This window comes from Rhinoderma darwinii, chromosome 1 (assembly GCF_050947455.1).
Source record: "Rhinoderma darwinii isolate aRhiDar2 chromosome 1, aRhiDar2.hap1, whole genome shotgun sequence".
Taxonomy (NCBI): Eukaryota; Metazoa; Chordata; class Amphibia; order Anura; family Rhinodermatidae; genus Rhinoderma; species Rhinoderma darwinii.
Window position 1 is genome coordinate 422,231,370 of NC_134687.1, and position 144,179 is coordinate 422,375,548.

General features: G+C 42.5%; 1 protein-coding gene and 1 long non-coding RNA gene across 2 annotated transcripts; both read left to right on the forward strand.

The window, feature by feature from the left end:
* The first annotated feature begins 8,806 nt into the window (after positions 1 to 8,806).
* On the forward strand, positions 8,807 to 92,668 carry CASTOR1 (cytosolic arginine sensor for mTORC1 subunit 1). Its single transcript, XM_075853364.1, has 10 exons — positions 8,807 to 9,194; positions 10,242 to 10,312; positions 22,193 to 22,371; positions 27,664 to 27,793; positions 38,802 to 38,925; positions 39,616 to 39,723; positions 46,899 to 46,981; positions 56,648 to 56,742; positions 57,771 to 57,837; positions 92,564 to 92,668. The coding sequence occupies exons 1-10, from the start codon at positions 8,938 to 8,940 to the stop codon at positions 92,584 to 92,586; spliced, it is 1,137 nt and encodes a 378-aa protein (XP_075709479.1). The 5' UTR covers positions 8,807 to 8,937; the 3' UTR covers positions 92,587 to 92,668.
* A 367-nt stretch (positions 92,669 to 93,035) lies between these two features.
* On the forward strand, positions 93,036 to 94,250 carry LOC142743024 (uncharacterized). The gene is made up of 2 exons (XR_012881482.1): positions 93,036 to 93,339; positions 94,167 to 94,250. It is a non-coding gene; the product is annotated as an uncharacterized LOC142743024 (long non-coding RNA).
* Positions 94,251 to 144,179: the final 49,929 nt, after the last annotated feature.

The window sequence follows — 144,179 nt, forward strand, 5'->3', positions numbered from 1 at the left end:
TGCGTGAGTTTTCATGCAGCGAGAGTCCACTGCATAAAACTCACCGCATGTTCTATATTGGTGCGTTTTCACGGACCTATGTGCCCATTTAAGTCATTGGGTGTGTGAAAACCACACACGGATGCACACCCATGTGTGGTGTGATTTTTGCATCAATTCAATTGAAAAGAAAAAAATCTTGTGCTTGCTTTGCCACTCACAAAGCACACTGATTAATAATGCAACACACACTGACCAGATTCACGCTCGTGTAAAAATGTAGCCTAAAGCTGGTCATAAGATAAAAGTTGACAAACAACCATCGATTGTCAGTACAACAATTATTTCATCATAGAGAAATAAGTAAGTGGTAAGGTCAATATGATGACCACATAACCTGTGTTCCTCGATTTGGCCACACCATTTTCTTGCTCTTTTTGCAGAATTTTGGTAAAGTATATCAGCCGTTTTGTCTGGACTGGGAATCCCAATGATCGCCAGATTAGGGGGACCCATAAACAGGCCTGCCATACTTATTGGGTGTGGGTTTTTTTTTGTTTTCACGGACTGCTCGTAAAAAATGTCCCATCGGAACAGAACGCCGGTTTTTCCCATTGAAATCAATGGGCAGATGTTTGGAGGCGTTCTGCTTCCGATCTTTCAGCCGTTCTTCGTGACCTTTACGGCCTGAAAAACGGTTGAAAACACTGTGTGAACATACCCTAACGTGGCCAAAATTGCCTACCGTTGATTCCAATGGGAGGTGGAGGTGTTTTGTTTTTTTTTTGCCCGCGAGCGGGAAAAAAGTTTGCGGGAAAAAGAAGCGACATGCCCTATCTTGAGGCGTTTTCCGCCTCAAAAAGCCCATTGAAATCAATGGGAGATTGAAAAAAAACAAAAAACGTTGAGAACTTTCTGCCTGCAAAACACTGTGAACAGAGCCTAATCTTTACTTTGATCATTGTTAATGTTGAACATTTTCTTTAAAGTTTTTTGAAGAAGGTAAAAAAAAATAGCTGGCAGCCATCTGAGTAATGAGAAAAACAGGAAATGTTCTATTGCACCTCTGGGCTCCTGTAAATAAAGGGACAGAAAGTGATATAAAGGCTGATTTAGAACAGCCCGTCTGCTGATAAATTCTCTGGGAAACTTGTGGTAGATACGGCCCCATTCGCTTAAACTGGGCTGTGATCCAATGCCAAACAGTGGTACTGTATAAAAGGACCATGCTCCGGATCGGTGAGGGGTCCAGCAGCTATTAATGTCTAGTCAAGTACGGTATTAATTCTGTCAAAATGACAGAATCCTTGTACAACAGAATCAAACAAACCATTTGCACCGGATTAGTCACCATTACAATCAATGGTGATGCAAACGGAAACCGATGGAACCCCTGAACGGAGTCCCTAACGCAGATGTGAACGAAGCCTTAGGTGGGCAAAGACCTTTAATTCTCTTGGTAATAAACAAGTCTTTCTGATAATTCAATTTTCTATATTATGGAATTGCTCACTAAGATACCTATTACCGGTATGTGGTTTTATACCTTCGTCCCAGGACAGCAACCTGTGGATCATGAGCTACCGATGCAGATGGGTGTTGAGCAAATCATGGGATAGTCTTTAGTTCAATCTTGCGGTCAGCTCAGTCTGCAGCAGTAAGGCCCCATGCGACCGTAGCATTTGTCTGTAATTGTGGACGTATATTTATGGGAAGGGGTCCGGGCCGTAGAAAGCTTCTGCAAAAGATAGGACATGTCCTATCTTTTGCTTTGTATGGACCGTGCTCCCGTACTTTATATGGGACCACGGACTGAAAATGCGGATAGCTGTCCGCAGCTGCCAGCAGTGCCCGTAATCGCGGACTATGATTATGGGCACGGCTGTGTGCATGAGGATTCAGGCTCTGGTCAGAGAAAAGTCGGCAGTCCTGTCAGAGTTCAAGAGAAGAATAGCGTTGCATGCAATGTTATTTATTCAGTCTAAACAACTGATACCACGCCAGAATCTGAAAAGCCTATTGGCAGCTGTTGCACGGCAGATGCGGCAGAGCGTTGTGGCTTCCGTTTTGAATGGGGCATGCTCGCACACAGGGGCGTAGCTAAAGGCTCATGGGCCCCCCCACAAACTTCTCATGGCCGACGGTCCGCAGCTTTCAGCTGCATCGCTGGGTCTCCTAAGTGACCCAACAATGCAGCACTAGCAGCCGGGGGCGTCACTAAGGACTTAAAATGTCAGGGGAAATAGCCCCAATACATATGTGTCCGCCCAAACAAAAATGTGTGTGTGTAGGAGACAGCATAGCATATCTATAGCACTATGACCCTATAAACTGGATAGGATTAGATACAGTGGCTCAGCAGACAGTATCACACATGATAGGATTAGATACAGTGACCCAGCAGACAGAATCACACATGATAGGATTAGATACAGTGGCTCAGAACACAGTATCACACATGATGGGATTAGATACACAGCTCAGCAGACAGTATCACACATTATAGGATTAGATACAGTGGCCCAGCAGACAATATCACACATGATAGGATTAGAGATATGGCCCAGTAGACAGTATCACACATGATGGGATTAGATACACAGCTCAGCAGTCAGTATTACACAAGATAGGATTAGATACAGTGGCTCAGCAGTCAGTAGTACACATGATAGGATTAGATACACCGCTCAGCAGACAGTATCACACATGATGGGATTAGATACAGTAGATCAGCAGACCGTATCATACAAGAGAGGATTAGATACAGTGGCTCAGCAGACAGTATCACACATGATAGGATTAGATATAGGGCCCAGCTCGCTGACATTGAAGCTCCAGCGCTGGATCCAAGAAAGGTAAGGGTATGCTCACACGCACTAATTACGGACGTAATACGGGCGTTTTTGCCCAGAATTACGTCCGAAAATAGCGCCTCAATAGCGTTGACAAACATCTGCCCATTGAAAGCAATGGGCTGACGTTTGTCTGTTCACACGAGGCGTATATTTACGCGCCGCTGTCAAATGACGGCACGTAAATAGACGCCCGCGTCAAAGAAGTGACCTGTCACTTCTTTGGCCGTAATTGGAGCCGTTATTCATTGACGCCAATTACGTCCGTAATGGACGCGGCGTTCAAGCGCCTGCACATGCCGGTACGGCTGAAATTACGGGGATGTTTCCTCCTGAAAACATCCCCGTAATTTCAGCCGTTACGGACGCTGCCGTGTGAACATACCCTAAGAATAATAATTGTTTTGCTTTTTATGTGTTACTAATTATTTTTGTGTTTGTGTTTTTTTTACAAGTTCAGTTGTTGGACTACTTCAATAACAGCGTTTCTTTATTCTCAAAATGGTTAATGAGGGTTGTGTTTTTTTATTTCAATAAAATATTTTTTCTATGTGCTTGTATTTTTTTTCAACTTTATTAGTAATGGCCGCTGGCTGATTGACAACCTCCATTACTAAGGCGGGGCTTAATGTTAGCAGATGCAGAGGCTAACACTAACCCCCATTATTACCCCGGTACCCACTGCCACCAGGGGTACTGGGAAGAGCCGTGTACGAACCAGTACCCGACCATCTGTAGTGACGGTAAGGCAACGGCGCGGCCGCAGGCTGATAGTATTAGGCTGGGGAAGGCCAAAAACAGTGGCCCTTCCCACCCTGGTAATGCTGCCTGCTGCGTCGTATCTGACTGGTTATGAAAATTAGGGGGGTCCCCACATCGTTCTTTCCAATTATTATAAAAAAAAATTTTTTAAATGACGTGGGGTCCCCCCGATTTTCCTTAACCAGCAAGATACAATAAAGCAGTAGCAGGCAGCATTACCAGGAAGGAAAGGGCCGCTATTTCTGGCCTTTCCCAGCCTGATAATACCAGCCTGCGGTCGCCCCAGTGTCCGACCATCACTACAGATGGTCAAGTACTGGATCGTACCCGGTTCTTCCCAGCATCCCTGGTGGCGGTGGGTACCTTGGTAATAATTGGGGTTCGTGTTCGCCTCTGCACCGGCTAACACTAAGGCCCGCCTTAGCAATGGACGCTGTCAATCAGCCGGCGGCCATTACTAAGGCGGTAGTAATATAGTTTAAAAAAAAACACAAAGACATAGAAAAAATATTTTATTGAAATTAAAAAAAAACAAAAAACAACCCTCATTAACCATTTTATTGATAGTAAAAAAAGCCGTCATCGATGTAGTCCCGGAATCCGACGTAGTCCAACGACCGAACCTGTAAGAAAACACACAAAGAACGATTAGTAACACATGTGTTAGGCTTAGATACAGGGCCCATGTGTGATACTGTCTGTGGGACCCTGTATCTAAGCCTACAAGGTAGGCTTAGATACAGGGTCCAGCAGACTATCTTATACAGTATAAGATTACTGTGTGCTGGGGCCCTGTATCTAAACCTACCGTGTGGTAGGCTTAAATACAGGGCCCATCAGACAGGATCACACATGGGCCATGTATCTAAGCCTACCATGTGATTGTCTTAGATACAGGGCCCAGCAGACAGCATAAGGGTATGTTTACACAACAGCGTCCGTAACGGCTGAAATTACGGGGATGTTTCCGCCTGAAAACATCCCCGTATTTTCAGCCGTAACGGCACGTGCAGGCGCTTCAACGCCTCGTCCATTACGGACGTAATTGGCGCTGCTTTTCATTGGAGTCAATGAATAACGGCTCGAATTACGGCCAAAGAAGTGACAGGTCACTTCTTTGACGCGGGTGTCTATTTACGCGCCGTCATTTGACAGCGGCGCGTAAATATACGCGTCGTGTGAACAGACAAACGTCTGCCCATTGCTTTCAATGGGCAGATGTTTGTCAACGCTATTGAGGCGCTATTTTCGGACGTAATTCGGGGCAAAAACGCCCGAATTACGTCCGTAATTAGTGCGTGTGAACATACCCTAACACAATCTGTTATCCTGTCTCATGAGCCCCCTAAGCCTGCTACATCGTGGGCTTAAAGGGGTTGTTCAGTCCCTAAACATTGATGGCCTATCCTCAGGATAGGCCATCATTAGCTGATGTGTCGGGGTCCGTCTCCCGGGACCCGCCAATCAGCTGTTTTGAAGGGGCCACAACACTCGTACGAGAGCTGCTCCCCCTTCATTTCCCTTACTCGCTCACACTGTGAATCGCCGACACGGATTCACAGTGTGAGCAAGTGACCGGAATGACGGGGAAGCAGCTCTCGTACGAGTGCTGCGGCCCCTTTAAAACAGCTGATTAGCCGGCTCCCGGGAGTCGGACCCCGCCAATCAGCTTCAGCAGACAGGGATATTAATCTTACCCTCCTCTTCAGCCGCGGCGGAAGCTCTGTCCTGACTCTATCCAGGATCACGATGTTGTGCGGTAAGGTAAGTACTGCCAGTTACTATAGTAACAGGGGCCTGCGGCCCGAGTTACTATAGTAACTTTTTATTGATGTGGTGCGGGGGGTGACTTTTGTCCTGACAGCAGATGTTGTGGGAAAATAGGATTTCAACATGTCCTATCCTTTGTTTCCGCAGGACAAAAGATGCTACTGTCAGACAGTGGCTTGTTCCCCTCTCCCCACTAAATAGACATGCAAGCTCAGCTGACAGCTAAGTGTATGGGAAGCTTCACTCCCTCAATCTAGCACGCTGCTTGACACTGACCCAAGAGTGTAGCTTATGTGTGCTGGCTTTCATGGGTGGGGTAGGGGATCCAACAAGCCATTTAGATACAGGGCTAGGGCAGTGAACTGAACTTTTCTGAGGGTATGTTCACACGGCGGGGGTCCGTAACGGCTGAAATTACGGGGATGTTTCAGCCTGAAAACATCCCCGTAATTTCAGCCGTACCGGCATGTGCAGGCGCTTGAACGCCGCGTCAATTACGGCCGTAATTAGCGCTGCTATTCATTGGAGTCAATGAATAGCGGCTCCAATTACGGCCAAAGAAGTGACAGGTCACTTCTTTGACGCGGGCGTCTAGTTACGCGCCGTCATTTGACAGCGGCGCGTAAATATACGCCTCGTGTGAACAGACAAACGTCTGCCCATTGCTTTCAATGGGCAGATGTTTGTCAGCGCTATTGAGGCGCTATTTTCAGACGTAATTCGGGGCCAAAACGCCCGAATTACGTCCGTAAATAGGCCGTGTGAACATACCCTAAAAGTGAAGAAAATCCGAGCTACAACTCTGGCTGTGCTGACTAGCTCAGGACTTTATTCCTTCTTTCAAAGGCTTAGACCACTCTGTGTATTAGGGCTTATTCACACGAACGTGATATACGTCCGTGCTACGCGCGTGATTTTCACGCGTGTCGCACGGACCTATGTTAATGAATGGGGCCGTTCAGACTGTCAGTGAATTTCACGCAGCGGACATATATGCGCTGCGTGAAACTCATGACATGTCCTATATTTGGCCGTGTTTCGCTCTGCACGCGCCCATTGAGGTCAAAGGGTGCGTGCAAATCGCGCTTGGCACATGGAAGCACTTCCGGGTGCCGCGCGTGATTCGCGCAACAGCAGTAAAATGAATGAATGAAAACAAAAGCACCACGTGCTTTTCTGTTTACAAACATATAAACAGAAAGTGTCATAATGATGCCGGCTGCGCAAAAATCACGCAGCCGCGCACCATATGCTGATGACACACGGACCTTTTGCGCGCGCAAAACGCACACGCTCGTGTGAATCCAGCCTTAGACAGAGACTGCATTACCAGGTGGACAGACTACTATAGGAGAGGATAGGTCGTAACAGTCCAACACTCGACCAGACACTCGAGACCCCCTTGAATAATACAGACATGCTATCAGGCCGCATTCTCATCTGTGTTGGAGGCTCCGTTAGGGGTCTCCAACATGGTGTCCGTTACTTTGCTGGACAAAATAACGCAGCATGACGGAAACCACGTCGGAGACCAGACGGAACTCATTAAAGTCAATGGGTTCCGTTGGGCACTGATGGTTTTTGCTATGCAGCGGATACCGCGCTTCTGTTATTATCGTTGTTCAACTCCTATGACGGAGCAGAACAGTGGAAGCCTGAACACAGATGTGAACACTGCCTAACTCCTACACCACGCTATGAAAAATGTGTGATGTAGTACATTTCGAAAGCTGGCATAGCGAGTATAATCGGGGATAGAGCGGAATGTTGCCAACTCTATTGCGGGCACTAATGCCTTTTCAAACTCTACTGCAAAATTAGTGCAGATAAATAAAAAATATTATGCTATGTTGATTTTAATAATATTGGTTTTCAGCGTAGAAACCACATATTCTTATATTACTAGTCCACTTCGAATTTTTAGAAAATATAAATAGCTGTTGCTTTTGTGATTTTTTTTTTTACTTACACAATTAGGCTATTACTAAGGACAACGTCCGAAACGCGTAAACCTTGCTGACCGTGTTACTTTCTATGGTTACAATATATCGTGGATTTTATAGGGGAGCTTTTTCAGTGCCTGGGGAGCCTTTTTTGTTACATACTGCTGGGATCTTGCCTCCTATCCATCCGTACACATGCCCATCCCCCACTCCAACATGAACAGGTGAGGCTGACTTCATTTGTTATATATGCCTCTGTTGCAGATTCCGCAAAAAATCCTGGTATAAGGCATCATTTACACCAGCGTAATATACGCGCGTGCGTGCTTTTCACGCGTGTCGTACGCACCTATATTAGTCTATGGGGCAGTGCAGCCAGTGCGTGAATTTTGCGCAGCGCGAGTGCGTTGCGTAAAACTCACGACATGTCCTTTCTTTGTGCGCTGTTCGCGCATCACGCACCCATTGAAGTCAATGGGTGCGTGAAAACCACGCATGCCGCACGGAAGCACTTCCGTGCGAACTGCTTGATTCGCGCAAGAGCTGTCAAACTCTGAATGTAAACAGAAAAGCACCACGTGCTTTTCTGTTTACAAACATCCAAACGGAGTGTCATAATGATGCCGGCTGCGCAAAAGTCACGCAGCCGCGCATCATACACTGATGACACACGCAGTTGTTAAGTGCCTTTTGCGCACGCAAAACGCCGCGTTTTTTGCGTGCGGAAAATGCACACGCTTGTGTAAATCAGGCCTAATAGAACAGAATGCAGCGCTATTTTGTCCGGGCAAAATGATGGAACCCGATGAAACATATTAAAGGGTAACTAAGTTCTGATCAGTGAGGGTCCAAGCACTGTGAACCCCACCGATCTCTAAAACAAAGCGGCAGAAGCGCTCGGGTGAGCGTTCAGCCGCTTGGTTTCTGATCGGCTTTTTTTGGAAAGCTGAGCAATTGGTGTACAGGCTCCTATACTTTCTATGAGCCCGTACCCCAATTGCTCGGTTTTCAGAGAAAAGTCAATCAGAAACAAAGCAGCTCAGCGCTTCGTTTTAGCGATCGGTGGGGGTTTCAGTGCTCGGACCCTAGCGATGATCAAACGTCTGACATGTTACTATGACGTCAGAAGTTTTTTCAATCTTTAGTTGCCCTTTAAAGTTAATAATTTCTGTTTTTCCGTTTCTATGACGGAGATAGACACAGAAATAAACATAAACTTAGTGGTTGATTTATTAACATATTATAAAATAGATAAGTCTATGATTTTTGGGATGCTGGGGGTGATTGTGATTCTCATCATCTCACAATTCACAGAAGATACCGCTGCTGTGTTCATATTAGTGTCTGACCGACAAACGTATCTTTGCCATTCGTTTTTGGTTTCCCAGTTCATCCTGCTCAGTCTAGGACTCCCCTAGCACATCAGGCGCAGGACCCGTTAGGATCAGGATTCTAATCCGTTCAGGCCCCGCCCCTTCCGTATAGCCGGATCACGTGAGCGTTCTCCTGTCTCTCTACCTCGTTAAAGGCGCCTTTACCCGCAGAGTGTGCTCAGTTCTATGTGGTGCAAGTGCAGCTAGTCTATCCATTACGTTGCGAACGACCAACCTCGTCGGCGCCTTCTGGGTCTTATGTCTTTCCCACTTGCTCTGACAGGAGCGTGTCTGTGTTGTCACCCAGCTTGTGTATTAGCCCCGCCCCTTTCACACAGCCGCCGTCCATGTATAGATGTCCCGCCCCTCAGAGCTCACGCTGGATCTCGGGGTCTACCCACCATGGACCTGCAGCTGCTGGAGCATCGGGTGCGGGTAACCAGCATTGACAAGTCCGGGCTTTGGTTCTACACTCACCCGATCGTCAAGTTATTGTTCCTGCGGCATCGTACCAGGTGTGTGCACGGGACTGTATTTATAATAGAGCATCACCTCTATAGAGACTACATCCCTCATCATCCCCTGTACTAATCATCAGTGACCGCTCAGTCTCCATTAAACTATAGAGCTTGTCTTGCAGATATATAAACCGCAGATACAATCTCCAGCTGTTGGGAGACTACTACTTCTAGCAGGCTGCCAGTCCATGATGAGGGTAGTAGTTGGACAATAACCAACGAGCCACAGGTTACTGAACACCCTGGTATACGCTGTATTGTGTGCAGGGGAAGCTGAGCATTTGTTGCCTCTAGGAAACTAATAGGCAGTGGATAAATACTTTATACATAGTATTTTTATTTTTTTTTATCCCTAAAAACATCACACCTGTCCTTGTCGCCAGTGTTACAGTGGCTATAAATACAAAATCCATATGTCTGGTGACCAAAAAAATCCCCACACGAGCTAGCATAGTGCAAGCTGCCACCGCGAGTCCTCTTGTCCGAGCTATACGTGGACTAGAATCAAGGGTCAGCAACTTTCTGCACTCCAGTGGTTGTAAAACTACAATTCACAGCATGCCCTGACGTCATTTGGCCATACTAATAAAGCTTTTTGATGTCGATGCATGCTGGGAGTTGTAGTTGCTCATGCGGCAACAGATTTTCTTTTTGCGGGCACTGTTAACCCCGCTGTGACTTTCTGTTCATAGTGCGCTGATGCCCTTACTTTGTGGAGATTCTAACAATGGAGGAATGCTCCACGCTGGAAAGTTTCCACTGCACTGAGCGTCCGCTATGCGTTTCATCATATAATGATCATCACGGTGCGCGGCTGGAAAATGTGCCATGTGTAGATTACTAATACGATTCCTAATCTCCGCTACTGCATGAGCGTCAATGTCACACAGAATTTTTTTTTTCTTCACCCAAATAACACTTTAGAAGATCACTAAAATAGACTTCCCCTTGAATGAAATGTACTGACGTGATGGTTATTTTGTTTTATTTAATACTGGGATGGCTGCTATTTAGCTACGCAATGATTATGTTTATTTCTGCCAGATGCAAGTTTTTCAGCTTGACAGAAACTCCCGAGGATTACACGCTGATGCTGGATGAGGAAGGATTTTCAGGTATACAGTTATTAGTTTATAAATCCCACGTGACCACACAGAAACGATTGCAGCCATGCCCTATCCGTTCCCCCTTTTCATTGGACATAACATAAATGTACTCACCGCTTCTCTCTGGTTTCCCTCAGCATGCCGCTGCTCCTACAAGGTCCTGACGCCGAGCAGTGTCCGGGCCTTAAACGTGACGCAGCACTCCATGTCCTGCGTCACATACCACGTCCTGACTCTATACTGTGTCCGTACATTCTATGAGCCACGGCGTGCTGAGAGAGCTTGAGGAGCCCCGGAGGGGAAAGGGAGGGCAAGGCATGGGGCCTGGCATTGGCCTGTCCCTTGTCATGCCCCACAGAGTGAAATCTACGCCAGTTAGGAGCTGGTGTAGATTTCTGCTATAATTCGCACCAGTTTGGCATAAATTTAAAAAAAAATTGCCTGGCTGCTTTTCCCCTTACAAAAGTGGTGAGGGCGGCGTAAAATGCCCAAAGTTTCAATTTTCAACACAAATTGTGACTTTTCTACACCACTGTGGACGTCTTCTCATGCCTTCATTGTAAAGTATTTCATTTTGTTTACATCCAGAGTAACCTGTATTCTTGAGCAGCCCTTCATTTCCTACACAATAATTTATTAGGGATATCCACCGGCTGATCTATTGTGTCTATACATGATCCAGCATCACCATATTGCCCTGTAGATGTGACACTTGGGGCCTGTTCACATCAGCGTTCGGGCTCCATTCATCCGTTCTGTCAGAGGAACCGATGAACGAAAAAGCAAACCGAAACTATAGCTTTCGTTTGAATTAACATTGATTTCAATGGTAGTGCTTCCGTTCCGCAAAGTTTCTGTGGTTTTTTCTTTGTTTTTTTTTCACGGAAACAATAGTACTGTCAACTGCACTATTGTTTCTGTGAAAAAACAAACTTTACGGAATGGAAACCTACTGAAACGGAAGCGTTACCGTTGAAATCAATGTTAATTCAAACGGAAGTGATGGTTTCCGTTCCTCTGACGAGAAGGGTGAACAGAACTCGAACGCTGATGTGAACAGGCCCTCAGGCCTGTTTCGGGATCTTTCCCAAATTCTTGTTTTCCTATGGGAAGTTTCAAAGGTGTGAGACTAAAGCATCTGGTCTGTGATATAATGTTTGGCACGTGAATAGGCCGGTGTGCGCGCTCTCCTGCTCGTGGTGCACTGCATGTCCTCTATGTATAATTAGCTATTGGGAGGGGGAGGGGGAGGGGGAGGGGGGGGGCGTTATAGTCCAGGTAATTTTGTCTTCACTCCTGTGAAGAATGTATATGAAGTGTTTCCATAGTGGTATACCCTTCATCTGCAGTATGGGATTAATGATTCGATACAATGCAGGGTCCCTTCACAACACATTAGGAATGCTGATACTGGAAAGCATCTGAGCTGGGCAGGGAAGGGGAAAGGAAATGTACCAGGAAGGAAACCAGGACGCCCAGCTCTATTATCATGGATTCGGCGAGCTGGCTCAGCAAGCATGTTCCTGCAGCTATGGCACATGAGAATTTCAGACCGCAAAGCGTTTGCATTGACTTGTTTGGGTTTCAGAAGCAAACTACTACATTCCAGTTGTGTGACTATTAGGCTGGGTTCACACACCCTATTTACGGACGTAATTCGGGCGTTTTAACCTTGAATTCCGTCCGAAAATACGGCTCCAATGCGCCGGCAAACATCTGCCCATTCATTTGAATGCGCTGTTAAAAGTCGGCGCGTAAAAAAGACGCCCGCGTCAAAGAAGTGCCTGTCACTTCTTGGGACGTAATTGGAGCCGTTTTCCATTGGCACCATAGAAAAACAGCTCCAATTACGTCCGTAAAGGACGCAGCGAAAAACGGCGGCAACATGCCATTACGTCTGACATTCAGGAGCTGTTTTCTCCTGAAAACAGCTCCGTGACTTCAGCCGTAATGGACATTGCCGTCTGAACATACCCTTAGGCTGGATTCACTCGAGCACATTACGTCCGTAATGGACAGACGTATTTCGGCCGGAAGTCCCGGACCGGACACATTGCAAGGAGCCGGGCTCCTAGCATCATAGTTATGTACGATGCTAGGAGTCCCTACCTTGCTGCCGGACAACTGTCCCGTACTGTAATCATGTTTTCAGCACGGGACAGTAGTTCCACGGAGAGGCAGGGACTCCTAACACCGTACATAACTATGATGCTAGGAGCCCGGCTCCCTGCAGTGTGTTCGGTCCGGGACTTCCGGCCGAAATACGTTCCGTCCATTACGGACGTAATGTGCTCGTGTGAATCCAGTCTTACTGACTCATATTGATGTGCACAAGCTCATGGTAATGGGTCCTCGTCATTAGCTCAGTGTCCTTCAGGACGTGAAGCGTGTAGTTCGATTGGTAACCGTCAGCATTTCGATTATGATCTGAATAGACTGACATATTTTAAGGGAGGTAACATCATATAATTGAAATAGAAAGTAGATTTAGATACCTCTTAGACCCTGTTCACACAGCATTTTTTTTACACGGTTTTTGCCACAGAAACCGCGACAAAATACTGCCGTAATTGCCTCCCATTGTTTTCAATAGGAGGTGGAGGTGGTTTTTTCCCGCTCGCGGGAAAAAGAAGCGCATCCCCTATCTTGAGGCGTTTTCCGCCACAAAAACCCCATTGAAATGAATGCGAGACGTGTTTTTTGACACTTTTTTTTCCTTTGCCTGTTGAAGAAAGCGGTAAAAAAAATAAAATAAAAAATGCTTCAAAAACCGCCTGTGGTGTTTTTTTTTTTAAAATAAAAAAATAGCTGATTTTTCCAGGCAAAAAACTCAGTGTGAACAGGGCCCTAGGGTATGTATAAAACAAAATGGCTGAAAATTTCGGAGCGGTTTTCAAGAAAACAGCCTCTGATTTCAAGGTGTTTTTGAAGCTTATTTTAATTTGAAGCTTCTTTTGAGGTGTTTTTCATAGTGTCAATGGAAAATCCGCTCCAGAAAAGCCTCAAGATGTGACATGCTACTTCTTTTTACGAGACTTCTTTTTACAAGGCATGTTTTTTAATTCAGCAACATAAAAATACTCCTCATGTGAACAGCACAGTGTATTTCACTTTGAAATCAATAGGAAGCTGTTTGTAGGCGTTTTGCTACTGTTTTTCCAGGCGTGTTTCAAGGCATTTACGCTTTAGAAATACGTCTGAAAAAACGACGTGTGAGCATACTCTTAGGGTATGTTCACATGTATTGAAAAATATGAGGCGGATTTCAAGATAAAACCGCCTCTGAATTCAAACCGTTTTTGGTGTTTGCAAGCATATTTTGAGGTGTATTTTGTGGCAATTTTTGTAGGGTCAATGGAAAATCTGCTCCAAAAAACGACTCAAAAAGTGACGTCATTTCGTTTTATGAGACTTTTTTTTTTTTTTTTTTTTTTTAATTCGGCAGCGGAAAAATACGCCTCCTATGAACTATACAGTGTAACTCCCATTGAAATCAATGGGAAAACTGTTTGCAGACGTATTTTGGAGAGTAATACGAGCATTTTACACTCCAAATAAGCCGTGTGAACATATTCCACTAAATGCATCCAAATGGATTATTGTTACAATCCAACTGAGAATCCTAGTGATAAATCTGTATGTAATGTCATCTGATCGTTTGATCTGCACCAAAATGTTCCTTATCTGTAAATGGCGGTTGGAAACCGAAAGGAGTTATTTTGCTGGGATGGAAGCAATTTTTTTCTGTTCCTGTCCTAGATCAGTATCTCTGCATGTGCGACCAACATGAAGATTATTATTGTGGTGTCCATCTGTTTGGAGCCTTTATTAAAGCTGTATTCACATGGTGTGGTTTTTACTGTGCGGCTGAAAAAGCGCATGTTTGTCACACACGCACAGTGTGAATACACCCTTATTCCATGTAAATCCAGGCTGAGATCTTTTAAGTGTCCCTATAATTTTGTCCTCCTGCCTGATCTGACAACAGACGTGGCGAGACGCAGGGAGCACTTTACCAAGGTGCCTGTACGATGCCCAAAGTGTCCTGTGTATGGCTCCTATTCTAATTAGATTTATTTTGTCGTATCTCTCGATTCATAGACAATAATTTATATGGGTACCGCCCTCTGAGTTGGGGTGAAAGATGTTAATCCTATAGCAGCAATGAATATATATATATATATATATGTATATATGGCCTGCTTTATCTTTACATTTCCACTGTCCCAAGATGTACTCGTACTTTAGTTTTCTCCAGCTGCCATTCGTGTCCTTTCTATTTATATAAAATTAGATCCGTGCTACAAATCAGTTTCTTTAATTTATGACAGCGTTGTCAAAAGGTGACCATACTCATTAAATAAATGTTGGCCAAACACACTCATTTGGCCGACCGTTATTTTTCATGGCTTAGCGTGCATGTTTATTACAATTAGGTGAGGGGAGTAAGTGACTAAAATACCCCCATTGGGAACAAAGGATAAAGCATAGGGGAAATCCAACATGTACAATTCCCCCCCCCCCCCCCATATCTGCTATCAGAGGAGAATCTGGTGGCACCCATGCACATTAGATTGTTGACCGATCCCACCGAAATTGATGGGTTTGGCCAATCGCTAATGTGTACGGGCACCCTAAGATCTCTGATTTGATCAAATATCTTCAATTTAACAGTGGGAAGGAGTTCTAAGCTCCCAGACACCACAGAAGGCATCTTCTGACATTCTACTCGGATGTGTCACATGGATGATTTCCCCTTTTAATGACCGGTGCAGTTTGACCGTGCATGCTTAGATTTTCCCATCTTCTCTACAAAAGATAAACTATAGATGGAGACTGTGGTTTGTACAACCTGTTAAGTTTTACTTCACACACAAAAAAATTGGCGGAATTTATAAACTGTTAAATGCCAATATTATGGCATTTGAACGTCACAAATTGCAGTGCATGCCATATTTGTGCAATAATTTACGACTTTTTGCCGTTTCCCTTCATCGTATTTTTAAAGTTGGCGTGGCTAAGCATAAGTGGTTGGGGCTATCCACAGCTTGACAAATTCAATATAATTTACACCACAAACTGGCGTCTATTATAGCGGAAATCTATGCCAGCTCGTAGCTGGCGTATATTTCCCTTTTTGGGACTCGGATCACTTAATAAATTAGGCGCATCTTACTCCAGCGCTCTTTAGATTAGGAGTGGCGTATGAAACACCAGTCTTAATAAATTCCCTTTATTTTCTCTGTTCTATTTTTATCATATTCTTCTGGATTTGTCCTCCATGTTCTGCTTGTAGGGAAGAATTATTCTGGTTTCTTAGACTGCTCTAATGGGACGTCAATCTTGACATGGTAAGACAGCTGACATCTAAGTAAAGCGACTACCGACTTGCTCAGCTGTCTTATGTTAGAAAGTATCTAGAGCAGGTAATTCTGTTTAGTTCAACATATTTAAAAACTGTCTAAAATAAGCTTGTGTGACCCCAAGGGAAGCAATTATTATTAACACTTTATATGTTTAGCTGTATTGAGGCATATCTGACTGATCAATACAGAGGTTGTCGCCAAGATTTCCCACAATCAATAACTTGGCAAATTTTCCAAGTTATTCTGTGATCGATCGATACCTCAATTGTTGCTATATAGCTAGTCAGATTTGATTTTCAGGACTGTTCGAAATCCAGACGACATCTTCCATAGGAGCTGTAATGGGAGCCACATTGTTTAAAGGCTACGTACGCCTTCAAAAAATAATTTTTTATATATATATATATATATATATATATACACACATACTAGTCCTTCTCAATGAATTAGAGTATCATCCAAAAGTTAATTTATTTCAGCAATTCATTTAAAAAAAGTGAAACTCCTATATTATATAGATTCATTACACACAGAGTGATCTATTTCCAGCATTTTTTTTTCTTTCAATGTTGATGATTATGGCAAACAGTTAATGAAAACCCAAAATGTATTGTCTCCGAGAATTTAGACCACTGAGCAACAGTGTTTGGACTTGACATAACACAGTGGCCCAAGTCAGCGCAGCCGTCTACCAGGAAATTTTCGAGGACTTCATGCTTCCCTCTGCTGACAAGCTTTATGGAGATGCGGATTGCATTTTCCAGCAGGACTTGGCACCTGCCCACACTGCCAAAAGTACCAATACCTGGTTTAATAACCACAGTATCACTGCGCTTGATTGGCCAGCAAACTTGCCTGACCTAAACCCCATAGAGAATCTATTGGGTATTGTCAAGAGGAAGATGAGAGACCAGACCCAACAATGCAGACGAGCTGAAGGCCGCTATCAAAGCAACCTGGGCTTCCATAACACCTCAGCAGTGCCACAGGCTGATCGCCTCCATGCCACGCCGCACTGATAATACCTCAGCAGTGCCACAGGCTGATCGCCTCCATGCCACGCCGCATTGATGCAGTAATTCATGCAGAGTCGAAGCCCTGACCAAGTATTGAGGGCATATACTGTACATACTTTTCAGTAGCCCAACATTTCGGTATTAAAAATAATTGTTGAAATTGGGCTTATATAATATTCTAATTTTCTGAGACTAAATTTTGGGTTTTTATTAACTGTTCGCCATAATCATCAACATTAACCCCTTCCCGACCAGCCCACGTAGATTAACGGGTTACAGCACTAGTTCTTGTGCCTGCAGCCCGTTAATCTACTTGTGCGCCTAACAGCACATAGGCGCTCCCCGCAGTCCGGCATCTCCCACTACTGGCTGCTGCTAGCAGCCTTCGTACTGAGGGAAGATATTTGATGGGGTCACCGCCGCATTTAAAGAGTTACATAGGCACCCCGCGGCACCGGGTCGGCCATCTACGGAAGGCCATTAGGTCCTGCCAGAAGCAGGACCTAATACTCTGCCTGTCAGTGTCAAACTGAACTGACAGGTATAATACCCTGCATAAGTATTGCAGGGTATTGTAACAACGATCCAACAGTTGGATCTTCAAGTCCCTAGTAAAAGGAAAAAAAAAATGTACGAATATAAAAAAAGTTAAAGTTCCAAGTAATAAAATTTAAAATCGCCCTTTTTCCCTTTATAAAGTCCTTTTATTATGAGAAAAAAAAGGATGCATAATTTGTATTGCCACGTCCGTAACGGCCTGAACTATAAAAATATAATGATATTTATCCCGCACGGTGAACTCCGTATAAATAATAATAAACTATACCAGAAACACCATTTATCGTCATTTCAGCTCCCAAAATTTTTTATAAATGGGGATCAAAAAGTCGCATGTACACAAAAAAGGTACCAATAAAAACTGTAGTTTGTTCCGCAAAAAAACAAGCCCTCACACCGCTTTCTTGATGGAAAAATAAAAAAAGTTATAACTCTTAGGCCTTATTCACACGGATGTGCCCGTTTTGCGCGCGCGTGTGGCATCTATATATGGTGCGTGGCTGCATGATTTTCGCGCCGCCGGCATCATTATGACACTGTTATGTTTACAAACATAAAAGCGGAAGGTGGTTTTCTGTTTGCATTCATTCTTTTTACTACTGTTGCGCGAATCGCGCGCAGCACCCGAAAGTACTTCCGTGTGCCGAGCACGATTTGCACGCATCCATTGATTTCAATGGGTGCGTGCTGCGCGAAACACGGGCAAGTATAGGACCTGTCGTGAGTTTTACGCAGCGCACATACGCTGTGTGAAAATCACTGACAGTCTGAACGGCCCCATTCACTTACATAGGTCCGTGCAAATCACGCGCGTCGCACGGATGTATAACACGTTCGTGTAAATAAGGCCTTAGAATATGACAACACAAAAACAAAATATATATTTTTAAAACCGTGATTTTTATCGTGTAAACACCGTAAAACCTAAAAAAAGCTATATACGTATGGTATCGCCGTAATCGCATTGCATCGACCCGCAGAATAAAGTAAATGTAATTTATAGCCCACGGTGAACGCCGTAAAAGAAAAAGGCAGTGAAAACTTCTGTATTTTTATTGTAAGGGTATGTTCACACGCACTGTTTTCAGACGTAATTCGGGCGTTTTACGCCCCGATTTACGCCTGAAAAAACTGCTCCATTACGCCCACATACATCTGACCATTGCTTTCAATGGGTTTTACGGTGTTCTGTTCCCACGAGGTGTAATTTTACACGTTGCTGTCAAAATACGGCGCGTAAAAAGTCTCACGTGAAAAACTGCATGTCACTTCTTGGGACGTTTTTGGAGCCGTTTTTCATTGACTCCATTGAAAAACAGCTCCAATAACATCCGTAAAATACGCACGAAAAATGTGAGTTGCTACAAAAACGTCTAAAAATCAGGAGCTGTTTTTGCCTGAAAACAGCTCTGTATTTTCAGACGTATTTTGCTACTGCGTGTGAACATACACTTACTCAACTAAAATCAGCAAAAAACATGTAGGATGAAAGTGCTCACTATACCCCTAGATAAATTATTTTAGGGCTGTAGTTTCCCAAATGGGGTCACCTTTGGGGGGTTTCCACTGTTTTGGTCCCTCAGGGGCTTTGTAAATGCGACATGACACCCGAAAACCAATCCAGCAAACTTGAGCTCCAAAACCCAAATGTTGCTCTTTCCCTTCTGAGCCCTACCGTGTGTCTGAACAGCCGTTTATTACTACATATGGGGTATTGCCGTAATTGGGAGAAATTGCTTTTCAAATGCTGCGGTGCCTTTTTTTTTTTTTCCTTTATGCCTTGTAAAAATTTATAATTTCTACGTTTTATTGGAAAAAATTTAGATTTTCGTTTTCACGGTCTAATTCCACTAAGTTCAGCAAAAAAACTGTGGGGTCAAAATGCTCACTATACCCCTGTAGTTTGCCACCCTCTTTGGGGGTATTTTGGCCTAACAAGACCTCTTCAACATATATTCTAAAAAAAAGGAGTGTCCAAAATCTTCTAGGTGCTCCTTTGCTTCTGAGGCCGGTGTTTCAGTCCATTACCACACTAGGGCCACATGTGGGATCTTTCTAAAACGGCAGAATCTGGGTAATAAATATTGAGTTGCGTTTCTCTGCTAAAACCTTCAGTGTTACAGAAAAAAATGGATTTTCTATAGAAAAAAATGAAATTTTATAAATTTCACCTCTGCTTTGCTTTATTTCCTGTGAAACGTCTAAAGGGTTAAGAAACTTTCTAAATGCTGTTTTGAATACTTTGAGGGGTGCAGTGTTTAAAATTGGGTGACTTAAGGGGGTTTATAATATATAAGGCCCTTAAAGCCACTTTGAAACTGAACTGGTCCACAAAAAAATGGGCTTAGGAAATTTTCTTAAGTTTTAAGCCTTGTAACATCCTATAAAAATAAAAGCATATTCAAAAAACGATGCCAACATAAAGTAGACATATGGGAAGTGTTAATTAGTAACTAGTTTGTGTGGCATTATTATCTGTCTTACAAGCAGATACATTAAAATTTAGAAAATTGTTAATTTTTGCAAATGTTCTCAATTTTGCGGTTTTTCACAAATAAATTCAGAATTTATCGACCAAATTGTTCCACTCACATACAGTACAATATGTCACAAGAAAACCATTTCAGTCGCTTGGAAAGGTAAAAGCATTCCCAAGTTACCACAAATAATCATCTGCGTCCACAAGGCCAAAACAGGCTGTGTCCTGAAGGGGTTAAAAGAAGAAAAATGCTGGAAATAGATCACTGTGTGTAATAAATCTATATAATATGAGTTTCAATGTTTGAATTGCATTACTGAGAAAAAAAAATGTACTTTTTGATCAAACTCTAATTTGTGTGTGTGGTGTGTGTTTTTTTTTTTTTTTTTTTTGTTTTTTTTTTATAAAACATTGATGTCTTCGATTACAGGTGGATCAGAGACCCCTATCGGATCCAGGTCTCCGTTCATGATACAGCTGCTCTGTATACAGGATGTAAAGCAGCTGTATCTCAAAGTAAAAATTATTTTGAATAAAAACTAGTTAGAAAGTTGCACCCAACACACTGATAGACATTTTTTGTAAAAAAAACAAAACAAAAACTCTTTCGAAGGTGTACATAGCCTTTGTGATGCAATTTATTTAGTAGTCACCCTAAGGCCCTGTTCAGAATTTTTTGCTGGTGGAAAAATCTGCCTCCGAATTCCTTCATGAATTTTGAGGCAGATTTTGACCTGCCTGCACTCTTTGCTGTTTTTTTTTGCCCGCGGCCATTGAGCGCAGTGGAAAAAAAATGCTGCGAAAACCATAACGACATGTATATCTTAATGTTGGTAGGCTGTCTCATGGATATTTTTCTAAATTATATGATATTCAGATCTGACAGCCTTTTCGCAATATGGGGAGGGAAGGGGTATTTGTGTGTGTGTGGATTTTTTTTGTTTGTTTTTTTTGTCTTAATTGATTTTATGAAAATTAGTAAAAATTATTTAATGGGTGCGTGATGTGCAAAAACGCACAAGAATTGGACATGCAGTAAGTTTCACGCAGCTAACACGCTGCGTGAAAAGCACGTCTGAATGGCCCCATTGAATTGCATAGGCCCGTGTGACGGCCGTTGTTTTAACGCGCGTAACACTGATGTGAAATACGCTCGTATGAATAAGGCCTAAGAGCCAGCATGAAAAGCGGCTCAGTAAGAGCTTCATCTAAATGGCCACCATGTAATACTACATTTCTCCCACAGCACCCACTACAGGGAAAATGCCTAGCTGACCGAGGCTTCGCCCCACAGTCAACTGTTTGGGTAATTGAAGCAGGACTCTTGGCGGCGCTAATCGGAAATGGGTTGTTAATGATGAGATCGCACCTTTTTTAAAGGGCACTAAATGTTAACAAAATACACCCCCCCCCCCCCAGATTTTTTTTTTAGAAATAACAAAAAAATCCAGTTCTGCACTAATCGCTTTTCTATTTGAATCTATTAAATTGCTATCAAAACTGAGATGTGTATATATAGCCACAGCCGCTAGCCCCCCCTCCCCACACTTCTAACAAATCTCAGACCAGACCTATCTCTGGCTGTTAGGGCCTGTTCACATTATCGTCTGGTTCCGTTTGGGGTTTCCGTTCATAGACTATGCTATTGTTTCCATAAAAAAACGAAAACCTGAAACTTGACGGAACGGAAATTGACTAAAACACTACCATTGAAATCAATGGTTATGCAAACGAAAGCTATCGTTTTTCGTCTTTCTGTTCATCTGTTCCTCTGACGGAATAGATGAACGGAAACCCCAAACGGAACCAGACGCTGATGTGAACAGGCCCTTAAGCAATTGGCTCTCCCACTGCCCGTCCCTTTCTGCACTGTGCGCAATAGAGAGAGAAGACACATTAGGCCCGTCATGCTTAACAAAGTGTCGCACTCATCGTGGTGGAAATAACAGCTGAGAGCCCTGAAAAAGTTGAGAGCCAGCAATGAAGCGGGCTGCACTGTAGAGCTAGGATCCGTTTTGAGGCAGTTTTCAGATCAGGTTTTTTTGCCAAACATAGGAGTCAATACAAAAGAAAGGAGAAGCATCAGTCTTTTCTTTATACCTTACGTTCCTTTTGAATCCACTTCTGGCATTGGCTCAAAAAACGGAGCCAAAAACTGCATCAAAACTGTGTGTGATCATGGCCTAAGGTCCTGTTGTGGCACGTTTCATATACGCTTCCTCCTGAGCTCGTATTGGAACGGTATAAAGGAAACCTATCTATCCTCCCTGTTGGACCTGGACCCTGCTAAATGCATGTTGAGATTTTTGTTATTGCTTACAGAACCACAGGATTGCAGATAAATTCCTTGTTTCAATTTAGGATTGTTTCCAGGAATATGTGTATTTGCTTCTCCCTCAATAAAGCTGGGCTTATCTTTATAGAGTCATTATATTTTATATGTGTCTAATGTAGATCTGTTATTTGGCAGAGTTACCGCAGTCAGATTTTCTACATGTGGCAGAGAACACTTGGAGAGTCCTGAATGTGTTGTCCAACGGAATCCAGACTGGAGGAGTTACAAAGATTGCCAAGTCTGTCATTGCTCCACTGGCGGAGCACAATGTCTCCGTGTTGATGCTTTCCACGTACCAGACTGATTACATTTTGGTAAGATCGAGTAGATTTAAGGGCAACGATCCTCTTTTCATATCTATGCTTTTACTAAAAGGCATGGAATAATTAAATTATTTTTTTTAACCCCTTAGTGACCAGCCCATTTTAGGCCTTAAAGAGGCTCTGTCACCAGATTTTGCAACCCCTATCTGCTATTGCAGCAGATCGGCGCTGCAATGTAGATAACAGTAACGTTTTTATTTTAAAAAAAACTAGCATTTTTGGCCAAGTTATGACCATTTTTGTATTTATTTCCAATAAGGCTTGCAAAAGTCCAAGTGGACGTGTTTAAAGTAAAAGTCCAAGTGGGCGTGTATTATGTGCGTACATCGGGGCGTTTTTACTTCTTTTACTAGCTGGGCGTTCTGACGAGAAGTATCATCCACTTCTCTTCAGAACGCCCAGCTTCTGGCAGTGCAGACACAGCGTGTTCTCGAGAGATCACGCTGTGACGTCACTCACTTCCTGCCCCAGGTCCTGCATCGTGTCGGACGAGCGAGGACACATCGGCACCAGAGGCTACAGGTGATTCTGCAGCAGCATCAGCGTTTGCAGGTAAGTCGATGTAGCTACTTACCTGCAAACGCTGATGCTGCTGCAGAATCAACTGTAGCCTCTGGTGCCGATGTGGCCGACACGATGCAGGACCTGGGGCAGGAAGTGAGTGACGTCACAGCGTGATCTCTCGAGAACACGCTGTGTCTGTGCACTGCCAGAAGCTGGGCGTTGTGAAGAGAAGTGGATGATACTTCTCATCAGAACGCCCAGCTAGTAAAAGTAGTAAACACGCCCCGATGTACGCACATAATACACGCCCACTTGGACTTTTACTTTAAACACGCCCAGTTGGACTTTAGCAAGCCTCATTTGCATAAATACAAAAATGGTCATAACTTGGCCAAAAATGCTCGTTTTTAAAAAATAAAAACGTTACTGTAATCTACATTGCAGCGCCGATCTGCTGCAATAGCAGATAGGGGCTGCAAAATCTGGTGACAGAGCCTCTTTAATGACCAAGCTATTTTATTCGTTTTTCTATAGTCTCATTCAAAGAGCTATAACGTTTTTATTTTTTTGTCTACATAGCTGTTTGAGGACTTGTTTTTTGCGGGATTAGTTGTGCTTTTTAATAGCACCATTTTTGGGTACATATAATTTTTATATTAACTTTTATTAACCTTTTTGGGGGGGGATTATAACAAAAACCTGAAATTCTGCCATTGTGCTATGCGTTTTTAAATTGACGCCGTTCACCATGCGATGTAAATAACACATTACCTTTATTCTATGGGTCGGTACGATCACGGCGATACCACATATGTAGAGTTTTTTTTATGTTTTACGACTTTTGCACAATAAAAACACTTTTGAACTAAAATTATTTGTTTTCATCGTCACTTTCCAAGAGCCGTAATTTTTTTATTTTTCCATCAATGTAGTGATTTTTTGGGCTTGTTTTCTGCGGGACGAGACGTAGTTTTGATTGGTGCTGTTTTGGGGTACATGGGACTTTATTGATTCATTTTTATTATGACTTTTTTTGGGGGCAATGGGAAAAAATTGCAATTTCGCCATGGTTTTTTTGCGTTTTTTTTTTTTTACGGTGTTCACCTTGCGGTTTAAATGACATATTAACTTTATTAATGGAGTCATTACGGTCGCGGCGATACTATATATGTGTACTTTTTTTTTTTATTTTTTACACTTTTACTAAATAAAACCACTTTTTATGGAAAAAATGGTTTTATTTATTTTTTTACTGTACTTTTTATTAATAATCTTTATTTCACTTTGATGACTTATTTCATTAGTCCCACTAGGGGACTTTACTGTGCGATCTTCCGATCGCTGCTATAATGCTTTGGTATACTTCGTATGCCAGAGCATTATTGCCTGTCAGTGTAAATCTGACAGGCAATCTGTTAGGACGTGCCTCCGGCACGTCCTAACAGGCATATGTCCAGGGCAGACCTGGGGGCTTTTATCAGGCACCCGGCTGCCATGACACCCCATCGGAGACCTGCGATTGCATTCGCGGGCCGCCGATGGGTGACAGAGGGAGCGCACTCCCTCTGTAAACAAAGTTAAATGCCGCGGTCGCTATTGGCGGCATTTAACGGGTTAAACGGCCACGATCGAAGTAAACTTCGATCGCGGGCGTTGGAGCAGGAGCTCAGCTGTCATCAGACAGCAGAGCCCCGGCTCCTGCCTGCACGGGAGACCCGTGCAGGACTTAGACTAGGCTGACGTGAAAAGGCGTCAGCCTAGCCTAAGGCCCCTTAGTGACGAACGTGAAAAGGCGTATTGGTGGTCACTAAGGGGTTAAAGTTGTGTTTTTTTTTTTTTTTTAACTATGGAGCTCCCTTCTCCATGTTGTAAGGGTTGATTCGTTTGAATTAAAAGGTATCTGTCTTTAAAGAATTTTTTTTTAGAGTTTCTGTAAGGATACGTCCACACGGGACGGAAAAAAATTATTGTGGATTTTGCAACACAATCCGCATGTTTTTCATTGTGGATTTCACCTCTCGGTGAAAGCCACAAAATCCTCTGTGAAAATCCTCAAGGAATTGACATGCTGTGGATTTAAAATCTGCATCGTGTGTCCATATCTGTACGGATATCTTTCCGCAACGTGTGGATGAGATTTCTTAAATGTCATCCACTTTGCAGCTACTGTCATATGCTGCAGATTTTCCGGACAGAAAATCCACAGCATATCTGCCATGTATGATCATATACGAAGATTACTGATCCAGGGTCTCCATACCCCTAGTGGTTGTTTTGCCTTCCTCTGGATAAACATAGCAGGATAATAGACTGTACCAGATCTACGCAGTGCTCTAGGCTAAAAAGAAAATGACTTGGGTGTCTTTATCCTGCAAGTCTATTTAGGAGCTAAATGCTATTTTTTGGTCGCCAAAGGAAAAATGAACATTATTACATGTAAAATAAAGGAAGCATTTACACTAGACGCAGCGCATTTGTGATCAATAGAGCCAACATCTGGAGCCCTGTGGACGTATGATTTTATTTTTTTTACTATGTAACTGCATAACTATGTCTACTGTGGGTGTCATGTTTTACAGAAAAGGGCAAAATCCAGAAAGCTGAACTAGTAAATTATTGTCAGCTTGGCGGTTACTGAGATTTATAGAGAACTTACTTTTACACTCATTAAAGGGGATGTCTCATGACAGACATTTATGGCAAATCCACAGAATATGCTATAAACGTCTAATAACTGTGGGTCCCACCTCTGGGGCACACACCTATCTCCCAAACGGACCCCCACCAGGCCTGGTGAACCGGCCGCCACATCCTGGCGGTGAATCATTGCATGACCGCTCAGCTGTTTCCGTAACTCCCATAGAAATAAATGGGGGTTACAAAGACCGCATAGCTCGCTACCAAATTTTTATGACACCTTAAATAATATAACTACTTCCAACTACATTGGGGTTGCAGTGGTTCCGCCAACTGCTAATATGTGAGGAGGTGAACGACTGAATATGGTCCTCTTTGGCCATATTCACTTTGTTATTATGGGCTATTGAGTGCAAAATGATGGAGAAAAACTTGAATTTTTTTTTTATTTAGCACTAGGCCTCAACATAACAATGTGAAAAAAGTGAAAGGTTCTGAATACTTTCCGAATGCGTTGCATGTCCATAGTTGTTCAAACAATAGTTATCAATACTTTTATGCTTGTGACCATCTTATAACTTGTTCATCATGACTAGGAAACATGGGTTATAGCATGAAAAAATGCTTTATCTTCCTGAATTCCCTCACTGCTAATTATTTTCCGAGTGCTCCACCAGAGCTTCCACTCCTGGTCCTGGTGGTCACTATGGATATGTCCTTATAGATCATGGCATTGTATTCTTCATTGTTTTCTGATCGTATACACCGCTGTTAAACCTCAACATCCTGAAATCTCATCTGGTACTTGTTGGTTATATTTAGCTAGGTTTTTCTCTTGATCTTCCTTGTGACCGCATTTGCTTAGCAGTCCAGCTTTTTGTACAGTACTTTAGTCCATGCTTTTTCACCCATGTAATATTCCACCTGAAAGAATTATTATCCTAATCTCGCACATCATCCCTACAGGGGACGCACACTCCTGCCCGGTCTCCTGGATCCATAAGAAGGCTACAGGCACTATTTGCAGTATTAAGTCGTCACATTGGTGGTTGTGATGTATTGACCGGCATTATGATAGCATCTCTGCTCTTTCCATTCACAGAATGCAGGCTGGAATAAAATGTGCCTGTAATCTGCTGATGGTGAAGCAGCAAGTACAATTTGGTTTTGCTGCAACATCTTATCAGAAGCCACTTGTAAAGGAAGAGTTTCTAATACTATTGTTTTATTTGGGAGCTGCTGAGTATAGCTTTTTAAGAAAGTTAGGTCTGTTTTTGACTATGGACTTTCATGACATGGTTGTCAGACCTGTTGGTCACGTCATTAAGTATACAGCAACTGGGATCCCTGGCGTATAGTCAAATGTAGCCATAAGCTCCCATTATACCAATGGAGGCCAAAAGAGTGTTCGGTAATACCGTGTTTTTACTGGATAGACTAGCATAGTCTACTAAGCTATTCTATCCAGAGGCATCCAGTAAAAAAAATATATATATATCGGATGCCATAATAGCCAATGCGAGATGGGTGCTATAGCTATGCCATAAATGTCTATGATGGGAATACCCTTTGAACGTGGCATCTGTATGAGTTCATGCTGCTTTTGGAACTATGGACTGATCACCTCCTTTGTACCCAGATTCTAATTTTATGGCTTCTCAATAAGACCTATACCAGCCAGATAAGTTGGTGTCTGTCACCTCAGATCCTCACTGTTTAGTTTGGTGGGGTCCCAGTCCTAGTTTGTGCAATGCGTGTGCTGTCAACTCTGTGCTGCAATTACAGTAGTTATAACCGGTGATTCATTAAAAGAAAATGACATGTAACTACCATTGGACTGTGGCACATATTTTAGGTGGAGTTAGACTGAACAAAGTCACTCCAGACCTAATAAACATAGTTAAAATTCAAGGGAAGTCCGGCATAAAATGTTATTTTGACTTCTCGCTTTGAAAATGTTATCAATGAGAATCCATGACCTCCGACCACCCAATTTGTTCCCCTTCTGAAGGAGTCACAACCAGGGACATATTTATGTGACTTAAATCTGAAACAATACTTGTGCTACTGTATCAATGGTTCCAATTCTATTCTGAATTTCCTCTAACTTTTAGTGATTCACTTTCTTTCTGCTTTTTACAGGTGCGGGATGATGATTTGCCTGTAGTTTTCCAAACTCTCTTGGGAGAACTTACAATTTACAAAGAAGAAAATGGGGAGTTGGTCCGCATGACTATTGGGGAGGCCAGCAATGGCTTGAAAACCAGGAGCTGTAAGTCATCAAAATGTTGGGGTGCATAAAGAGAAGTGAAAAAACCTGTGATTAAAATACAACGCTGCCCCCTTGTGTTACTTACCTTGAATATGGTGCACAGTTTTAGGCTCCACACGGTAGGGCTGGGCAATTTTGCTAAATTATAAAATATAGATTTTTTTTTTTTCAACACTTTGGGCGATTTTTCGATTTGAATCTAGTTTTTTTTACTTTATTTTTTCTTCTGTTTATTTAACAGTAATACCAAGAGACTTGAATACATTTTCTTTATGTAAACAACTTTAACATTATTATAATTTTATGTAACTTCACAACTCCTAGCAGAGAACGGGGCGGATCAGGAAGTGACGAGGCAGCGAAGTGAAACTGCCCTCTGCAGCACGGCGCGACGGCGCCACTAAATCGATTCTAGGATTCTGTTAAAAAAACAGAATCGTGAGTCCTTGAGGACAAATTAATTTGATCGCCCAGCCCTACTGTAGGGTTTACTAAAGTCGGAGAGGGTTTAATGGCTGGCAACTAGACTAATTAATAGAATAGGAGCTCTTCTAGAAAAAGACTGGAAATATTAGGCCTCATGCACACAAACGTGTATTTGCGTACACAAAAAATGTGCATAAATTGCAGACCCATTAATTTCTATGGGCCCATGCACATGACCGTGGTTTACACGGACTGTGTGGGGGCTGCAATTGCAGACCTCAAAAACTCAGGACAAGTCATTTTACTGTCCAATTGCGGTCCGGCCCCATTGAAATAAATGCATATCTTCTGTGTGCAGGGTTCGTGAATTGCGGATGGCCTGCGGATGACACTCCGTGGCCTTCCGTGCCGTAATCACGGATTGTGCACAGGGCTACGGCCGTGTGCCTAAGGCTTGTTCAACGTGGGGCAAAAACCTTTCTACTACCACAGGAAAATACAGCAGTATATATTTATTCCTCAGTAGGCATGAATTTCCTCCATCGTTGGGATCCATGGGATACAGATCTTTTGGATGAGCTGTAATCTGTATAAATATTTGGAAGGCCAATATATAGAAATGGCACAAGATTTATTCATTTTAAGAACTGTACAACAGACCAGTAGTCGCCATTTATGTGTGGAGGAAAGGCGGCTTCATCATCAATATAGGAAAGAAGTCCAAGGTTTTAGATTATGTAATGAAAAAATATCAGAATTTAAAAAGGCATAAATAACTCCTCGAAGATGTAGAGTCCAAATTTATACAGAGAAGAATTGTCTACAATCCCCTTATTTTTTCATCATCTTGATGAAACCTCTAGGTCTGTAAAACGTTGGACTTGTCTTTTTCTCAAGCTTTCGCAGTAACCTGCCTTATCAGTCCTTTAATTTTATGTTCCTTTTATCCAGTGCAGCTAGCATCAGTCTTCTCGATGACTATATGTGCAGCTCTCTCTCATTTAAGGTGTTGTTTTGCAAAACGTTCCGTCGTTTAAAAATAAAAGCAAATAAAATCTAATTGTAGTCTGTCTAACTGACTTATGTAGTAATTTTTTTTTGTTTGCCTTCCCGCTAATATCCCAGATTCTTCACAATTTACTGTGGAGACAGTTGGCGTAGTCACCTCTCTTAAAGTGAATCTGCTCCGTTCCTCCTGCTTTACAATATAATTCCTGCAGATTGGATAGCATACTTGATGTGACAGGCTTCCTTTATTGGTAGTGCCCAGGCCCTGATCGTTTCACTACCCGATTCTGTGAATTATTTAAATCTCAACTCGCCCCTTCATGTCCTTTTCCTAAGCAAACTTTGAAGACGCATTGGGCAGAACCACCATAACATAACAAGGATTCTACCTCCTTCAGTTATCACCCTATTTTTCTTTAATAAATTGTAATATCAAGATGTACTTTATCCAGAAGATAAGGGACGGAAAATCCAAGGGCGCAGCTATGTTGGAAACAATTTTTATTGAAACAGAGAAAACTTGGCCAATATATAGTCCCTATCTGTTTCAATTTACTTGTACTTGACCTGACGAAGGGGCCGGTACGGCTTCGAAACACATATAGTGCTGTTCTATGTACAATAAAAATTGTTTCCAACATAGCTGCACCCTTGGATTTTCCGTCCCTTTTCACCCCTTATCTTCTTGATATATACAGCGGAGATCGCCTCCACATCTCCGGATCGGAAACTGGGCTGCAACTACCCTACAAGTGATACTTGGACAAGTATTCTTGGATTTTATGCTCCTAGCATAACACAACCAGGTCAGCATAACTGACCACCTTTTTTCCTCCCCGTATTCCTACAGGTTCATGCACGATGTGCGCTTTTTGTTTTTTTTCTGTTTTTTTTTCTCTTTTCTTTTCATAGCGTGAAGATGTACTTTAAACTTTTGACCACTCAAATACGGATGTTAATAGAGATCAAATGGAATCTGGCCGTGAGGCTCAGGACAACTCCCTACGCACCATATTCGAGGTATCCCATTATAAGCACAGCTGTGTACCACTATTTCTCCTATCTTTTGATGCCAAAAAGGCATTTGATAGGGTCACTGGGCTGCTTCACTGCAGCAAATTAGGTTGGGTCCACGCTTTGTAGATATGGAGCTTTATACCTCCCCCACAACATGGGTTAGGGCAAATCTTATTCTCTCACCCATTCTGCATTAATAATGGGACACGTCAGGGCTGTCCTATTGTACATCCTCACCATGGAACACCTGACTATGGCTTTACATAGTAATCCTGATATTCTGGGTGACGAGGTGGGGCAGACTCTGCCACAAGTTGGCTATCTATGCTGAAGACCTTTTGCTTTGTGTCCCTTCCCCCACATATTACTTTGCCTTCTATATTTCTGGAGTTTTATAGGGTTGGCCTTCTCAGTCACTTTAAAGTGAATCTATCGAAAACTGTGGCATTCAATATTACCAGCTTCCACATTTAAAACCATTATGCATTTAAGTGGCAAGCACAAGAGTACCGCTTATCTATGCATCCTGATCTCACAACTCCACCTCTTTTCCCTCAATTATCTCCAATTACAGTGGAGGATGGTTGAAGATATTCAGAGCTATGCGTTTCTTGGTTTGGATGCATAAATGTGGTGAAATTTACATTTTGCCTAAATTTCTGTTTTTCCAGACCATGTCGATGTGTGCATGCTAGCTTTGCTGGTGGTGCTTACGTGTTTCATTTCGAACACTAAGGGTATGTTCACACGTACACGTCCGATACGCCTGAAATTACGGAGCGGTTTTCAGGCGAAAACCGCTCTGGAAATTCAGACGTAATGGCATGTGCAGGCGTTTTTCGCAGCGTCCATTATGGACGTAATTGGAGCTGTTTTTCGATGAAAAACTGCTCCAATTACGTCCCAAGAACTGACATGCACTTCTTTGACGCGGGCGTCTTTTTTTTTTTTTACGCGCCGTCTTTTCACAGCGGCACGGAAAAAAAATCACCGTCTGCACAGAACATCGTAAAACACATTCAAATGAATGGGCAGATGTTTGCCGACGTTTTCAAGCAGTATTTTTGGTTGTCATTCCAGGCGTAAAACGCCTGAATTACGTCCGTAAATAGTGCGTGTGAACATACCCTTACAAGCTACATCTAGGCGAAGTGTGTTTAACTCCAATCACAAGGCAGTGTTTTGTTTTTTTTGTCACTACTCCTGGACTAGTTTCACAAGACCTGTAAACTATGGGAACACTCTGTTGCTAGTGGATCTTCTTATGGTCCCATGATTTAGTCCCCAAGATAAAACTTTTATGCCTGACCTATCTGGTACTACGTTTCCTGGCTGTTTGGGGTTATTGGGTGGTTCCAGCATCATATTGCCGCTAGACCTGACCCTGTGTCCCCACTTTTCCACCTATTCTCTCTGTCCATTCCTTTTTGATCCGGGAGAAGTCTGATACTCCTCTTCTTAAACAGGTGCTGATAGATGGGTGAATGCCCTTTCTTGTGGCCTTAACTCCTTCCTGACCGCCCACTGTCTTTTGACGTTGTGGTAAACCGCGGGCGCCGAGTCACGGAGGGAGGGGCTCTCTAAGCGGACGTTGGTTTTGGCACCCTTTGGTCACGGCGGCGCCCTTTCTCTCTCCCGCTCCTCGGGCCGCGGAACCAGTGAAATAAAAGTGGTACTTACGGGATACACTGTTCTCTGTACCCTGGGATGTTATGTGGTGTACCCCGAAATAAAGATGTTCCAAGAGACAGGGTTCAATAAACTTTCACAGTAGATTTTACTGGGCACAATATGCTTGATGGTTACATTTGTTACAGCATAAGACAGGAGGCTGAGGTGGTAGTTGAACAGGCTAGCTCGCAGCACGATTTACTTCAGTTTCAAACATGGCGGTTACAATATTCGACATAAAATGGAGGCACAATTCCTTATAGTAAAAACGCAATCCTTCCAATACAATGCAGCCCCCGAAGCTTTCTGCTTCTCATCTAATCCGCAGGAGTGGGCGACCCTCCCTCTCTGCTCCTCTTCTGATACTACCCGTGGCAATTCTAGGGCATAGCTGACCCCATAGTATGCGGGACAATCCAGTATCTGTCCAATCTCTGCCAATCTCTGTAATGGCCTGTACTACTTCTTCCTCTATCACGGGTAGTCAGGGCTAGTATAATGACGGATGAGACTCACCAACATATATGGTGGCGGTGTTCAAAATCCCAAAATGGCTTCTGGTTTCTCTGTTCTAAGTACCATTTCTCTTCAGCTTGCTCATTTTCTTTCTGCAAGCTTTTCTATAGCCTGATGTTGTAGGCAGCCTGTCTCTGGATCTCTGATGGATAAAACCCAGGAGCAACTCCACTTTGCTGTTACCTCAACTGCTCACTCTCTTCAACTCTCCTCAGCAACTGCCTTCTCTAACTGCCTCAGGACCCTCCTTTATCTCCTAAGCCCCTCCCACCTTATGGAACTTCCCCCGTATCCGACACTCCTGCATAAGCTGTAAAACAGTGCATTGCAAATTCACATTTACTTTTTTTAAAGTGACAGTACCTAATAGTTGGGAAAAGGTCATCAAATACAAGTACAACACATTATTTTTCTAGTAATGTTTTTGGGGACATTACAACGTCAGGCGGTGCAGGTGCTTAGTGCTTTTGGCGTCGTCGTAGATCAGGCTGATGATCGCTCGTGTGAGTGCTCATCCTTTAAGCAGGAGCTGTAACTAACCGCTCCTGATCTTAGAGCAGCCTCCTGAACACAGCTTGGGTCAGAAAACATTTGGACCCCAGCTGTTTAACCCTTTGATTGCCGCGGTCCGTGACCACGGCGTGATCAAAGGGAATTCCCCTCTTTGATCGCATCACAGGGATTCCGGTGATGCGAACAAACACCAGGGAATCCCTCTGCAGTCAGCCCTGGGGACCTACAAAGGACCCCAGGGCTGTCTGTTCAGTTTGCCTGCTGTTCGGGCACACTATGTGCTGCCCGTTTAGCAGCCTGTGTCATAGTGACATAGTGTAATGTATTAGCGTACAGGAGTATGCTAATACATTACAAGTAAAAAATAAAGTTATAAATAAAGTTATCCTTTGATGGGATTAAAAAAAAAAAAGTAACAAAAAAAGTCATTATTTTGCATAAAATACATTTTATTGCCCCTACACTAAATAAAAACAAAAAAACTACACATATTAGGTATCTACACGACCGTAATAACCTGAAGAATTAATCTAATGGGTTATTTAGCGTGAAACTTGAACGGGATAAAAAATAAACAAGAAAAACCATGTAGAGAATCGCTTTTTCCTATATTCACACCATAAACATTTTTTTTGTAACTTTTTTTCTTCTTCATTAACTTCCCTGTTGCTATAAAAATAAATTTTCTCACCCAACAATTCTGTTACAATTATTTCCAATGATAATACTAGTCTATATTACACTCCTCAACATTGAAATTGTAACACCAAGAAGGAAAAGTTTTGGATTTGTGGAAATCACAGGATCGATAGGCATGTTCATGATATGCAAATGCTAAAAAAAAAAATGGAAACAAAATACTCCAAACATCCTGATTTTATTCAGTATCGAGAGTGAGCGCCATGCACAAATGCACTTACACACCTTGGCATTCTATCAATGAGATCATTAATGGTTGTCTGAGGAATGTTATGCCGCGCTGAATGCACTTGGGCACGCAAATCATCAAGAGTGGCTGCTGGCAGCTCCCTTTGCAATTGCCGACCACTGACATTCCAGATCTGCTCGATTGGAGCCCAGTCCGGAGACGCTGCAGGCCATGGTTGCTTGTTTAGGCCACACAGGCTGCTCACAGTATCACTAGCAACATGCGGCCTGGCATTGTCCTGTTGAAAAAACAGCTTCTGGGACACTTTGGAGAATGGCCGTACCACTGGTTCCACGATCAAATCCATGTAACGCCGAGCTGTCCGTGTACCTGAAATGAAGATTAGAGGCGTCCGGCTACCGTACATTATGCCACCCACACTATAATCCCGGAAGTAGGACCGGTGTGACGTTCCCTTGTGAAGGCCTCTCGTAGCGTTACCCACGTAGTCTCCAGACCAATCTCCTGCTATCATTGCGTCCGAGACAAAATGGAGACTCGTCGCTGAAGAAGACAGACCTCCATTCCAGTCTCCGGTGCCTTCTTGTATGCACCATGATAGCCTTTGAGAGCGGTGGTGTGTGTTCAAAGGAACATATGTAGCTGGACGTCGGGCTCGTAGCCCAATGTTGTTCAAACGCCTTCTGATAGTTTGTATCGACACTGGTTGCCCCCCTAGGCTTGGGCTGTGAAGTTCGCTTGCAGTACAGACTGGATCACTACGTGCCATTCTTCCAATCAGACGATCCGTCCGTGCAGAGGTCCGCCTCCGCACACCTCTTGCTTTCATTCCCGTTTGTTGTTCCCCCAACCTCCGGGACACGCAACTTTAAACCGTGCCGACATGTCGGCCTAGGCGCGTAGTGATCTACCGGAGTCCTCTTGGTTCAAGGATTCTGTCCCTCTCCGTTTGTGTCAAGTGGCGATGACTGGCACATCGACTAACAGGAGGCATCGCACAATAATCTCACACCACTTGATCCGATTTTTGAGGTTTCATGTGGCTAAAAATCTTTGCTTTCGATCTGTCTTTTATGCCCCTCCCACATGCCACAAATTGGAGCTCGGTGATTGAAAATGTGATCATTTGCAGATCTCGGCGACACCTTCTACTTCCTCGACTTGCATAACCTTATGGCTTTCTTGGTGTTGTAATTTTAATGTTGAGGACTGTATTAGGCCTAAAAATACCACAAAATAAGTAGCAGATAAATGTATAAAAATATTCATATGTTCTACAAACCAGGGTAAAATTATAAATTGGTTTATAAAACCACACATTTAAAAAAATTAAATAAAATTTTCAACATACATGAACAATAGAGAATATATAAAATGCTAATAAATCCGTTCATAATGACAGTGAATTATAAAAACGAGAAGTACAATTGTACTCCTCTCTCCCTGCAAATCCATTACAATTATTTCGGCCAAAATGCTTGGTCCCAGGCCTGAAAAGTCCCCGTAGATCATTCATATGGTTTTTGTTCTATAAATTTTTTTAAGAATAAATGAACCATTTTATCTATAAATTTCAAACCATATAAAGTTAAACTATATAAAAATAGACGTAAAATTGCTTATCGGTTTTTTTTTTTGGCATTCTATACATGTACCACTGTCTGGTGTATAAATATTAACATTTTCTACTGATTTTATAGGTCATAAATTATTTTTTTAAATAAGAATGTAAGACACTGCCCAGTAATGTTACAGCATCACTTCCCTAATGTACTGTAGTTGCAGTACATCAACACAGGATGGAGTTCCAGACCTGCCTTTTCAGTAGATGGTGTAAACTTCTTTCAGGATGTATGTACATGTGTTCATGGCAAAACCACAGCATAAAGTACACTTTAACATGTCTCTCTATTTTAACCCTTTTCCTTTTAAAGACCGTATCCTTAACCCCTTCAGGACTGAGCCTGTTTTGGCCTTGTGGACACAGCCAATTTTTTCAAATCGGACGTGTCCCTTTATGTGGTAATAACTTTGGAATGCTTTTACCTATCCAAGCGATTCTGAGATTGTTTTCTCGTGACATACTGTACTTTGTTAGTGGAAAAATTTGATCAATAAATTCAGTACCAAAATTGAGAAAATTTGCCAAAATTATAATTTTTCTAAGTTTAAATGTATCTGCAGATGGTAATACCACACAAAATAGTTACTAATTAACATTTCCCACATGTCTACTTTTATTTTGGCATTGTTTTCTGAACGTCCTTTTATTTTTCTAGGACGATCTTACAAGGCTTAGAACTTTAGCAAAAATTTCTCACCTTTTCAATAAAATTTCCAAAACCTATTTTTATAGGTACCAGTTCAGTTCTGAAGTGGCTTTGAGGGCCTTATATATTAGAAACCCCCATAAGTCACCCAATTTTAAAAACTTCACCCCTCAAAGTATTCAATACAGCATTTAGAAAGTTTCTTAACCCTTTAGGTGTTTCACAGGAATTAAAGCAAAGTAGAGGGGAAATTTACAAATTGTAGTTTTTTTGTTTGTTTTTTTTTGTCGGAAAATCAATTTTTTTTTTCTGTAACACAAAAGGTTCTACCAGAGAAACGCAACTCAATATATATTGCCTAGGTTGTGCAGTTTTTAGAAATATCCCACATGTGGCCCTAGTGTGCTAATGGACTGAAGCACAGGCCTCAGAAGCAAAGGCGCACCTAGAGGATTTTGGGGCCTCCTTTTTATTCGATTATATTTTAGGCACCATGTCCGGTTTGAAGAGGTCTTGTATTGCCAAAACAGTGGAAACACCCCCAAAAAGACACCATTTGGCAAACTACACCCTCAAGGAATTTATCAAGGGGTATAGTGAGCATTTTAACCCCACAGTTTTTTTGCTGAATTTAGTGGAATTATTCCGTAAAAATGAAAAATCGAAAAAAAAAATGTCAATAAAACTTACAAATTATACATTTTTACAAGGCATAAAGAAGAAAAAGTGCCCCAAGATTTGTAAAGAAATTTCTCCTGATTACAGCTATACCACATATGTGGTAATAAACGGCTGTTTGGCCGCACAGCAGGGCTCAGAAGGGAAGAAGCGCTGTTTGGCTTTTGGAGCTCAAGTTGACTCAATTGGTTTTTGGGTGTCATGTCGCATTTGCAAAACCCCTGAGGGACAAACAGTGGACACCCCCCAGAAGTGACCCCCATTTGGGAAACTACAGCCCTAATTAGAATTTGCCTAGGGGTATAGTGAGCATTTTGATCCCATAGGTTTTTTTGCTGACTTGAGTGTAATTAGTGTATTTGTTTTTTTTTATTCTTTTTTTTTTTTTCGGCGTTCACCATGCGCTATAAATGACATATTTAATTTATTCTGTGGGTCGATGCGATTACGGCGATACCATATGTATATAGTTTTTTTTTTTTTTATGTTTTACTGTGTTTTGCAGGATAAAATCACGGTTTAAAAAAATAAATATATATATATCTATATTTTGTTTTTGTGTTGCCATATGCTAAGAGCCACAACTTTTTTTTATTTTTCTATCCGGAAAGCTGTGTGAGGGCTTGTTTTTTGCTGAACAAACTGTAGTTTTTATCGGTACAATTTTTGGGTACATGTGACTTTTTGATCCCTATTTATGCAATTATTTGGGAGCTGAACTGACTAAAAATAGCCATTCCGGTATAGTTTTCTTTAATTTAGTTTTTATGGCGGTCACCGTGCGGGAATAAATTACATTAGATTTTTTTATAGTTCAGGCCGTTACGTACGTGGCGATACCAATTCTGCATAGTTTATTTTTTCTAATAATAAAGGACTTTATAATTGTTGGATCGTTGTTATAATACCCTGCAATACTTCTGTATTGCAGGGTATTATACCTGTCAGTTTCACACTGACAGGAGGCATATTAGGGCCTGCCTCTGTCAGAACCTAATCGCCTTCCATAGATTGCCGTAGCAATCGTTCCCTCCCCCGCAACAATCGGCCCCCGCAATCGCATAACGGGGTGCCGATTTTGCTATAACAACTTAAATGCGGCGGTTGCTATTAACTGCCGCATTTAAGGGGTTACTCTGTTCGGATCACCGCTGTGATCCGACCCGATGTTTTCCCCCAGTACTAAGGCAGCTAGTAGCAGCCCATACTGGCAGATGCCGGGCTGTGGGGAGCACCTGTGCGCTCTGTTAGGAGCACACGTAGATTAACGGGCTGCAGGCACAAGGACCAGCGCTGATGCCCGTTAATCTACGTGGGGTGGTCGGGAAGGGGTTAAAGAAGCACTCCACCCCCCTGTTTGCAAATGCAATATAGTGCAATGTAGTCATGTGTATCTGCTTACCTTGCGCTGTATTTCGAGTAGCCACTGAACAACTAACTGTAAGCACCAAGTAAGCCGATACACATGACCTAAAAACTGGAGCGCTTCTTTAGCATATTTTAAAACACAGTAAAAATATTGTCTCTGTCAAGACCAATATACTGAGGAATAAGCTACAGTCATGTGAAAAAACCCGTTTTATTTTTTAAATAGTTTGTGGGTCTATTTACGTGTCGCGATCATGTCGTGTTTTTTTGTTTGTTTTTTTGCCGCGTATTTGCAAAACTGCGGGGAAAAAAAGATCGGGCTGAGACGTGAATAGATTATTACGTATGTAGGTGATTATAACTTTTGCTAGTGTTTTTTCTTCTGTTACAAACACCTAAAGCTGACCATTCACTATAGATTTTGGAGGGCCGATTTTTAGGCCATTTTCTGCATATATGGACAGTGATGTCGTGACGACGGCAGCGACCGCACCCGGTGGCCAAGTGTGCTCCCCCAAGGGTAGTGGGCCCTGGCACTTGCCCGGGTACGCCGGGTGCTGACGCCGGCCCTAATGGGACGTCCATATTTTTTCACATAACTGTATATAGAGCGCTTTTAACCTTCTTTTTTTTTTTTTTTATATATATGTAGTGTTTAATTTGAAAGTGCATCCTGTTCAAAGTCCTGCAAGCAAGTTTTGTGTTCTGACGTTGGATCGTGACACTCTGCCATCCATTGCTACCATTCTCTTAGATGTCCTCTTTTACTCCCATACGTGAGTATATATGTTTTTGTGTGTGTGTATATGTCAACAGTTATGGAAATATTACTAACGCTCTGTTCAAACCAGGTTTTCTCCACATGTCAGACGTGTACATTCTATACAAAGAAAAAAGTTTTGCTGCTGACGTATTTGCTGATTTCCGCTGTGAATTCTGCAACAAGATACAATGCGTGTGTATGGGGTTGTACAAAATAAATGCCTCTCTAGTTTTTGGAACTCAATTTTTCAGATTAAGGCCTAATCTCCCTTCTCTGCTTCACTTCATACAGCCATAGAGTTGAAGAATAAATTTCTGGCTGCCTGCAGCCACCTGTAGTGGGGGCTTACTGCATACAAATTTAGACAACTCTCATTGTCTATCGGGAACTTGTCAGACAAACCAGATCTCTGTATATAGATCTAGGAACACATTTTCATTAGAATTGAGTGCGTGCATCAGAAGAGTCTAGTTTGGTATCCGATCCTGGTTTCGGGTTTCTAAGTCTATGTGTATCCACTCTGGGAAGAGTTATGCTACTAGACAGTGAAACCTATAAATATAAAAATTTGGACTTGCGTATTGAATCTATAAAAAAACCTAATATTTTGTAATCCATTCTGTAAACTGGAACATGAAACAATGATGTTAGAAACTAAAGTGTGAAATTCTGTCGCTTTTATGGTGTTAAAATTTCATTCTAGGTCACATGAAGATTGTCCTGCACAGAACAGTGAATCATTTCGCTTTTTTGCCTTCTCTTTGATAGACGGATATATATCCATTGTTATGGATACAGAGACACAGAAGAAGTATGTATGGGTCAGCTACATTTGTATTATACACATAACAATATGAAGACCGAAAAAAAACTGCTTGGTCGATGTATATGGTAGGACACATGTTAGATGGGGATGTATTGGAGAATATCAGCTAAAATTTCTCTTTTTTTTTTTTATATATATATATATATATATATATATATATATATATATATACCGTAACCTAGTTATAATAAAACTAACCTAGTTATAATACATTTGGGCTGTTCTAGGAAAGGAAAGGCACTTGATACAATGTGTAACGTGCATATTGACAAGATATTTTCTGATAGAATGGAGGGATCCGCACGGTATTACAATGATTTATACGTGGAAAATTCTTTAATAGCTAGCAGTTAGCAACTTTCTTGCATTTTTGGGGAGGCAGAAACCGTTGGCAACAGTCATTGGGCCTTCAAGTAAAAGGAATAAGTCGAAGTCTTAATGAGTGGACTGGCCGCAGTTAACATAGGGTTTTTAATGGTTAATGTTTATATTTAAAAGGGTATTCCTTTCTAAGAATGTGGGTGCTGGTGTAAAATTAGAATGAATGAAACAATAAAAAAAAATAGCCAGATAAAAGTTTTTTTAAAATTAAAGGCGAATTTAGTTTTTTGAAAGGAGTGGATGTTCCGCTATATGCAACTCAGGCGTGCAGTTATCAGAAGTCCTTGAAGGATTGTTTGATCTCGATCTCCATTAAGCTCTCACGAAGGGCACGAAGGGCACGAAGGGTCTAATATTGTGGATTTATCAAAACCTAGAGTAGGGAAGGAAATAAAAACTACTTCGTTTTTTGTTTAATAATAATATTTATAAAGTTGCACCAATCACATTGACGTTTATATAAAAAAAAAATAATAATGTTTTTACACAGCCTTTAATACTTTTGATAAAAATAGGTTTAAGAAATGTCCAAAATGCAATGTTATGAAAGGTGATTATATGCAGGTGTTATGAAATTGCCCACACCTCCAATATCTCTGGAACTAAATCCTGAACACGATACATAGGTTCTTTAATGGTAACATTTGGGGCTCCCCATTGGTTTGCTCAGGCCCCATCCACACGGCCGTAGAATTCATCCGTAATTACGGACCCATTAATTTCTATGGCCAACGTACGCCTTCCCGTATATTTACGGGAAGGTGTCCGGGCCTTAGGAAGTTTCCGCCAAACTTTATAATGGGAGCACGACCCGCAAATGCTGGTGACTGTCGCCGGCCGCGCCCGTAATCACGGACCGTGATTACGGGCACTGTCGTGTGCATGGGGCCTTACTGGGGGATATTGATTCAGAAAGTATAGTGAATAAGGCCAGGTTCATACGAGTGTGTTCGGTCCGTGATATTTGGTCCGTATGTCGACTGCATTTCCCGGACCGAACACACTGCAGGGATCCGGTCTCCTAGCATCCTAATTATCTTTGACGCTAGGAGCCCCTGCCTCGCTGCGGGAAAACTGCCCCGTATTGTAATCATGTTTTCAGTACGGGACAATAGTTCTGCGGGGAGGCAGCGACTCCTAGCATCATAGATAACTAGAATGCTAGGAGCCCGACTCCCTGCAGTGCGTTCGGTCTGGGATATGCGGCTGACATGCGGACCGTGTATAATGGACCGAACAAGCTCTTGTGAATCCGGCCTATGAAAGAAATTGGTAAATGACTGTTTTATGCCAGAAAAGCCATTGCGATCAAAAGAATGTCTATCAAATCTGGAAAGATTGGAGAGATTGGGTAAAGGGGGAGTGGGGAGAGAGGGAGGATACTGAACTGGTACTTGATTAAATACTAAGTTTGTTCTTATGTATTTCCTTATTTTATTTTATTTTTTTCCTTACTCTGCGCCGCTTGGGATGGATGGGTGTTTGTTGGGTGTACTTGATTATGTGTAACAAATTGACAATCTATTTTTTTAATGTAATTTATTACAATTCTGTGATTTTATAATGTAAATTGCAATAAATAAAAGTCATGGCATATCACTAGGATACTCCATAACCTTCTGATCGGTGGGGCTCTGTGACGGTCAATCCTGCAGGTCAAGTGAAAGGGGCTGTCTTGTAGTTTCCTGCAGAACCAATTTTAATTTGAACGCTCGTTCCCAATTATTTCCCTATTTTAAACAAGGCAAAGATCAGCCGATGAACGAGCAAACGCTCCTTTATCGGCTGGTATCGTTTATGCAGCAGAAAATATTCTCGTTGGCAGCACATCTCCCTGTGTAAACATGGGGACGTGCTTCCAGATGTATGGGGATGAGCGATCGTAGTAACAATACTTATCAAACATAGCTCCTTGTGAAAGAAGCAACTGAACGTTAATCCACGAGCTGTCTCCTTGATCAGCGCTCATTGTTACGACCAAAATTTGCCATCTCTGTAGGAAAAAAATCTGTTAGGAGCCCCTTGGGGGGATGGGTGGGGTTCTGGCGATATGTGCTCACTTTCTATAGGGGGAAAACCCCCTTTTAAAGCGAATGTTATTTAAAAAGGCAGTGACTATTTCCGCCTTACGTCTATATTTTAACCCCTTCGCGCTCAGGTCAGTAATAGTACGTCCTGCTAAGTAGAACGTTCGCGCTCAGGTCAGTACTATTACTGACCTGAGTAAACACGGCGCCATTTAATCCCGGCGCGTGTCTGAGCTGTGATACCTGCTGTTTCCGACAGCAGGCTATCACAGCTTAGTGTGCAGGGACCGATCGCGATGGTCCCCGCCGATTAACCCCTTAGAAGCCGCGTTCAATAGCGATCGCGGCTTCTTAGGGGTTAAGCTGCCATCGCCGGCCTGCTACACGATAGCGGGCCGTGATGGCTACTATGGCAACCAGAATCCTAACAATGGACTCTGGCTATGCCATCGACGGAAGCCTAGTGGGTCCCGACAAAATCAGGACCCACTATGCTTGCTGTCAGCGAACAGCTGACAGCTCTAATACACTGCACTACGCATGTAGTGCAGTGTATTAGAATAGCGATCAGAGCCTCCTGCCCTCATGTCCCCTAGTGGGACAAAGTAAAAAAAGTGTAAAAAAGTAAAAAAAAGTTGTGTAAAAATAAGAAAATAAAAGATTTAAAAGTAAAAGTCCCCCTTTTTCCCTTATCAGTTCTTTATTATTAATAAAAATATATAAATAAACTATACATAATTGGTATCGCCGCGTCCGTAACGGCCTGAACTACAAAACTATGTCGTTATTTATCCTGCGCGGTGAACGCCGTAAGAGAAAATAATAATAAACCGTACCACAATCACAATTGTTTGGTCACTTCACCTCCCAAAAAATGGAATAAAAAGAGATCAAAAAGTCGCATGTACCTAAAAATGGTACTGATCGAAACTACAGTTCGTTACGCAAAAAATAAGTCCTCGCACGACTTTCCTAATGGAAAAATAAAACAGTTATGGCTCTTAGAATAAGGTAACACAAAAAATAAATTATATTTTACAAAATGTATTTTATTGTGCAAACGCCATAAGACATAAAATAAAACTATAAACATCTGGTATCGCCGTAATCGTATCGCCGCGCAGAATAAAGTGAATATGACATTTATAGCGCACGGTGAACGCTGTAAAAAAAATTGAATAAAAAACAATAGTAAAATTGCTGTTTTTTTAGTCACCACGCCACCTAAAATTAGAATAAAAACTGATCAAAAAGTCGCATGCACCCCAAGAAAACTGCAATGGATTCCTCAAGGTCTCTAGTTTCCAAAAAGGGGTCACTTTTGGGGGGTTTCCACTGTTTTAGCACCACAAGACCTCTTCAAACCGGACATGGTGCCTAATAAATTAAATTAATTAAATGTCACCTCTACTTTGCTCTAAATTCCTGTGAAACGCCTAAAGGGTTAATAAACTTTTTAAATGCTGTTGTGAATACTTTGAGGGGTCTAGTTTCTGAAATGGGGTGTTTGATAGGCGTGTCTAATATATGGGCCCCTCAAAGCAACTTCAGATCTGAGCTGGAAACTAAAAAATAAAATAAAAATGAGGCAATACTTCGCTTCTTACATTATACTCATAATGAGCCGTGCCCACCCCGAGATGACCCCAGTTTTGACCGTTTGTATAAACGGAGACCCCTATTAGCCCATTTCAGTGCCCGGTTTTCCCAAGCATTCACCCCCGAGAAGTGTATTTCTATAGATGAATCCCTGGTACATTTGAAAGGGAGGCTTCAATTCCGCGAGTACCTGCCGGGTAAGAGGGCAAGGTATGGCGTGAAGATGTATAAGCTGCGAGAGTGCATCCGGGTATACCTACAAATTTAGGATATATAAAGGGAAGGACACCAGTACTCAGCCCCCAGAATGCACCCCCTTACTGGGAGTTAATACAAAAATTGTGTGGGATTTGGTGCACCCACTGCTGGACCAGGGTTACCACCTCTACCTGGATAATTTTTATACCAGCATCCCACTCTTCAACTGCCTCGCTTCCAGAAGTCCTGTGGCATGCGTCACTGCTAGAAGAAACCTGAGAGGCCTCCCTACGACTCTGCTTGGGCAAACACTCAGAAGGGGTGAGAGCAGGGCACAATCTAGCAGCAACATATTGTGTGTCAAGTACAAGACCAGGGAGATGCCACACCAGTACCCATGTACCAGTACAGGGACCCCCAAACTAGACTGCATCCTGGACTACAATAGGTACATGGGAGGGGTGGACTTGTCAGATCAAGTCCTGAAGCCTTACAGTACTTCTGGAAGCGGGGCCACAGGCATCGTACCAGGGCAACACTTTTTAGGAGAAGTTCCCCAAACTGGCAAGAAGGGAAAAAGTCAAAAGAGGTGCAGAGTCTGCTATAAGAGGGGGATAAGGAAGGACACAATATATCAACGTGACGCGTGTCCCGAAAAACTAGAGCTCTGTATGAAAGAGTGTTTTCAAATTTATCATCCATCCCTTTATTTTTAATTTACCCCAGTTTTACTCGCTCTGATCCACTTCGCACAGCTTACCCCTCCTCATCTTTCCCCTCTGAGCCCTGCTGCGTGCCCAGGCAGCTGATAACAGCCACATGTAGGGTATTGCCGTACCCGGGAGAGCCAACATTACAGTTTATGAGGTGTATATCTCCGGTGGCGCATGCTGGGCACAATATATCGGACACTGAATTGGCATATATGTATAGAAAATTGCAAATTTCACTCTGCACCAACTGCTGCACATTATCTTTTACACAATACCTGTGGGGTCAAAATGCTCACTACACCTCTAGATGAATTCCTTAAGGGGTGTCGTTTTTAAAACGGGGTCACTTCTCGGGGGTTTCAACTGTACTGATACCTCAGGGGCTTCTGCACACACGACTTAGCACCAGAAAATTCCCAGTAGGCCACATGGTGGTCCTTTCCTTCTGAGCCCTCCCATGGGCCCAAACGGCAGTTTATCACCACAAATAGGGTATTGCCACACTCAGGACAAATTGGGCAACAAAATGGGGTATTTTATTCCTTGTGAAAATAAGACATTTTGAGCCAAAACTACATCTTATTGGAAAAAAGTTTTTTTTTTAAAATTCACAGCCCAATTCAAATAAGTTCTGTGAAAAAACTGTGGGGTCTAAATGGTCACAACACCCATAAATAAATTCCTTGAGGGGTTTTGTTTCCAAAATGGGGTCACTTTTGGTGGGTTTCCATTGCTTTGATACCTCTGAGGCTCTGCAAATGCGACATGGCACCCGAAAACCAATCCAGCAAAATCTGGACTCCAACAAACACATAGCGCTCCTTTCCTTCTGAGGCCTCCCATGGGCCCAAACAGCAGTTTATCACCACAAATGGGGTATTGCCGCACTCAGGACAAATTGGGCAACAAAATGGGGCATTTTGTTCCCTGTGAAAATAAGAAATTCTGATCAAAAATGACATCTTATTGGAAAAATTGTCATTCTTTTAATTTCACAGCCAAATTCAAATACGCGCTGTGAAAAAACTACGGGGTCAAAATGGTAACAATAACCATAAATTAATTCCTTGAGGGGTGCAGTTTCCAAAATGGGGTCAGTTTTGGGGGATTCCTACTGTTTTGGCACCTCAACACCTCTCCAAACCTGGCATGCTGCCTAAAATATATGCTAATAAAAAAGCACCACCAAAATGCACTAGGTGCTTCTTTGCTTCTGGGGCTTGTGTTTTAGTCCACGAGCGCACTAGAGCCACATGTGGGACATTTCTAAAAACTGAAGAATCTGGACAATACATATTTAGTAGTGTTTCTCTGGTAAAACCTTCTTTGTTACAGAAAAAAGATAGAATAAAATTGAAATTCAGAAATAAAAACGAAATTTGCAAATTTCACCTCCACTTTGCTTTAATTCCTGTGAAATGCCTGAAGGGTTAAAAAACTTTCTAAATGCTGTTTTGAATACTTTGAGGGGTCTAGTTTTTAAAATGGGGTTCTTTATGGGTGTTTCTAATACATAGGCCCCTCAAAGCCACTTCAGAACTGAACAGGTACCTTAAAAAAAAAGGCTTTTGAAATTTTCTTAAAAATATGAGAAATTGCTGTTTATGTTCTAAGCCTTGTAACGTCCAAGAAAAATAAAATAATGTTCAAAAAACGATGCCAATCTAAAGTAGACATATGGGAAATGTGAACTAGTGACCATTGTGGGTGGTATAACGTCTGTTTTACAAGCAGATGCATTTAAATTCTGAAAAATGCTATTTTTTCTAAATTTTCTCTAAAATTTTGCAATTTTTCTCAAATAAAGACTGAATATATCGACCAAATTTTACCACGAACATGAAGCCCAAAGTGTCACGAGAAAACAATCTCGGAATCGCTTGGATAGGTTTAAGCATGCCGACGTTATTACCACATAAAGTGAAATATGTCAGATTTGAAAAATGGGCTCTGAGCCTTAAGGCCCAAACTAGGCTGCGTCCTTAAGGGGTTAATACAGTTCAACACTAGAATAGAGTTGTACTTTCTATATTAGCAGTCTGGATTGTAATTTCCGTGTACTGCGTAAGATTTGCATCATTAGTTCTATTTGATGTGGTAATTGTACATACATATAATCGGAGAAAGGGAACTTGTATAATGTGTGGTATCTGTTCATGAGTAATGAGGTCAGTAGGTTAGAAGGATGGGGTAAGACAAATGTTACTATTCTGACGTTCGTATCTTTTGCAACTTCCTTCAGATTCCCCACTAACTTGCTTCTAACAAGTTCATCTGGGGAACTATGGCGCATGGTGAGAATTGGTGGTCAGCCCCTGGGCTTTGGTGAGTTCCATGTGTTGTTTGTTTTTTGTTTTTTTATAAATCCTACATAAAGAGAAGCAAACTAATTGCAAATATTGTTAATGTCAAACTGGATTTTAAAGTGACACTACAGGCTGATTGTCACTTTTATACAATGTCGGGGCTGAATAGATCTATTCAAACACACTGAAGGACCCTATTAGGTGGCGGGCAAGCGAACTGTTAAATTTCACAAAAAATTCCAAAGGCAAATAAAGCAAGTTTTTTTCCCAACTAACCTGTATCACTACTCTAAATGTTAAGGAGTTATCTTTTTATTAATTTTTTACAAAAAAACAAACCACATATAAGGTTAAAATTACAATGTTGTGAGACAGCAGTCTTTCTAGCTAAAGCTAAGTGACAGTATAGTACCAGCCAGCAGAGACCGAGCATAGATTGTCTGCTAAGCGGTAATAGATTGTATCTAAGCTCATAGGAGTAGCTATCTATATGCTCAAGCTGTCTAAAACCTACATTGAGCTAAAATTCAAGAAGCCCCCCCCCCCCCGACATGTTTCGCTGCTGCGCAGCGTCTTCGGGGGTATAGGGGCTAATGGCGGCGTTCTCACGATACACAACCCTTTTAAAACCTACGATTGATGTAGGAAGGGGTGTGTCATGGACAAAAGCCATTAGGTATGGCTGCATAAAAGCGCACCTCTTCCAAACATGATGGCTGTATATGGCAGCCAATAGAAAGACGAGAGGCTCGGCCAATCAGGGAGCACTGTCTGTGCATGCGAACATGTATAATAGATACACTTAGTCTTTTTCTTCTTCCCTGCAGTGCTATTGAGCAGATGCGGGGACTTAGAAAATTCGAGATAATGAAGACATTCCAGATTTGCTCAGAGACTTAGGCCGGATTCAGACGAACGTGATTTGCATCCGTGCAGCCCGCGTGGTTTTCACACGGCTCGCGCAGACCAATACAAGTCTATGGGGCAGTGCAGACAGTCCGTGTTTTTTGCGCAGCGTCAGTCCGCAAACGACATGCTTTTCTTTTTACAAACATCCAAACGGAGTGTCATAATGATGGCGGCTGCGCGAAAAGCACGCAGCCGCGCATCCATATGAACAGGGCACACGGAGCTGACACGCTGCTGCCACGCGCGCAAAAGGCTCACGTTCGTCTGAATCCGGCCTTAGACAACTAACGACTATCCAGTAAGGATACGGAGGTCCTAGGATTTAGGCTATTAAGGTGGAAAAGGTAATAGTCATGTAGAGTTCTGACTTGTCTGGACAGAGGAGTATCTCTTTTGTTTTTAATAGAACTAAAGTGTTTAGAAATTGTTCTCCTGAGCTGCAATACAGTTTTACCAATATATAGTTTTGGACAGGAGCATCTAGCCGCATAGACCACTCCACTGCTCTGGCAGTTAATGAAATTCTTAATGTGATATGTCTTGTCATCGGTAGGATTGCAAAAATATTTTGTTTTTGGCATATAGGGACAGAAGGAACATCTCCCACATGGATGGGAGCCATGAATGGAAGATTTGAGCCAAGTAGATGGTGAAGTTTTTTGTCTGGTAAAGTGACTGTGAACTAGAAATTCATGAAGATTCTTACCACTACGGTAAGTAACCGTAGGGGTAGTAGAAATTACATTGCGTAGATCTGGATCTGAAGATAAAATCGACCATTTAGTATTAAGTAATGATCGAGAACACAGAAGATCACTTCGCTTTCGCCCTGGCATAAGCCCAATGTAAACTTTTTTGGGGTACCCCCGGGCTATACATTTTTGAAACAATCCATAACATTCTAATTGGAAGGTATGTTCATCTGAGCAGTTCCTTTTGGCTTTCAAATATTGGCCAATCGGGATGCCTCTCTTCAGCAAAGGAGGATGGTGACTTTTCCAATGTAGGAAGCTGTTAGTGGCGGTAGCCATATGAAAGATATCTGTAAGGACATTGCCACCAGGGTCCAATGAGATTTTGGGATCTAAAAAGTTGATATGGTTATCATGTATTTCATGTGTGAAATGCATTCGAATAGTATTGGTATTTAGTACTGACATGAAATCAAGAAAAAGATTACAATCTCCATCCCATAAAACAAGGATATTGTAAATATAACGACCCCAAAATACAACGTGACAAGTAAAACAAAGTAAATCTTCAGTAAAAACTATTGTGTTTTCCCACCACCCTAAAAATAAATTAGCATAAGTGGGTGCACGCAACTGTGCCCATCGCGGTACCTTTTTATTTGATGATAGTATTTACCATCAAAAGTGAAAATTGTGAGCTAACAGAAATTCAAGAAGGGATGACACAAACTTATTATGTGAGTGAAATTGGGTTCCCTTGGTGCTTAAAAAATATTTAAGTGCAGTGAGTCCTAAATGGTGTTGAATATTAGTGTAAAGTGATTCAACGTCAATACTAGCCAGTAATGTGGTGGAAGTAACATTAATCTCATGGATCCTGGTGACCGTGTCCTTCGTATCCCTGAGGTAGGAAGGTAAGGGGGTGACGAAAGCCCGAAGAATTTTGTCCACATTTTGTCTACTACCCTGTATAAGGTTATCATTTCCTGAAACAATTGGTCTGCCAGGGACCAGGCGAGAATTTTTTTATGAATTTTTGGAAGGGCGTAAAAAGTCGCCAGAGTAGATTGGGGTTGTATAAGCGTCTAAATTCATCTTTAGTTATCAGACTGCTCGATAAAGCCTCAGACAATAGAGATTTGAGAAGTGAAAGGAAGGAAACAGTAGGATTCCTTTCCAAAATTATTTAGGTAGAACGGTCATCAAGTAATCTATGTACCATGCAAATGTAATCAGTCTGGTCTGTGACTACAGTGTCCCATCCCCCCCCCCCCTTATCCGAGGGTTTGAGGATAAGTTCCTCCAAGGTGGCGACCTAGATTGCAAACTACTCCAGGAAGTAGTTTACTACTTTCTTTACTATCATTTTCACCCTGATCTCTTCCTTAACCAGTTAGTGACCGGCCCATAGTCTTTTTACGTCGGTCACTAACGGGCCTTATTCCGATGCCATAGACTTTTTACGTTGCGGCATCGGAATAAGTAAACAGAGCAGGGAGCTGTCAAATCTCCCTGCTCTCAGCTGCCAAAGGCAGCTGAGGGCTGGGAGCGTCCCTGCTCTGCCGGGTGAGATCGATATTAGTATCAATCTCACCCGTTTAACCCTTCAGATGCGGTGCTCAATAGCGTGCGCCGCATCTGAGTGATTTTGGAGAGAGGGAGGGAGCTCCCTCTCATCCCACCGACACCCGGCGATAAGATCGCCGAGTGTCTGTGTCTCCCATGGCAGCCGGGGGCCTAATAAAGGCCCCCTGGTCTGCCTGTAATGAATGCCTGCTAGATCATGCTGCAGGGGCTAGTGGGACTAGTAAAAAAAAAAAAGTGAAAAATAAAGTTTAACCAAGTTAATTTAAAAAAAATGTGAAAAAATGAAAAACCCACTTTTTCCCCTTACAAACTGCTTTACTATTAAAAAAACAAAATAAAGTTAAAAAGTTACACATATTTGGTATCACCGCGTTCGTAACGACCCCGACTATAAAGCTATTACATTACTTAACCCGCACGGTGAACGCCGTAAAAAATGTAATAAAAAACGACGGAAAAATTGCTGTTTTCTGTGAATCCTGACTTTAAAAAAATGTGATCAATAAAAACTACAAGTCTTCCCGCAAAAAAAAGCCCTCATACAACTGCATCGGAGAAAAAATAAAAACGTTACAGCTCTTCAAATATGAAAAAAAAAAAGTTTTTACGGTGTAAAAGTAGTAAAACATACAAAATCTATACAAATTTTGTATGGGTATCGTTGCAATCGTAACAACCCGCTGAATAAACTTATTGTGTTATTTATACCACACGGTAAACGACGTAGATTTAGGACGCAAAAAAGAGTGGCGAAATTTCAGATTTTTTTTCTATTCCAAACCCCCCCCACCCGCCAATAAAGTTAATAAAAGTTAATCAATAAATAATATGTACCTCAAAATGGTGCTATTAAAAAATACAACTTGTCCCGCAAAAAACAAGACCTTATACAGCTATGTCGACGCAAAAATAAAAAAGTTATAGCTCTTGGAATGCGACGATGGAAAAACGTAAAAAATATTCTGGTCATTAAGGGGTTAATCATCGGCAATTTTTTATTCTGGCAAATTATATCTTTTTTTTTATTGTCAGATTTAGGCTTACAGAGTTTACACTACTGACCAACAATACTTATCTTTTTTTCTTCTAGAAACTATTTGTTTCCAATATGGGCCATCTACTCTCTTCCTCTTCTTCAATTAAAACTAAAGTTTTCTGAATTGATACCTTCAATACATTCATGCTCTGAGATCTAAGTACCTAGTATACGCAAAGCTATTACCTTTCACACACTTACTAAAAAATGTCTAAAAATACGGAGCTGTTTTCAAGGGAAAAAAACTCGCGCTTTTTGCTGCGTTTTTTTACGGACGTTTTTGGAGCTGTTTTTCTATAGAGTCAATGAAAAACTGCTCCAAAAACGTCTCAAAAAGTGACATGCACTTCTTTTTCGGGTGCCTTCTGAAAAACGGCTGCGTAAAAAAACAGCCAGTCGGAACAGAACTCAGTTTTTCCCAACTAACATGTGTGAACATACCTTAATAGTCTAAATCCTTGGACCTCCGTATCCTTACTAGATAGTCTTTAGTTGTCTAAGTCTCTGAGCAAATCTGGAATCTCTTTATTACCTCGAAATTTCTAAGTCCCCGCATTTGCGCAATAGCACTGCAGGGAAGAAGAAAAAGACTAAGTGTATCTATCATACATGTTCGCATGCACAGACAGTGCTCCCTGATTGGCCGAGCCTCTCCACTTTCTATTGGCTGCCATATACATCCACCATGTACAGCGAAACATGTCGGAGGGGGGGGGGGGATCTTGAATTTTAGCTCAATGTAGGTTTTAGACAGCTTGAGCATATAGATAGCTACTCATATTCTCTTAGATACAATCTATTACCGCTTAGCAGACAATCTATGCTCTGTCTCTACTGGCTGGTACTATACTGTCACTTAGCCTTAGCAAGAAAGACTGCTGTCTCGCTACATTGTAATTTTAACCTTATACGTTGTTCGTCTTTTTGTAAAAGATTAATAAAGATAACATTTAGAGTAGTGATACATGTTAGTTGGGAAAAAAAAAAACTGGCTTTATTTGCCTTTGGCATTTTTTGTAAAATATTAAGATATCCATTCAGCCCTGACATTATATAAAAGTGACTGCCTGTAGTGTCCATTTAAGTTCCACAGTTGCACTCGCTCGTTTCATCTTCTGTGAGTGCATTATCTGCTAAACGCAGCTAGTATGATTACAGTGGTAGTCATGGTGGTGGATGTTGCGATGACTTCAGACTCCAACTTCCACCTAGTGGCAATATTGGGGAAGCGTCACTGCGGTGACTGTGCTGATGTCTAGGATTAGGCGTTAGCACAGTCATTTCTGGGGAGCAGCTTCAGCCAATGGCTGCGGAGCACTGAGCGGGGTCAGAAGTGGCGTTTGTTATCACCGATATATCCTCACATGACCATGGACAGAATTGTATTCACTGGATGTAAACGCTGAATGTTCCTACTTAACCACAACAAGCAGATATCTTAAAAACCATGAGGAATCAATACCGAAAGTATATAAGAATGTTGTATAACTTTTCATTATGCAAAAACATTTAAAGACAACCCCTATAAGGGACCAGACGGAAAGCCTGAACAGGTATGTTACATGACCCTAGCAGCTCCATTTTTACTAATAATGAAAACATTGCACTTTTCACACAGGCCAGTGAGGATTACAATGAAAGTGTAACATTATATAACTATTATAAAGTAGATAGCACAGGATCACATTACTGATAATAGATGATGGGGGACAGCTCCGCTCCTCTGCCTGCCTGTACAGTGACTAATAGACACAAGATGAACACACTACCTCCAAATCTCCGCAACTGCTGTTCACAGCCCAGACAAGATTGCTGCTCCCATAATCTATCCCAGAGTTCTTTACTTTTATCATTGAATGGAGTTTAGTTAGAGGTCTGGACTGGTCATCTATCCTAAAAATTCTTCTTTTCGTATTTAAATAATTGTATTCCTCGTGCAATAACAATTCTGGATCATCATTTCTTGTAACTCTACGTTGTGCAGTTTCTCCATTATTCCTCTGAGAAATTTATTAATAAAGTGACAATTGGGTGTTGCCAGTTGGGTGTGTCCCTACACAGACTGTCCAGTCAGTGCTGCCAGTTAGACTATGTAGGGACACGCCCCTTTGACAAGTGGAATGGTCACACTAAGTTGTCAATTTATTCATACATTTCTAGGTGGAATATCCGGAACAGCACAGGAGACAGGTCCCCATTAAGGCCCCATGCACACGACTGTAAAAAAAATCTCCGTATGTGTGGACCGCAATACGGTCCGCAATTACGGACCCGCCCGGTTCTATTGGCCGTGGGCACCTTTCTGTATCGCCATGGAAGGGTGTCCGTGCCGTAGAACGGTGTAGTGAATTATGGAGCATGTCCTACTTTTTGTTTTTGCGACCCGCGGCGGCCGGCCGTGCTCGCAATCGCTGCCCGCGATTACCGGCACGGCTGTGGGCATGAGGCCAAAGAGCGAACTTTAACTGCTTTCACTTCGAATTTTATGTTTCAAATTGGTTCCCGAGCTGAAATTTCAGAATTACCTGTTCCATGATTGTTCTTTTACACAAATGTCAACACAGCTGCTTCTATGGGCGTGCTGCATGTTGATCTATATCCATGCAAACCCTGCTATAAAGAGACGTATTTTCCACTAATATTCAGTGATTATAATAATGCCATCCATTTTTGCCCATAATTAGTATTTATGACGACCACATTGTTGCAGCTTCTTTCTCATTGGTTGATATTTCCATAAATGCACTAATTTGTATCCTTAATATGGTTACAGTAGTATTCAAATTATCTTTATAATGTACATTGCATGGCCATAGTTATTTGGACACCTTTTGTTGAGTGGGTTTGGCCAGGTCTGTACACCCATGGCAAACCGGTACATAAAATCAATCATACAGCCATGGTATCTACTTAGACAAACATTCTGGGTCACTTTCAATGGGGCATTTTCATAAGATGTCACCGTTCTGGAAGGTGGATTTGTCAAATTTCTGTTCCGTTAGAACTGTTCAGGTCAATTGAAAGGGCTGTTATTGGGAAGTGGAATTCTGTAAAAGAAATAGATCACCACAAGCAGGTAATATACTCGATCTCTCAATGACAAGGAGCTTGATGGTTCATTTTCTATACTTGGCTGCAATACTCAATATAGATTTCCATGGTAAAAGCAATATCCGCACCAAAAGAGTTTGTCTGAAGCTTAATAGATTTATTTTCTATGGTAGAACGACAAAATAAATGCCTGAGGTCACCTACCTGGTGAGATGTTAAGTACACTACTATTGGACTGTGGATCAGCAGAAACATTTTAGGCCTTGTTCACACAGTGCAGATTTGCTGAAGATTTTGAATGACTTTTTTTAAGCCAAAACCAGGAACCTAACCTAAATAGAAGAAATATTTAAAAGGAAGACCTTATAGGTCTGCTCTCCTGGATCTAATTCTGGTTTTGGCTTAAATGCATGCAAAATCCACAGCAAATCTGCACAGTGTGAACAAGTTCTTACTGTGATATTTTATGGATAGTTGGCAAAACCAATGTGTAGTGCCAATGGTAAAGTTTGATGATCAGGAATAATTGGCTTGGACTGTTTCTCATGGTTAAATCTCGAAGGAAAACTCTTCTTTTGAACATTTTATTTTTTACAGTTGGAATGTACATGTGATTAGTAACTGCAAATATTTTGCTTTACTTGTACTGAGTACTTAGATGAAATGCAATACGGGAGCACAGTTATACAGTTAGAACAAAATTATATGTCTGACAGCTGCGCGGAAATAAATCACTGTTTCCAAGGGCAACACGTAGAATTTTGAAAGCCGATATGTGAAGAAAACAATATGAAACCTTAAGGGTATGTTCACACGTAGAGTCAAAAACGTCTCAAAATATGGAGCTGTTTTCAAGGAAAAACAGCCCCTGATTTTCAGACGTTTTTTGAGCAACTCACGTTTTTCACTGCGTTTTCTACGGCCGTTTTTGGAGCGGTTTTCATTGGAGTCTATGAGAAAACGGCTCCAAAAACACCCCAAGAAGTGTCCTGCACTTCTTTTGACGAGGCTGTAATTTTACGAGCCGTCTTTTGACTGCGACGCGTAAAATGACAGGTCGTCTGCACAGAACATCGTAAAGCCCATTGAAAGTAATGGGCAGATGTTTGCCGACTTATTGGAGCCGTTTTTTCAGACGTAATTCAAGGTCGTAAAACGCCTCCATTACGTCTGAAAATAGGTTGTGTGGACCCAGCCTAATTGTTTAAAAAAACAGTAAATACTATAAGGTCTAGTTCACACAGAGTATTTTGCAGGCAGAAAAAAATCTGCCTACACTTTCTTGCCGTGATTTTCGCCTGCGGCCAATGTGCGCTGTGTGCAAAAGACACAGCAAAATACTCTTTTTCTGCCTCCCATTGATTTCAATGGGAGGTCAGAAGCGGAACTGCGGCAAGAAAGGACATACCACTTTTTTTTTCCCGCTCAGGGAAAAAAGACTCCTTCGCCTCCCATTGAAATCAATGGGAGACGGTTTCGGCTGTTTCCGGTTCTCAATCTGCGCCGAAAAACTCAGTGTGAACTGGGCCTAACTTCTTTTAATTGAACATAGAAAGCACACCTCTGTTAAACTTTTATGCAGTGACATCCCATAGAACTGTGTGCATTCAACATTGTGGTAAAATTTTGGGGAAGGCTGTATATTCTACTTCCGTGCAGAAAGCAAAGTTCATAAAATGTAAAGTTTGTTGTGAAAGAAATAGACTGATCTGCGCAGTTTCCTGAGATAAATTGGAAGGCTGACTGGTAGGGTATGTGCCCACGTTGTGTTTTCAGGCGTATTTCGGGGCGTTTATGCTTTGAAAAACTCAGGCAGAATGCCTACATCTGCCCATTGATTTCATTGGGAAATACGGCATTCTGTTCCGACGGGGTGTTTTTTTTACGCCTCAATTTTGAAAAACGGCGCCTAAAAAGACGCCCGCGAAAAAGAAGTGCATGTCACTTCTTGATTCGTTTTTGGGTAGTTTTTCATTGACTCTCTATAGAAAAACAGTTCCAAAAACGGCCATAAATAACGCCGTGAAAAATGCGACTGGCTTAAAAAACGTCTGTAAATTAGGAGCTGTTTTCCCTAGAAAACCGCTCCGTATTTTCAGACGTTAGCCAGGCCTTATGGCGTAACACTGGTGCCGACCTCCGTAATGCTCTAGTGGCTGAATGGCCACTAATCCCAGAAGTCCTGTTCCAAAATCTAGTCTTCACAGAGAATGGCAGCTGTTATGATGGCGAAAGAGGGTCCCAGTCCATATTAATGTCTCTGTTTTGGAATGCGGTATAAAATAAGCAATTATGTATAGGCTGTATGGGTGTCCGCATACTTTTGGCTGTGGGGTGTTTATAATAATAATTATATCCTATTGTACCTTTTGCAGCTGTAACTGATTAATTTTTCTCTTTTTGTTTGCAGATGAATGTGGAATAGTGGCACAGATAGCAGGGCCTCTGGCTACCGCAGATATATCTGCCTATTATATTAGCACCTTTAATTTTGACCATGCATTAGTAAGTTGACGGCTCTTGAATATATATGTTGGTTTGGTATCCAACTGTTTTTAAATGCATCACTTTTCTAGTTGTTAAAAAAAAAAGTCTCTGACTATAAATGTAGACGTGTCAAGCAGCTAAAACCATGTGGCATGAGCTGTTCCAGCAGGTGGCAGATGTTGGAGGCCACGTGTTTTCATGAAATGTAGTATTACAAATTTGAAATGAATGGGCAACCATTTAATATAAGGTCACGCTGAGACCTTCTGGGTGGGAGTCACTCTGGAGAATTTCCTCCTGAGAGTACAAGGGGTTATCCTGATGGGGCATCCCCTTTTTAAATAACACTCAAGATGCGATTCTAAAATGATGTTCCCTTTAGACTTGTCTGTTGGTACTTTCGAGAAGAACTTGGTAAACCACAAAGTCGTTTTGGTAATCTTTTCCTATTTTAGCTAAGACAAGCCCTCTGAAGTGCACTAGGTATAATTCAGAGTACATGTATTTTTTTCCGGAAATGATGAAGTTAGCTCTGATCAGCTGTATTCAGCGGTAACTGATAAGGCCCTGTTCCGCTCTGCGTCGGGGCTTTCCATTATGCTCTGTCGGAGGAGCACAACAATGGAAAACCGGAAGCAACGGTTTCATTGCACCACAAACACCAACGGTGGCTGGCGCAATGTATTGACTTTAATGGGTTCCATTGGCTTTCCGTCGGGGTGTCCGTGGTTTTACCAGAAAATATAGCGCAGCGTAATGCGCTGTTGTTTCCGGTAATCTCTGCCGGATCTGCGACGGAGGCCCCTAATGATTGAGGCAAATAACAGTAAACAAACACATTTCTATGTAAAGTACGTTGCTATACATTTCTAATATACAAAACCCTGTTATCAATGGGAGGTTCGGTGTCACTTCTCTAGAGATGTAGGATACATGTGTCCCATCTATATGGATGAATGTTTGAAAACTTCCAGCGCAGCCTCGACCTCACCACCTTCTGGGCAGTTGTGCCTTTAAAAGTTTTTCTTTTCTTTATTTCTGAATAGGTGCCAGAAGAAGACATTGACTGTGTGATAAAGTTGTTACATGAGCGGGAGGAGAATAAAAGTTCGGGTAAAGTATCTGTCTTGCTGTGAGAAGTGACAACAGAGTGTGTATGGGTGGTCTGCACTCCCCACTTCTGATCTTTGAGTTATGAGATCTCGTGCGAGAGTACGGACAATGTAAAGAAGCTTTTGTCTCCAGACCCCTACAGCAGTCTCTCCAGTGCCAATGCTCTATGAAACCATACATTGATCTGATATTTTGAAGAACTTTTCTCAATCTGTTGTAAAGCTTGACTAGATAAACAATGCTTTGATTATTTATTTTTTATGTACTAATCTGTTCTCAAATTAACCCTCGGCTGTTTTTTTAAAAATATTAAACAGCATGAGCTTTTCAAATAAATATATATATATATATATATATATATATATATATATATATATTCTAATATATCAATCATATGTGTAAGGTTCACTCTTGTGTGTGGAGTAGTTTGTAGTGAGGGTGCCTTATTTCACAAAGTAATGCTGCAGGGGCTTCTTTACTGTAGTTCATACAATCTCTGAAGCTCCGTTCACATGTATTTTTTTATCTTTCTTACTGCGTCCCACTGCAAAAAAGCGTGGTAGACATGGTAGTGAAAAAAAACCTGAATACCAACCCAACAGATGCCAAAAGTACACTCTTTTGACATGTGCTGGGTGCATTGGAGCCATACGTTTTTATAATTTTTTTTATTTACTGTGCCCCACTGAATTAGAAGAGCATAGCAGACCAAACTTGCTATACAGAAAAAAAAAAAAAGGTATACCGGCCCTGCATATGCTAGACATAACCCCAGCGTATACCTCGGACGTGCCTGAAAAACGAGATGTGAACAGAACCTTACCTTGACACTTGTTACTTTTTAAGTTTATAATATTGCCTAGTAAGACTGTATGGTCAAGGTGCTTATTTTTTATGTACATATTGTAAGAGAGGGCTATGGATATGGTATAGATGTTGGATTATAAAATTGTTTAGATATCTGTGTATGTGCCTTTAAATTTCCTGGATGTGTTATTTTATATTTTTATGTTAAATTTGCAAGTTCTATTTAAACTTCCAGGGTCATTTATTGAATCTCTGATAAGGGTAACTGTAAATACTGCTGATATAACTGCTTTTGGAGTACAGATGTTTCCGCTTGAGTTGATCAGATCAACTGTTTTCGAAGTGACAATTGACAGATTTTTAAATAATTTTAGTCAGCGGTTTATTGCTGGCTCCTTACTTACTGGTTACCATTTATATGGTTGTTACTATGTAAACCAGCAGGCCATGTTTAGTATATATGAATATAGATGTATATCTGTACAGAGCAGAATATATCCTTGTATATTTGGTGTTTTGTAGCCATAACATGAAAATAAACATCTATTTTAAGTCTCTTATAATGCTGTATTATTTACAAGAGCCCTTGGGGGGGGGGGGGGGGCCCTGTTTTAGGTTCTGTTCCCATCTGCGTCGCAGATTCTGCCATATATGAAGGGAAGAATCTTGCACCATGCAGCACTATTCTTCCCATCAAAATTATGGACACCACAGCTAAACCCAAAGGGTTCTGTTGTATGGGGTCCGAAAGATACCATTGGTGTCCCTCGGGGGATAGGATCCGAAAAACAATGGATAAAATGCTGAATCCATGACAAAACAGGATAACGCAATTGACTACGCAGATGTGAACTTAGCATTAGGCATTTTTTACACGGCAGTGTTTTGATTTGTCTTTTGGTTTACAAATATTGAGGCAAAATACTAGAGTGGAACCTATTGTCACGATCCATGTGTATGTGGACCCACTAGGCTGCAGCGGAGTAGCAGCTGGCCAAACAGTCCTAGTACAAGAATACCTTTTGATAGTCCAGACCGTAATGGAGGCTCGGCACAGATGAACTTGCAGACACCAGACGTGGTGTATATCAGCAGGCGTGACAGATGACACGACACGACTCCAACGCTCTAAGGCACAGGAACAAATGTAGCACGGGATACAGGTAGCAGGGCACGGGAACAACAGGAACAGGAGAACACGAAGGGACCATTTGCTAAGACTAACCTGGGTAAACACAACATCGCTCAGGCAATAGTCCAGGGTGATCATGGGCCAATTACAGATTTTACGTGTGTGTGTGTATTGGCCCTTTAAGGCCGGGCGCGAGCACCCTACGGGAACCAGTGCAGAGATGCGGAAGTGAGTGCCGGCGTCTCTCAGGAGGGAGATGCCGCCCCCGGCACTCTCGTCCATGGCCACGGCCGTCGAGGCGTAAGTTAGAACGACAGTCCACGGCTGTGGACGTTACACCTACACAGAGAAAAAGTTTAATGGAAAGACTTGTAAGTTTTCTATGTTTTGGACGCACTCCTTTTTTTTTTTTTTTGCTTACAAATCCTGTCGCAAAATACTGCTGTGTAAAAGTGGCCCTGGTGGACTTTGCTAAATTAAATGATGAAAGCAGGAATTGGTCACCTCATTACTCCCCCTGTCTCAATGTAAAATTCCACAGAAAACACTGGTTTGGTTGTATGTATACATATGTCTGGATAAGAATGTTGTTAAAAGAAATCCGTATTATTCTTGCCAAGCGCTTACGTAATACTTTTTAGGCTATGTTCGTGCTTAGCGGGTTTGCTGTGGGATTTGCCGTCCAGATTTGAGGACTGAAAATCTGCAGGGTATAACAGTAGCATCAAAGTGGATGTGATTTTAAAGACCTCTCAGCCACACTCTGTGTAAAAAAAAATCCACTACGACAACGTTCATAAATTGACCTTCGTGTTTACCGGATATTTTGTTGCGGATATTCCCCCATTAAAATCAATGGAGAAGTAAAATTCTGCAGCAAATGTCAATTGTCTTTGACTAATTCACGTTAAAGACTGTTCACCTCTTATGGCGCTCACATGGCAATCGGTCCCTCCTATACCGACCTGTGTGTGTGTGTGTGTGTGTGTGTGTGTGTGTGTATAGGCTGCCTCCTGTGATGATTCATGACATGTGACTGCTGCAGCCAATCACAGTCTGTAGCGTTTACATGTGATGAAACGTCATCACAGGAGGCCGTCTAGGCACACACCGGCCATGAGAGCAAGGTTGTGCTGACCTGGGAGCACCATCAGAAGTGAGAATCATCCTTCCTTTTTTTTTTTTTCTTCTCTCAGTCTTTACGCAGTGGTCAATCGGGCTGAATATCCACACGCCATGTGGTGTCAATAATTTTCGGCAGTGTATATGCACTGTGTGAACATACGTTTAAAGACAAACCTGATATTCAAGCATTTAGGACGGGCTGGACAATACTCACTTTATTTCTGGTGAGATCTCTGCTTTTTGATGGATGGAAGGACTCCTCAATAGAAATACTCTTCTCGGGGGTGTATGCTTTGTAAAACCGGGCACTGAAATGGTCTAATAGGGGTCTCCGTTTATACAAACGGTCAAAACTGGGGTCATCTCGGGGTGGGCACTGCTCATTATCAGTATAATGTAAGAAGCGAAGTATTGCCTCATTTTTATATTTTTTTAGGTTCCAGCTCCGTTCTGAAGCTGCTTTGAAGAGCCTATATATTAGAAGCCCCTATCAAACACCCCATTTTAGAAACGAGACCCCTCAAAGTACACAACGGCATTTAGAAAGTTTATTTACCCTTTAGGTTTTTCACAGGAATTTAGAGCAAATTAGAGGCACCATGTCCGGTTTGAAGAGGTCTTGTGGTGCCAAAACAGTGGAAACCCCCCCCCCCCCAAAAGTGACCCTATTTTGGAAAGTAGACCCCTTGAGGAATTCATTGTAGTTTCATTGTAGTTATCATGGGGTGCATGCGACTTTTTGATCAGTTTTTATTCTATTTTTAAGAGGTGTGAACTAAAGTTTTTATTTATTTATTTTTATTTTTTTTATATTTTGATCAAGAAAGCCGTGTGAGGACTTGTTTTTTGCGTAATGAACTGTAGTTTCGATCAGTATGATTTTTAGGTCCATGCGACTTTTTGATCTCCTTTTTATTCAATTTTTTGGGAGGTAAAGTGACCAAACAATTGTGATTCTGGTATGGTTTATTATTATTCTCTTTTATGGCGTTCACCGCGGGGGATAAATAACAACATCATTTTGTAGTTCAGGCTGTTACGGACGTGGCGATACCATCTATGTAGAGTTTATTTATTTGTTTATTTTTATTAATAATAAAGGACTGATAAGGGAAAAAGGGGGATTTTTACTTTTATAACTTTTTTATAACTTTTATTTTCTTATTTTTACACAACTTTTTTTAACTTTATTACTTTGTCCCACTAGGGAACTTGAGGGCAGGAGGCCCTGCTCGCTATTCTAATACTCTGCACTACATGCGTAGTGCAGTGCATTAGAGCTGTCCGCTACTCGCTGACAGGATGCATAGTGGGTCCTGACTGTCAGGACCCACTAGGCTTCTGTCGATGGCATAGCCAGAGTCCATTGTTAGGACTCTGGTTGCCATAGTAGGCATCACCGCCCGCTATCATGTAGCGCGCCGTCGATTGTGGCTTAACCCCTAAGAAGCCGCGATCGCTATTGAACGCGGCTTCTAAGGGGTTAATGGGCGGGGACCTCCGCGATCGGTCCCTGCACAGTGAGCTGTGATAGCCTGCTGTCGGACACCGCAGGTATCACAGCTCAGACACGTGCTGGGGAAAGATGGCGCCGTGTTGGCTCAGGTCAGTACTATTACTGAGCTTAGCGCGAACTATGCGCTGAGCACGACATAATCGTGCTGAGCGGGAAGGGGTTAAATAGTCCTGAAAGGTCTTACTAAATCTCCATTTGAACCACTGCTAGAATCAAACCTTAAAATGCTATCCTGGAAAACCGTTTTTCTAATAGCAAGATGAGTAAGTGAGCTTCAGGCTCTATCTATACGAAAACCGTATTTAAGAGTTCTAGATGATAGAGTAGTCTTCAAATTAGATCCATCTTTTTACCAAAGGTCGTGCTAGACTTCCACAGGTCCCAGGACATTATACTACCTTCCTTTTGCCAGAATCCAAAATCCAGACGAGAGATTGCATACACTAGACGTGAGAAGAGTGCTTTTGGAATACATAAAAATCACGTAAGGCTGGATTCACACGAGCACATTACGTCCGTAATGGACGGAACGTATTTCGGCCGCAAGTCCCGGACCGAACACACTGCAGGGAGCCGGGCTCCTAGCATCATAGTTATGTACGACGCTAGGAGTCCCTGCCTCGCTGCCGGACAACTGTCCCGTACTGTGTAATCATGTTTTCACTATGGGATATTCGTTCCATGGAGAGGCAGGGACTCCTAGCGTCGTACATAACTATGATGCTAGGAGCCCGGCTCCCTGCAGTGTGTTTGGTCCGGGACTTGCGGCCGAAATACGTTCCGTCCATTACGGACGTAATGTGATCGTGTGAATCCAGCCTAGCCGCGGTGAAAGGATAAAAATCGATTTGTTCAATTTCAGGGAATAAATAAAGGCAAAAAAGTTTCTAGAAATACCATTTTAAGATGGATTAAAAACGCAATTTGTTTGACCTATAAGATCCACGGAAAGGCAGTACTAACTCTAACCAGATCAATATAAGTTTCCTGGGCAGAAAGAGCTATTGCGTTGATAGAACAGATCTGCAGAGCTGCTACCTGGACACAAAACATTACCGCCTCGACTTTAAGTTCAAACTCTGAACTGGCTTTTGACAGAAAAGATCTCGAAGCCGTTGTCTCTCCCTAAAACAATTAATTTGGTATTCTCCTGTGGTACTGTCATATATGTGGGGGAGAAAAGTAGAATTAGTCTTACCGGTAATACGGTTTCTATGAATCCTCCATGACATCACTAGTAAATTAATCTCCTTGAACATCATATAGGTGATCGAGTACTTACTTATAAAACACTGGTAAAGGCAGTGTGGGGAGGGCTTTTAACCTCGTGTTTTACTGTCCCTATTAGGACCAAAAGGCAACTCCTGCGGGGCTGTCATGGAGGATTTGTAGAAACCGTATTACCGGTAAGACTAATTCTACTTTTTCTGCAAAGGATTTTGTTTCGGATAATCCTCCGCATAATACAGTAGCAGCAGATAGGATGAGATTTGAACAAAGCGGGAAAAACGCTCAGAAATTGACCTGCGGTGTGTTGTTTTTTTTTAATCCACAGCACTATCGTCCCTTGTGGACGAGCCCTAACCCTTAGGGCTTATTCAGACGAGCGTGTTTCACGTCCGTGATACGCGTGCGTCGCACGGACCTATGTTAGTCAATGTGGCCGCTCAGACAGTCCGTGCTTTTCATGCAGCGTATGTCCGCTGTGTAAAACTCACGACATGTCCTATCTCGCAAGATTACGCTGTAAACTGTCATTTCAAACGAGATTACACTTGCTGTGATGTAGTGTCGGGATTGTGTTAGCGAAGTGTCAGGATTCTGAATAGACATCACGTCTTGGCTGGAGGTAATGTATATTCATTGTCAGGACACTGCAGTAACGTTAGTGTTTGTGTATCTGGCTGCACATAGCAATATAGCTACGCTACCGTTCAAAAGTTTGGGGTCACCCAGACAATTTTGTGTTTTCCATGAAAACTTACACTTATATTTATCAAATGAGTTGCAAAATGACTAGAAAATATAGTCCAAGATATTGACAAGTTTAGAAATAATGATTTTTATTTGAAATAATAATTTTCTCCTTCAAAGTTTGCTTTCGTCAAATAATGCTCCATTTGCAGCAATTGCAGCATTGCAGACCTTTGGCATTCTAGCTGTTAATTTGCTGAGGTAATCGGGAGAAATTTCACCCCATGCTTCCAGAAGCCCCTCCCACAAGTTGGATTGGCTTGATGGGCACTTCTTGCGTACCATACGGTCAAGCTGCTCCCACAACCGCTCTATGGGGTTGAGATCTGGTGACTGCGCTGGCCACTTCTCTTTCTACTCTGGTTAGAGCCTGTTTGTGCTGTCCTCTGAAGGGAGAAGTACACACCGTTGTAGGAAATCTTCAGTTTCTTGGCAATTTCTCGCATGGAATAGCCTTCATTTCTAAGAACAAGAATAGACTGTCGAGTTTCACATGAAAGCTCTCTTTTTCTAGCCATTTGGAGAGTTTAATCAAACCCACAAATGTAATGCTCCAGATTCTCAACTAGCTCAAAGGAAGGTCAGTTTTATAGCTCCTCTAAACAGCAAAACTGTTTACAGCGGTGTTAACATAATTGCACAAGGGTTTTCAAGTGTTTTCTAATCATCCATTGGCCTTCTAACACAGTTAGCAAACACAATGTACCATTAGAACACTGGAGTGATGGTTGCTGGAAATGGGCCTCTATACACCTATGTAGATATTGCATTAAAAGCCAGACGTTTGCAGCTAGAATAGTCATTTAGCACATTAACAATGTATAGAGTGTATTTCTGATCAATTTAATGTTATCTTCATTGAAAAAAACTGTGCTTTTCTTTCAAAAATAAGGAAATTTCTAAGTGACCCTAAACTTTTGAACGGTAGTGTATATACGGCAGACTTCGGGAAGGAGTTATTATTATTAATATCTCAATTCTATTACTTTAATCGTTTTTTAATTCAACTTGAGTTGTGCCCGTACATATCATTACTGTCCCACTTGTGTAATCACTTATAAAAAGGTGTTACTTATGCTCTTTATTATCACTTAGGCCCCATGCACACGACCGTAATTTTGATTTGCAATTACGGATCCATAATTGTGGATCAAAATATAGATCCATTCATTTCTATTGCTCTCGGACACCTTCCTGTATATTTGCGGATAAGTGGCTGGGCCGTAGAAATTGCCCACAAAAAATAGGACATGTCCTATCTCTTTAATTTGCGCACGGTGCTCCTATACTTTATAATGGGAGCAGGGCCCGCAAATGTGGGTGACAGTCCATGGTCGTCTGTGCCTGTAATCATGGCCCGTGCACACGGCTACGGCCGTGTGCATGACGCCTTACTCTTGATTTTGTAATGTGTTCGTAAAAATTTTGGTTTGTCCGTGATTTTAGTTTCAAAGTAATTTATTGAATTACTACACAATTCGGATATACAATAGCCAGTTTACAAATATTAAGTCAGGACTTCGCGCAGGAAGTCAAATAAACGATATCCAGCAGGGTATGTTATTTAAAGGAACTAAATAAATACAAATATTATGAACTTGGTATCCGTGGAGTAAGAAGCATGCAGGAAAAAAGAAAAACAATACATATGTCTGAAAACTCAGCGAGTCACATGGGCGGGTCTAGAAACCTCCCCGGTGTAGACCAAAACTACAAATTCCTGATAATGGGTAAGGCAAAGACTAAGGATAGAGACCCGAGCACTCCTCCACCACACATAGAACCCATCACGTTGCTAAGTAACCAGAAAGATTTGGGACTGCCATAGTTCGCAGCCATGGGGACCATATCTTATCAAATTGTGCTACAGTATCTTGTCCAACGGCATTAAGTTTTTCGTAAACCAAAATTCTATTCATGCGATTTTTTTACTGCTGTAATTGAAAGTGATGACTTTCTCCAATTTTGAGCAATATGTATACGAGCTGACATCATAAGGAGGTGAAGCAATTTAAGGTAGGGTAAGAAAGACCGTCTGGTTTCACCCCTAGCTAGCAAACCTCAGGGGTTAGCTCTATGTGTGTGTTCATCACTGAATTAGCAAGTGTCACAATCGATCTCCAAAAGCATTTGACTTTCTGACAAGTCCACCACGTGTGCAGATGAGTGCCGGGGTCCACACACCCTCTACAGCATGTGTCAGGAATATCCGGGTACATGGTGTGTATTCTGGTCGGTACCATATATAGCAGTAACATGACTTCCTTACCAAGGACACCAAAAAAAAAAAAACACAGTGTGTACAAAACAGTGTGAACAAAACAGTGTGAGTACTTAAGTACATTAGTACAACAAAATCAAATTGGAAAAAAAAACAAGTTATTATGCATAGTAGCATAACGTTAGACTTTGCAACCAGGAAAGTCGGTTCGACCTCAAAGGTATACAAAATCAGGTGGAGTAGCATTGGATCCACTCCAGGGAACAAACTATGCGTAAAAAAGGAAGAAATAAAGTGGAAATACTTGGGTTATACACATCACCTATCAAGCATAAAAAGCAAGTATCTAAGCATTAATGTAAACATTCTTATCTGTTCAAATCCCTGAGTAAAGTGTATTATATGAATTAAACCGCATTGCAAGTACCTTAGATAAGGAGGGTCATACTCATTAAAGAACAATATATTACATCAGAAGACCAATATAATATAAAACAAGAAGTCAACAAGTTCAGAGTATATGACATTCCAAGCAATACTTAGCCATCCCGAAAAACTTAGACGACTACAGATCTGCCAGAGTCTTAGCGTCTTGGCTGATTTGTAGTGGTTCTGCCCTCCGGAGGACCTTTCCGAGTCCAAGTTCTGATCGGCCGCTGTGGAAGTGATGACGGCCCGGCCTCATCCACTGGAGGGATCCCCTCAGCACGTAGAATGGCCTCGCCTTCAGCATATGTTTTTATCAGGAAGTCCTTTGCATTTATCTGGACCGCCAAGGAGAAGGGGAATCCCCATCTATATTTTATCTGGCCTTTTTGGAGTGCAAGCGTGAGAGGCCTGAACTGACGCCTCTTATCCAGAATGGGCGGAGCTAGGTCAGCATATATGCGCACAGTAGGGTCCAAACCCGGGAGAGCAGATGGTCGTCTAGCAGCGGACAGAATCATATCCCTGGCCTCAGGGTAATGAAGCTTTAGCACCACATCTCGATGGAGATTCGGGTTCCTGGGTTTAGCAAGGGCACGATGAATTCTATAGTTGCGGAAGGTTGATGCATCAGTTTGCGGCAGGAGAGCTTTAAACAGAGTGAGAGCCGTTTCTTGCAGTGCTGTAACATTTTCAGGGAGACCCCTGATTCGTAAGTTTGCACGTCTGGACCTATTTTCAAGGTCTTCTAGTTTGAGTTCCAGTTGATGTATTTGAGACTCATGATCATTAAGTCGTTCTTCTGCTACAGCATCTACCAGCTCATCTGCTTTCTCCTCCACATCGGACACTCACTGTGCCATATCCTGAAATTGCTTGGTAATTTCAGCCACCGCTTGTTGCAATTCCTCTCTGAACAAGGATTTAATTCTGGAGAATAGGTCAGAATTGTGGTCCTCTGTGGATTAGGCAGAAGGGCTCATAGGAGCCTTTGGTTGCTGAGTCAGAGGAACAGGCGGGTGATCCCGGATTCGGCATATTTCCCGAAACCCTCTGGGAGCTAAAGATTTCAGGAATAGTTTGGCTAGGTGTGTTAGGTACATTCATGGAGACCCTCTTGCGGCTTCTGGTCATAGCGCTCATGCAGACAAGAATATTAGGAAGTCGAGTTACATTCCAAGTAATATCAGTATTGCTTGTTCCCTGGGTGGTGTGGAGCTCATAGGGATATCATCCCGTCCTGCAGCTCACACAAATGCACTCCCCAATGAAAGGGGTTAGTGACCGGCAAGTCACATTAGCGGAAGAGCAGTGAGCAGAGTGAACAAAGATTCCAGAAATTCCATGGAGCAGCACAATGAAGTAGATTTTATAGCGACAGCTGTAAATGTATAGATATGTCCCAATTAGCAGTAGGCCGGCAGTGGGAGGCCCCTATATCGGCAATTTCCTCAAATTTAGGCCACAGCTGCTGTGTGCGGACTAGGCCGCAACTTCAAAAATACTGTAGTGACCAATATGGGAAACGTTGCAGGGACTGCTGGGGTGGGTATGGATACTCCCTGGACACCTGTCGCTAGATGTGAGAGTCCCAGTAATTAGCAGGATGGCGGGGGGAGGCTCCAGTTTCAGCAGCCTCCAAAAATTTAGGCCGCGGCTTGGGATCGCGGACTAGGCCGCAATTTATAAAATGGTGCAGGACTGCTTGGATGTGTAGGGGCAATCCCTGGGCCCCCGTCGCTAGGTGTGGTAGCTCCCAATAATAATCAGGATGGCGGCGGGAGGCTCCGGTGTCAGCGGCCGCCGGGAATTTAGGCCGCATCTTGAGATGATGCTGTAGGCCTCGCCGGCCAGCTAGCTCACCTCCAAGAAAGTCCGGTATCCTCCGGTTCCAGATTACCCTCTGATGCCCCCGGTACAGCTCCTGAGCGGTTTGGGGTTGTGCAGCGGCAGGTATAGAGGTGAACACCAAAAAGACTATGGAGCCTCACAGAAATGCGGCCGGTCAGCTCTGTGCTCAGGCCACCTTTGTCCGTGATTTTTAGCTCAGTTGTCCAGAGAAATTACTAAAGTGGAGGTTGGCAACCCTTAAACCCGGTGAAGTGATCGGAGACTGGGGGAATCTATTGCAGTCAGCCCCGGGGTCCTTAGAAGGACACCAGGGCTGTCTGTTTAGTATACCTGCTGTTAGGGCACACTATGTGCTGCCCTAGCAGCAGCATGTGTCCTAGTGACACAGTGTAATATATTAGTATACAGTATTATGCTAATACGTTATTTTTTAGTTTTAAAGTTGTAAACAAAGTTATCCCTTCATGAGATTAAAAAAACAAAAGTCTAAGAAAGGTTATTATATTGTATTGCCCATACACTAAATAAAAACAAAAGACCTACACACATTAGAAATCGACATGACTGTAATAACCTGTTTAAATTAATTCTTCAGGTTATTTAGCGTGAAACGTGAACAGGATAAAAAATAAACAAAAAAATAAATTGCTTTTTCCTATATTCATGCCGCAAAAATAAATGATATAAATTACACAGTAAATTCTTTATACCCCCAAACCGCGCAGAAAATATAGCTACGTCAATGAAAAATGTAAAAGGTTATGGCTGCTGAAAGGCAGAGATGGAAAAATTTAGCTGATCATTAAGACCTTTTCAGGCCTGGTCATTAAGGGGTTAAATGTATTAATTGTACTACATGGAGAAATATGGTTACCAGCTCTAGCTTCAATCCTCCCATTCTAGCATTCTATAAACCTGAAATATCTGGCACCTTTTTTCCGTTATATGGTGACTGACCATACTCCATCTAGCTACTCCTGATCTTAACCCCTTAACGCACCAGGACGTACCGGTACGTCCTGCATTGAAGTGCTTTAAGGCACAGGGACGTACCGGTGCGTCCTGCCTAAAAACTGTCACCCTGTCAAAGGACAAGGTGACAGAACTGTGCCGTCAACTGCTTATGACAGTTGATCGGCACATTAAGACGGCAGGGGACCATTCACAGCGGTCTCCTGCCGGCGATCGCTGTGATTGGTCAGTCTAAGCAGACTGACCAATCACAGCTCTGTGACGTGTGTATGTGATGACGCTGGCTCAGAAGCTGAGCCAGCGTTATCACCGCCGGGAATCAGCTGCCCGACGCCCCTCTGCAACGGCCAGGACCGGAGCTAGGCTCCGATCCGGCCGATTAACCCCTTCGATGCATCGATAAACGTGATCGATGCATCGAAGTGGCTTGTAGCCCTGTCGGCAACCACGATGGTTGGCGCGGGTGTCAGCTGTTTGTCACAGCTGACATCGTGCCCTAACGGCCAGGACCGGAGCAAGGCTCCGATCCGGCCGATTAACCCCTTAGATGCAGCTATTGCTGCATCTAAGTGATTAGATCGTACCCTATGGTTGCTAATAACAACCATCGGCACCCGCGAGTGTTCCGATGGTTGCTATGGCAACCATAGCCTAACAATCGCTTCCTAGTACGGAAGCCTATTAGGCCCTGCCGGGAGGCGAAGCCTAGTAGGCCTGCTGTCAGTGAATAGCTGACAGCTCTAATACACTGCACTATGTAGGTCGTGCAGTGTATTAGAATAGCGATCAGGGCTTCATGCCTTCAAGTTCCCTAGTGGGACACAAGTAAAAGTTAAAATAAGTTAATAAAAATGTTGTAAAAAAGTTTTTTAAAAAAAGTTTCATGTTAAAAAACACTATAACAGCCTTTTTTCCTATAATAAGTCTTTTATTATAGGAAAAACCAAAAAACATAAAAAAAAGTACACATATGTGGTATCACCGCGTCCGTAACGACCCAAACTATAAAAATATCACGCTATTTTACCCTTACGGTGAACACCGTAAAAAAATTAAATAAACTATTCCAGAATCGCTGTTTGTTAGTCACTACCCCTTGCAAAACAGAATAAAAAAAGGGATCTAAAAGTTGCATGTACCCCAAAATTATACCATTAAAAAACGCAGCCCGTCCCGCAAAAAACAAGCCCTCCCGCAGCTTTTTTGACGGAAAAATAAAAAAGTTATGGCTCTCAGAATATGGTGATACCAAAAATAAATTATTTGAAACAAAAGTGATTTTATCGTGCAGACGCTGCAAAACATAAGAAAAACTATATATATCTGGTATCGCCGTAATCGTACTGACCCGCAGAATAACGTAAAATTGTCATTCATAGCGCATGGCGAACGCCGTAAAAAAATAAATAATAAAAATCATCAGAATTGCAGGTTTTTGGTCACCTGGCTTGCCAAAAAAATTAAATACAAAGTGATCAAAAAATCGCATGTACCCCAAAATGGTGCCAATGAGATCTACAGATTGTCCTGCAACAAATAAGCCCTCACCCAGCTCCGGGGGAGAAAAAATAAAGACGTTTTGGCTCTCAGAATATTGCGATGCAAATTGTGCAAAGTGTCCAAGAGCAGATAAGATCTGGCACAATTTATCAGTGCGACACCGGCCACATATCTGTGGATAATTATTATACCCTCTTATTATACCCTGATGTTCTCCGCACAGATAACATATTCCCCCACATCATAAACTGAAATACCAGCAAAACCCCAAACAAAACAACTAGCGAGCAAAATCCACGCTCCAAAAGCCAAATGGCGCTCTCTCCCTTCTGAGCCCTGCAGCGTGCCCAAGCAGCAGTGTACGTCCACATATATGGCATCGCCATACCCGGGAGAACCCACTTAACAGTTTGAGGTATTTGTCTTCAGTGGCACGAACTGGGCACAAAATATTGTGCACTAAAATGGCACATACCTGTGGAAATTTGCAATTTTCACTTTGCACCATCCACTGAGCATTCATTTCTAATAGAAAAAAAAACAACCTGTGTGGTCAAAATGCTCACTACACCCGTTAATAAAATGCCTTCAGGGGTGCAGTTTCCAAAATGGGGGTCACTACTTGGGGGTTTGTTTTACTATTTGACCCCAGAGCCCTGCGGTTGTGGGCTAATGCTGCGAAAATCACCAAAATTGGTCTCACATGCGCCTTTCACTCCTAAGCCCTGTCATATGTCCAGGCAAATGATAAATGCCTTGAGGGGTGTAGTTTTACCAAATGGGGTCACTTTTGCCGGGTTTGCACTACTTTGGCCCCTCAGTGGCTTTGCAAATGTGACATGGGGCCGCAAACCATTCCAGCAAAACTTGAGCTCCAAAAGTCAAATGGCGCTCCGTCCTTTCTAACTTCCGCCATGTGTCCAAACAGCAGTTTATTACCACATATGGGATATTGCTGTTCTCAGAAGAGTTTGCTTTACAAATATTGGGGTGTTTTTTCTCCTTTATCTGTTGTAAAAATGAAAAAATCTGAGCTAAAACTACATTTTATTAGAAAAAATTTAGATTTTCAATTTCATGGTATAATTCCCATAGATTCAGCAAAAACCGTGTAGGGTCAAAATGCTAACTATACCCCAAGAAAAATTCCTTGAGGGGTGTAGTTTCCAAAATGGGGTCACACTGTTTTGGCACCACAAGACCTCTTCAAACCTGACATGGTGCCTAAAATATATTCTAATAAAATAGAGGCCCCAAAATCCACTAGGTGCTCCTTTGCTTCTGAGGCCGGTGTTTCGGTCCTTTACCGCACTAGGACCACATGTGGGATATTTCTAAAAACTGCAGAATCTGGGCAATAAATATTGAGTTGCATTTCTCTGGTAAAACCTTCTGTGTTACAGAAAAAACTGTATTACAAATGAATTTAGTAAAAAAAAATTGAAATTTGTAAATTTCACCTCTACTTTGCTTTATTTCTTGTGAAATGCCTAAAGAGTTAAAATAATTTCTGAATGCTGTTTTGAATACTTTGAGGTGTGCAGTTTTTAAAATGGGGTGTTTTATAGGGGGTTTCTAATATATAAGGCCCTCAAAGCCACTTCAGAACTGAACTGGTCCCTGAAAAAATAGCCTTTTGAAATTTTCTTGAAAATATGAGAAATTGCTGCTAAAGTTCTGAGCCTTGTAACGTCCTAGAAAAATAAAAGCACGTTCAAAAAACGATGCAAACATAAAGTAGACATAGGAAATGTTAACTACTAACTATTTTGTGTGGTATAACTATCTGTTTTACAAACAGATACAATTTAGAAAAATGCAGATTTTTGCAAATTTTCTCTAAATTTTGGTGTTTTTTTACAAATAAATATTGAATTTAACGACAAAATTTTTTCAGTATCATAAAGTCCAATGTGCCACGAGAAAACAATCTCAGAATCGCTTGGATAGGTAAAAGCATTCCGGAGTTATTACAACATAAAGTGACACATATCAGATTTGAAAAAATAGGCTGTGTCCTTAAGGGGTTAAAGGGGTTTTCCAAGTTAGAATGTTTGTGTTAATGCTTTTAACTTCTGAATGTAAATACATTTGTAATGTACTTACAGTTTCCAAATTGGCCCCGTTTCCAGATGCTGCCGTGGGGTAGATGATGGGTGACGTCACTATCTGGCCGCTGTGTTGATCATCAATTTTCTTCCGGGTATACGACACGTCACTAGTGACGTGCGGTGTATGGGCTTTTCTGTTGTACAGCCAGTAAAGTGCATGCGCGGTCCCTGCTGTTCTCGAGAGAACAGCAGGGACCGCGCATGCATGTTATACAGCCATAATGTATTTACATTCATAAGTTTTGAAGGCACTCAGGCTTATTGGCCGTTGTGCCCATGACTGGGTAGCAATAAATTAATTTGGCCACGTTAAGCTAGGAGGGTTTGTTTCACAGGTCATTTATAATATGGAGCCTATAGCGTTGGGGCACCCGCCTACAGGGGCGTTTTTTGGGGGGAGTTATGGAGCAGCTTACACACCCTCCCAGGGCTAGGGTTTATAAGGGCAGGGAGGGAGGACATCTTCCTCTTTTGGCCGTTACCACTCAGGGATTTGTATTGCCAAAGATCGTGTGTACACTTACCTGTTTTTTCCACCCTCCCTCCCAATCTTTACTTGTTCAATGTTGGAGGCCAATATGTTAATTAATGGCCAGTTTGGTTGTCATTGTAGTGTTTTATCAGGATGTTTGTTGATTTTATGTCAAAGCAGGCAGTATTTGTGGAAAGGTACGACCTACATGCCCTTCCTTAGGCAGGCTTGCATACGGGTACATTAAAAATGGTTTACGGTTATGTTGGAAAATATTCAAATAATAAATAAAGCTGTGGCCGACCCTCCGTGTCAACCCACGTTTAAAAGTTCAGTGGTAGTTTGTCAAGTTATTCATAGTAAAGGTGTGTTAGTCCAACCTAGCGTGATAAAAGGGTCATATGCACAGTCAAAAGCATTAACACATACATGTTTTAAGTTGGAAAACCCCTTTTAAGTCCGTTTCTTGGGCAGGTTTTTTATGATACATATCCTATGACCTTATCTGTGGTCTAACAGTGATGAGATAACATTTTTGTTTTGTTTGATATGCATCATGTGACCTTATCAGAGATCAAACTGTGATGTTTTATATCATGTGGTACAGTTGTGAGGGTTCCGGTATATTGCATCACGTTATTCTAGTAATTAATTCTGGTGTTGTGGATTCTTGATTTTGTTCATTTTTTTAATCTTTATAGATCTGGAGAATTCTGCAAGAGGTAGTAATATGAAAAAACAATGACAGAACTTAACTAGACGTTTATCTAATGACTAACGGTATTGCTTCATAGTTGACAAAAGAGGAATTATGTTAAATTTATGCCGGGCAATCATCCAACTGCCTTTGTCGGATAAGGAAATATATACAGTATTTTGCCCTGTGAGGCAGAACTGGCTACAATTGCCCCAAGGGTTTTCTTGTGCTTTCCTCTGGATCATTTCCATATTTTTAGCTGTGTGCTGTCTGCTTGCCATATCTATATACTCCTTTGGTGGTCTGGAGACAATTACAATTATCATTCTCTGCATGCGTTTACTGTTATATACTTGTTGTTCTCAGTTCATCATTGTGTCTGTGCAACTTAACAAATGGTCTGACCAATCACTAGCCCAGTTGTGACTTGCTGGTTTGTTTATACATCTCCTTGGCTTTGCCCTATTATCTAGTGATCATTTTCCTCTATGTGCTTGCTATTGATGTTTCTAGCGTTCTGATTTGGCTGTTTGCTTTTAACCTTTGTTATCTATAAGGGTATGTTCACACAGAGTGTTTTCAGCCGTTTTTCGGGCCGTAAACGTCCCGTAAAACGGCTGAAAAATCGGAAGCAGAACGCCTCCAAACATCTGCCCTTTGATTTCTGTGCGAAAAACGGCGTCCTGTTTTGACGGGCCGTTTTCTACACGGCCGTTTTTTAAAACGGCCGCGTAAAAAAAAACGGCCGTGAAAAAGAGGTGCATGTCACTTCTTTAGCCGTTTTTGGAGCCGTTTTTCATAGACTACAGAAAAACAGCTCCAAAAACGGCCGTTAAAAACGCAGCGAAAATCGTGAGTTTGATTAAAAAACTTCTGAAAATCAGGAGCTGTTTTCACTTGGAAACAACTCCGTATTTTGGGACGTTTTTAATTTTGTGTGTGCACATACCCTTAGGGTATGTTTACATGCTTAGCAAAAAACGCCTGAAAATACGGAGCTGTTTTCAAGGGAAAATAGCTCCTGATTTTCAGCCGTTTTTTTTAGCAACTCGTGTATTTTGCTGCGTTTCTTACAGCAGTTTTTGGAGCTGTTTTTCTGTAGAGTCAATGAAAAACGGCTCAAGAAGTGACATGTACTTCTTTCTCATGGGCGTTTTTTAAAGTGGCCATTTTTCAGAATGGCCGCGTAAAAAAACGGCCCGTTGGAACAGAACGCTATTTTTTCCATTGAAATTAATGGGCAGATGTTTGGAGGTGTTCTGCTTCCGATTTTTCGGCGGTTTACAGCCAAAAACGGCAGAAAATAAGCCGTGTGAACATACCCTAATTCTTGAGAAAGGTGATACTGTCCCATGAAATGCTGGCCACTTATAGATGACCACAATACAACAAAAACACAGACCGCTATCTTTTTCTTCAATGCAGACTTAAGGGGGTTTTACACAGGTCGATTATCGAGCAGACAATCGTTCACAGAACGCTCGTTGCCAATAATTGCACAGTGTAAACAGGGGAAGGATCAGCAAATGAGCTCGATTATCTGCTGGTCGTATCGTTTTAAAAAAGTGAAATATTATCGTTGTCGGCAGCACATCTCCCTGTGTAAACAGGGAGACGCGCTGCCGACATGATGATAATGTATGGGGACGAGCGATCGGAATAACGACCGCTCGTCCCCATCCATAGCTCCGGGTAACAGGAGCAAACGAGCACCGATCAACGGTGTCTCATTGATCGGCGCTCGCTGCACTGGCCGCTTATCGGCCGGTGTAAAAGGGCCTTTACTTATTCATATGCCTTGCTGACAAAAAAACGTAATAGAAAAATTGTTATCCAAAATTATTTGAGACTGTTCACTGACCAAATAAAAGGTTTTAAAATGTTACTTTTAATGCCTGAGGCCCCCTAGTGTGGTGTACCGGCCTGTTAGGCCTCCAGACCGCAGGCTTTATTGCTCCACTTAGGGTACGTGGCTCTATCATTTTGGCTGACAAAATAATACATGACTGAACACAGCACCGTCCATCATAGTACAGGTATGGCTTCTGCTGTCAAACAATGCCTAACTCTCAACTGCAGGCTCTTCCGGCCTCCACACGGCCTGACCGTGGAGACACTTGCCACCGGCTTCTATTTATTGTTCGCCTCTTCTGGAGCTAAGCACCAGAGGCTGAAGTTTGTTATACCTCCTGGACCCTACCAACCAGGGGCATAGCTAAAGGCTGATGGGCCCTGGTACAAAAGTTCTTCTTGGGCCCCCCGAATTTCTTCTCATGGCCGACGGCTTTCAGCTGCATCCCTGGGTCTCCTAAGTGACCCAACGATGCAGCACTAGCAGCCAGGGGCGTCACTAAGTTCTTAAAATAGCCCCAATACATATGTCCCCACCAAAAAAAATGTGTGTGTATATGTGTATATAGGAGACAGCATATATATAGCACTAAAGGCCCTTTTACACTGGGCGATTATCGGGCAGACAAGTGTTCATAGAACGCTCGTTCACGATAATTGCCCTGGGTAAACAGGGCAGCGATCAACAGATGAACGATCAAACGCTCGATCATCTGCTGATCGTATCGTTTTCAAAAAGTGAAATATTATCGCTGTCGGCAGCACATCTCCCTGTGTAAACAGGGAGACACGCTGCCGACATGATCATAACGTATGGGGACGAGTGATCGGAGTAATGACCGCTCGTTCACATACATAGCTCTGTGTGACAGGAGCAAACGAGCGCCGATCAACGATGTCTCGTTGATTGGCGCTCGCTGCACTGGCCGAATATCGGCAGGTGTAAAAGGCCCTTAAGACCTAAAAGGATTAGATACAGTGGCTCAGCAGGCAGTATCACACATGATAGGATTAGATATAGGGCCCAGCTCGCTGACATTGCGGCTCCAGCCCTGTACCCAGGAAAGGTAAGGATAATAATTGCTTTGCTTTCTTATGTGTTACAAAAAATTTTGTGTGTGCTTTTGTTTTTTTACAAGTTCGGTTGTCGGACTACTTCGGATATGTGGACTAATTCGATGGGAGTGTTTTTTTTTTATTCTCATTAAAATGGTTAATGTGGGTTGTGTGTTTTTTTTTTTTATTTCAATAAAATATTTTTTCTATGTCCTTGTATTTTTTTAAACTTTATTACTACTGCCTTAGTAATGGCCGCTGGCTGATTGAAAGTGTCCATTACTAAGGCCCCCACCTAGTTTTTCCAATTATTGACATGGGGCGCCCATTTTTCATAACCAGCCAGATACAACATCAGCAGCAGGATAGCATTACCAGGGTGTGAAGGCCCACTCTTTTTGGGCTTTCCCAACCTAATAATACCAGCCTGCAGCACCCCAGTGCCCGACCATCACTATAGATGATCGGGTACTGGATCGTAACTGGCTCTTCCAGGCACCCCTGGTGGCGGTGGGTACCAGGGTAATAATGGGGGTTAGTGTTAGCCTCTGCACTGGCTAACACCAAGCCTCTCCTTTGTAATGTACGCTGTCAATCAGCCAGCGGCCATTACTAAGGCAGTAGTAATAAAGTTTTAAAAAAATAGAAAATATATTTTATTTAAATAAAAACCCCACACAACCCTCGTTAACCATTTTATTGAGAAAAAAAAGCCGTCATCGAAGTAGTTCTCGACTCCGTCGTAGTTCAACGACCGAACCCGTGAAAAAAGAAACACAAAAAAACCAAACATTAGTAACATGTGGTAGACTTAGATACACGCACCATGTGTGATACTGTCTGTTGGACCCTGTATGTAAGCCCACCGCAAGGTAGGCTTAGATACAGGGTCCAGCAGACTGTAAGGCCCCGTTCACACAGTGTTTTATGCAGGCAGAAAAATCGGATTTTGAGGAAGATTTTGACCTGCCTACACTCTGCCACGTTTTTTTGGCCACGGCCATTGAGCGCCGCAGGAAAAAAAACGCTCCGAAAGCCACTTTCTCTGCCTCCCATTACATGGTTACATAGTTACATAGTTTGTACGGTTGAAAAAAGACACATGTCCATCAAGTTCAACTAAGGGATGAAAAAGGGGAAGTGGGATGGGAAAGGGGAAGTAAAAAATTTCTACACATAGGAGCTAATATTTTTTTGTTCTAGGAAATTATCTAAGCCTTTTTTAAAGCCATCTACTGTCCCTGCTGTGACCAGCTCATGCGGTAGGCTATTCCATAAATTCACCGTTCTCACAGTAAAGAAGGCTTGTCGTCTCTGCAGGTTGAACCTTTCTTTTTCCAGACGGAGGGAGTTCCCCCTTGTTTTTTGAGGGGGTTTTACATGGAACAGGATTTCACCATATTTTTTGTATGTGCCATTAATATATTTATATAAATTAATCATGTCCCCCCTTAGTCGTCTTTTCTCAAGGCTAAATAGGTTTAGTTCTTTTAATCTTTCCTCATAACTTAGATTCTCCATGCCCCTTATTAGCTTCGTTGCTCTTCTTTGTATTTTTTCCAACTCCAGGGCATCCTTTCTATGAACTGGAGCCCAGAACTGGACTGCATATTCTAGATGAGGCCTCACTAATGCTTTGTAAAGTGGTAATATTACATCCCTGTCCCGCGAGTCCATGCCTCTTTTGATACACGACAATATTTTGCTGGCCTTTTGAAGCAGCTGATTGACACTGCATGCTGTTATTTAGTTTATGATTTACAATTACACCAAGATCCTTCTCATCAAGTAACTCCCCCAGTGTAGCTCCCCCTAGGACATATGATGCATGCAGGTTGTTCGTACCCAGGTGCATAACTTTACATTTATCTACATTAAACTTCATTTGCCAAGTGGTCAACCAAACACTTAGTTTGTTTAAATCTGCCTGCCATTCACAAACATCTTCCATAGTCTGAACTATATTGCATAGCTTGGTGTCATCTGCAAAAATAGAAATAGTGCTATTAATCCCATCCTCTATATCATTAATAAATAAGTTGAATAATAGTGGTCCTAGCACTGAACCCTGGGGTACACCACTTATAACTGGGGACCATTCAGAGTAGGAATCATTGACCACAACTCTCTGGATACGGTCCTTGAGCCAATTCTCAATCCAATTACAAACTATACTTTCTAAACCTATCGTTCTTAATTTACCCATTAGACGTCTATGGGGGACAGTGTCAAATGCCTTTGCAAAGTCCAAAAACACTACATCCCCTCTGTCTAGGCTTCTGCTTACCTCTTCATAAAAACAAATCAGGTTGGTTTGACAGCTTCTGTCCTTTGTAAAACCGTGCTGGCTGTCACTTATAATACTATTTATTGTCACATAATTCTGTATATAGTCCCTCAATAGCCCCTCAAACATTTTCCCCACAATTGATTTTAAGCTTACTGGTCTATAATTACCCGGCGAAGACCTAGAGCCCTTTTTTAAAATAGGCACCACATTTGCCCTGCGCCAGTCCCTTGGCACTATACCAGTCATGAGAGACTCTCTAAATATTATGAAGAGGGGGACAGAAATAACTGAACTAAGCTCCTTAAGAACTCTAGGGTTTAACCCATCTGGTCCCGGGGCCTTGTGTACATTTATTTAATTTAATTTAGCTTGCACCATATGTACATTCATCCAATTCAGTATATCAACTGATATATTAACAGCACTGGCAGCGGCTACATCAGCTGCTCCTTCTTCTGTTGTATATACAGAGCGGAAGAACCCATTTAGTAACTCTGCCTTCTCTTGATCCCCTGTGACCAACTCCCCATTACCACTATCTAAGGGTCCTACATGTTCAGACCTCTGCTTTTTTGCATTTATATGCTTGAAGAATTTTTTAGGATTTGTTTTACTATCCTTGGCCACCTGCTTTCATTTTGTATTTTTGCTGATTTTATTATCTTTTTACAGATTTTATTAAGCTCTTTATATTTTACAAAGGCTACAGCTGTACCCTCAGATTTGTATTTTTTAAATGCCCTTTTTTTGTCACGCATTGCCCTTTTTACAGAAGGTGTAAGCCATGTGGGGTTTAATTTTAGTCGTTTATACTTGTTACCTGCAGGAATAAATTTTGCACTATATTTTGCATTGATGCCTGAAGATAAGGCATGACTTATTTTTCCCGCGAGCACCTCCACCTCCAATTGAAATCAATGGGAGGAGATTTTGGCCGTTTTTTGGCACGGTTTCCGCGTCAAGATTACTGTCTGCTGGAGCCTTGTATCTAAGCCTAGGCTTAGATACAGGGCCCATCAGACAGGATCACACATGGGCCATGTATCTAAGCCTACCACGTGATTGGCTTAGATACAGCACCCAGATGATAGGATCACACCATCTAAGTGGTAGGCTTAAAGGGGTTGTCCAGTCCCTAAAAATTGTTGGCCTATCCTCAGGATAGGCCATCAATATCTGATGGGTCGGGTTCGACTGCCGGGACCCTGCCAATCAGCTGTTTTGAAGGGGGTGCAGCGTCGTACGAGCGATGCTTCCCCTTCATTCTGATCACTTGCTCACACTGTGAATCGCCGGAACCACCGCTGCGCTCCGGAATGAGAAGGGTAAGTATACGTTAGTCATTATAGTAACGGGCCAGTGTAGTTTATTACATAGGCCCCAGTTACTACATTAACTTTTTATGGACGTGGTGCAGGGGGCCACGGGTCCCCTGGCTTCGGGGGCCCAGTCGCAATTGCGACTGCTGCAACCTCTATAGTTATGCCACTGTTGCCAACACCATAAAGCTTGCTGTCCTCACTTGCTACATACCGTGTAACCTCCTAGAGCGCCTCTTATCCACTACTGCTTGCATAAGATTTATCCAAGTGTAAATGTCCTAAATGTTTCTGGACTGCCTAACCTCAGTCTATATATAATACCCCACTCAGCGACATCATAAATAGTTTTTCCTGTTAAAGGATTTTGTTTGTCTGCTGTCTTCCACTCCAAAATGAAATTATTAAAAGGGCTCTGCCCCAATTTTTCTGGAATATGCATAGGCATTCTATGGAGATCTCCGTACGTCCTCTGCAACTTCACGTGGATGGACTCTTGTAAGTAGGCCCTCATCCTTTCCAAACCAGCTATTATTACTGCTTGTGCTGCCTTTTTTCCTCTAGTGTACGTGCCATGCCGCTCCTCTTCAGTTAAGCGGTGCCCTCTGTATGTTACCAAACTGCTCTCTCTGGTTAATTTCAATCTATCTTACATTCTGAACTCTCCAAAATGTTTGCCAAACTCACCAAAGATTTAAATAGGAACTACACTTTCATCAAACGTTTGATATGTCATAGAGGCATATCAAAAGTTTGGATCGGTGGGTTTCCGGCTGCTGAGACCCCCACCATTGCTGAAACTAAGGTGCAGAAGCGCTTAGCTGAGCGCTTTGCTCCTCTGCCTGTGATCATCGTCAGGCTGAAGATGGCTCACATAGAACATCTATGTAAGTCGTTTCACACTGACACTGAGCACTGATTACAGGGGGGTGGGGGGTTCTCAGTAGCCGGACCCCCACCTATCCAAACTTTTTATATGTCTCTATGACATATCAAAAGTTTGAAAGTGCTGTTACTCTTTATCCAAAGAAATTAGAGAGCTGGGTACCCACATGAATTCTGGAAGACAGAGTGGATAGTGCGGCATCTGCTCTTGACTCCCATGAAAAGGAAAATGAACTGCTGCAAGATGACATTCATGCACTTAATAACAAACTAGATGACTGAAATTCACACTCATTAAAATAACCTCCACATTAGAAGTCTCCCTGAATCTATTGTGGACCTGCAATTCATAACTACAGCCCTTTTCTAAGAGCTCCTGCCAGGGATCTCCATCGAACGCCTAGAGATGGATATTCATGGTATTCATCGAGCCCTTACAAGGCACAAATTTGACGGTCCAACTCTGGACATTGTTATCAAATTCCACTTCTACTGAACCAAAGAGCAGCTCCTAGCGGCAGTGCACAATGCCTCAGCCCTTAACGTTCAGGTTCACAACTACAAATTGGTCCCTGATTTAGCTCCACCCACCATTGCCAAGCGCAGGGCCATGAAGAAATACCTGGAAGTCCTCCTCAAGGTGTTAAACTCTGCTTTGCCAAACTTTGGCTGATGGACAAGACCTCTCCAGCTCCCTTGCCTCGCTTCTCACCTTTGCACACAAGCGGAAGCAAGTCATGACACAAGGCAGCCTCGGAACAAGACCTCCCCTTGTCTTCAGTCACGTGACTGGACTGTTGTTCCTTTATCTGTCATTCCTAGGATGGCTTCACCTGTCATGCTACATTTAGGTACCCATCCCTGCCGTTCACTAGTTTGTTTGTACTGCCATACATCTAGTCATGGCAGATCGCTACAGCCCTAAAATTGCGCTGCATTTTCTTATGGACTTCTGTGCTATTAGTTTAGTCAACTATAGTTACATACATTTTTCTATGTATACATATTGTTAATACTTGTTATCCTGCTATGACTGATGAGAATGCCTCACCTCCTCTTTTGCCTACGCTACTCCAGTTTATTCTAGTCATAAGGGTTGGTTTATCAGATCAGGTTGTGCATATGGAAAATGTGTTTTTATATACTGCCTACTAAACTTTTATGCCCACAGTTTAGGAGAGGTCTTTAACACCGTACTAACGGTTCTCCCTCACCTGCCTTCCTGGGTGACTATGGTTATGGTTACCTCTGCTGAGCTTTTATGGTTTTCTAAAAACGACACCCACTGTAACCCAGTTCTGAAGATTGATTTGTTTATTTTTATTGAAAGGGCTTATCCGGGTTATAAAAATTGATGGCCTATGCTCAGGATATATTAGATCATGGGGGTCTGACTGTTGGCACCCCTACCGATCAGCTGATTGAAGGGACCGCGGTGCTCGTATGAGCGCCGCAGCTTTGTCATTGTTTAAATAGTTCTTCTTTCTGTTCGTACTTGTACGCACCGTTACATTTGCAGCAGCAATTCCAGGTATTGCACCATTGTCCCATTCAAGTGAACGGGGCAGTGGTGCAATACCTTGCACGGCTTACAAATGTAATAGCGCTTGTAAGTACAAACCGAAAGTAGAACCATGTAAACAATGAAGAGGCTGCAGCGCCTTCAAACAGCTGTTTGGCAGGGGGGTGCTGCTAGTCGGACCCACACCGATCTAAAATCGATGGCTTATCCTGAGGATAGGCAATCAATTTTTATAAACCGTATAACCCCTTTAATGCTTAGTACTTTTTTTTTGATCAAGTAAATTTTTATTGCAAACAGAAAACATTTTTTTTTATTTTTATAATTGTATGTTTTTATTTTCATTTGCATCAACATAGAAATACAAAACAGCAGCAAATACAGACGTGCAGGCATGAAGTGGATGAACAAAAGAAAAATTTGTACATTACATTGATCGTCCATACATAGGTCAACACAATATTACCACAATGTAGTACAAGGACTCAATGGGCGGACTGTCCAAGATCTATTTATACATTATGAAGACATTGATGAGGCTACTGTCCGGTCGGAATATGCAGTAAGAAATACGAAGCTTAGCTTTATGCCCTTTCACGTCTGCATCCACCGCCTACACGAGTTAAGAGAAGATTCCAACAATAATAACATGACAATAGACAGATACACTAGGGTAGGAAGAAGGTAAGGTAAAGATGGATCCTAGGAGATATCATATTCTATACATTAGGCTTAAATGTACTTTGGGAGCAATGATCCCTATCATGGTGGTCTAGAGGAGTCATACATATCCCAGAGCCTCCACACACTTGTAAAGCGATCTACGCAATTATTCAATGAGGCTGTCAGTGATTCCATTCTCTTGACTTCCCTAATTCTGTTATGAAGGGTATTCAACGTAGGAGGAGTATTGCGTTTCCAATTGGCCGCAATAAGACACTTCGCAGCTGTAAGTATATGAAGAAGCAATCGGGACTGGACCTTCCCCCATCCCTTCGGTGGCACATTTAGAAGATAGGTCAAAGCTTGCCTCGGGGGTCTAACCCCCAAAACCCCCTGAATAAGGTCTCCCACTTCCCCCCAGAAGGGTCTTATTAGTTGACAGTCCCAAAAAATATGAGGACGTGTCCCCATGTCGCTGTGACATCTCCAACACCTATCCGATACCAAAGGGAAAATGCGATGGAGGAATTCCGGTGCATGATACCAATGCATCAAAATTTTATATTGGTTTTCTTTATAAGCCGCACATAGAGATGATTTCGCTGCTTGGGACCAGATGATTTGCCACAGCGACATGGGGAGCTCCCTGCCCAGGTACAGTGAAGGAAATAAGTATTTGATCCCTTGCTGATTTTGTAAGTTTGCCCACTGTCAAAGACATGAACAGTCTAGAATTTTTAGGCTAGGTTAATTTTACCAGTGAGAGATAGATTATATTTAAAAAAAAACTGAAAATCACATTGTCAAAATTATATATATTTATTTGCATTGTGCACAGAGAAATAAGTATTTGATCCCTTTGGCAAACAAGACTTAATACTTGGTGTCAAAACCCTTGTTGGTAAGCACAGCAGTCAGACATTTTTTGTAGTTGATGATGAGGTTTGCACACATGTTAGATGGAATTTTGGCCCACTCCTCTTTGCAGATCATCTGTAAATCATTAAGATTTCGAGGCTGTCGCTTGGCAACTCGGATCTTCAGCTCCCTCCATAAGTTTTCGATGGGATTAAGGTCTGGGTACTGGCTAGGCCACTCCATGACCTTAATGTGCTTCTTTTTGAGCCACTCCTTTGTTGCCTTGGCTGTATGTTTCGGGTCATTGTCGTGCTGGAAGACCCAGCCACGAGCCATTTTTAATGTCCTGGTGGAGGGAAGGAGGTTGTCACTCAGGATTTGACGGTACATGGCTCCATCCATTCTCCCATTGATGCGGTGAAGTAGTCCTGTGCCCTTAGCAGAGAAACACCCCCAAAACATAATATTTCCACCTCCATGCTTGACAGTGGGGACGGTGTTCTTTGGATCATAGGCAGCATTTCTCTTCTTCCAAACACGGCAAGTTGAGTTAATGCCAAAGAGCTCAATTTTAGTCTCATCTGACCACAGCACCGTCTCCCAATCACTCTCAGAATCATCCAGATGTTCATTTACAAACTTCAGATGGGCCTGTACATGTGCCTTCTTGAGCAGGGGGACCTTGCGGGCACTGCAAGATTTTAATCCATTACGGCGTAATGTGTTACCAATGGTTTTCTTGGTGACTGGTCCCAGCTGCCTTGAGATCATTAACAAGTTCCCCCTGTGTAGTTTTCGGCTGAGCTCTCACCTTCCTCAGGATCAAGGATACCCCACGAGGTGAGATTTTGCATGGAGCCCCAGATCGACGTTGATTGCCAGTCATTTTGTATGTCTTCCATTTTCTTACTATTGCATCAACAGTTGTCTCCTTCTCACCCAGCGTCTTACTTATGGTTTTGTAGCCCATTCCAGCCTTGTGCAGGTCTATGATCTTGTCCCTGACATCCTTAGAAAGCTCTTTGGTCTTGCCCATGTTGTAGAGGTTAGAGTCAGACTGATTAATTGAGTCTGTGGACCAGTGGCGGATTAAGTAGACCATGGGCCCTGGGCTGTTACCCAAACTTGGGCCCCCCTTCCTCACCGCCGCCCTGCCGTAACTATTTTTAACACTACTTTTTTGGGAAAGCATTAACAGTGTTACGATTTCCCTTGTCACAGGGCTGTGTCCCTACATACTGAGAGTATCACACTGTGCAGGGACACAACCTCCTGACAAGGGGAATTGTCTATCAGTCCTGGACTGCAGAAAGACTTTTTGTGAAATACAAGGATTCCTATAATAAACATGTCAGGAGAGGTGACAGATTCTCTATAAATCTAGTGACTCACAGGTGACGACGTCTCAGATTCTAGTAGTTTTTTTCCTCTTTTCTTCTCCATCCGGTCCAGCGCTCATGACGACTTCTCCCGGCCATGACTAATTTCTGCAGAATTTGCCACTCAGACGTCTCCTCACCTTTCCAACATTTCCACACCTATAAACGAAAATAAAGTTATCATGGTGCCACATACTGTGCCCCTAAATATAATAGCACCAAACACTGCGCGCCTGAATATAATAATACCGCACACTGTAAAACACCACATACACACAGCCCCCTGTACATAGTGCCACACACAGCCCCTATAGATATTACACCCCCCCATAGATATCGCCATACACAGCCCCCTCTATATATCACATCCTCCCGTAGAGAGCGTTACACACAGCCCCATATAGATAGTGCCATACAGCCTCCTGTAGAGAGCGTCACACAGCCCTCCCCCTCTTGTAAATAGCACCAAAAAGCCCCCCCTATAAAGAGCGCCACACACATACCACTGTGGATAGCACTACACAGCCCCCCCTTGTATATAGTGCCACACAGCGCTCCCCTTGTATATAGTGCCACACAGCGCTCCCCCTTGTATATAGTGCCACACAGCGCTCCCCCTTGTATATAGTGCCACAAGGTTATGTACACATTTAAAAACTTTATATTATAATTTTATATATATATATATATATATATATATATATATATATATATATATTAGTATGTGTGTGATTGATTGATTGATTTTATTACAAAAATATTTTCACTTTTTGAGATACAGCTGCTTTGTATCCTGTATCCGTCAGGTCAGCAGGACTGACAGGATCAGTGACACGCAGGATCCACCTCAAATCTATCACATCTAAGATTATAATTTAGCGCAGGGCCCGTTTCACTGATCCCGTCAGTCCTGCTGACCCGACGGATACAATATACAAAGCAGCTGTATCTCAAAAAGTGAAAATATTTTTTAATAAAACATAATTACAAAGTTGCACCAAACACACATTTTTATAAAAAATAAATAAAAACGACGTGATTTTTGCGAAGTTTTTTCCGTAGACAATGCAGGTTTCTTTTTTTATCGTTTTTATACACACCTTTTTTGCCATTTTAGAATTTTTATTCATAAAGTTTGAAAATAATAGTAAAAAAATAAGCTTTTTTACGTTTCAGCTATTTTTTTTGGTAATAACATAAAATAGACCTTTTATTTGTAATCGTCATTATTTACCGTAAATTTTAATATATTACATGTCTATATTAGGGTAATTGGGTCAGCGCTAGCGTTAAAACAATGATTGGCAGGGGGAACGTTTTTTTTCGGTTGGGTATTTTATGTGTATTTATTATTTAATTTTTTTTTGCACTTTACTTTATTATTTTTTTATTACTATGGTCTGTCCCCCAAAGGTCAAAAAAGACCTTTGGGGAACTTTATATATTTTTTTTCTTTCTTTTGCACCATGTTTTTCCACTGTAACTGGGGCTGCACAGCAGCCCCAGTTACAGGGGAAATCAGCCCTCTCATAGTGACGATTGTCACTAATAGGGCTGTGCTGGGTCTAGTAAGACCCAGCAACAGTCTGCCACTAACGGCATCCCGGCGATCATGTGACCAGTCACATGATCACCGGGAGGAATAGAGACAGCGCCGCTGCTGCTGTCTCTATTCCTATACACAGCGTTCATTGAACGCTGTGTAAAAGAGATCAGAGAAGACAGAAGCAGCGAAAGCTGCTTCTATCCTCTCCTCAGGGTCCCCGGCAGTCACTGACAGCCGGAGACCCGACATTCAGCTGCCCGATCGCGCGGGCAGCAAGTTAAAACCCGAGCCGTAGAAAGTCTATAGCTCGGGTTTTAAGGACCCGTCCCTGACCGCTGGCCGTAAAAATACAGCCAGCGGTCGGGAACCAGTTGGGCAGGAGGATAAGCCAACTAACCTCAGCGCCGTTGACCGCCCGCCCGGCTCTTCTCTTGCAGATTTGGAGTAACAGAACAGCCGTCCGTCGCTGTTCTGTTACTCCATGGCGGCGCCCGCACTTGTCAGGGAGGCGTGTCCTACCCCTTTCCCGGCCAATTCCCTGCTCCTCCCCTCCTCATCTTCGGCAGTTAGCAGCGCTAGCGCGCTGAATAGGTTTGTAAGATGATGTGCGGTTCGGGCTGCCATGGGCCCCCTGGGAGCCTCGGGCCCCGGGCGGCCGCCCGAACCGCCCATATGATAATCCGCCACTGCTGTGGACAGGAGTCTTTTATACAGGTGACCATTTAAGACAGCTGTCTTTAATGCAGGCACCAAGTTGATTTGGAGCGTGTAACTGGTTTGGAGGAGGCTGAACTCTTAATGGTTGGTAGGGGATCAAATACTTATTTCTCTGTGCACAATGCAAATAAATATATATCATTTTGACTATGTGATTTTCTTGATTTTTTTTAATATAATCTATCTCTCACTGGTAAAATTAACCTAGCCTAAAAATTCTAGACTGTTCATGACTTTGACAGTGGGAAAATTTACAAAATCAGCAAGGGATCAATTACTTATTTCCTTCACTGTATGTAGGTAACTAATATCTTATTTCCAATCATAGGGCATGAACCTGCCCACAGGCATAGGATCTTCAATCCAATGCCTCCATCGCACCTTAAATGGCTGCTTATCACATAATTCTTCCCCCAAGCAGGCGTCATGTTGAAGAATAGTGTTAACTCTGGATTTTTTGGCAATCTGATTTTTATGTTCCAAAAATAATAAAGTATTAAAAGTTAAAAAAAAACCGCTTTTCACATTTTTCCCCTAAATCAATGTTAAAAAAAGTTAACATAACTGGTATCGCCGCGTCCGTAAAAGTCTGAACTATCACAATATAGCTTTGTTTGACCCACTCGGTGGATTGCGTAAAAAAATAATATATAAAACACTCAAATTGCTGGTTTTTGGTCACCTTGGCGCTCCAAAAAAATGAAATAAAAAGTGATCAAAAAGTTGCATATACCCCAAAATGGAATCAGTGAAAACTACAGCTCGCCCTGCAAAATTTAAGCCCTCACATCGCTAAATTGATGGAAAAATAAAAAAGTTATGTCTCTCAGAACATGGCGACACAAAAGATTTTTTTCATTTAGCAAATAGTCTTATTTTTTTTGTGATAAAACATAACACAAAACATATAAATTTGGTATCGCCGTAATCGTATCAACCTGTAGAATAAGGTGAATATGTAGTTTTTACCGTCTGATGGATGCCGTAAAAACAAAATCCCCCAAAAAGTTTCAGCTTCTCAGTATATTATGTGGTACGATAAATGCTGCCATGAAAAACTACAGCTTGTCTCAAAAAAAACAAGCCCTCATATGGCTATATAGATGGAAAAATATTTATTTTTATAGCTTTTGGAAGGTGGAGAGGAAAAAACAAGAGTGAAAATCCGAAAAATGGCTGAGGGAAGGGGTTAATTGCTCTCTAGTTAGGCTATAACGTTGGAATTGTTATTATACTGTGAACTCAGGTAGCGAGGTGCGGGCAGGTAACATAAATTCATGGTGTAGTGTTTTATGTTATGCTGTGCACCTAGACCTGGGAGGTTCAGACAGGTAACACAGTTTCATCTGAGGCCTAATGGGAGTGCAATTAAATACAGCGAATAAAAGTATGGCTGATTCTTTTGTGTTTAACTCGAGTGGTCCTTTAGGAAAGTTTGGACAGGGGGAGGTTACCCTGGCATTACACGCATATCTTGATTTTAAGATAATAAGTTTGGTAAGACAGGGATTTAGTTCCACAAACCGGAGTATTGTGAAGAACCACAAAACAGTGCTTCATCTACAGCTCCCCTCAGATATCCTAACCTATAAGGGCAGCCATCCATATCGGTCTGTACAGATGGATGTTGAAAGAAGGAGGATGTGATCCTCTGCCAAGGTAGTTAGGACCAGGTACTTTGACACCAGAGTTGAGATACCGAGAGGACCTGTGAGATGAAGGTCAACCCAATACTCTCTTCAAGCTTAAGATACATGGGTCAAGGCAGTGGCGGATTATCATATGGGAGGTTCGGGTGTCCGCCCGGGGCCCGAGGCTCCCAGGGGGCCCATGGCAGCCCGAACCGCACATCATCTTACAAACCTAACTGCCGAAGATGAGGAGGGGAGGAGCAGGGAATTGGCCGGGAAAGGGGTAGGACACTCCTCCCTGACAAGTGCGGGTAGCCGCCATGGAGTAACAGAACAGCGACGGACGGCTGTTCTGTTACTCGAAATCTGCAAGAGAAGAGCCGGGCGGGCGGTCACCGGCGCTGAGGTTAGTTGGCTTATCCTCCTGCCCAACTGGTTCCCGACCGCTGGCTGTATTTTTACGGCCAGCGGTCAGGGACGGGTCCTTAAGACCCGAGCTATAGACTTTCTACGGCTCGGGTTTTAACTTGCTGCCCGCGCGATCGGGCAGCTGAATGTCTGGTCTCTGGCTGTCAGTGACTGCCGGGGACCCTGAGGAGAGGATAGAAGCAGCTTTCGCTGCTTCTGTCTTCTCTGATCTCTTTTACACAGCGTTCAATGAACGCTGTGTATAGGAATAGAGACAGCAGCAGCGGCGCTGTCTCTATTCCTCCCGGTGATCATGTGACTGGTCACATGATCGCCGGGATGCCGTTAGTGGCAGACTGTTGCTGGGTCTTACTAGACCCAGCACAGCCCTATTAGTGACAATCGTCACTATGAGAGGGCTGATTTCCCCTGTAACTGGGGCTGCTGTGCAGCCCCAGTTACAGTGGAAAAACATGGTGTAAAAGAAAGAAAACAAATATATAAAGTTCCCCAAAGGTCTTTTTTGACCTTTGGGGGACAGACCATAGTAATAAAAAAATAATAAAGTAAAGTGCAAAAAAAAATTAAATAATAAATACACATAAAATACCCAACCGAAAAAAAACGTTCCCCCTGCCAATCATTGTTTTAACGCTAGCGCTGACCCAATTACCCTAATATAGACATGTAATATATTAAAATTTACGGTAAACAATGACGATTACAAATAAAAGGTCTATTTTAGCGTAAAACTATGTTATTATCAAAAAAAATAGCTGAAACGTAAAAAAGCTTATTTTTTTACTATTATTTTCAAACTTTATGAATAAAAATTCTAAAATGGCAAAAAAGGTGTGTATAAAAACGATAAAAAAAGAAACCTGCATTGTCTACGGAAAAAACGTCGCAAAAATCACGTCGTTTTTATTTATTTTTTATAAAAATGTGTGTTTGGTGCAACTTTGTAATTACGTTTTATTAAAAAATATTTTCACTTTTTGAGATACAGCTGCTTTGTATCCTGTATCCGTCGGGTCAGCAGGACTGACGGGATCAGTGAAACGGGCCCTGCGCTAAATTATAATATTAGATGTGATAGATTTGAGGTGGATCCTGCGTGTCACTGATCCTGTCAGTCCTGCTGACCTGACGGATACAGGATACAAAGCAGCTGTATCTCAAAAAGTGAAAATATTTTTTAATAAAATCAATCAATCACACACATACTAATATATATATATATATATATATATATATATATATATATATATATATATATAAAATTATAATATAAAGTTTTTAAATGTGTACATAACCTTGTGGCACTATATACAAGGGGGAGCGCTGTGTGGCACTATATACAAGGGGGAGCGCTGTGTGGCACTATATACAAGGGGAGCGCTGTGTGGCACTATATACAAGGGGGGGTCTGTGTAGTGCTATCCACAGTGGTATGTGTGTGGCGCTCTTTATAGGGGGGGCTTTTTGGTGCTATTTACAAGAGGGGGAGGGCTGTGTGACGCTCTCTACAGGGGGCTCTATGGCACTATCTATATGGGGCTGTGTTTAACGCTCTCTACGGGGGGATGTGTGATATATAGAGGAGGCTGTGTATGGCGATATCTATGGGGGTGTGTAATATCTATAGGGGCTGTGTGTGGCACTATGTACAGGGGGCTGTGTGTATGTGGTGTTTTACAGTGTGTGGTATTATTATATTCAGGCGCGCAGTGTTTGGTGCTATTATATTTAGGGGCACAGTATGTGGCACCATGATAACTTTATTTTCGTTTATAGGTGTGGAAATGTTGGAAAAGTGAGGAGACGTCTGAGTGGCAAATTCTGCAGAAATTAGTCATGGCCGGGAGAAGTCGTCATGAGCGCTGGACCGGATGGAGAAGAAAAGAGGAAAAAAACTACTAGAATCTGAGACGTCGTCACCTGTGAGTCACTAGATTTATAGAGAATCTGTCACCTCTCCTGACATGTTTATTATAGGAATCCTTGTATTTGACAAAAAGTCTTTCTGCAGTCCAGGACTGATAGACAATTCCCCTTGTCAGGAGGTTGTGTCCCTGCACAGTGTGATACTCTCAGTATGTAGGGACACAGCCCTGTGACAAGGGAAATCGTAACACTGTTAATGCTTTCCCAAAAAAGTAGTGTTAAAAATAGTTACGGCAGGGCGGCGGTGAGGAAGGGGGGCCCAAGTTTGGGTAACAGCCCAGGGCCCATGGTCTACTTAATCTGCCACTGGGTCAAGGGTATTGGTACCGAGTGCAATATTTTTACTACACCATCTGTGCGACTAATTGCACCGGAAGAGGAATACTCCTCCAAGGAGCATTGTACCTTTTTGTATTGTCACAGGTATCAATATAGCAGAACAGAAGAATTCCAGTCACCCCTAAGTAGAGGCTTAATATCCGCCCAGATGCTCCTGTAAGACTCCAAATGATCCCTATTGAGTTCAAGAGGATATCGTGGAGAAGCTTAAAGAGTCTGAGAATCGATCCTCCATAAAGCATGACAAGGCTACCGGGGTTGTGCATGCCCTGAAAAGGGACTCAGAGGTGGGAGAACCTGTTGATTACAGCCCCAAAGCAATTTTGTTCTTCAAACTGCTCATCCACCCTGTGATAGTACTAATGGGTGAAAGGACTTGCCGAACAAGTAAACTAAGTCAGGCGTAAAAGCATGAACTTGGATTAAGGACATATCACCGTCCTGCAACCAGTAATCGTTGAGTTTATGTGTGTGTGTGTGTGTGTGTGTGTGTGTGTATATATATATATATATATATATTTATTTATTTATTTGTGTAGTGTAATATGAATCAATCTGTCGTACAAAGACTTTCAAGGTGTACATATAGACATTCTAGGTGTAGATAAGTGTCTGCAACATAGGCACTCTCAGTGAGGACATGCCCGTCCCACAGTGAGTGAGTGTGTATGTGTAGGCAGGCATATATTTGCAGCCTGTAGTCACCCCATTTACATGTACCATGTACCTTCCACGTGTTTATGGAGGAGTAGTAGTGAGAGATGCTGTTTAAGCATGAATCTCCAAATGTACATATACCTATTGTTTGGAGGGAATATTTTTGTATGTTTGATTATTTTACATTTTGTTTGTATGATGGGGTAGTGTGTAGGAACCCTTAGGGACAGGTAAGGTACACACACACCCTTGTAGGCAATTGCCACCTCAACCTTAGAACTAGTATGGTTCATATGATGATGGATTGAATGTTGGGTAGAGGGGAAATAGAAGGCAATGCCACGTCCCACAATTAGATTTCAGGTACCAAGACATCGCCTCCTACTTCGGGTTGCTAACGGGCCATGGTAGAGACCTGGGTATCGGCCCACAAGATTGTGTTTCGTCTTCAATCTAGGTGCTGGAGAAATTTGGAAAAAGTACAATTGACCACACACCCAGTTGAAGGTGATGCCGCAATGGTCGATTAACGGACAGTGTTTAAGAAAGATTGTTGAAAGGCAGGACTAAGCCAAGGCTGACCGTGTGAGGGAATATGTAGCCTTACACGGGTTGGCACGCTAAAATGGGATCGGCCACTGAAATGACCTGCTGATACTGCTAAAGAGGAAAAAATTCATAACGAAAGATCAAGATCCAAGAAAGAAGAAGATCAAGGACTTTGAGTATAGACTTTGAGTTTCATCTTCAATCAAGATGCTGGGAAAAGTAACGGACTGTGTATTGAGGCGAAAGGAAAGGCTAAGCCATTCCAAGGCTGATGTTGACGCCTCTAAAGAGGAAGGAATTCCAAGCAAGAAAGCAAACAAAGGCTTGAGGTTTCAAGTACATACATATATACAGCAGCAGAACCAAGCGCAGTACATAAATACAGAACAATAACCAAGCTCAGTTCATATATACAACACCACAACAAAGCTCAGTACATATATTTATACACCGTACCAGCACAAATATAGCTCATTACAGAAATCATCTGCAAACTCAGTGTAACTCCTTCCGTATAGGTTTATACTACGTAAAACTACAGCTCCCGAACAATAGTAAGGATATCCTGGGGGTTGCGGTTTCACAAAAAAAAAAAATCGTACCACCCATCATCTCGCTGCAGATCACACAGTGATTACAATACTGATTAGAGGCAGAATAAACATTTACATTGAGTGACTCACAGGTGACATCTCAGATTCTAGTCATTCTTTTTCTCTTTTCTTCTACATCCGATCCAAACCTCTAAGATGACTTCTCCCGGCCACGGCCCATTTCTGCAGTTTGCCGCTCAACTGTCTTCCTCTTTTCACTCTTCAAACATTTCTGCACCTATTAGCGAAAATAAAATTCTTATGGTGCCACTACGCCCCTAAATATAATCGCACCATATGCGGTGTCCCTGATTATAATAGCACCATACACTGTATCCCCTACACACACACACACACACACACACACACACACACCCCTGTACATAGTGCCCCCCATACATAGTGCTCCTATAGAGCCTCCTGTAGATAGTAGCCCCCATAGATCCCCCTGTAAATAGTGCCCCACATACAACCCCTGTAGATAGTGCCCCACATATAGCCCCCTGTAGATAGTGCCCCTTGTTTATAGAGCCCTTTGTAGACACTGTTAACTGATTCATTGAAAAGTGCTGAATTGCATGGCAAAGAACTAATGATTGTTGTCCTGCCATTCAGCACCTTTTAGTGAAGCAAGTGGCGCGATGACGCAGCATCACTGAAAGACGCTGAATGACCTTGCCCTGCCAGCACTAGTGATCCGTTTAATTGTATCTGCATCTCTAGGACGCAATTATAGTGCAGGAGGGGGTGGCAGCGGTTGGTTTCAGTGGCGCCGCAGCCCCTTCAGAAAGGCAGCAGGCCGCCTGAGGAGAGGCTCACCTCATAGACAGTGCGACCCTGAGTGCTTCTTGCCACATACAAAACCTGGCCCACTGCCCATCTAATTTGCTTATGTGGTGTTTGCATCTTCAAGTTTAACAGGGCCATCTCAGCTGAGGGAGACGTGGCATATTGCCCCAATCTTCAGATCATCTCAAATACATCTTCCCAAAACCCTTTAACCTTTGTACAATTCCATAGAATGTGGAGTATATTTCCCTGTATACTACATTCTCTCTGGCACAAAGGACACTGTAGGGAGTTAATTTTACTCATTCTGGAGGGAGGAAGGTAGAAGCGCATAGCATTGTAATCGAAACAGTAGGTGTGCTTGCATGTCTATTTCATAGCTTGAGCCCATTCTCTCATGTCATATTGTTGAATGAGATCTTTTTCCCACCTCCTCATATAAATCAATTTCCTTTTAATACTCTTTTGTATTAGTTCCTTATAGATTATAGACACGGTAGAGCCATGTAGCTTTGTGTTCCAGGGAGGACGTTTCTTGTGATCCTATTTATATGATATTTAGCTAGTTCTTTCCCAGGGACCTGTGAGGCCCTATCTTGGGGGGGGGGGGGGCACTGTGGCACTACCTACAAGGTGGTGTGCGGTACTATTTACAAGGGGGGTGTGAGGCACTATCTACAAGGGTGAACTTTGGGGCAATATCTACAGGGGAACTGTGTGGGGGCTCTTTGTCATCATCTACAAGGGGCTGCATGGCACTATCTACAGAGTGTTGTGGGCACTATCTAGAGGGGGCACTGTGTGGCAGTATCTACAAGGGGGATTTACTGTAGGACACTACGGAGGGGAGTGTGTGGCACGATCTACAGGGGTGGTGTGGCACTATCTACAAAGTGGGTGTGGCACTATGTACAAGGGGGGTGTTTGGCACTAGCTACAAGGGGGAACTGTAGGGTACTGACTACAGCGGAAACTGTGGCACTATTTACATGAGCACTGTGGCACTAGCTTCAAGGGAGCTGTGTAACAAGGGGGTGTTTAGCACTAGCTACAAGGGGGAACTGTAGGGCACTGTCTACAGGGGGTGGTGTGGCACTATCTACAGTGGGCACTGTGTGGCACTATCTACAATGCGAAACTGTAGGGCACTATCAACAAGGGGCATTGCCTAGCACTATCTACATGGGGCACTGGCACTATCTAAAAGGGGCATTATGTGGCAATGTTTACAGGGGCACTGTGTGGCAACTATCTACAAAGGTCACTATGTGTGGCACTATCTACAGGGGGAACTGTATGGCACACTCTATAAGGGGCATTGTGTGGCACTGTCTACAAGCGGCATATAAGCCTCAGATTTCTGCCAAAGATCCACGGGTCGGGTCCTATGCCAATCTGAGCCGTATGAATATAGCCTTACTGTTGGTGCTCAGCTCCGACCTTCACCTGACGGCACAGCCAGGTAAATGGACCTTCACTAAAAAATACTTGGGTACCCCTGACTGTTTACAGTTGTATCCATTACTTCGTTGTAAGCAGGTTTGCAGCCTGTAAGTGTTTACAAGAAATGTGTTAGCTCTCAGTGAATGTGAAGTGTTAGGAATTGAAACATGAAAGGGTTGAATTTATTAACTGTACTACAGTTTTCTGGCATAGAAAAGTTGCAAATGCATCAAAAGTTGATGTTAAAAGTGATTTTAAAGAATTTACGCCACTTTAGAAAAAAGGGGTCAGACTTAGCAAAAGGGGAGGGGACACCCATGGCTCAACAAATTTATGATAATTTACGCCAGAAGCTAAGTTAAATCATAGGGTAAATCTACGCCAGCTTGTAGCTGGTGTAGATTTGGCTTTATGACGCACAAACAGCAGAAGATGCAACAAATCTATTAAGAATCATGTGCTTCTTAATAAATTAGGCGCATGATTGCTGGGCCTGTAAACCTACTGGAGCTGACATCTGACCAGCGGGTTCACAGACCAACTAGCAGTAAGCTTTTGCCGCAAAATACCACGCGGCCTGCCCTGATTACTGACCCCTGGATCGAACTGCTGACAATGACTGGCCTCTGTGGCCTGCCGCCCAGCTGGAATGTACCTGAGCACCCTGCTCCAATGACCTGCAGACGTGCATCGCCGTGCCTCCTGCCTTGACTGGGCTCTGCTTACTGCAGTATTTAGCCAAGCCAACGGGGGGTGAATTCTGCACACCACCCCTCTCTTCATAGTTTGCTGCACCCGCAATCTGCAGGCACTGAAGCAGTGGTACCCACAGCTCCTCCATAAGCTCCAGCTGATGAAAGGCCTTCTCAGTATAACCCCTGACTGAGCTGCAACCAGTACCCTAAGACCCTGTTCACACAGAGGTTTTTGGCGCTGATCTTGACGTGGAAACCGCGTCGGAATCAGCGGCAAAATTGCAAATCCTTTCCATCCAGGGTAATGCTCTAATTTTTCCGACATCTTGATCTTATATACAGTATCATAGATTGCAGGATAGACTCCCATATTTTTGAGAAACCTACATATGCAGTGGGTACCTTGAGTCTCTGTGTTGTTCTTTAACAGGTTCCCAACCGCTGACTGTGTTTTTACGACCAGCGGTATAGTCTCTGAAGTCGCCGTACAGACTAATTTATGACAGCACTTCAGAGAGTGTACACAGCCCTGTGCCCTGGTTGTTGCTAACAGCCCTGGGCACTGGTCAGAGTGTTCAGGGGCCAATATTTTGGTCCCTGAACATGTGATCGCTGTGACAACCAATCACAGCGATCACATGCATTTCAATGTAATATATAGTGTTCATGCAATCCCGTGCAGACAGCCCTGTGCCCACGCTGTTACGAACAGCTCACAGCGATCACATTTGTTTTTATTTTGAAAGTTCTGTCAGCAAATCTCCTGCCTCTTTTCTTCTCCTCACACATTGTTTCAGTGTGAGGAGAAGAGACTTAGAGAGAATTGCTGCCAGAATAATACTGTCCAAAAAAAAATACAGTGTTACACACCAATACATTCTTTGTATAGATAGATAGATAGATAGATCTTTACTAGAATAGACAGGTAGGGAATATATTTTATATATATATATATATATATATATAAAATCCAAAAAAATGAAGAGGCAGCACTCCAAGGAAATTGGTGAAAAAAAGTGGTGTGTTTATTCACCCCAGGCAGGCAACGTTTCGATCCGTCTCTATGGGATCTTTGTCAAGCCTGATCCCATAGAGACGGATCGAAACGTTGCCTGCCTGGGGTGAATAAACACACCACTTTTTTTCACCAATTTCCTTGGAGTGCTGCCTCTTCATTTTTTTGGATTTCATTAACAAGGGTTCCTAGCCTCAACCTAGGAGGCCTGCACCCACTGCTGTTGCTGTGCTGCTTTACTCTTTTTCTTATATTATATATATATATATATATATATATATATATATATATATATATATATATATATATACACTACCGTTCAAAAGTTTGGGGTCACAAACGCGCGTTGGGGTTGTACTGTGGACCTCCCAGCACGGACATATCCTGATACTCTCACTTTTTAATGGGTAAGACAGCATCACTATAACTGCTCACCATATATTCACTGATTTTCCCTATGTCATTCTATTTTGGCCAGGTATATATCCATTGTTGCCACATAAATATTAGGACATTGAGAACCATCAGTATATGATCCACTTGGATGAGATACCACTATATACCTTAGTGTATGGGTAGTGAATATGGGTCTGCTCTAATATACCACTCTGCTACCTATTTTTGTCCTGTGCTGTATTGTGTACCACGGTACTAGTACTAGAGTCTTCTTATGATGTGTTTTTAAATGTATGTTATTTTCTATCAATAAAATTTATATATTCTTGTATACTCAGACGGTAAAGCTCTTTTTCTTCGGTATGGTTCTATAATCATGGAGCAGTCTATTTGACGTAATATGGGGGGAAGTTGGTTCTCCAAACTTTACCTAGCCTATAACCAATATATGCTTAGAGCTTATCTATCCACATTAATAATGTATAGAGTGTATTTCTGATTAATTTAATGTTATCTTCATTGAAAAAAACTGTGCTTTTCTTTCAAAAATAAGGAAATTTCTAAGTGACCCTAAACTTTTGAACGGTAACACACACACACAAACAGAAAAAAACAGCACTCAAAGATCAATTCCAAGATGGTATAGGGTGCAGGCAGGTAATCCTGATCCAGGGGATATGGATAAATATGAAAGAAGATCCCACAGCACTCCAATATGATGAAAATTCCTATTTCATCATATTGGAGTGCTGTGGGTTCTTCTTTCATATATATACTGTATATATATCAATAGCGGTTTATTTTTTTGTTAGCGGTAGTGTGTATATATATATATATAACGACCATGGAACAGAATAACGGCATCAGGACTTCAGAGAAGATGAAACTGGGTGGATTTATTACCTTTCTCAAGCTACTTAGCTTGAGAAAGTTTCTGTGACAAACCGAAACGTCGCTCACTTGAGGTGAATAAAGCCACCCAGTTTCATCTTCTTTGAAGTCCTGGTGCTATTATCCTGTTCTACACCGCATTCCAAATTATTATGCAAATGTTATTTTTCGCTGGTTTTCCTAAATAGTCGATGCAAATGACAGTCAGTATAATCTTCAAGCCATCAACTGCTGGAGTATAATGCGAATTTTATTGAACAAATCTCCTAATGATAACAGATTTTTTTTTTTAGAAGTAAAAAACTCAAAATGCACTGTTTCAAATTATTATGCACAACAGAAATCAAAACATTTTAAAGGTTGTAAAGAGAACTAAAATGGTAATTTGTTGAATTTGCATAATCAGGAGGTCATATTTACAGAAATCAAAAGCTCAAGAGTTTCTCTCCTTTTATGCCCATAGCAGCCAATGACACAGAGGTATTCTTTGTAGCATGAGATGGTGCATTGTCATGCATGAATATAATTTTGCTACGGAAGGCATGGTTCTTCTTTTTGTACCATGGAAGAAAGTGGTCAGTCATAAACTCTACGTACTTTGCAGAGGTCATTTTCACACCGTCAGGGACCCTTAAGGAGCCTACCAGCTCTCTCCCCATGATTCCAGCCAAAAACATGATTCCGCCACCTTCTTGCTGACGTCGCAGCCTTGTTGGGACATGGTGGCCATTCACCAACCATCCACTACTCCATCCATCTGGACCATCCAGGGTTGCATGGCACTCATCAGTAAACAACACGGTTTGAAAATTAGTCTTCATGTATTTCTTAGCCCACTGCAACCGTTTCTGCTTGTGAGCATTGTTTAGGGGTGGCCGAATAATAGCTTTATGCACACTTGCAAACCTCTGGAGGATCCTACACCATGAGGTTCGCGTGACTCCAGAGGCACCAGCGGTTTCAAATACCTGTTTGCTGCTTTGCAATGGTATTTTAGCAGCTGCTCTCCTAATCCTATTAATTTGTCTGGCAGAAACCTTCCTCATTATGCCTTTATCTGAACGAACCCGTCTGTGCTCTGAATCGGCCACAAATCTTTTCACAGTACGATGATCACGCTTAAGTTTTCTTGAAATATCCAATGTTTTCATACCTTGTCCAAGGTATTGCACTATTTCACGCTTTTTGGCAGCAGAGAGATCCTTTTTCTTTCCCATATTGCTTAAAACCTGTGGGCTGCTTAACCCCTTCCCGACATCCGCCGTATATATATGGCGCTGTCGGGAGGTGCTTCCCGCAAAGCGCCGTATAGGTACGGCGCAGTGATGGTGCCGGCTCAGAAGCAGAGCCGGCACCATCACCGCGGGGTGACAGCTGTATTATAAAGCTGGCACCCTCCTGTAACTGCCAGGACCGGAGCTATTCTCCGATTCGGCTGATTAACCCCTCAGATGCTGCGCTTTTAACCCGACCAGCAACCCAGAGACGCAATCGCTGGGTTGCTGTGGCAATCGGACGCCAGAAAATGGCGTCCGAGTCTGCCTTGTACGGGAGCCGATGAGGTCCCGCCTGCGGCGCGTCCTCATAGGCTTGCTGTCAGTGAATAACTGACAGCGCTAATACACTGCACTACGTATGTAGTGCAGTGTATTAGAGTAGCGATCGGGGCATCAGGCCCTCAAGTCCCCTAGTGGGACAAGTCAAAAAAGTAAAAAAAACGTAATAAAAATGTGGTAAAACAATAAAAACACACGCTTTTCAAATAAAAATAAAGCTAAACTGACTTTTTTCCCATAGTAAGTCTTTTATTATGGGAAAAAACTTAAAAATTAAAAAAAAACTATACATAATTGGTATCGCCGCGTCCGTAACGACCCAAACTACAAAACTATTATGTAATTTATCCCGCACGGTGAACGCCGTAAAAAACAAAACAGGAAAAACAACGCCAGAATCTTTTTTTTTAGGTCACATCTCCTTCCAAAAAATGCTATAAAAAGTGATCAAAAAGTCACATTTACTCCAAAATAGTACTAATAAAAACGACAATCCATCCCGCAAAAAAGAATCCCTGACACCGCTTTGTGCACGCAAAAATAAAAAAGTTATGGGTCTTAGAATATGGCGACACAGAAAACAAATGATTTTATAAAAAAAGTGATTTTCTGCAAAAGCTGCAATACATTAAAAAAAACTATATAAATTTGGTATCGCCGTAATTGTATCGACCCGCAGAATAAAGCTAACTTGTAATTTAGGGCACACTGTGGATGCCGAAAAAAAAACCAATAAAAAACTATTCCAGAATTGCTTGTTTTTGGTAATTTCCTTTACCAAAAAATGAAATAAAAAGTGATCAAAAAGTCGTATGTGTTCTAAAATGGTACCAATAAAATCTACAGCCCGTCTCGCAAAAAACAAGCCCGCACACCGCTCAATCAACTGAAAAATAAAAAAGTTATGGCACTAGTAATGCGGTGATGAAAAACATCTCAATGCGCAGGCCGGAGGGGAACATTCCTTCAGTTTCAGGGCCCTAGTATTTAGGAACTAGGAAAGGGAATGGACATGGCACATCCGCTGGAAGCGAGGGTGCCCATATTATACCAGCGCAAAACTTTCCCAGCAATATTTCCAAAACTATGAAGGAGAAAAAGTCCCCAAAAGGTGCAGAGCGTTACAGAAGTGGGATAAGAACGAAAACCGTTTATCAGTGTGACACCGGCCTGCGCATAATGGATCGCTTCACATCGTAACACACATCTATGGATAATTGTATTATTTACCCCATTATTATACCCTCTTATTATGCCCTGATGTACTCCGCACAGATTACATATGCCCCCACATTATAAACTGAAATACCAGCAAAACCCCAAACAGAACTACTACCAAGCAAAATCCATGCTCAAAATGGCGGTCTTTCCCTTCTTAGCCCTACAGTGTGCCCAAACAGCCATTTATGGCTGCAAGTAAGGCATTACCATACCCGGGAGAACACGCTTTACAATTTATAGGGTAAGATTTTCTAGGTGCACAACATATTGTGCGGTGAATGGGCATATCAGTGGAAAAATTGAAATTTTCACTTTGCACCAACCACGGCGTATTCATTTCTGAAAAACACCTGTGGAGTCTAAATTCTCACTACACCCCTTGATAAATGCCTTTAGGGGTGTAGTTTCTAAAACGGGGTGACTTTTGTTTGGTACATCAGTGGTTTTGCAAATGCAACATGGCGTCCGCAAACCATTCCAGCAAAATCTACGATAAAGATAAATACCGCTCCTTTTCTTCTGAATGCTCCCATATATGTAAACAGCTGATTATAACCACATATGGGGTGTTACCGTACTCGGGAGAAATTTCTTTACAAATGTTGGGGTGCTTTTTCTTCTCTAATCCTTGTAAAAATGAAAAATGTTGATCTAAAACTACATCTTGTTGGAAAAAAATAATTATTTTTCATTTTCATGGCTTAATTCTAATTAATTCAGCAAAAAACCTTTGGGATCAACATTTTCCCTATACCCCTAGATGATTCCTCAGGGGGTGCAGTTTTCCAAATGGAGTCACTTTTGGGGTGTTTCCACTGAACTAGTACTACAGGGGCTCAGCAAATGTGACATGGCGCCCAGAAACCATTCCAAAATCCAAATGGTGCTAGTTCCATTCTGAGCCCTACCGTGTGTCCAAACAGATGTTTGTGACCACATGTGGGGTACTGTTTTACTCGGGAGAAGTTGCTTTACAAATGTTACGGTGCTTTTTCTCCTTCAGTCCTTGTGGAAATGAAAAGAAAATACCTAAACCTACATTTTCTTTGAAAAAATGTAGATTTTCATTTTTACGGCCTACTTCCAATAAGTTCTGTAAAACATCTGTGGGGTCAAACTGCTCACTGTACCCCTAGATAATTTCCTCATGGGGTGTAGTTTCAAAAATGGGGTCACTTGTTGGGTGTTTCCACTGTTTTGTCCCCTCAGGGTCTTTGCAAATGTTACATGGCCTCCGCAAACCATTCCTGCTAAATTTGAGCTCCAAGAGCCAAATGGCGCTTTTTCTCCTTTAGTCCTTGTGGAAATGAAAAAAAAAATAGCTAAACCTACATTTTATTTGCAAAAATTTAGATTTTCATTTTCACAGCCTACTTCCAAAAATTTCTGCAAAAAACCTGTGGGGTCAAAATGCTCACTATACCCCTAGATAATTTCCTCAAGGGGTGTAGTTTCCAAATGGGGGTCACTTGTTGGGGGTTTTCACTGTTTTGTCCCCTCGGGGGCTTTGCAAATGCGACATGGCCTCCGCAAACCATTCCTGCTAAATTTGAGCTCCAAGAGCCAAATGGCGCTCTTTCCCTTCTCAGCCTCGCCGTGTGTCCAAACAGCCGCTTATTACCACATGTGGGGCATTGTTTTACTCTGGAGAAATCTCTTTACAAATTTTGTGGTGCTTTTTCTCCTTTAGTCCTTGTGGAAATGAAAAAAAATTAGCTAAACCTACATTTTATTTGGAAAAAAATTTAGATTTTCATTTTCACAGCCTACTTCCAAAAATTTCTGCAAAAAACCTGTGGGGTCAAAATGCTCACTATACCCCTAGATAATTTCCTCAAGGTGTATAGTTTCCAAAATAGGGTCACTTGTTGGCGGTTTCCACTGTTTTGTCACTTCAGGGGCTTTGCAAATGTGACATGGCCTCCGCAAACCATTCCTGCTAAATTTGAGCTCCAAGAGCCAAATGGCGCTCTTTCCCTTCTAAGCCCTGCCGTGTCTTCAAACAACCGTTTATTACCACATGTGGGGTATTGTTTTACTCGGAAGAAATTGCTCTACAAATTTTGTGGTGCTTTTTCTACTTTAGTTCTTTTGGAAATGAAAAAAAAATAGCTAAACCTACATTTTATTTGAAAAAATTTAGATTTTCATTTTCATGGCCTACTTCCAAAAATTTGCTTGCTACACCCCTAAATAAATTCCTCGAGGGGTGTAGTTTTCCAAATGGGGTCACTTTTGGGGGTTTCCACTGTTTTAGTTCCACAAGACCTCTTCAAAGCTGACATGCTGCCTAAAATATATTCTAATAAAAAGGAGGCCCAAAATCCACTAGGTGCTCCTTTGCTTCGGAGGCCGGTGCTTCAGTCCAGTAGCACACTAGAGCCACATGTGGGATATTTCCTAAAACTGCAGAACCTGGGCAATAAATATTGAGTTGCATTTCTTGAGTAAAACCTTCTGTGGTACAAAAAAAATGGATTAAAAATGAATTTCTGGAAAAAAATAATGAACTTTGTAAATTTCACCTCTACTTTGCCTTAATTCCTGCGCAATGTCTAAAGGGTTAAGAAACTTTCTAAATGCTGTTTTGAATACTTTGAGGGGTGCAGTTTTTAAAATGGGGTGAATTATTGGGGGTTTCTAATATCTAAGGACCTCAAAGCCACTTCACAACTGAACTGGCCCCTGTAAAAATAGCATTTTGAAATTTTCTTGAAAATGTGAGAAATTGCTGCTAAAGTTCTAAGCCTTGTAACGTCCTAGAAAAATAAAATGATGTTCAAAAAACAATGCCAATCTAAAGTACACCTATGGGGGATGTTAGTTAGGAACATTTTTGTGTGTTATAACTGCCTGTCTTACAAGCAGATACATTTAAATTGAGAAAAATGCTAATTTTTGCCATTTTTCGCTAAATTTGGTGTTTTTCACAATTAAATACTAAATATATCGGGCAAATTTTGCCAGTAACATAAAGTCCAATGTGTCACGAGAAAACAATCTCAGAATCGCTTGGATAGGTAAAAGCATTGTGGAGTTATTACCACATAAAGTGAAACATGTCAGATTTGAAAAATGAGGCTCTGTCAGGAAAGTCAAAAGTGCCCAAAGAGGGAAGGGGTTAATAATGTGGAACGTCCTTCTTAAGTAGTTTTCCTTTGATTGGGCACACCTGGCAAACTAATTATCACAGGTGTCTGAAATTGATTACAATGATCCAAAGAGCCCCAAGACACAATACCATCCATGAGTTTAATTGAAAAACTAATAATTAAAAACTAATAGAGAGATACATCAATATATATATATATATATATATATATATATATATATATATATATAATGTTATAAAAAAATATATATAAAAAAAGAAATGTTTGTTTAGTTAGTGTTAGTGTTGTTATGGCGAGGAAGTTGTTTAGCGCTGAGGAGGCATACGCCATGCTGTGGTCAGAGTCTGATACCGCAGCAGAGATGGCTTCAGAGATGGAACCTGTTTTAGGCAGTGACTATGATAGCGTCACTTCAGGTTCTTCTTCAGGGAACATTATCCCTGACGAAGTAGAAACAGCGGAACATGAAAGCGCAGGGCCTAGTAGCACGGGATAGCCTGGTCCCTCCAGTTCAGGCTCTTGAATGGGCACCTGCTCCATCTTTTGGGCCTAGAATCCACGGATTTACTGCTACTCCTAGTATAACTGTGGACAATGCAAATTTTGTCCAAATGGATTACTTCCATTTATTTATTACAGACGACCTCCTAAATATCATTGCCCACTAAACCAATTTATATGCCGCTCACTATATAAGGCAGAAACCTTCATCCACCCATGCCAGAGACTGGACGCCCACCAATTTGCAGGAATTATAAAAACTTTTGGGGCTCACCCTAAATATGGGTATTGTAAAAAAGCCCTCCATTAGGTCTTACTGGTCAACAAGACCCGCCCAAGCCACCCCAGTGTATTCTGCAGTAGTGCCCAGGTCTCGTTATGAAACAATAATGAGGTTCCTCCACTTCAATGACAACGCAAAAGCCCCCCCAAGTACCGATGCAATCCGTGATCGGTTGTTCAAAATAAGACCGCTAATAAATTCCCTCAATTTATTCCTGTAACTCTACACCCCTGAGCAGAACGTAAGTGTGGACAAATCCCTCCTCAACTTCCATGGAAGACTTAGTTTTTGCCAATATCTACCTTCCAAAAGGACAATCGAGTCAGGATATACTACCACCTTCAGAATTTATTAAAGGCGGGACCGCTCAATAAATGTTCCTGGATGCCCCCCTGGTCTTTCCACCAGCAGCAAAATGATGTGGGAGATAATGCAGCCTCTGCTTCACAAAGGCGTACCACCTGTACTGCGACAATTTTTATTCTAGTGTACCCCTGTTTAGGCATTTGCATGCTGCAAGGACCGGGGCATGTGGTACAATGCACAAAAACCGAATTGGTTGTTATGTTTGCATATTTTCTAAAGTTCCACTGCTGGAAAGCCCCATTTGCGTAAACCTGCAATTTCTTATTTTAGGAAACCCCAAAAAATAAATTCCCATTATACCCCTAGATTAATACTTATGGGATCTCTGCTTCAAGAGCAGATATTTTGAAAGTGTTATAGAAACTCTGCTGAGTTTTGTAAAACCAGCTTTGAAAAAAGGTGATGTGAAATAAACTTCATCTATTGTAAGCCCTCCTACATCTCTATGTGAAAAATTACGCACACATATTTGGTATCCCCATGCACAGGAGAAGTGGCAGAATGTGAAAGGAGAAGAATTTTGTCCGTGGTCCATACTGTATGCGAAAAATGTTCATGTAAACTAACGCATTTGCCAAAAAAATTGCTAATTTTATTTTGTTCCAGCTTATTCAAGAAACTTTCAGAAGAAAACTGGACTTTCTAAAAAGATGATAAGCCCCTTGAAGAAAACCTTTTGGGGTCTACTTGTGTGAATGAAGTCATTTATGGGGTGTTTCCAATGTTTCAGCAGCATTAGGCCCACTAGAAATTAATATGCTGCTATAAAATCAAGTGCAGAATTCCTGGACCGAAAATGCCAAAAAGCCCCCTTTTATGCCAAGCACTGGCACATGCCCGCACAGTGAATAAAGCACACATATTTGGTATCCCCATGCACGGGAGAAGTGGAAGAATGTGAAAGGAGATGAATTTTGTCCGTGGTCCATACGGTGTGTGAAAAATGCTAGCATGAACTTACGCATTTGCTAAATGCTTGCAATTTTTTTCCAATTTATAAAAATAAATAAAAGGGATGTATACTGATAAATGCCATTAAAACAAAGCCCTATCTGTCCTTTGAATTTTACACTCTTTTTATAAATGAACTTCATTCACCTGTAGTTATAATCATTTAAAGAAGCGCATAGCAAAATTGTTGCATTTTCTCTAGTCATTTATGTCACGGTCTGTGGGTATGTGGACCCACTAGGCCACTGGCCAAACAGAATACCCCAGCAATACAAAGTCCCGCACTAGGGTATCTGAATAGTCCAGACAGTGGCCGAGGCTTTGGCATGGATGGAGAAGGATGCAGCAGGTTACGCCAGAGGTGGCGGATTACAGCAGGTGCAGCAGGTTGAGCCAGACGTGGCAGATCACACGACGTGGCAGATGAGACTGGACGTGGCGGATGGCACTGGATGTGGCAGACGACAGCAGGTGCAGAGGGACACGACTCCAACACTGACAGGCTCTGGAACAAGGACAGCATGGGATGCAGGAACAGACAATAGACATTGTTTTGTACCTAGTTGGCCCGCTGCTATCCCGCTACGTGATACGGCCCAGTGGATCCACACCGCGCGCCGTGACAGTACGCTTAGGCCATGGACCCCGCTGGTCAATTCAAGGGCATGTCACCCTCCCAAGCCATGCAGGCGGAACTGCAGGATCTGCGAGCACGACAGGATCAACTCCTTGTGGCAGTAGACTCCATGGCACAACAGTTAGGGGCGCTAGCTACTTCCTTCACTGCTCCTATTCAAGTTCCTCCGATCGACCCTCCTGCTACACCTCCTGGCAGCTCCGGTTCGGATCCTCGGTTCCATGGAGATGCAAGTTTGTGCAGGGGGTTTCTGAACCAATGCCATATCCACTTCACTCTGCACGCCCAAGCATTTCCTTCGGACGGAGCCAGGATCGCCTTCATTATATCTCTACTTACCGCCAAGACCCTGGCGTGGGCGAATCCAATCTGAGAACGACAGAGACCCGAGACTTCCAGGGGTTTGTGCGGTTGTTCCGTACCGTATTTGAGGAGCCTGGACGAGTCTCGTCAGCAGCTACTTCTATCTTTAACCTTCGCCAGGAGGACGTCTCCGTGGGCGAATACACCATCCAGTTCCGGACCCTGGCAGGAGAATTGTCCTGGAACAATGCGGCCTTGGTAGCATCCTTCTGGCATGGCCTATTGCCCGAGATCAAGGACGAACTTGCTGCTCAAGATCTACCAGCTTCCTTGGACGACCTGATTCTACTTGCTACTCGAGTGGACATAAGGCTCAGAGAGGGATCTCAAGAGGTTCGACAGGAGAGACGGCTTTTTAGACTGGCGCCCAACTTCCAGCAACTCCTCTTGCCTTCTTCTTCTGCCCCACCTGAGGTTCTGATGCAGGTGGATCGGCTTGAACTGTCCGTTCAAGAGAAACAGCGCAGGCGCACCTCTGGACTCTGTTTATATTGCGGCCTCGCTGGCCATGTCGTGCGTTTGTGTCCTCAGAAGCTGAAAAACCCCAACGCCTAGGATTGGTTGAAGGGACAACCCTGGGCGATACAGCATTTAATAGAGAACTCTCCTCCAAACTGTTCATTCCTGTGACCATCGTCGCTGGCGAGAGCTCTCATCCAGTCTCTGCCTACCTGGACTCTGGCTCTGCAGCCAATTTCATCTGCCAAAACCTTGTGGATCTTCTTCAGTTGGCCACTGTTCTGCTGGAAAGGCCGTTGATGGTTGCCTCGGTAGATGGACTGCCTTTGCCTGACCTAGTTTTGTCTGTGACCAAGCCGCTAAGACTCCAAGTGGGAGTTCATCACTCTGAACTCATCTCCCTGTTTGTCATGCCCAAGGCCGTCAACCCCGTGCTGCTGGGTTTGCCTTGGCTCCGTCTACACGCCCCATTCCTGAAGAGGTTCTCCAGTGGGGCCCAAAGTGTCTCGACTGCTGTCTGGTGCATGGCCATCCGCCTCAGTCTTCTCCGCATCAGTCCCTGGCAGGGTTGCCTCCTTGTTACTCTCAGTTCGCAGTTGTCTTCAACAAGCAGGAAGCAGAGACATTGCCACCACATCGAGCACAACTACTTAATTGGGGATCGGGAGTTACTGGCCATCAAGCTGGCCCTGAAGGAGTGGAGACACCTACTAGAAGGCGCAGCTCATTCTATCCTGGTCTTCACGGACCACAAGAACCTGACCTATCTACAGACGGCTCAACGGCTGAATCCTCGTCAAGCCAGGTGGTCGTTGTTTTTTGCTCGATTCCGGTTCGAACTCCACTACTGATCTACCGACAAGACTGTGAGGGCCGATGCCTTGTCTAGGTAATTTGAAACAGAGGACACTGTGGAGTCTCCACAGAATATTATCGAACCTTCCTGCATCTATTCTTTTAACCCTCTGCAAGTTAGTGACATTCCTCCAGGAAGGACTTTTGTACGTCTGGCAGACAGAGGAAGAATCCTTCGCTGGGGGTCACAGTTCCAAGCTGGCAGGTCACGCAGGTGCCTGTAAGACCCGAGACCTAATTGCCCGTCAGTTCTGGTGGCCCATGGACTGATGTCATGGACTTTGTCATGGACATCATGTAAAGATGTCATGAACTTTGTCTCCTCCTGTACGGTGTGCGCAGCAAACAAAGTTGCCCACTCCAGACCAGCCAGTCTGCTCCAACCACTGCCTGTGCCCGATGCCCCCTGGCAGCATGTTTCTATGGACTTTGTCACAGATCTGCCTCTCTCTGCGGGATGCAGTGTGATCTGGGTGGTGGTGGATGGATTTTCTAAAATGGCTCATTTTGTTCCCCTGACTGGTCTGCCTTCTGCTGCTCGACTGGCCGACCATTTCGTACAACACATCTTCCGTCTGCACAGCTTGCCTCTGCATATTGTCTCGGATTGAGGGGTCCAGTTCACCTCGAAGTTCTGGAGAGCACTCTGCGGCCTCCTCGGTGTAAATTTGGACTTCTCCTCGGCTTATCATCCTCAGTCCAATGGACAAGTCGAAAGGGTTAACCAAATTATGGAGAACTATCTGCGGCACTTTGTCTCCAGACGGCATGATGACTGGGTACAGCTGCTCCCGTGGGCTGAGTTCTCCTATAATAACCATACGAGTCCACCACCTCTAGTTCAGAGAGGATACCTGAGGCAATGTAGACAGTAGACAGTAGCAAGGCAGGGACCAGGCGGCAGGTAGATGTCAGGCGTGGCATAGGCAGAACAGGCGTGGAATGCAGCTCAACTTGGCAACAGCTCAGCACGGCCCTAGACCAGGATAGTACGGGAACAGGATACAGGAACAGGGAACACTGGAAGACATTAGGGGACCTTTAGCACGACAAACTTTGGGTAACAAACAACGCCTCGGCAAGGAACAATTGGGCAGAGCCCCTTTTATAGCCCAGAGCACTCTGGGCTAGATTGCAGACCTCCTGCAATTATGCGCGCACTGGCCCTTTAAGGCCGTGCACGCGCGGGCGCGCCCCGCTCTCCGGAGACAGTCTCGATATTGTGAAGTGAGTGTCGGCGCCTCACAGGAGGACGACGCTGCAAGCAAGTTGGATGTCCATGGCCACGGCCGTCGAGGGGTAAGTCAGAACGATGGGCCGTGGCCATAGATGTTACACATTGCCTCAGGTACCCGTTCTGGACTATAGACATTGTTTTGTACCTAGTTGGCCAGCTGCTATCCCGCTACGTGGTACGGCCCAGTGAGTACACACACCGCTCTGTGATAAACATCTTATTGCAGCCTGAAATGCCTGTTCACTAGTCTTTCAAGGTCAAACAAACCAGCTTTTTCTTGACCTGGCCTTATTTACTATTGCCAAATGCCGGGCCATGAAGTCTTACCTTAAAGTACTCCAGTCAAAAAATCTTAAATATCTGGGGGACTACCCCTTCAAGCTACAATTTTCTTACCTGGATGTATTCCACAAAGTGATGTCTCCAGAAGGAGCTAGACGCTGCTTCTCCAAGCTCTGATTTGATGCTCCCTCCTCTCATGCCACTCCTGGACCTCAGGACCATCATCACCTGTTGTGATGAACACAACAACTAAATCTTCTGGAGCCTGAATCCTGACACCTCACCAGGAACTGTTATTTTCCCCATTACATGTGCACAATGGCTGCACAACAGTTGCCATTTTGATGATCTAGTTCCCTATCTATGTGGACTCTAGACCCTCTTTTTTTTACTCCCACCCTCTTTTTTTTAAATTTTTTTCTTTTTTTTTTATCAGGGGAATACATGCTATTCAATGCTAAATAGATTCCCCCTGTTACCTTTTTTCATATTTGGAACTTGTTGCTTTGGAAGGGTCCTGCATTAACTCGTGCTTTTAGCACCATGTGCCTTACTAAATTTATTTACTATTTGTTACCCATTTTGTACTGTTTACCTCCTTTCCTGTTTGCTCACAAGACCTTTCATTTGCTCATAAGCTATCTGCTACACTTGTCTTACTTGTCCCTGCGCAGGGGCGTAACTAGGAAAGACTGGGCCCCATAGCAAACTTTTGACTGGGGCCCTTCCTCCCCTGGGTGTCACACAACCCCCCCCCCCTTGTAGATAGTGCCTTTTTTACAGCCCCCCTTGTAGATATCTACAAAGGGGGCTGTATGGCGTTATCTATAGGGTGGGCTGTATGGCGTCATCTACAGGGGGGGGGCTGTATGGCGTTATCTACAGGGGGGCTGTATGGCGTTATCTACAGGGGGCTGTATGGCATTATCTACAGGGGGGGCTGTATGGCGTTATCTACAGGGGGGGCTGTATGGCGTTATCTACAGGGGGGGGGCTGTATGGCGTTTTCTATTGGGGGGCTGTATGGCGTTCTCTACAGGGGGGGGCTGTATGGCGTTCTCTACGGGGGGCTGTATGGCGTTCTCTAGAGGGGGGCTGTATGGCATTCTCTACAGGGGGGCTGTATGGCGTTATCTACAGGGGGGTCTGTATGGCGCTCTCTACAGGGGGGCTGTATGGTGTTATCTACAGAGGGGGCTGTATGGCGCTAATGCCATACAGCCCCCCTTGTAGAGAACGCCATACAGCCCCCCTGTAGAGAACGCCATACAGCCCCCCCTGTAGGGAACGCCATACAGACCCCCCTGTAGATAACACCAAACAGCCCCCCTGTAGATAACGCCATACAGCTCCCCTGTAGATAACGCCATACAGCCCCCCTGTAGACAACGCCGTAGAGAACGCCATACAGCCCCCCCTGTAGAGAACGCCATACAGCCCCCCCTGCAGGGAACACCATACAGCCCCCCCTGCAGGGAACGCCATACACCCCCCCCCCTGTAGGGAACGCCATACAGCGTCCCCCCTCCCAAAAAAATGCGACCTACAGTGTGTCCTACTAAAAGACATGCATCCCCTATCCACAGGATAGGGGATACATGTGTGATCGCTGGCAGCGATAGGGAGAACGGGGACTAAAAGTCCCCCGAAGTTCTCCATGACCAACCTCTGACTTCCGGCGTGTGCGCAGCTCAATAAAAATGAAAGGAGCGCTGGTCACGCATGCGCACAACTGCGACCGGCGCTCCATTTCCACGGAGCTGCTGACACAGACCCCGGAAGTCCGAGGCTTGTGATGGAGAACTTCAGGGGACTTTCAGTCCCCCGTTCTCCCTATCAATGCCAGCGATCACACATGTATCCCCTCTCCTGTGGAGAGGGGATACATGTATTTTGTTTAATGGCAGAGCGGGGAGATACCTCCCTGCTCTGCCGTAGTGTTCAGTGGCGTCCCGCTGTAGCAGCCATAGCGGCTGCTAGTGGAGCCTCCGGCCATGGTGGGGGCCCGTGCCGGCGGGCGACACGGGCCCCCTCATGCCGCGGGCCCCGTAGCAGCCGCTACGGCTGCTACGGCGGTAGTTACGCCACTGTCCCTGCGGTACAGTCCTCTACACGCCTGCATTGCAATTCGTCACCTTGGTCTCTCACTCGTCCACATAAGTTTTATTTTTATATTTATACTACTCATCATGCCATTAACTATTATTTTCCACAATGTATGTGGCTTTAACCTGTTAACGCTGAAGGACGAATATATCCGTCCTCTGCAGCTGCTAGTTCGCGCAGGAGGACGGATATATCTGTCCTGTGATCGCGCGGGTACTGACACTGCACACACGCGATCAGCGGCAGGAGCACGGCTGTTATACACAGCCTGGCTCGTGCCGCAACTGCCGGAATCGAAGTGTGCTCCGATTCTGGCAGTTTAACCCACTAAATGCCGTTGTCAATAGCGACAGCGACATCTAATGTGTTTGACAGAGGGAGGGAGCTCCCTCTGTCACCCCATCGGCACCCCCGCAAAGAAATCGCGGATCGCCGTCGGGTTTCCATGGCAGCCAGGGGCCTAACAAAGACCCCCAGGTCTGTCTTCAGCAAATGCCTGTTAGGCCATGCCAGAGGCATGGCCTAATAGATTGCCTGTCAGCTTTAGGGGGGATTTACACGAGCGTGTGCGTTTTTGCGCGCGCAAAAAACGCGGCGTTTTGCGTGCGCAAAAGTCACTTAACAGCTCTGTTTGGCATCACATAGGATGCGCGGCTGCGTGATTTTCGCGAAGCCACCATCATTATGACACTCCGTTTGGATGTTTGTAAACAGAAAAGCACGTGGTGGTTTTCTGTTTTCAATCATACTTTTGACTGCTGGTGCGCAAATCACGCGCGTCCCACGGAAGTGCTTCCGTGTGGTGCGCGTGATTTTCACGCACCCATTGACTTCAATGGGTGCGTGATGCGCGAAAAATGCAGAAATATAGGACATGTCGTGGGTTTTACACAACGGACTCACGCTGCGCAGAAATCACGGACTGTCTGCATGGCCCCATAGACTAATATAGGTCCGTCCGACACGCGTGAAAATCACACGCGTTGCACGGACGTATATCACGTAAGTGTAAATCCGCCCTTACACTGACAGGCAATAATGCTTTGGTATACAAAGTATACCAAAGCATTATATATGCGATCAGCAGATCGCATTGTGAAGTCCCCTGGTGGGACGAAAAAAAAAAAATGTAAAGCAGTTAAATAAAGTTTGTGAAAAAAAATACAATTATTTACAGTCAAAAAAGTGGTTTTATTTAGTAAAAGTGCCAAAACAAATAACACATACACATATATAGTATCCCCGCGATCGTAACAACTTGAACAATAAAATTAACAGATTAATTAAGCCGCTGGATGAACGGCATCCAAAAAAACCGCAAAAAAACTACGGCAAAATTCTCTCTTTTCTCCCATTCCCCCCATATAAAAATATATAAAACTTAATCTAGAAGTCCTATGTACCCCAAAAACTACACATTGGCCCGCAAAAATCAAGCCCACATACGGCAACATTGACGGAAAAATAAAAAAGTTACGGCTCTTGGAATGCGGCGATGCAAAAACAAGTAATTTTTTTCTAAAAGGATTTTTATTGTGCAAACGTAGGAAAACATATAAAACTTTTACATATGGTATCCCCTTAATCGTGCCGACCCATAGAATAAAGTTAACATGTTATTTACGCTGCACAGTAAACGACGTAAATTTATAACGTGAAAATCAATGCTGGAATAGCTGCTTATTTTCAATTCTCTCCTAAAATAAAGTTAATAAATGTTAATCAATATATTATAAGCATCTAAAAATGGTACAATTACAAAACACAACTCGTCCCGAAAAATACAAGCTCTTATACAGCTTTGTCGACGGAATAAAAAAAAAGTTACGACTCTTGGAATGCGACCGTGAAAAAACAAAAAAGAATTCTTGGTCATTAATGCGCAAGTTGGCCTGGTCATTAAGGGTTAATTCTCCCCATAATTGCATCATAGCCTTTGAGGTATTACGGAAGCCTTCAGGCAGGCATTGTGTGCCTCGAGGAGTTGCATTTCTCCATTTCTTCTGCCCCCCTTATTACACACCTAATTCCAGACAGCCTGCTTTTCTATCCCGTTTTTTCCTATTGATAGCAGACCATGCTGAGGAAACAACAATAATTTGTGGCGACAAACTATGTACTTGACCCAAGGCTAGACAAGTACTCCAGTCAATCTTTAGCCATCTTCCCCTCCCCACCCTCCTCCCTTTCCTCTGCATTCCGTACCAAACTATCGACGAACCTGTAACAATACTGACAGAATACTAGTTCAGCAAAAGCGCACCCGCAACCAGACTTGGCGCAACCTGTCAGACTAGGCAAGTGGCAGCGAACTCACCCTGCGAAGTCCCTGACGACTGGGGCGCTGCCTGCAGCGGAACTACCACCCTGATAAGGGTGATCCCACTATCTGGAACCTGCTAACAGACCCTGAGTGCTCCTGCAGGTGAAAGGGAAATTTGCTTTCGCCTGGCAGCTGCTGGTAGGTGGAGCGGACAGGTGAAGAGGACAGGTAGTCAGACAAGCAGAGGTAATAACAGAGAGGTAACGTAGTACGACAAGGAAACAACAAACAGATCTCACAGATGCCAAAGAACAAACGATCCACAGGAAGTTAATCTCTGGCAAAGAGGTCTAGCACCAGGGGAGTTATATATGAGGCTAAATAGGATGATTGAGAGTGACAGCTAAGCAAACCCCTCAAGATTTTAACCCTCGTCTGAGAACAGGGAATGTGACAGAATCACTTGGTAGATGTTTGGACAGAACTTCACCCCACCACTAGGGACTAAGCGATTTTATCAACTAGACATGCATTATTCAATAGAATTGATAATTTCTTGGTCAACACTATGTTTTTGCCTAAAATGCAACAGCTTCTATACACACAGTCTGGTGGTTGGATCATAATCCCATCTCTCTTACCTATTCCTCCCTCCTCTTGTGCTCCTGGACTACCCTTTGTAGGCCTTCAATGACTCCCTGCTTTCCTTTCCTGAAATTTCTTAAAACCCATAAGTCCGACCTGAAGGAATATTTTGTGCTTAACCCCTTCCCACCGCCATTTTTCAGATTTTCATTTTCATTTCTATCTCTCCACATTCCAAAAGCCATAACTTTTTTATTTTTCTATCGATACAGCCTTATTGGTGGTTTGATCTTTGCGAAACGAGTTGTAGTTTTTCATGGCACCATTTATTGTACCATATACCGTATTTTTCGGACTATAAGACACACTTTTTAGCAAAAATAAATCTGTCTTATAGTCGGCAGTCAAGGGGTCCGGCTCGCCAGACCCCCTTGACCACTTCCTTAACCCCTTCCCAAGCGGTGGGTGATGTTTGGAGCGGACTCACGCGCTGAGCTTGCACGATGCACTGCAGGTGTCAGCTGTGTTTTACAGCGGACATGCTGCTCTAATGGCCAGGAACAGCGTTCGCGATGTTCCGGCCCGCTTAACTACTTAAAGGCCGCAGTCGATAGCGACATTTAAACCATTAGGAGGGAGACAGCCCCCTCCGACAGCCCAACACCCCCCCCCCCGATCGGCGCCGATGGTTGTCATGGCAGCCCGGGGGCCTAGAGAAGGCCTCCAGGTCTGCCTTCTGTCTGCTCCGGCAGGGCTTAGCAGAAGCCTGTAAAAATGACAATATACTGCAATACATTTGTATTTTACCAGCGATCTAACGATCGCTGGTTCATGTCCCCTAGGGGAACTAATAAAATGTGTAAAAAAAAGTTAGATAACTTTTCAGGAGTGTAAAAAAATTAAAAAATATAAAAAATGTAAAAAAGAAACCTTTTCCCAAGCACAATGACAAAAATATAAAAAATTGGTATCGCTGCATCTGTAAAAGTCTGAACTATTACAATATACCATTATTTAACTCGCACGGTAAACGGCGTGATTTTTTTTTCAAATACCGGAATCATTGTTTTTGGTCACCTTAGCGCTAAAAAAGATGAAATAAAAAGATATAAAAAAAGCATACTTACCAAAAAAATGGTACAAAATAATGGTACCAGGGTATGTTCACACGGCCCGTAAACGCCCGAAAAATGCCCAAAAAACCGGAAGCAGAACGCCTCCAAACATCTGCCCATTGATTTCAATGGGAAAAATGACGTTCTGCTCCGATAGGCCGTTTTATTTGGCCGTTTTATTTGTTTATAAAAAAACGGCCGCGAAAAAGAAGTGCAGGTCACTTCTTGGGACGTTTTTTCAGCCATTTTTCATTGACACTATAGAAAACAGTTCCAAAAATGGCCATAGGAAACGCTGCAAAAAACGCGAGTTGCTCAAAAAACGGCTATTTTTGACTCAGCGTGTGAACATACCCTAAGGCCTTATTCACATGAATGCATCCGTTTTGCGCGCATAAAAAACGCAGCGTTTTTCCTGCGTTGCAGTTCCGTGCGACATCAGTGTATGGTGCGTGTCTGCGTTTTTCACGCGCGTATGTCATCAGTATGTCACGCGTTTCACGTCCGCAAAATAAACGGAAGGAGATGTTTTTCTTTAACAAAATCATTTCTTTAGCAACTGTTGCGTGAATCACGCACAGCACACTCCTCTGTACAACGCCCACTTGGGCAAAAAGTAAAACACGCCCAGTTGTTCATTAAGAAACTCATTAGCATAAAGCTAAAATAGGTCATAACTGTCAAAAATTATCGTTTTTCGAAATAAAAACCACTGCTGTAATCTACATTGCAGCGCCTATCACATCATGTACAATATGGCCACTTATAATGTGGTGACAGAGCCTCTTTAAATAATGTTATATTGTAATAGTTCAGACTTTTAACTATGCTTTAATAGCAATTATGTTTTTTTTTTTTAACAATGCTTTAGGGGGTAAATGATTTGTTTTTTTAACTTTTAATATTTTTTTGTACATAAAGTAAAACTTTATTTAATTGATAAAGGACTTGAGGACTTAAACCAGTGATCGCTTGCACTATATACTGCAATACTAATGTACTGCAGCATATCATGTGTCTGCATATCGGAGGCAGTACAAAGATGGCAGACCTGGGGGCCTCCATTAAACGTCATAAACGATTTATGCGGGTCCCAACTCTGGGATCCGCACATATATAAAAAATGGGGGTCTCCCGACCCCGTTTCGCCAGAAATCCAGAAGGGGACTAGTGGAGAGAGGGTCGTGAATGCACGCTGATCTCTCCATTCTGTTCCATGGGAGTTACGGAAACAGCCGAACAGTGCTTGCTTGTCTGTTTCAGGAACTAGCACTAAACAGAATGGGGAGAGCCGTGTGCACGTGCAACCCTCTCTTCACTAGTCCCTGTATGGATTCCCAGCGAAACCCCCGTTCTTGATATATGTGCGGGTCCCAAACCTGCATCTATGAGACATCTATCAAACATTTATGGCATATCCTATGCATAAGATGATAAACCCCTTTAATGAACCCTTGGTGTCTGCATTGGTTTCCATGTGGGAAGCCTATAAAACTGGCCTGAACAAATTTCTTATGCGCGAGGCCAAGCGGAAAAAGAAAATGTCTAGAGCACCAAACTAGATGAGAAGATCAGGTGCTCCTCCTGGAGTCTTAAAGGAAACAGTCCATTACACCTCAGTTTTCGCAAAAGTTGACTCGAGCCAGGTGTGAATTACACCTCTGTCTCACTGAAAAAGCAGAGAGTATTTTCTGTTGGTCTCAGATACTATTCTCCGAATAAAGGAAATAATTCTCACCTGGCCTGCCTGTATAGTCCTGACATTTTCCCGATCAAATTGCACACACCGGTTGGGAACATAACCTCTAACCCTTAGAAAATAGTGCATGAATTTTGTCACCATTTATCTCGCTTATACACTGAACAGGTTGCTCCCGACCGACACACAATGAATGATTTTCTTTCTACCACCCCGATGCAGCCCTTGCCCAATGAGTTGGCAGATCTTTTGGGTCAAGAGATTTCCCCTCGAAGAAGCACAGGCTGCCATTACAATACTGAAGCTTAATAAATGACTTGGGCACAGAATTATCTAAAGCCGAGTGGTCACAAATTTGATCTTCCATCTACTAAACACGGTGGTTAAAACTAATATTTAGGTACTCACGAGGTGGTACTTGACTCCTGCCCCTATAGTGAAGGCATTCCTGGGGTACACTCCATGCTGCTTCCGAGGATGCCAAAAATCATAGAAAATGTTTAATATATGGTGTGATGTCCTAGGTGCGGAGGCTTTGGGTGCGAGCATATTTACTTATACTGACCCTCACCAGTCAAAACTTAGTTAAACACCTGTGGGAGGCCCTCTTTTCCCTCATTCCTGAGTGGAGTTGCCATCCTTACTAGTTGACAACAAGGGCTCAGTGCTGCTAGGCTCTCGGTCTTCCCCCTCCTCTTTTTCTTCTAGCCTTTCTCCTGTGTACTTGGCTGTAGCTCTCTGTCGTCCCCTACGTAACACCTCATCCACAAGTCCCGAGGAAGTCATCACAGACCACGTGGAATGCCAAATCCTCATCTACAGCTTCTATATACCAGCATGTTTTGTATAATGGATCATTTTTATCCACCTGTTCCTCCCTCAACCAATTGTCATCTTTACTCCCAGGAGTCGTGAGTTGTAATCTGGCACAAATGTGCCGATACAAGCAAATATTTATCATATATGTATATATTCCTTTATAGGTCTTCAATTACACACAAATTGTCCAATATTGTCCCCTGATGAACCAACTAGGTTTGGGAAACGCGTTGAGACGGTTATGAAGTGTCAGTGTTGTGGTCATTTTATGCAATGTTTGGTGCTTAAAAATGACACTAATTGTGTATGATAGAACTTGTCCATAGGTGGCGTATGGTACCACGCTATCAAGATATAATTTTCTGGAAACTCCAGGTGATTATTGTGGATTGCTTATTTGATTCAACCCTGGTTGTGTCAGGGGTATTTTAATTGAAAAAAATTACCTAGAGTATTTTAATCTGAATAATGAATAAAGGTTATGTTTTATGAAGAGTTCCCACTCTGTGATACTACTTGTCCACAAGTGGCCACTTTTTTCATTGACTAGCTGCCCTTTTATTTCCAGCTGCATGCTATATAGTGCCTTGATCCTGTCAGCAAGCTCAGTAATACTGCTTTCGTGCCCCCATTATTTGCTTATAGTTGAGCAATGGCTGAATAAACTTGTATTGCTATGTTAGGGATCACTAACCTGCATTAGTCAATTTTTTCGACTGCTGCTCCATTACCTATCAAGCCATCTTTTTGCATTGTTACAATGATTTATATGTTAGCAATTTTCAGGCTTATGTTTTGAACTGTTTGCACTTATTTGTAACTTATCTTTTCGCCAATGTTTCCTTATGCTTTATTGTAAAATAACTCCATTCAGAGCTATAGAACAGATTTTTCAGTTGCAGACATTTCTGCAATAGATCTGCGGTGTGTGAGCATACACACTTATAGTTCCTCCTAATTCAGTATAATGGTGGGGGTGCTGTTTTGTAATCCACGGTCATCCATTGCTATCTTTAAAGTCCCTATTTATTAATTTAGAAGGATAGGGAAGGTATAGTGGGAAAGGACTATTTTATAATCCCTGATAGTCATATGGGGGCAGTTTAAGATGTATTTGTCATGTCCATGGCCGCGGGCCGTCAGGCTCACTAACCTCCTGACGGCCGCAGCCATGGGTCTACGAGCACTGGCCCCAGTCTCCTCCTCAAGAGACGCCAGCCCTCAATTCCACTTACCTCGGCCGGATCCCGTAGGGTGCACGCGCACGCTCGTGTCTGCTCTCAAAGGGCCAGCGGGCGCACCTGAAGTTAATGTTAAAATTAGCCCATGAGTAACCTGGACTATAAGAGGGACTCAGCCTCTTCTTCCCTTGCCTCAGCGTTGTTGTCATACCCTAAGTTTGTCTAGCAAATGGTCTCCTAGTGTTTTCCAGTTCCCAGTGTTCCCCGTTCCTGTATCCTGTATCCCGTACTACCTGGTCAAGTGCCGTGCTGTAGTCATGCTGTGCTGTATTCCACGCCTGTCCTGCTACACCACGCCTGACATCTGCCTGCTGCCTAGTCCCAGCCGAGCCTCTCATTGCTACTGTCCGAGCTGCCACAGGTACACTATACAATGTATAGACTGTGATCTGCGTCCTATTGGCCAGCTGCCATACCGTCAAGGCGGTATGGCCCAGTGGGTCCATGCACCCAATGTGACAGTATTAATGCAAGATGTGGGGATTAACCTTTGGTAGCTCAGGGACTAAAAGGTTGAACTCTGGTGAATCAATGATGAAGGGGTTAACCTCAGGTGGTTTAGGAGGGAGTGCTTAGAGAACACAGTAAACTTTATTCAACTGCAGAGCAGAAATGCATAAAATATTTTCTCACTAATGTTAATTTTTCTTATATTGTATAGTTACGTAACTTTCATAGTACTTTTATTTTTGTCTAATTGTAAGTTTATTTCATTTATGACATGATTAGTTCCTCCTTTTTAACTTGTACCAATTTAAAAAAAAATGAATGAGAAGTTGGGAAAGAAAGTCTAATATGAGCTACTGTAAGCAGTGTCCGGGTCTTACTCCATAACTCACAATTAGTCATTCAAAGCCTCCAATTCTTTTTTTGTTTTTAATGTGACTCAAAGGGCTACACATACAGTACATACCAGACAGTATTGCTCATGATCAGTCTTTTAACCAGTTTATCATTAGAATTGTTCAGTATAATAATTCATTCAGGCTATGATGCTAATTCTTTCCTGTCACATAGGTAACATCTAGATAGACTTTAGAGATACCAACAAATATGACTCTCCTCTGGATGTGTGGTTGTCTTAAACAGTTGTGGAGCAGCAATCTGCGTTGGTTGTCCACAGTCATGTTCAGTCTCTGTCATATTCAACAACTGGGCAGAACATACATACTTAGTCTTACATAGTTACATAGTACAGTTGAAAAAAGACACATGTCCATCAAGTTCAACCAAGGGATGGGAAAATTATAAAGGGAAGGGAAAAAATTTCACCATATTTTTTGTTTGTTTATATATTTATATAAGTTAATCATGTCCCCCTTAGTCGTCTTTTTTCAAGGCTAAATAGGTTTAATTATTTTAATCTTTCCTCATAACTTAGATTCTCCATGCCCCTTATTAGCTTCGTTGCTCTTCTTTGTATTTTTTCTAACTCCAGGGCCTCCTTTCTATGAACTGGAGCCCAGAACTGAACTGCATATTCTAGATGAGGCCTCACTAATGCTTTGTAAAGTGGTAATATTACATCCCTGTCCCGCGAGTCCATGCCTCTTTTAATACACGACAATATCTTTCTGGCCTTTGAAGCAGCTGATTGACACTGCATGCTGTTATTTAGTTTATGATCTACAAGTACACCCAGATCCTTCTCAACAAGTGACTCCTCCAGTATAGCTCCCCCTAGGACATATGATGTATGCAGATTGTTGTTACCCAGATACATAACTTTACATTTATCTACGTTAAACTTCGTTTGCCAAGTGGATGCCCAAACACTTAGGGCTCATTTACACGAGCGTGTGCGTTTTGCGCACGCAAAAAAACGCTGCGTTTTGCATGCGCAAAAGGCACTTAACAGCTCCGTGTGTCAGCCCCATATGATGTGCGGCTGCGTGATTTTCGCGCAGCCGCCATCATTATGACACTGTTTGGATGTTTGTAAACAGAAAAGCACGTGGTGCTTTTCTGTTTACATTCATAGTTTGACAGCTGTTGCGCGAATCACGCTCGTCCCACGGAAGTGCTTCCGTGTGGCATGCGTGATTTTCACGCACCCATTGACTTCAATGGGTGCGTGATGCGCGAACAACGCAGAAATATAGGACATGTCGTGAGTTTTACGCAACGGACTCACGTAGTGCAAAAATCACGGACTGTCTGCACGGCCCCATAGACTAACATAGGTCCGTATGACACGCGTGAAAATCACGCGCGTTGCACGGACGTATATCACGCTAGTTTAAAGAGGCTCTGTCACCAGATTCTCAAATCCCTATCTCCTATTGCATGTGATCGGCGCTGCAATGTAGATAACAGTAAAGTTTTTTTGTTTTTTTTAAAACGTTCATTTTTGGCCAAGTTATGAGCTATCTTATATATATATGCAAATGAGGTTTGAAATGGACAACTGGGCGTTTTTTTTTCGTTATGTCCAACTGGGCGTGTATTGTGTTTTTAACTGGGCATGTTTACGTGTATAACGCTGACCAATCAGTGACCAGTCAGCGTCATACACTCATCTCCATTGATTTACACAGCAGCGATGTGCAGCCACATAAACAGAGATTAACGTTAATCATAATGATAATGAATACACATGATCATCCAGCCTGGACGTCATGTGTGTTCAGAATCCTGACACTTCTGAATCTTTTCTGTGAGATTTCCAGCAAGGGAAATCTTGGGGTCAATGGCATTTTCTTCAAAACGAAGCATAAAGAAGGTATAGCGTTTTTCTCCATAGAGTTTTTAATATAAGTTAACCACCTAAAAAAAATATTGAAAGAAACATAACTAAAAACACATGTAAAAATGCCATGAAAGAATACTCCTTCACACTCAGCTTTGTAAAACACATGTAAAAAAACCACTATGCGTTTCATGAGATTTCAATGGCGTTTTTTTAACATGCATTTTTAGTTTTTAAGGTCTGATTCACACACACCATTTGCTGCGTTTTTGTGTATTTTTCGTGATGTCTTTAATGGCGTTTTTTTAATGCGTTTTTTTAGTGCAGCCAGATGTTACATTAACCCCTTCCCTCTTTAGCCACTTTTGACCTTCCTGACAGAGCCTCATTTTTCAAATCTGACATGTTTCACTTTATGTGGTAATAACTTCGGAATGCTTTCACCTATCCAAGCGATTCTGAGATTGTTTTCTCATAACACATTGAACTTTATGTTACTGGCAAAATTTGCTCGATACATTCAGTATTTAAGCATTTTTCCAAATTTAAATGTATCTGCTTGTAAGACAGGCAATTATACCACACAAAATAGTCGCTAATTAACATCCCCATATGTCTACATTAGATTGACATCGTTTTTTGAACATCCTTTTATTTTTCTATGATGTTACAAGGCTTAGAACTTTAGCAGCAATTTCTCACATTTTCAAGAAAATTTCAAAAGGCTATTTTTACAGGGGCCAGTTCAGTTGTGAAGTGGCTTTTAGGGCCTTATATATTAGAAACCTCCAAAAAGTCACCCTATTTTAAAAACTCCACCCTCAAAGTATTCAAAACAGCATTTATAAAGTTTCTTAACCCTTTAGATATTCACAGGAATTAAACCAAAGTAGAGGTGAAATTTACAAATTAAATTTTTTGTTGTTGCAGAAAATCATTTTTAATCCATTTTTTTTAACACAAAGTTTTACCAGAGAAACACAACTCAATATTTATTGCCCAGGTTCTGCAGTTTTAGTAAATATCCCACATTTGGCCCTAGTGTGCTAATGGACTGAAGCACCGTCCTCAGAAGCAAAGGAGTACCTAGAGGCCTCCTTTTTATTAGAATATATTTTAGGCCCCATGTCGGGTTTGAAGGGCTCTTGCGGTGCCAAAACAGTAGAAATCCCCCAAAAGTGACCCCATTTGGGAAACTACACTCCTTAAGGAAATGATCTAGGGGTATAGTGAGCATTTTGACCCTACAGAAATTATTGAAAATAGGCCATGAAAATGGAAATCTACATTCTTTCAAAGAAAATGTAGGTTTAGCTCATTTTTTCTAATTTCCACAAGGACTAAAGGAGAAAAAGCACCACAAAATTTGTAAAGCAATTTCTCCTGAGTAAAACAATACCCCATATGTGGTAATAAACGGCTGTTTGGACACATGGCAGGGCTTAGAAGGGAAAGAGCGCATTTGGCTTTTGGAGCTCAAATTTAGCAGGAATGGTTTTCGGAGGCCATGTCGCATTTGCAAAGCCCCTGAGAGACCAAAACAGTGGAAAGTGGCCCCATTTTGGAAACTACACCCCTTGAGGAATTCATCTACGGGTGTAGTGATCATTTTGACCCCACAGGTGTTTCATAGAATTTATTAGAATTGGGCAGTGAAAATAACAACAATCCTTTTTCTTCAATAAGACGTAGTTTAGCTCAAAATTTTTCATTTTCTCAACACAAAAAGGAAAAAAAGAACCCCAACATTTGTAAAGCAACTTCTCTGGAGTACGGAAATACCCCATATGTGGTCACAAACTGCTGTTTGGGCACATGGCAAGGAACGGAAGAGAAGGAGTGGCATTTGGCTTTTGGAGCACAGATTTTGCTGGATTGGTTTCTTGACACAATGTCGCTTTTGCAAAGCCCCTAAGGTACAATGGAAACTACCCAAAAGGGATTCCATTTGTGATACTAAACCCCTTGAGGAATTAATCTAGGTGTGTAGTGTGCATTTTGACCCCACAGCTGTTTCATAGATTTTATTTGAATTGGGCAGTGAAAATAAAAATTAATTTTTTTTTCCAATAAGACGTAGCAAAATTGTTCATTTTCTCAAAAAAGAAAGCAGAAAAAGAATCCCAACATTTGCTAAGCAATTTCTCCCGAGTTTGGCAATACCCCATATGTGGTTATAAACTAATTTTTGGGCACACGGCAGGGCTCAGAATGGAAGGAGTGCCATTTGGCTTTTGGAGTACAGATTTTGCTGGATTGGTTTCTGGGCGCTATGTAGCATTTGCAAAACCCCTGTGGGACCAAAACAGTGGAAACCCCCCAAAAGTGACCCCCATTTTGGAAACTACACCCCTCAAGGTATTCACCAAGGGGTGTAGTGAGCATGTTAACTCTGCAGGTGTTTTGCATAAATTAGTGTGCACTCGATATTGCAGAGTGAAAATTGGATTTTTCAATAGATATGCCAATATGTGATGCCCAGCTTGTGCCACCATAACAAGACAGCTCTCTAATTATTATGCTGTGTTTCCCGGTTTTAGAATCACACTACATGGGGCCCTAATCTTTTGCCTGGACATTTAACAGGGCTCAGGAGTGAGAGAATACCATGTGAAATTGAGGCCTAATTTGGCGATTTCCACAGAATTGGTTCACAATTGCAGAGGCTCAGATGGGAAATAATAAAAGAAACCCCCCAGAAGTGACCCCATTTTAGAAACTACACCTCTCAAGGCATTTATTAAGGGGTGTAGTGAGCATTTTAACCCCACAGGTCTTTGCCATAAATAAATGCGCTGCGTATGGTGCAAAGTAAAAATTTATTTTTTTCTCAGATATGCCAATTCAGTGGCAAGTATGTCGTGCCCAGCTTATTCCACTGTAGACACACACCCCAAAAATTGTTAAAAGGGTTCTGCCGGGTATGGCGGTGCCATATATGTGGACGTAAACTGCTGTTTGGGCACGCTGTAGGGCTCAGATGGGTGGGAGCGCCATTTGGCTTTTGAAGCGTAGATTTTGCTTTGTAGTAGTTTTGTTTGAGTATTACTGGTGTTTCTGTTTATAATGTGGGGGCATATGTAAGCCAGACAGAGTACATCAGGGGCATAGTCAGGTGGCATAATAATGTGGGGGTACATGTAAGCTGGGCAGAGTACATCAGGGGCATAGTCAGGTGGTATAATAATGGGGTAAACAATAAAATAATCCATAGATGTGTGTTACGCTGTGAAGCAATCATTTCTGCACAGATAAACGGTGTCTTTACTTATCCCCCTTTTGGTCCACACTCCGCACCTTTGCAGTTTGGGGAATTTTGCTAGGAAGTGTTTTCCTGGTATAATACAGGCACCCTCACTTCTAGCAGATGTTTGGGCCCTCCCCTTCCTGGTTCCCTAATTTTAGGGCCCCGATAAATCGCCTCTTGAAACAGACGAAATGTTACCCTCTGATCTGTACAACCGCATATTTATTATTTCCTGACTTATGGAAGCCTTAACTAATTTTATTTTTTTATAGACATAGTGGTATGAGGGCTGTTTTTTTGCGGGACGAGCTGTAGTTATTATTGGTACCATTTTGGGGTACATGCAACTTTTTGATCACTTTTTATCCTATGTTTTGAGAGGCAAGGTGACCAAAAAACAGTAATTCTGGCATAGTTTTTTTAGGTTTTTTTTTTATACAGCGTTTACCATGCGTTATAAATTACATGTTACTTTTATTCTGCGGGTCAGTACGATTCCAGCAATACCTAATTTATAGCACTTTTTTATGTTTTACAACTTTTTGCACAATAAAATTACTTTTGTAAAAAGAATGTTCTTTTTTTCTCTCGCCATGTTGTGAGAACCATAACTTTTTTAATTTTTCGTCGACGGAGCTGTATGAGATCTTGTTTTTTGCGAGACGAGATATAGGTTTTACACGCATCATTTTTGGATACATGCAACTTTTTGATCACTTTTCATTTCAATTTATGTAGGGCAAAGTGACCAAAAACCAGAAATTCTGGCATTATTTTGTAAGTTTTTTTTTTACGACGTTCACCGCGTGGAATAAATAACATTATATTTTTATATTTTAGGCCGTTACGATCGCGGCGATACCAAATACGTATGGTTTATTTTTTTTTCAATAGTAAAGGACTTGATAAGGGAAAAAGGGCAATTGTGTTTTATTTTATTACTTAAAACTTTTATTATATTTTTTTTAACTTTTTCTTCTACTTTTTTTTACACTTTACTTTAGTCCCACTAGGGGACTTGAAGGTCCAACTGTCAGATTTTTTTTTCTAATACATTGCACTATCTACATAGTGCAATGTATTAGATCTGTCAGTCATTCACTGACAGCATGCCGATTAGGCTTACCCTCCGAGCGGGGCCTAATCGGCTTCCGTAATGGCAAACAGGAGGCCATTGTTAGGTCTCCTGGTGTCATAATAGCAGTCTGCAGTCGTGCGATTGCAGGGCACAGCTGGCGATCTGCTAGCAACCACAAAGATGCAGCGATCGCATCCGATCACTGCATCTGAGGGGTGAATGGCAGGGATCGGAGCTAGCTCCGGCTTCTGCCGTTACAGGTGGATCTCAGCTATAACATACAGCTGATATCCACCGCTGATTACGCCGGCTCATCTCCTGAGCCGGCGCCATCTTGCCGGCGGCTACGAAAGCCTTTCAGGCCCCGCCCCTGGGCAGGGGCTGGAAGTTTTCCATGCTAGGCACATCGGGAGGCCAGTATTAGACCTCCGGTTGCCATTGCAGCCACTGACACCCTGGCAATTTCATTGCTGGGGTGTCGATGAGCTGCAAACACCTTAAATGCAGCAATCTCTTTTGACGGCTGCATTTAAGGGGTTAATGGCGGGGATCGAAGCTAACTTCGGTCCTCGCCGTTACAGCAGGATGTCAGCTGTCAGATACAGCTGACATCCGGGGATGATGGCACGACTCAGCTTCTGAGCCGATGCCATGCATTTGTCGTAAGTACTGTATATGACATTTTGCGGGAAGCACTGGCTTTCCATGTCCATTTTGTCGGGAAGGGGTTAAAGTCTATAGTAAAATATCAAATGCACTACACACAGCTGCGTTTTGGTTTGTGGCATTTTGAGGCAATTTTGTGGTCAGTGGCAATTTTTTCCAAACGAAGCATGCTCTGGGTATGGCGTTTTTTCAAGCGTTTTCCTATAGGCTTCTTTATAAGACTTCTAAAACGCCATAAAAAAAAAATCAGGAACAAATTGACACAAAATTAAAAATGCCACTAAAAATGCTATAAAAAAACGCATGTTACATTTTAATAATGCTAGCATTTTTTTAATGCAGTTTAAAATGACAGAAAAATTCTGTGTGTAGGAGGTCTTAAAGAAGCATGTGCAAAAAATGCCATAAAAATGCCATACCTAGATCATGTTGCAATTTGAAAAAAACACCACTGACCCCACAAAATGAAGTGACAAAACGCCACTGACAACGCGAGAAAACTCTGTGTGTGTGAATCCAGCCTAATACTTCCTTTTTGCATCCATTTCCGATTTTGGCGTAAAAAAAACATGCAAAATACAGATCATATCTATAAAGTGTGACATTTTACCTTGGCCTAGTTCTTAATGTAGATGTAAGTCTAAGTTCACAGTTGCATTAAAATATTATACTGTGAATGGCATTTAGAATTTCTCTTATCAGTTAAAATATAATAATATAGCAACATTTAGACGTTTTGGCAGTTTAGCCCTGAATTAGCTTTGCAACCTGCTCTGACGCCTACCATCTCATAAACATTAATAATCACCAAACTATAACCCCATATATTTTATATCAGGGGCACTCAACTACATTTAGCAAAGGTCCACTTACCAGGGTTTGTCGTCAGGTGAAGGTCTGAGCTTTAACACCAGTAGTAAAGTTGTATTTGCTATCTTTTTGCAAAGTTTGTCAAACTATTTAAATTCAGATTTATTGCTTATTAGTGGGAAAACTGGCATCTCTTCTCTTTCACCAGGCCTTTGAAATTAGGTACAAAGGTGGTGATTGACACAACTTGGGCCCCCTCCTTCCCCCTCACATGCAATTCAACCCCCCCCCCCCTACCCGCTGACACTGTATCCATCAGTTCCACAAAGCTAACGGATACAGGTTTTAGCACTAGATACAGCTGCTCTGTATACAGGATACAAAAAGTTAAAATAATTTTTAATAAAAAGTATTTAGAAAGTTGCACCAAACCCATTGAAAATATTAAAAAAATTGCAACACTTCTCTTTAACCCCTTAATGACCAGGCCATTTGGCACGTTAATGACCAAGAATTATTTTTGGTTTTCTCACAGTCGCATTCCAAGCCTCGTAACTTTTTTTTATTCTGTCGCCATAGCCGTATAAGGGCTTGTTTTTTGCTGGACGAGTTGTATTTTGCAATTGCACCATTTTTGGATGCATATAAAATATCGATTAACTTTTATATGCTGAAACCTGGACGATGCCTGTAAAGGCATTAGTGGAAAACCTCTAGCAGATACCTTGACAAAATTGTCTCTCCCCAAACAGATTTTGGGAGTGTCTGCCTTGTCTCCCGTTCTAACGCAAAATGTGAACAGCATGCACCGGGACTTTGGGAGGGAATAATCTGCTTTTATTCTCTTGGATGTTATTTTTCCTTAAACCACATAATATCATTGTATGATCTTGTTAAACATATGTCTGGACGCATGTATTTAATTGTCGGTATATTGCAATAGCTCTTGCATTAATGTTAGTAATTCATTTCTATGAATGTTAGTAATCCAATACTATGCACAATGAATTTTCATTAATATGACAATTGTGCATGTATAATGAAATTTATACCAATACTTTAAAAAAATCTTAATAATAAATAATTTTGTATATTTGTTTAACCCCTTAGTGACCACTAATACGCCTTTTAACGTGATTCACTACTGGGCTTTAGGCTAGGCTGACGCCTTTTCACGTCAGCCTAGTCTAAGTCCTGCACGGGTCTCCCGTGCAGGCAGGAGCCGGGGCTCTGCTGTCTGATGACAGCTGAGCTCCTGCTCCAACGCCCGCGATCGAAGTTTACTTCGATCGCGGCCGTTTAACCCGTTAAATGCCGCCGTCAATAGCGACCGCGGCATTTAACTTTGTTTACAGAGGGAGTGCGCTCCCTCTCTCACCCATCGGCGGCCTGCGAATGCAATCGCAGGTCTCCGATGGGGTGTCATGGCAGCCGGGGGACTGATAAGAGCCCCCAGGTCTGCCCTGGACATATGCCTGTTAGGACGCGCCGGAGGCACGTCCTAACAGATTGCCTGTCAGATTTACACTGACAGGCAATAATGCTCTGGTATACGAAGTATACCAGAGCATTATAGCAGCGATCGGAACATCGCACAGTAAAGTCCCCTAGTGGGACTAATAAAATAAGTCATCAAAGTGAAATAAAGATTATTAATAAAAAGTACAGTAAAAAAATAAATAAAACCATTTTTTTCCATAAAAAGTGGTTTTATTTAGTAAAAGTGTAAAAAAAAAAAAAAAGTACACATATGTGGTATCGCCGCGACCGTAATGACTCCATTAATAAAGTTAATATGTAATTTAAACCGCAAAGTGAACACCGTAAAAAAAAAACGCCAAAAACTATGGCGAAATTGCAATTTTTTTCCATTGTCCCCCAAAAAAGTCATAATAAAAATGAATCAATAAGTCCCATGTACCCCAAAACAGTACCATTCAAAACTACGTCTTGTCCCGCAGAAAACAAGCCCAAAAAATCACTACATTGATGGAAAAATAAAAAAATTACGGCTCTTGGAAAGCGACGATGCAAAAACAAATAATTTTAGTTCAAAAGTGTTTTTATTGTGCAAAAGTCGTAAAACATAAAAAAACCTCCACATATGTGGTATCGCGCCGTAATCGTACCGACCCATAGAATAAAGGTCACATGTTAATTACGTCGCACAGTGAACGGCGTCAATTTAAAAACGCATAGAACAATGGCGGAATTTCAGTTTTTTTTATAATCCCCCCCAAAAAGGTTAATAAAAGTTAATATAAAAATTATATCTACCCAAAAATGGTGCTATTAAAAAGTACAACTAATCCCGCAAAAAAACAAGTCCTCATACAGCTATGTAGACGAAAAAATAAAAACGTTATAGCTCTTTGAATGCGACTATAGAAAAACGAATAAAATAGCTTGGTCATTAAGGCCTAAAATGGGCTGGTCACTAAGGGGTTAAACAGCTTTATCTTGTATTTATTATTATTATTATTTTTTACCCAAAGTGTGCTTGGTTGGTCCATCAGTTTTTCGTTTTTCTTTTTTGCTAACTTTTATTAACTTTATTTTAGGAGAGAATTGAAAATAAGCAGCTATTCCAGCATTGATTTTCACGGTATAAATTTACGCCGTTTACTATGCAGCGTAAATAACATGACACCTTTATTCTATGGGTCGGCACAATTACGGGGATACCAAATATGTAAAGGTTTTATATGTTTTCCTACGTTTGCACAATAACAACCCTTTTAGAAATAAATTACTTGTTTTTGCATCGCCGCATTCCAAGAGCCATAACTTTTTTTTATTTTTCCATCAATGCAGCCGCATGTGGGCTAGATTTTTGTGGGCAAAGGTGAAGTTTGCATTAGTACTATTTTGGGGTACATAGGACTTATAGATTATTTTTTATTTTATTTTTTATGGGGGGAATGGGAGAAACGAAAGAAGTTTGCCGTTGTTTTTTGCGGTTATTTTGGACGCCATTCATCCGGCAGTTTAATTAATGTGTTAATTTTAGTGTTCGCATCGTTACGATCGCGGGGATAACATATATGTGTATGTGTTAATTGTTTTGACACTTTCACTAAATAAAACTACTTTCTGGGGAACAAAAGTGGTTTTATTTTATTTTGACTGTAATATATATATATATATTTTTTTCATAAACTTTATTTAACTGCGTTCCATTTTTTTTCTAAGTCCCACCAGGGGACTTCACCATGCGATCTGTTGATCGCTTATATAATGCTTTGGTATACTTAGTATACCAAAGCATTATTGCCTGTCAGTGTAAAACTGACAGGCCACCTATTAGGGCATGCCTCTGGCCTCTGGGGGCCTTTGTTAGGCCTCCGGCTGCTATAGAAACCCAACGGCGCCCTGCGATATCTTTGCGGGGGCGCCGATGGGGTGACAGAGGGAGCTCCCTGCCTCTGTCAAACACATTAGATGCTGCTGTCGCTATTGACAGTGGCATCTAATGGGTTAAACTGCATGAATCGGAGCGCGCTTTGATTACAGCAGTTGCGGCAGGAGCAAGGCTGTGTATAATAGCCGTGCTCCTGCCGCTGATCACGTGCGACGTGCGTACACTGGCAGTACCCGCCCGATCAGAGGATGGATATATCCGTCCTTTTGCGGGAACTAGCACCTGCACAGAACGGATATATCCGTCCTTCATCGTTAAGAGGTTAAAGAGTAACTAAACTTTTAAAAAACTTTTGACATGTCATAGTGATATGTCAGAATTTTTAATCGGTGTGGGTCCAAGCGCTGGGACCCCCACTGATCGCTAAAATGATGCGGCAGAAGTGCTCGGTTGAATGCTGCGCCACTTTGTTTCTGATCGTCAGTCCTCTGAGTGGTGTACGTCCGTACACCGCTTGCTTGGCTTTCCAAGAAAAACAGATCAGAAACTAAGCGGCACAGCGGTCACCTGAGCATTTGTGCCACTTTGTTTTAGTGATCGGTGGGGGTCTCAGTGCTCGGAACCCCACTGATCAAAACTTCTGACATTTCACTATGACATATCAGAAGTTTTTTATTAGTTTAGTTAAACTTTAAAGGGATCCTGTCACCAGCATTTAACCTATTGAACTCTACTCACCCCTCGCTGGCCACTGCTGTCAAAAGTTAATTGGCATTATCCCCTCTCCTAAACTCCTCCTCCGATAGTAAATAACTGTTTGCAAACATTTTGCGACTTTTATGGTAATAATCCGGCAGTCTCGTTCGTTCCTCTGTTTATGCCCGCCCACCGCCAAAAACTGGCCCACCCTGAATGCTGTCAATCAAAAGTAAGCTATCAATAAAAACTAAGGAGGCGGGGTTAACGCGGAAAGGCTTGAGGAATGAAGATATGACTCTTTTCTGCTCATTAGCATACGGTGTGGGAACACTAAAAATCTGAATAGTAAAGCTTCAGAGCCGACTAAGAAGACAATTATAGGTTATATAGAAATGATTTTTTACCCACTTCCAACAGGTATTGCTGGTTTAATAGGTGAAATGCTGGTGACAGGTTCCCTTTAAAGGGGTTTTCCCATAGATACATGTATGACATATCCACAGGATTTGTCATAAATGTCAGATAGATGCGGATCCCACCTCTGGGACCCGCACCTATCTCTAGAACGGGGCCCCCTAAACCCCGTTCTACCTCTTTTTGCTCTCGCTGCCTCTCGGCCACTTCCTGACTTCATGGTCGGGAATTACAAAAACAGCGTAGCTCGCTGGGCTACTCTGTTTCCGTAACTCTTATAGTAGTGAATGACAGTTACAGAAGCAGCGTAGCATGCAAGCTTATCTGTTTCCGTAACTACCATTCAGTGCTATTGGACTTACGGAAACAGCGTAACTCAGCTAGCTATGCTGATTTTGGAACTCCCGACTATGGAGTCAGGAAGTGGCCGGGAGGCAGCGAGCGCAGAAAGAGGTAGAATGGGGTTTAGGGGGCCCCGTTATAGAGAAAGGTGTGGAACCTGCATCTATCTGACATTTATGACATGTCCTATGGATATGTCATAAATGTCCCTCATGGAAAAACCCCTCTCAGACACCCCTCCCCTTGTATTAAAATAACTACTGAGGGCTGTATGGGGGGGGGGGGGATTATATTGCAAGGGGAGGTCAGATTGTTTGACTGACTGCTGGGTCCCCTATAAGGGGGCCTAAGTGCCTGACTCTATGTCTGTGTGTGGGGGATATCCCTCCCTTAGATACCTCATTAGTTAGTCGCTCAGACCCCCCTATAGACCCCCCTATAGAGCCCCCAGCAATCAGTCAGACAATCTGACCTCTCCGTGCAATATATTAGGAACTACTGAGGGCTCTATGGGAAGGGGATTATACTGAAAGGGGGGTCTAACCATCTAAGTGACTGCAGAGGACTGTATGAAGGGGGGGGGGAATAATCCCTCTATCCCCCATAGAGCCCTCAGTATTTATTCTACAGCAGGGGGAAGAGTTGAGCGTCTGACTGCTGAGTGCTCTATGGGGGGAAGTTATTATCCCCCATAGAGCCCCTGCAGTGAGTTAGTTGGACCCCCCCTTGCTGTATAATTAATCCGCCCCCCCCTAGCATCGGCCGATTGGTTGGGGCAGGAGGCTAGTACCACACTAACCTCACTGCATGACCACTTCCCTGCTCTCCTGTTCCTCTCTAGCGGTGCATATATCGTCGGAGAGGCGTGTTCTAACTTCTACCACTAGCAGACGTTCCTATCGTGACGCATGTCTGCTAGCCCTATTCCACCCCTGCTATTGCTTTACATGCCCCTTCTCCCCATTAGCAGCGCTGCAATAGTGATATTTAAAATGGTGTGTGCTCATCTGCCACTGGCTCCAAGTGCGGTTTCTGTTTTTCACCAGATTCATAGTGGAGAACACAGATTCATAAGTATATGTAGAACCAAACATAGTAAGAACATGGATTGCTATTTTACTAATGTGAAGCACATGGAGATACTAAATTAGTAACCCCATGTGCCTTAGGCCTTATGGCTCATTCAGACAAACGTGAATAACATCCGTGTGCTGCGCAGGAAAATCACGCACAGAACACGGACCCATTGATTTCAATGGGGCTGTTCACACATACAGGAGTTTTCATGCAGCGTGTGTCTGTTGCGTAAAACTCACTGCATGTCCCATATTGGTACGTTTTTCACGCACCTATCGCCCATTGAAGTCAATGGGTGCGTAAAAATCACACACAGCACACGGATGCACATCCGTGTGTTGTGCGTGATTTACGCATGAATTCAATTGAAGATAATAAAATAAAATAAAAGATGTGCTTTGCGTTCCGTGTGACATCCGTGTACGGTGTGCGACTGCGTTTTTTACGTGCATATGTCATCTGTATGTCACGTGTTTTTTACGTCCGCAAAATAAACTGAAGGAGGTGTTTTTCTTTTTCTCATCATTTCTTTAGCAACTGTTGCATGAATCACGCACAGCACACGTATGACGTCAATGGGTGCGTGATGTGCAAAATACGCACAAGTATAGGACATGCAGTGAGGTCAAAATACACTGAATGTCTAAATGGACCCATTGTATTACATAGGTCCGTGTGATGTCCGTTGTTTTAACGCGCCTAACATGGACGTGAAATACGCTCGTGTGAATAAGGCCTTAATAACATGTAATGTCATAATTTTTTTTTGTATTAGTATTTATTATTACCTTTTGCAGTAGCCCACTGACAGAAAGGCACAGACATGATGGGAAGGCACTGCTGACACTGTGGTAGGTGGTCCTTACCTGCAGTGATGAGAACCCACCTTGCTCTGCAATGTGGAAAACTTTACAATGTAATCCAATATCAACAATATTTCACAGTGCAAAAAATTTATAAATCTGTATAAGTTGCAGATTTTTTTCCCATTGGATTACAATGTAAGGTTTTCCACAGCATATTTTTATGCCCTGTGAGAATTCACCCCAATGTTAATGCTCTAGACTCAGATTGGCTGGTAACAGTCAATCTGACTGAGAGACTAGTAGTTATTAATAAAAATCAGCCAACAGCGAGGTTTTCTCAGGCTTTTTTTTAGGTTAGACCAAAAGCCCACCAGGCTTGAAAGGGGCTGATATATTTGAAAATAAATATAGTTATGTAATAGTTACATTTAAAAAAATGTGATGCTCCACACAAGAGGCAAATTTTAATCAAAATGTAGCTCAATTTTATCTAGTGGTTAAGAAGACACATCTGTAAAGAATCTCAAATGGACATTAAGTACTCACTAGGTGTACTCATTAAATATCGGGGGATGAGTATGAAATTGGGTTTAAGATTTAATGAGTCTTGTATTAACATGTATGACCACACTTCTTGTTGTTAGGGAACACTTAGGTACGGATGTAGCCATCTTTAGCTTGACTTTAAAGAGGCTCTGTCACCAGATTTTGCAACCCCTATCTGCTATTGCAGCAGATCGGCACTGCAATGTAGATTACAGTAACGTTTTTATTTTTAAAAAACTAGCATTTTGGCCAAGTTATGACCATTTTCGTATTTATGCAAATGAGGCTTGCAAAAGTCCAACTGGGCGTGTTTACAGTAAAAGTACAACTGGGCGTGTATTATGTGCGTCCATCGGGGCGTGTTTACTACTTTTACTACTTTTGGGCGTTGTGTATAGAAGTATCATCCACTTCTCTTCACAACGCCCAGCTTCTGGCAGTGCAGACACAGTCGTGTTCTCAAGAGATCACGCTGTGTCGTCACTCACAGGTCCTGCATCGTGTCAGACGAGCGAGGACACATCGGCACCAGAGGCTACAGATGATTCTGCAGCATCATCGGCGTTTGCAGGTAAGTCGATGTAGCTACTTACCTGCAAACGCTGATGCTGCTGCAGAATCAACTGTAGCCTCTGGTGCCGACACGATGCAGGACCTGTGAGTGACGTCACAGATCTGCACTGCCAGAAGCTGGGCGTTCTGAAGAGAAGTGGATGATACTTCTCTTCACAGCGCCCAGCTAGTAAAAGTAGTAAACACGCCCCGATGTACGCACATAATACACGCACACTTGGACTTTTACTTTTCAACACGCCCAGTTGTACTTTTACAAGCCTCATTTGCATAAATACGAAAATGGTCATAACTTGGCCAAAAATGCTCGTTTTTTAAAAATAAAAACGTTACTGTAATCTACATTGCAGCGCCTATCTGCTGCAATAGCAGATAGGGGTTGCAAAATCTGGTGACAGAGCCTCTTTAAACGCATTATATACACAGTGGAAAGGTCTCTTATCTTGACTTTTTCAATGATTTTTCAATGGCTTTTGTTGTGTGATATCACGCTGCAGAGAGTTATCAAAGTTATTAAAGATGGCTACATCCGTATGCCCTAACAATTGCCTGTGTCGGTATGTACATATATATATATATATATATATATATATATATATATAATATAAGGTTTATTCACCCGTACGTCAGTGCAACGTTTCAGCCGACATGGGCCTTTCTCAAGCATTAGGAACTGATGTTTATTCACCCATACGTCAGCATGATGCACTGACGCATGGGTGAATAAACCTTTTTTCACTGAATTGGAACCTGTGTTGTGCTGCCTATGCCTTTGGAAATATATATGTGGGACTGGAGTCTGAGGTCCTAAGGTTGTGCGCACACAACTACGCATGCCTTGCGTTTATATGTGCTGCTCTTCCTTTTTCTACTATATATATATATATATATATATATATATATATATATATATATATATATATATATATATATATGTGTGTGTGTGTGTAATGTACTGGCATATATATTAGTTGCCACGTTGGGTATGTACACCCACCCCAAGACACATAAAATCTATAACATTAATTCCTTCTACACATGTAGAAGTGAATATGTAATATAAATACTACAGTGCCCGTGTGATTTAATCTATGTGGGTGAGACTACGACAGAATGTCGTTTGAGATTGAACAATCATAAATCTAGTATAAGGACCAAAAACGTGGAATTGCCCGTAGCACGACATTTTGCTGAAACTGGACACACAGTACAGCAACTTAAATTTACCATCATTGATGGGGTTTCCCCATTAAAACGGGGAGGTAAGAGGGAACTGATTTTAAAACAACGTGAAATACAGTGGATTACAAAACTTAATTCCTTACATCCTTATGGTCTGAATGTGGACTATCTGCTCAATGTATATAGATAAGGTTAATGCTAGGCTCACTTAATAATATACCTCCGTTATCCAAATTAATTTTTTGTATACATTAATACATCTGGATTTGCTCTTTTGGCCTGTATTTCTTCCAATAAATCCTGTTGACACATGGCTGGTATTTGGAATATAATATGTGTGTTAATATCTTGATTATATATGCCAAGGTGACTGTATAGTGACATTCTCCTTTTTTCTTCTTTTTTAAGGACTACTTCATAATTGTTATTGGAATCACACGATCGTTGGACTCATATGTGACTGTTGTTCTTCTAGACTGCATTTATGTTGATAAAATTATATAATGAATGTAATTTTTTTGAATTTTCTATTGGTCATATGGTGCAGCGGTACCGCATGAGTATGAATAATACCCTTGGATTAATCTGTCCATTTTTTCTATATTTTAAATCTGACTAATTCTGATCCTGTATGTGTATCCACTATGAGGTCGGTGGCGTCTCGATTGGCAGCAGTGACGGCACTAATAAACTTTTAATAATAATAGTCATTCGAATATGACTCGCTCTGATAGAGTCAATTAGGTTTATTCGCCTCTTGGCTAGTACCCACTATAAAACCTCTTGGGGATGATATATCCGCTGGAGGTCTATGTGGTGACTGGAGACAGGTTACTCTCTTATGGATAATGAGAGATGTGATCGGTACTGGGATGTTGAATACCGTGTAAGTGCCTGAACGAAAATTGCCTAAATGACTTTGTTTACGTAAATGCGAACGGACCGTTTTCCCTCTTGTTGGAATGACATGTTGGATCTTATAAATTCCCCTTTTGAGATAACTATCCTCTTTTATGTAACAAAAATAGGTTATGGTGAAACTATGGATTTACCTGGCTGGGATTGCGATATTCCCTCTTTAAAGATGGTGGTTTTGAATACCAAACAAGGGATGACGTCTCTATAGCTGAATCTCACGAGACATACTTGAGGTTCTGCTGCTCCATGTTGCCCTGACGTTATTTGATTTGACGTTCAGTTTATCCAATCTATGCGCTCCCTGCGGGCATGCGCAGTATGGTGTGTTTAATGCCGGTTTGGATGACTATGGACGATTACGTGCGTTACATATGAGTCTCATGATTACCTTTTTTCCTTTCATAGATCGGTGAGTGCCAGCTGATCTAATTTTTAATCAATTACACTGTGTTGGTTTAATCAATTATAAAGATCAATTTTTATATGTTAGCCATGTTGCATCATCTGTTTGTATTATTGCATCATGTCATAACTCATGTTCACTATCTGAATTTTGTTTCACTTGTCACTTTATATTTATAATATTTATGTATTTTTATATTTTTTATTAATTATGTACTGATTTGTAACACTGATTGTCTGGGCTTTGCCCCCTATATATACACACACACGTGTATGCTTTAACACACCTGACTTGAAAAAGCCTTCATAGAGAAGGTGAAACGTTGCAGTGGATGCTGGATGAATAAACCAGAGTTTTTTTGAGTGCTGCTTCTATCTCTCTTTTTTGGAAACACGTTTGTGCAGGGAGAGGTAACTCCCTGTTTGAAAGCTGAGCACCAGCCTTAACAGGCAAGGAATCAAAGTGCTGCTCCTACCCTTGATTTGTCTATATATATATATATATATATATATATATATATATATATATATATATATATAATATAATGTTTATTCACCCGTACGTCAGTGCAACGTTTCAGCCGACATGGGCCTTTCTCAAGCATTAGGAACTGATGTTTATTCACCCATACGTCAGCATGACGCACTGACGCATGGGTGAATAAACCTTTTTCCACTGAATTGGAACCTGTGTTGTGCTGCCTATGCCTTTGGAAATATATATGTGGGACTGGAGTCTGAGGTCCTAAGGTTGTGCGCACACAACTACGCATGATTTGCGTTTATAGGTGCTGCTCTTCCTTTTTCTACTATATATATATATATATGTGTGTGTGTAATGTACTGGCATATATATTAGTTGTCACGTTGGGTATGTGGACCCACTGGGCCGTATCGCCTTGACGGTATGGCAACTGGCCAACAGGTCACAGTCTATTGTTTCGTATAGTATAACTGTGGTAGCTCAGACAGTAGCAAGACAGGCTTGGCTGGGACTAGGCTGCAGGCAGGCGCCAGGCGTGGTGTAGCAGGACAGGCGTGGAACACAGCTCAACACGGTACTTGACCAGGATAGCACGGGATACAGGTTACAGGTAGCAGGAACAAGAAACACTGGGAACTGGAAAACACTTAGGAGACCATTTGCATAGACATACTAGGATAAAGACAACAACGCTCAGGCATTGCAGGGAGGGGCACAGCCCTTCTTATAGCCCAGGTGTCATGGCGCGGGGTGACTGTCACGGCGCGGGTTGTGGACACACTGGGCCGTACCGCATTACGGGATAGTAGCTGGCCAAACAGGTACAATGCAATGTCTATAGTCCAGAAAGGGTACCTGAGGCAATGTAGACAGTAGCGGTGAATTCAGGCTAAGATGAGGCTCCGACAGTAGACAGACACCCGGCGGGGTGTGACACAATAGATGCAGCGGAAGACACAACTTGACTCCAAGTCTTGACGGCACAGAGGCACGGTAGCACGGGATACAGGGTACAGGCAGCAGGAATGGGTAACACTGGGAACTGTAAAACACTAGGAGACCATTTGCAAAGACAAACTTTAGGTAACACTACAACGCTCAGGCAAGGATGAAGAGGGCAGAGCCCCTTTTATAGTCCAGCAGCAGTGTAATTGCAGATATTCTGCAACTGTGTGCGCACTGGCCCATTAAGTCTGTTCATGCGGGTTGCGCGTGCCCTGCGGGAGACAGTGTCTGGACCAGGAAGTGAGTACCGTCGTCTCTCAGGAGGGAGATGCCGCCGGGAACTCACTCGTTCATGGCCGCGGCCATCAGAGGGTAAGTCAGGACAATGGTCCGCGGCCATACACGTTACACCAGGATGCCCTGGGAGCAATCAACTCAATCTCCTACCTGTGTGCGCTTTGGCTCCTTAAGACTGGACTGAGCTCGTGAGTGTACCTTGGTGATCACTGTGGAACAGGATGGCCGCATGTGCAGACATCTCTGGAGAGAAGGGCGTCGACTGGATCGAAGGAATTTGTGGTCAGCTACCACGGACGTTACACTAGTCCTTCTCAATTAATTAGAATATCATCAAAAATTTAATTTATTTCAGTAATTCAATTCAAAAAGTGAAACTCATATATAGATTCATTACACACAGAGTGACCTATTTCCAGCCTTTTTTTCTTTTAATATTGATGATTATGGCTAACAGTTAATGAAAACCCAAAATTTAGTGTCTCAGAAATTTAGATTATTATATAAGCCCAATTCAACAATGATTTTTAATATGGATTTGTTGGCTTACTGAAAAGTATGTACAGTATATGCACTCAATACTTGGTCGGGGCTCCTTTTGCATGAATTACTGCATCAATGCTTAGTGGCATGGAGGCGATCAGTCCGTGGCACTACTGAGGTGTTATGGAAGCCCAGGTTAATTAATAATGCTCAGCTCACCTTTAAGTGACTTGGCCAGCTGCCTCTCCGCTACGGCGGAGCGGCCTTTTGGGTCCACATACCACTAGATCGTAACCGTACGCTTAGGCCATGGAACCCGCTGGCCAGCCTAAGACCACAGTTCAAGGGATACAGACGGAGATGCATGACCTACGGACACGTCAGGATCAACTCCTTGAGGCTGTAAATTCCATCATGCCCCGTCTGAATCAACTCACTGTTCCGCTTCCTCCTCCAGAGACTGCTGCATTGCCCATTGCTCCTCCTGTTTGTTACGGATTCACAGTTTCACTGCCTCTTCCTCCTGGCTATGACATGGTCTCCAGAGCCTGTAGAGGGTTCATCAACCAATGCACAGTTCATTTTAGGCTACAAGCTCATCTCTTCCCATCTGAGGAGGCCAAAGTAGCGTTAATTATTTCCTTCCTCGCTGGCAAGGCCCTCACATGGGAGAAACACATCTTGGAACAACAGGGACCTGAATCCTCAGACCTAGCCTTGTTCCTGCAGTCTTTCCGTGCCGTGTTCGAGTAGCCGGGCCGAACAACTTCTGCCACGGCCACTCTGCTGACTCTCGAGCAAGGAGGCTCCACAGTAGAAGAGTATGCTATCTCCTTTCGTACTCTGGCAGCAGAGTTGGCATTGAAAAATGAGGCATTGGTGGCAACCTTTTTACAGGGACTGTCCTCACACATCAGGGACGAGCTTGCAGCCTGCGACCTCCCTTCTACCTTGGATGCCCTCATCCTGTTGGCCACCGGGGTTGACATGAGTATCCGGGAGCGCACTCAGAAGGTTCGACAGGAGAGCCGGTTTCACAGACTAGCACCCTCGGTATAGAGACCACTATTGCCTTCCCCTAGTGCGCTACCTGAAGAACCTATGCAGAAAGACAGTCAGGAGTAACAGCGCAGACGCACATCTGGTTTATGTCTGTATTGTGGCCTTAATGCTCATTTCGTGCGCCAATGTCCACAGAAGCCAGGAAACTCCAGCACCTAGGGTTGGTTGCAGAGGCAACTCTAGGGGGGACGTCTCCAAATGTCAAAACCTCTTCCAAATTATCAATTCCTGTGACCATCATATCTGGAGAGATCCGGAGCAGCTGCAAATTTCATCCAGCAGGATCTAGTGGATCGCTTACATCCACTCACAGTTCTTCTGGAGAGACCCCAGGCTGTTGCTTCTGTGAATGGTCTACCATTGCCC

Coding starts and splice junctions, on each gene's coding strand:
- CASTOR1 (XM_075853364.1), top strand. CDS start 8,938: ATGTCTTTCCCACTTGCTCTGACAGGAGCGTGTCTGTGTTGTCACCCA. Junction 27,794..38,801: donor TGGCTTGAAAACCAGGAGCT/GTAAGTCATCAA, acceptor ATATATATGTAG/TGTTTAATTTGAAAGTGCAT. Junction 57,838..92,563: donor GGAGGAGAATAAAAGTTCGG/GTAAAGTATCTG, acceptor TTTCGTTTATAG/GTGTGGAAATGTTGGAAAAG.